The 144,179-nt window shown below is 43.4% G+C and overlaps 2 protein-coding genes across 5 annotated transcripts; one reads left to right on the forward strand and one right to left on the reverse strand.

Moving 5' to 3' along the window:
• Nucleotides 1-1,908: 1,908 nt before the first annotated feature.
• TSPAN32 (tetraspanin 32) lies at nt 1,909-62,992 on the reverse strand. Of its 4 annotated transcripts, XM_029582932.1 has the most exons (8): nt 62,865-62,992; nt 58,782-58,896; nt 44,548-44,645; nt 32,973-33,047; nt 28,093-28,194; nt 10,014-10,103; nt 4,333-4,416; nt 1,909-2,893 (listed from the first exon to the last, which is right to left on the reverse strand). In XM_029582932.1, exons 1-8 carry the CDS (start codon nt 62,964-62,966, stop codon nt 2,798-2,800), a joined length of 762 nt encoding a protein of 253 aa, XP_029438792.1. In that variant the 5' UTR covers nt 62,967-62,992; the 3' UTR covers nt 1,909-2,797. The 4 variants fall into 4 exon arrangements, with proteins under 4 accessions (XP_029438792.1, XP_029438793.1, XP_029438795.1 ...); XM_029582933.1 differs by lacking the exon at nt 32,973-33,047; XM_029582935.1 differs by lacking the exon at nt 28,093-28,194.
• Nucleotides 62,993-95,885: 32,893 nt separating this feature from the next.
• ASCL2 (achaete-scute family bHLH transcription factor 2) lies at nt 95,886-99,365 on the forward strand. The gene is made up of 2 exons (XM_029583177.1): nt 95,886-96,877; nt 98,258-99,365. Exon 1 carries the CDS (start codon nt 96,106-96,108, stop codon nt 96,841-96,843), a length of 738 nt encoding a protein of 245 aa, XP_029439037.1. The 5' UTR covers nt 95,886-96,105; the 3' UTR covers nt 96,844-96,877; nt 98,258-99,365.
• Nucleotides 99,366-144,179: the final 44,814 nt, after the last annotated feature.

The following is a 144,179-nucleotide window of genomic DNA, read 5'->3' on the forward strand; positions in this document are numbered from 1 at the left end:
CTGGCTATTTTTACCCAAGTATAAAGCAAAAATCTTTGAAAATTTACCCCAATACAATTTCCTAAGACCGAGTCTAAAGCAGCCATGTTGCACTCTTCGGACCGCAGACTTTTTTTTTTCTAGATTCCCTCTCCACATTTTTAGCCTTGATGTTACCATAAGAGAGGCTTATTTGATTGTACTGATGTTTTTGCGTGTCCCCTAATTACCTAGAAATGGTTAGGGCTGTGATTTCCAAACTTTGGGGCCGATGCAAAAAAAAAAAGTGATGAAAGCAGGCGCTGAGTGTTCAGTGCCTGCTTTCCTAATGCCCTCCCTGGCACCCATCCTCGGGGCGCCATGCAATATTTAAATTAGGGGTCGCGTTGTCAAAGAGGCGCTAGGGTCGATTGATTGCCCCTAGCGCCTCCTTGACAGTGGGAGCCTGCGAGCAGTCGGCTGTCTGCCGGTTTAGAAAATGGACGCTGAATTTATCAGCGTCTGTTTTCCTAATCGACGCACAGCCAGGGGTTCGGGAAACGGATGCATGTTAACCGAGTGTCTGTTTCCCAAACCTGACTGCCGGCACTTTTTTATCGCAACGATATTAAGTAGGAAGATGTACAGAAAAGAAGAATTTTCGGCTTTTCTGTACAATGTTTGAGTGTAAAAATGTGCGTTTTAGACACTTTTTTTTTGCATTTCAGGTGATTCTCTAATAGCCTCATCAACATGCATTTGCACGTGATGAGTGCTATTAGTTTCGCCATGCGTTGGACATGCGTTGTGGAGGCGCTAATCCCCTTATTGCATAAGGGGATTAGGTAGCGCTCACACAACCCGCGTCCAACTGCAGGTTAAACAGTGTGCTCGGCTGAGCGTACTGATTTGCATTGCCCCCTTTGAGAATTTATAGGCACTTACAAAGAGATCAGTGATTTATACATTTGGAGGGTGTAGTGACTAGCAGAGGGATATTTTTGGCTGAAAAATCTGTACATGGTACATTGAAGTCTGCATAATTGCAAGCCACCAGAGCAACTTCAGGATCCAGAGAAGTAGACGGAACTGAGGCAAATTAAAATATTGAACTTTTTACTTGTTTTCTTATTTCACCTTCAAAATAATTTCTCTTCTTGGCAAGTCTTGCCTGCTGCTGGGCTTTTTATTCCATTTCTGCACACTACAGTGGAAACTTCTAAAAAGCTGCAGTCAGCTGTGGAAAAATCTTGGTGAAATCTCCAAGTTGTTGTTGGCAAATTGCACATGCTCCATGAAAAATTGTGAGGTTTCTGCAGCTCTGTCCTGTTCCTGTAGAAGGGGGGAGGGGTTAGTTAGGGGCCCCTCTTCATGGGAAGGCAGTGAAGCCCCCAGATTTCATCTAGTAACATCAGGAGCCGCATGATGACACCGTGTCTCAGGCAGCAAGCAGAAGGGACCCAGAGTAGTGTACGCTTGCCTTCAGCCGGTTTACACTAGCTTGGAGATCCTGAGAAATATTGCCCATCATCCACTGGTTCAAATAAAATGCTTTCCTGAGGCGTCGAGCTTTCCGGCTCTTTTTGCCCATCTTTATTAGCTTTTAATATTCTACTGCTTTTCACTTTTACAGCGCTGTACAAAAACACATAAGAAAGAGAGTTCCTTCTCGGTAGAGCTTACAATCTAAGCAAGACAAACATACAGGGCATATTCTAAAATCATGCTCCATAGTTTTATAACCCCAATGCTCAAAAACAGCATTAGAATAAAACAGCACACAGCATGTTGTTCTAGAAAATTATTTTTATTTAAGGAACAAGTCTCAGCTGCTTTTGAAAATTTTAAAGATTGCGGTGTGCAATTCTATGTAGAAAGATTATAATATAAAAGTTTGAGCGTTTGCTCAAGATTTCAGGGACTATAAAGTAACTGCAAGAGCTCATCATGTCCTTGATTTGTTAAACATTTTATTTTCTTGTTTGTGAACACTTATGTCTTACTGTATACTGAAATAACAATAACAGCACATTCCAAGTCACTGAATGAAATTGCCTTATTTTTTTAATGCGTGTAATGTTTTCAATTTCACAAAGTGATTAAAAGTTTTGATTTTCCTTTCTTTATTCCTGTGTAATCCTGCTGTAATGGTGAATTTCTCAGTGCACATGCTAGAAATATGTTCTCTCTGTTATTCACTTCGGACCTCGCACAGAAACCACATCTTACCTGCCAGCTAACTCTAGGTGACAGTCATGTGATAATATCACATGTCCTTTACCTGCAGTTCTGCAGCCATCTCATACAGCAAATATAGACTGTCAGATTCACCCAACAGTGAAAACGTTACATAATTCTTTCTATTTGCTACACTGTTGATAACATTATCAATTTATATTTACCTATAACTGGATTGTTAAATACTGCCAGTGAAATCAGTAATGAAAGATATTAAAGCCAAGGAGATACAGAAACCATCAGAACTTTATTGCTTGAAGCCCAAAGTTTCTGAAAGTCATTACTCCCTCCTGAGGAAGACAATATTTTGCCATTATTTGGTGCATGTGGCAGTCTACTCTATACTCCTTGCTTTGTGATACTATTCAAAGAAAATACAGAAGGAAATTTGATGATGATGTCTTAACTACTGCCTGCCTCTTGACTTCTTTGGAGGGTAATAGTTCACTTTGTTGATCATATGAGCTTGTCTGAACCAATAAAAAGTATACATATTACCTAATCTTCTATCACCCAGCTAAGAAATGCCTTTAGAAAAATAGCTGCAAATATTAACACTAGCTGCCTAGACCTGGGGAGGCCATGTCCTTGCAGTGACCTACTACTGCGGTGTTAATGTGTATTTGCCTTTTCGGTTCCAGGTGATACCAAAGTGGATGGAGAAGAAGAGGAAGGATGTTAAAACCATTCCACACACCTAGATAGAAAGAAAAGATAGCAATGATGAAAATGGACAGGAACAAAACAAAAATAGTCCCCTGTACTTTAGTTTCAAATAAGATAAATAAAAGCTCTACCAGTCATATCCTTGCTCATGCTATATGTTCGCTAATGGAGAACAAGACACTCTGGACTGCCAGGATCCCAGATAATTTTAACCCGGCTCTTGGCCATATCTAAAGACAGCCAAACAATTTATTCAGCTAACTCAACCCTGGGATGCCCCCAAAATGCCTTCCTCTTATCCAGATAAATATTATCCAGATAAGTGCGATATTCAAAACTTGGCACTTATCGGATAACTCAAAGGTTTTCCAGTTCTTTGATTAGCAACCTCAAAATGTATTTTCTTTGCTCTGCTGTAGTTGGGGGACTTATTAATGTTGCTGTCTCTTGTTTCCCCGTATTTCTGTCATCACTCCCATGGTCTCTCACTTTCCTGTTTCTCCCTTCTTTTCTTACTTTCCAGTCTCCTTTTTTTCTCACGTCCTCTAACCTCTCTTCTCTCTGTGTCACTCCAATTACCCTCCAGTCTATACCTCCAATCATTTCCCTGTTTACTCCTAGAATCACTCATCCAGGCTCTGTCTTCAAATACCTCTCTATACTACTTCCTAGTTAGCTCCTTCATCTTTCTGTGATCAGCTCCTTACCTCCATTACAAGACTATGGTTATGAGCGCCTCTCTGTCATTTCTCCCTCCTGCACCCTACTTTCCTCTTTCTTCTTTTTTTTTTTTTTTTTTTACTATTTCCCCAGTGGTTGTTTTTCCCTCTGCAGCCAAAAGGCAATGAGGGGCTAGAAGTGGAGAGCCTGAAGCTGGGAAGTGAGGAAGAGCGACATCAAGGAAGCATTGTGGAGCTGGCATGAAAGAAGAGAATCAGAGAGTCACAAGGCAGGAGTCACTGAATAAGAAGTATCTTTAGAAGGCAGTAGGACCTCAGTTGAGCCAAATGAGACAGCTAAGAAAAGGTTTGATTTGCTGAGAAAAAAAAAAGCTAAGTGGTTGAAAGCATTCCATAAATGAATAATCAGATATCTGCAGCAGGTAAGCATGAGATTAATTATCATGCATGTAAGCCGCTAAATGTGTGTGGTTCAGAGGTATATAAATCTTAACAACAGTTCTGCATTCACAAGGCAGCTTTCATCTAAATAGCACACAAACCTGCTTTATGATCATAATATCTTGCAAACATATATGATGTAAAATCATGGGTGCAATTGATTTTAAGATTTACCCAGTGCAAGGCAGGTTCTAAGGCAGAGAGGGTGCAGAAAAATGTCATAATAATAATGAAGGATGAGATCCATGCCTGAGCGCCGGCTACTTACTGTATGCCAGTGGCCAAAATCTGCCTCATCCCACCCAAGTTATGAAAGTAGAGCAAAACTCTAGAGATAAAAGCAAGTTACCATAAAGGGCAGTGTGATAAGCAGCAGCCCTGAGACAAAGCTCATATGTTTCTTCAGAAATCCTTCCATGGCCTGCAGGCAGTCCTAAAATGGGACATGAAGTGCATGAGAGTACTGAAGTGATTGAAACTATGCTCTTGCTGCTAACTGTGGCTGCACATTTAGACTCTAGTGCACTTGCACATGGATTCTGATACACACAGAGCCTCAGAATGCACATCCTGGCAATAGTACACTGGTTGGGCACATCTTGCAGTACCAGACTGGGGGTGTTACTTTCTAGATCTCCATTTTATTGCAATAGAACAAAGATACAACTTTTTTAAAAAGTAAATTATTTCTAATACAGTTCACTACTATTGCAAACACAGAGGGAAGGCAAAACTCAAAGATTAGACACTGCTTTTAACAGCCTCTATCAGGCTCCCTAATTCCATTTTAGCAACATTAAAGAAGCATACTGAATCCAAGGAAAAACATCGTCACTTAGACACCCACACTCGTGGTGAACCACTTTGCTCTTATTTCTAGGCTCCACATAAGTGACACACACAGGGCCCCTTTGTAGCAGCTATAAATCATGGAAATGACTAAAGAGCATTCCTTGGGCTAGAGATCCCCACCACCCCTTAACACAGATGTGTAAATTTGAGCCTTCATCAGACACAAATAATGTAATTTCCTTTTCTTTCTTTCTTTGTTTTTTGTATACCGATATTCAACCATGGCCATCACATTGGTTCACATATCTTTAGTGAGGACAGGTTAATCCACAGCAATGGGTTATGCACCAGCAATGGGTTATGCATCAGCTTTGCACCGTCTCCAGCAGATGGAGACGGAGCAAAGCTGACGTCACGGTATATATACCCCTGCACCGGCATCAGCCTGCCAGTATTCTCTGCAAAAGCCAACTGGTGGACAACTAAAGAATACATGATCATTAGCATTAAAACTATCATTCCAACACTCAGTTAACACGAAAACATTGAGTGCAGACAAGGAGTGTAATATCACTAATCTAGGGACCTGGATTTGCCACTTACCAGTAATCCCCGGAGACGCAGCCACTCAGTAGGACAATAGCACTACCATCTAGCAGCCAAGGGCGGAAAAGTGGATTAACCTGTCCTCACTAAAGAAAAGGAAATTATCAAGTATGTAATAATTTCTCCTTTCTTAGCATTTGCATAGGTTAATTCACACCAATGGGATGTATTAAAGCTACTTCAGAACAAGGTGGGAGGCTGATCAACACTGCACATGTGAAGGCTGCATCCTCCCGGCTTGCACATCCAGGCGAAAAAGACAAGTCGTAGCTCAGCAAATCTCGACAGGAGACAACCCTCTAATCTCCGCCCATGACACTGCCTGAGCCTTAGTGGAATGAGCGCTATCCTGACTAGGGAACAGCTGCTGAGCATCCATCTATGACGTGATTGTAATAACCTGTTTAATTCAGCTGGCTGTCGTAGCCCGCGATGCCGGCTCACCCTGTTAACTCCCACCGTGGTCCATCTTCCTGAAAGGTTCAGAAACTACCAATACTTCAAGATATACCGCTTGACACCCAAGGCCCGTTAACAGGCGATATTCATCCACTTCTCTCTCCCTGCCCAGAGTTAGCAGGGATTAATTCTAGTGAAAATCCGAGACCACCTTTGGCCAAAAGGATGAAATAGTTTGTAATGGGACCACTCCAGAAGATACCTGGCAAGACAGAGCCCACAGTTTGGAAACTCTAAGCACAGAACATTGTCCTCTAGTAAGTAACCTCAGGAAGAGGTTATGTAGTGATCTAAAGATGGGACCCGCCAGAATTCCAGAACCAGATTAAGACACCATAAGGGCACTGGCAACCAGAAGGGGGCGTGAAGATGCTTCATCCCATTCAAGGCCGTGCCACAACAGGATGGGCTGATAAGGGTTCACCATTTATTTATTTATTTTATGTATTTATTTATAGACTTTTCTTTGCCGACATTCGTGAGGCACATCATACCGGCTTACATTGAACTGAAAGGAGGAAAATATAATGAACAGAATAACATGTCATAGTTAAACGCAAATGGTGTAAGATATAAATATCGTAAAAACATTCAGAGATTATATATAATAACTTAAAAGAACTAAATAGCTATGGAGGAAAAGGTAGAAAGAAAGAAAGAAAGAAAGAGAAACTTTGTACAAACTAAAATACTGGACCTTGGAATAAGCCTGAGCCGCCATCTGTACCTTTAAGGAATTAAGAGCCAAATCCTTACACAACCCATCCTGAAAAAAACTAAACTGAACAGGATTTTAACCGAATGAGGATGAACCCCTCATTCCTCACACCAACTTTAAAACATTCGCCAAACAAAAACATAAACTAAGGAAGTGAATAACTGTCAAGCTCAAAGCAAGTTGGAAAACACAGCAGTGGGCCACCCATGCTTCAGCAACCGAGCCTTCTCAAAGGCCACATTGTAAGACAAAAATCAAGTCGGATCTTCAAGAAGAATAGGCCTCTGCCATAGCAGATCACTGTGGACCAGTAATCGGAGAGGATATTCCACTAGAAGCCTCCGTAAATCTGATTATCACAGCTTCCTGGGCTAATCTGGCACCACCAGAAGTACCAACCCCGTATGAGCCTTGAATCCTCAAATCATTCTGTCCAACATGAGCCACAGGGAAAAGGCATACAGAAGCTTGCCTTCCAGCCCCTCCTGCATGAGGGCATCAATGCCCGAAAACATCAGATCTCTCCTGGAGCTGAAGAAGCGAGGAACCTTCGCATTGCGCGATGTTGCCAGCAAGCCTAGAAACGGAAGGTCCCGGCAACCCACTATGAGTTAGAACAATTTGTTGTACCATTCCCTTTTTCCTGTATTCAGACTCTCTCTTCTGAGAAAGTCTTTTCCTGCAATGTGTGAGGCTGAGATCTTCTGTAGATGTACTTTCGCCCATTCCATGAATTGGGCTATTTCCTGTGATACTTGCTGGCTCTTAGTTCCTGCCTGTCGATGATGTACACCACCACTGTTGTCGCATTGTCTGACATTATTCGGATCACTTGACCCTGCAAGCGACAGCCAAATCATTAGCATGTCTACTAAACTGCTTCCAGCCAATTGATGCTCCAGAGGTACTCTTCTGTACTGCAATGCCCCTGCGCTTTCAACTCTTGACAGTGAGCCTCCCAACCCTGGAGGCTTGTATCTGTCATGTTTAGTAGCCAGTCCAGTGTTTGTAGGGGAACACCCCTCATTAGATGAGCCACTTGCAACCACCACTTGCAGTCGGATGTTGATCTCCACCGATAACTGAAATTGTATCAAGGAGTTCTGAGATTGTGGATTCCAATGTATAAGCAGTGTGTGCCGAAGAGAATGCAAATGCAACCTTGCCCACAGAACCACCTCTTGGGTGGCTGCCATCAACCTGTCCACCTGAAGATAAGACCACACCACCAGGCGTATTGTTTCTGTTAATAGTTGCACCTGTACTATCAGTTCTGAATGCAGACCCCTGACAGGGTCACCTGTCTTGCTTCGCATTGAAAATGAACACCTAGATACTCCAGTGACTGGAATGGCTGCAGATTGCTCTTGGCCAAGTTCACCCCCAATCTAGTTCCTGCATGAAGGAGATCACCTTACAACAGGGCCTGAAAATTCTTTTTCATAGCGCTTGGCCCAAATTAGCCAATCAACGAGTATAGGTGGAACAGCATGCCATCCTTTTTCAACACTGCCGCTACCAGCTTCATGACCTTAGAGAAGGTTCTGGATACGGTGTCAAAACGGAAGTGTAGCACTCAAAAAGTGATACTGTCACCTCAAAACAGTGAAACGCAGAAAACCGTTAATGCTCCAATTGGATGGGAATATGCAGATACTCCTCTGACAACCCAGAGACTTAATAAACTCTTCCGACTGTACTGTTATTATCAGCGAGTGAAAGATTTTCATGCAGGAATTAATCACTTGCAAAAGCTGATTGACTCCTTTGAGATCCAGAATGGGGTGAAGGAATATCAGCCTGAATTAGCTTGAGACATGGGCCCTGGATCACAGCTAGCAGGCTCAGGAACCTTGACAATGTACACTCCACTGTCTGTCTCTTCTGAGGAGAGCTGCAGGGAGACACCATGAAAATGTCCCAAGGAATGCTGAGAAGCTCCAGAACATAGCCATCTCTTATCACCCAACTGGTCTTGCTCCATCTCCAATAAAAGGAGAGACCAGTGACCCCCTACCTCCTGTTCCTGGGAGTGGGTCGGCACGCCTTCATTGAGGGGTTCAGGTGTGGGGGGCACTACCACTTGAGCCCACGCCCCATATGGGCTGCCTGGAACTAACCTACTCAAAGATCGAGCCCTAAGAAAATTCACTCTTCCTTAGAATCAAAAACATTTGGAAATCCCCAGCATGACATATCGTGCCTGTTGTTAATCCTCCAGTAACCATGGCACCTGGGACTCACCATATTGGCCATTTTGTTTTTTTTTTCACTCCCAAATCAGAGTAATCCTTAAAAGGCCATTTCGACAGAGTAGGCTCTGAATTGTCTCGGCTCCAATTCGTCAGACATAGCTGGCTCTCAACCCAGCTTAGCTTCCGAGATCAGAAGAGATCAGGCTTATCCACGATGGAGAGGCTGTAGAGCACTGCTCCAAATTCAAACCAGACTCATCAACTTCCTGAGAGAGAGCAAGGCATAGCGATCCAACAGCGAGCCACAAGAGGCCATCTACAATTCAATGCCACTGACTTGAGGCCTGCTTAAGAATAGCCTCAATGGTGCTGGCGACACTGAGCAGAAGATAATTCCCTGGGATAGAGCAGGAGATAAATGTAAGAGACAGAATAAGAAGCACTGAGCAGGAGATGAATCATTGAGCTATATTAGCAGAAAGGTAGGTAAAGGACAGACAGCAAGTACTTTTAAGGGAAGATAAACCATTACTGTTATGTTATGCATGTTTGGTTGTAAACCGTTTTGATTAATTCTTTCGAATTGTAAAAGCGGTAAAAGCGGTAAAAGCGGTATATAAACATTTTTAAATAAATAAATTACCATTGTAACAGATATTAATGAAAAGAGCTTTATCAGATGAAAGATCTGAATGTAAGAAATAACTTACAACAATGATTTCTTAGCATTCGGACAGGTTAATCCACACCAGTGGGTTATGCACCAGCAGATGGAGACAGAGCAAAGTTGATGTCACAGTATATTTACCCCTGCACCGGCATCAACCTGCCAGTATTCTCCAGCAGATGATGGATGTGTACCTCCCTACTGGGGATTACTTAAAAAAAAAAAAAATATATATATATCTACCTATCTATCTATATCTGTCTATATAGATAGATAATGAAGGAGGCGTGAGGAAGAAAATGGATTCACCCCACTCTCCTGTGATTATACCTTATGGTCCTCCCTCAGTTGAGTTTTCCTGAGGTGATATCTGAATTTAATCCGCTTTGAGATGCTGAAAAAAAGTGCAAAAAGTGGAATTATAAAAATCTAAAATAAATAAATAAATAAATAAATAAATGAAAATATCACAATTGCTACCCAGGGAATTATCTTCCTTTTGGTGTCTCCAGTGCCCTTCCTTGCCTCTTTGTCACTATTGCTGTTTCCCAAGAAATTATCTTCCTCTCAGTGTCTCCAGTGCCCTTTCTTACCTCTCTTCCATCTGATGTATTTAAAGGACACATCTCCTGATCAGAGTTTTTTTCATGTTTGAACCATGATATCTTCCCACAGCACTGAAACTAAAATAGAGAAACTAAAATTATCAAGATGACATTTCTTGGATAGTATGCTTATGTAATTTATTTTTCTACTTACATTGTTTAGTTACATATTACATCCCTCCCGGTATTAACCATTAATGGAAGCAGGATCAAAAGAGGAAATGAAACATTCATTTCATTTATAAAAATGCTATATTCCACACATTACTTTGATAGTTCATGGCAGAATACGGTATTATACATCCATAATCATAAACAAAAAACAAACAATAAAAATGCAAGACAAGCAATAAAATGCAGGATAAGAAAACAAGTCATAAAAAATGCAAGACAAGAAAATTATTTACTGTAATAATCCATAATAGGTAAGCAAAAATAAGCAATCCTGTTTCACTGGGCCTTGAATGCTGAAGTGAACAAGTATGTTTTGAGTTTTCTTAAATGATTTTAAAATGGGCGTTAATCATATTTGCTCTGGTTATGAATTCTAAAAGTGCGGGCCTAGATGGATATTGTTCTGTTTCTGGTTATGTCTAGTCTATCTATTTTAATTGTTGTAATTTTAAGTAGATTTTTATTAGCTGAACGTAGTTGCCTGGAAGGCAAAGAGTGGAGCTTAACCAATCTATTGATTCTTTGTGGATGATATTGTAGATGTCTGTTAAACTTTTATACTGGACTCTCCACTTTACTGGTAACCAATGTAGTGCTGAGAGTACTGGTGTGATGTAGTTGCATGATTTAGTGTCAGTAAGTATTCTGGTGGACAAATTTTGTATAAGCTGACGTGGATGAATTACACTTGTAGGGAGGCCAAGGTTTAGAGAATTACAGTAATCAAAGGGACTTAATACAAGAGCTGGTAAAATGGATCTGAAGTACTGGGGTTTCAGAAAAGGTTTAATGTGCCTCAGCATTCATAGTTTATAAAGGGAAGATTTGACCACCTATGAAATGTGGTTTTTTATTGACAGATTGGTGTCAAGTATTACACCAAGATTTCTGGTTGTTTCCTTGATGTTCAGTTGTTGATTTAAAAAGATAATGTCGTTGGAGTTGTATTAAGTAAGTGGAGACCTAACTGCTGACAGCAGCAGTATTTCATTTTTTTAAATATTTAATTGGAGTCTATAATGTTCTAACCATCTTTTAACAGAATTTAGGAATAGACTTATTAAATTGAGAGTAAGAGTCCAAGCAGTACACAGTTTGAAAAATTGAATGTCATCTGCGTAAATATTATAGTTAGCTCCTAAGCAGGAAATATTTGGCTAAATATAGATTAAATAGCATGGCAGACAGAGCAGACCCTTGGGGAACACTAGAATTAATGTTAAACCAATCTGAAACTACTTCTCCAAACCTACTGGGTCATTTAACAAAATGCATAGAGCTTTATCGCGCGTGTTAACGCCATAACGCGCGAGATAAACACCGCAATGCAAAATGCATATGCAAATTAAAATTGAGTAATTGAGTGGGCAGAATTTGGGTGGAGTAAATGGAAATGAAGGACTCCTAGCACAGAATGTGATACAGTAACACACACTAACATGGGATTTAATGTTGGAAATAACTACCGTATTTTTCGCTCCATAAGACGCACTTTTTTTCCCCCAAAGGTGGGGGGAAAATGTATGTGCGTCTTATGGAGCGAATATAAAAAAAAAACCAAACAAAAATCTAACAATCACCCCCCCCCCCCGACTCCCCCAAGACCTGCCGAATTAATTTCCTGCAACCCCCCACCCTCCTGACCCCCCCAAGACCTGACAAACGTCCCTGGTGGTCCAGCGGGGGTCCAGGAGCGGTCCGGGAACGATCTCCTGGGCGTGAGCCGTCGGCTGCCAGTAAACAAAATGGCGCCGACGGCCCTATGCCCTCACTATGTCACTGAGACCGACCGCTGCTATTGGTCGGTCTCAGTGACATAGTGAGGGCATAGGGCCGTCGGCGCCATTTTGTTTACTGGCAGCCGACGGCTCACGCCCAGGAGATCGTTCCCGGACCGCTCCTGGACACCCGCTGGACCACCAGGGACGTTTGGCAGGTCTTGGGGGGGTCAGGAGGGTGGGGGGTTGCAGGAAATTAATTCGGCAGGTCTTGGGGGGGTCAGGAGGGTGGGGGGTTGCAGGAAATTAATTCGGCAGGTCTTGGGGGGGTCAGGGGGGTGGAGGTTGTTAATTTAAAGGGTTTGGGGGTTCCCACAGAAAGAAAAATTTTCTGATCTGGGGAGTGGACCGAAATGGCCCTCCCCAGACCCGAAAACAAAATGGGGAGAAAAAAAAAAACTATGCACTCCCCTAATTTGCTCCATAAGACGCCCAGACGCAGAGCCGGTTTAGCACAATTTTTTTTTTTTTAATTTTCCCCCTCTGAATCCTAGGTGCGTCTTATGGTCAGGTGCGTCTTATGGAGCGAAAAATACGGTACATCTTTTTTTTTTGTGCAGTATGGTAAAAAAATTATTTATCACGCTCCCGTGGCTGATATCGCAGATATTATCACAGCGATTATCACGTGCGATAAAAAGAGGTACTCTAATGGACACATTTACCAGACCTTCCTGGCCCAATAAAATCACCTGTTCTTACCTGGCCTAGCTTCCTAAAGCCATAATGTTTGTGGCAAGTTTAATTGTTGGGAGATACTGGATGCTTTGGGAGGCTCGCTGCAAACAACAACAACAACAACCTCAAGAAGAGACGAGGACAGTTCCAAGCCCTTCTAGGGAAGTCCCTGCATCAGAGGCAGAGCCCCCTGGCCCTGCACGGTTGAGGACCAGAACAGCATCTGGCACGCAGGTGGCCACTGCGGAGAAGATACAGGGAACACATCTTTCCTCCATGAGCATCCTTGCTGGGCATGCCAAAAGATTATGTAGGTATTGCCTCAGCTCTCGGGCTATCCTGGAATTATATGAAGAAATCCAAGAGGATCTGGCTCTCGTCATGGAAAGGTCCCACGCTGTGCCCAGCCTCACCAAACTGTTGGCCACCCTGCATTTCATGGCAAGCAGCTCCTTCTAAACGACAGTAGGGGTCATGGGGGGAATGTGACAAACCACTTTTTCCCACTGTCTGGACCAGGTCATAACAGCTGTCTCTGACTGTATTAATCACTACATAGCATTTCCTCGGGATAGGCAGGACTTGATGGACTTGAAGAGAGGCTTTTATGCCTTCGCAAACTTTTCCATTATTCTGGGAGCTATCAATTGCACTTATGTGGCCATCATTCCACCCCTTGACAGGGAGGAGATGTGGTGGGCAGGTACCCGGGAGCCGCACACAATTCTTTTATACTTAGGCAGATTTTGAAAGATGGCCTGTAGGGTGACGGTTGGCTCATAGGTAAGAGAGATGCTTCTTTTTCTATTCCATCTCTGGCTATGTGTTTGTGGCAAACGGCACAGACATGGGGGATGGCTGTGTGGGATGTAACAGCATTGCTGCCATGACAAGCCATTTATTTTATTTTATTTATTTATTTTGGGTTTTTATATACCGGCATTCGAGAACGCAGTCCCATCATGCTGGTTCACATAGAACAGGGGTGCATCGTAAACATAAACTAAAAACAGTGGTGCGGAAAATGCAGTTACATATAACAGGGAGATTGGAACTTGGCAGAGAAAGAAGAGAAAGGACAGGTTATTAATTCAAACATGTAAACAATAATGGAGATGGTTAAGCCATGATTAAACCATTCCTAAAAAATAAAACAGGCAGAACTGACAATTGGGACAATTATAGATCTATATCCAACTTGCCTTTTATCACTAAAGTCCTTGAAAAAGCAGTGTTACTCCAACTAGAAAACCACCTAGAAGACAATAATATTCTATATCCAAACTACTTTGGATTCAGAAAATATAGTTCAACAGAAACTTTACTCATTTCTTTAACAGACCCTGTACTACAGGGGTTTGACAATAATGAATCTTATATCCTGGTTCTAATTGATTTGATAGCAGCCTTCGACACATTGGACCATATCCTGCTATGTCATCAGTTCAGAACAATTGGAAGAGATGGAAATGTTATCAAATGGTTCTCTTCCTTCCTAGCAGATAGGACATTCGAAGTCAAACTGGGCAATCACATATCTGACACCTTCCCAATCGATACAGGTGTCCCCCAGGGTTCAGCACTCTTGGCAACACTATTCAACATTTATATGCTGCCTCTGTGTACATTATTAGCTTGTTATGGTTATTGGTGTTTGGGTGGATCCTTGGACACTGTGGCAGCTGACCACGCCCACTGGGGGGCAGTCCCGTGAGGGACCACAGTGTCAGGCTAAACTCCAGACAGACAAACACAGATTTAAGAACATAAGAACATAAGAATATGCCATACTGGGTCAGACCAAGGGTTCATCAAGCCCAGCATCCTGTTTCCAACAGTGGCCAATCCAGGCCATAAGAACCTGGCAAGTACCCAAAAACTAAGTCTATTCCATGTTACCATTGCTAATAATAGCGGTGGTTATTATATAAGTCAACTTAATTAATAGCAGGTAATGGACTTCTCGTCCAAGAACTTATCCAATCCTTTTTTAAACACAGCTACACTAACTGCACTAACCACATCCTCTGGCAACAAATTCCAGAGTTTAATTGTGCGTTGAGTGAAAAAGAACTTTCTCCGATTAGTTTTAAATGTGCCACATGCTAACTTCATGGAGTGCCCCCTAGTCTTTCTATTATCCGAAAGAGTAAAAAACCAATTCACATCTACCCGTTCTAGACCTCTCATGATTTTAAATACCTCTATCATATCCCCCCTCAGCCGTCTCTTCTCCAAGCTGAAAAGTCCTAACCTCTTTAGTCTTTCCTCATAGGGGAGCTGTTCCATTCCCCTTATCATTTTGGTAGCCTTCTCTGTACCTTCTCCATCGCAATTATATCTTTTTTGAGATGCGGCGACCAGAATTGTACACAATATTCAAGGTGAGGTCTCACCATGGAGCGATACAGAGGCATTATGACATTTTCCGTTTTATTCACCATTCCCTTTCTAATAATTCCCAACATTCTGTTTGCTTTTTTGACTGCCGCAGCACACTGAACCGACGATTTCAATGTGTTATCCACTATGACGCCTAGATCTCTTTCTTGGGTAGTAGCACCTAATATGGAACCTAACATTGTGTAACTATAGCAGGGTTATTTTTCCCTATATGCATCACCTTGCACTTGTCCACATTAAATTTCATCTGCCATTTAGATGCCCAATTTTCCAGCCTCACAAGGTCTTCCTGCAATTTATCACAATCTGCTTGTGATTTAACTACTCTGAACAATTTTGTGTCAACTGCAAATTTGATTACATCACTCGTCGTATTTCTTTCCAGATCATTTATAAATATATTGAAAAGGAAGAGTCCCAGTACAGATCCCTGAGGCACTCCACTGCCCACTCCCTTCCACTGAGAAAATTGTCCATTTAATCCTACTCTCTGTTTCCTGTTTTTTAGCCAGTTTGTAATCCACGAAAGGACATCGCCACCTATCCCATGACTTTTTACTTTTCCTAGAAGCCTCTCATGAGGAACTTTGTCAAATGCCTTCTGAAAATCCAAGTACACTACATCTACCGGTTCACCTTTATCCACATGTTTATTAACTCCTTCAAAAAAGTGAAGCAGATTTGTGAGGCAAGTCTTGCCTTGGGTAAAGCCATGCTGACTTTGTTCCATTAAACCATGTCTTTCTATATGTTCTGTGATTTTGATGTTTAGAACACTTTCCACTATTTTTCCTGGCACTGAAGTCAGGCTAACCGGTCTGTAATTTCCCGGATTTCCCCTGGAGCCCTTTTTAAATATGGGGGTTACATTAGCTATCCTCCAGTCTTTTATCAAACAGCATACGGAACCTCCAGAGGTGGCAGTAGTGAGTAGTGGTTGTAGACTCTCACAGAACGCTGGAAATGGATCCTCTGTAAGCAGTGCTGTAGTGGAAAGAGACTGAGTGTTATGAACACACAGTAGAATTAGCATTCAGAGTCCCAAGTAAAATAGGAGAGCTCTAAGACAGGGAGAGCAGGCCCTTGAGGAGCAAGTATCTGATCCCTTAGAGCAGAGAGACTTGGTAGCTTGTACTCACTAGCAGTAGCAGAGATTCTACTAGATGAGAGGTCTGGCACTGGAGCAGAGGGCAGGCCCTTGAGGAGCGAGTACCTGATTCCGGCGAAGCTGTACTGTAGAGAGAGAAGTTTCTTTTACTCACAGATGGTGACTGTAGTTAGTTCTTCCAAGTAGAAGGTAGAAGTTGCAGGCAGCGACACAGGGAACATGGGCCCTCGAGGAGCGAGTACTGGTTTCCTGATAGCACCTGAAAGAAGCAGAGAAGCCCCCGAGGAGCGGGTACCCCGTTAGTGACCCCAAAGAGTAGTAAGAGTTCCAGTAGAGCTGGAGTGGCACAGTAGCTTAGGAACGGAGAGCAAATCCCATCCATAAGAGTTCCGGCTGCTAACTCAATGAGCTAGCAAATGTAGTAGGTAGATATACCCTGGAGTCATGACGTCAGAACAGGAGGACACCCCTGAGGTTCGCACCAACCTGGAAATAAAGACGAGGGCGGCGTGTGCGCGCGCACGCCCTAGAGGTACCTTGAAGGAGCATGGCGGGAGGCAGCACCAAAGCTGGTCCGGGGACACTGGAGAGGTCGGCAAGCAGATGCCTTGGCGGCCATTAGTCCAAGGTGAGCGGGAGGAGCCGCAAGTAGAGAGAGGTAGGCGGGGCGAAGCCATCGAAGACTGACGGATGCAACATAGCTAAACTAGGAATCGACTTCTTCTTATACGCAGATAACATACAATTCTACATCCCATTCAACAAATCATTTGAAAAACTGCATCGACTCTGTCAACATACATGAAGGCAATACAACAAGAACTATCTCAGCTGAAACTAACACTAAACACAAAAAAAACCCCTGAAATCGTGTGGCTAAGGAAAAGCTCCTCTATTGTCAAATCGCCACCCCTTGACCTGGGTAATTTTAATGTTACACCCGCAAATCAAATACGGGACCTAAGAATATAGATTGATGAGAACTTTACAATGAAAAAGCTCATAAGCAAATGAATTAAAACAGGATACTCCAAGCTGAGAATTTTACATCGGCTGAAACCATTACTAACTTTACAAGACTTCTGTACTGTTTTACAAACATTAATATTCTCAAACATAGATTACTGCAACTCCCTTTTACTAGGCCTACCTTCAGGACTATTAAAACCACTACAGTTGTTACAAAATGCCTCAGCAAGACTTTTATTAGGGACAAGGAAATTTGACACATCACCCCCTTGCTGATAGCACTGCACTGGCTACCAGTACAATCCAGAATTCATTATAAAGTATTAACACTAATTTTTAATATCATCAACGACATAAACCCCTGCTTAATAGGAGTGACACTTCAACCATACACACTGCAAGCCTTAAGATTGCAAAACAAAGAACTATTAACTGTGTCTACAATGCGGAGCACACATATAACACAAATAAGAAACTGAATGTTTTCCATTGCGGGCCCCAAGTTGTGGAATTCTCTACCAGAGACATTAAGTCTGATAACAGAAAGAAAGAGATTCAAATGTGAACTGAAAACATGACTCTTCAGAAATGCTTATGAATTAACTATCATATTGCCGATAAGTTCACTTTCAATAATCATAGATAATGTTAGTAGAATAAGCAATAAGCTATGAACGATGTAAAGTGTATTATGACAACTTACTGACTAATACATGAAGGATATTGAAATGGCACTAATGGATTACAAATTACTGTCATAGCCCCCTAGTTAACATGTTTTTGATGTGTTGACCTGGAATATGTATTTGTTGTTGTGTTGACCCAGGATTTGAATGCTGACCTAGAATATGATTGTTGCTTTTGTAAACCATTGTGATCTTCCTTTGGAACAATGGTATATAAAATGCCTAAATAAATAAATAAAATAAATATCTGACAATATGTCTCCTGACATACAAGGGTCGCAACAAACAATACGCCTCTACATCTCGCTCTCTGTCAAAGGATGGCAGGGAGATAGCAAATGTTGCTTACCTGATGTAACAGGTGTTCTCACAGGACAGCAGGATGTTAGTCCTCACAAATGGGTGACATCGAGGATGGAGCCCACCACGGAAAACTTCTGTCAAAGTTTAAACAGAACTTTGACTGGCCCCTACTGGGCATGCCCAGCAAGGCACTGACCCTGCAGCCAGCAGGGGTCTCCCTTCAGTCTGATTTTCAAAGCTACAGGCAGTGCCTAGAAAGTAAAAATAAAACGAACCCAACACCGCGGGGAGGCGGGCGGGTTTCGTGAGGACTAACATCCTGCTGTCCTGTGAGAACACCTGTTACATCAGGTAAGCAACATTTGCTTTCTCACAGGACAAGCAGGATGGTTGTCCTCACAAATGGGTGAGTACCGAGCTGAGGATGTCCCGACCTGCACCAAATGTACCCAACGGTGTGCAGCAGGCACAACAACTGAGGAGAAATTTGGGAAAGGGCATCCGCACCCTACCGGGTAGGTGGAAGGGTGTTGGTACATCAGGTTGGAAAAAGGTTACGCAAGACAGACTGGCCGAAGATGGAGTCCTGTCTTCCAGCCTTGTCCAAATAATGGGCTGCAAAAGTATGGAGAGAACTCCAGGTTGCAGCTTTGCAGATATCAGGAAGCGGCACCGATCGAAGGTGTGCCACTGACGTCGCCATGGCCCTCACAGAGTGTGCTTTAACATGGTCTTGAAAAGGAATGCCAGCTTGCTCATAGCAAAAAGAAATGCAGTCCGCCAACCAGGAAGAAAGAGCCTGCTTACCCACAGGTTGTCCCAACTTATTAGGATGGAAAGAGACGAATAATTGAGTGCTCTTCCTGTGGGAAACTGTACGGTCTAGGTAAAAAGCTAGAGCCCGTTTACAGTCTAGGGTATGCAGGGTCTGCTCTCCAGAGTTTGAGTGGGGCCTGGGAAAAAAGATAGGTAGTACGATAGATTGATTGATATGAAACTCCGAAACTACCTTAGGTAAAAATTTAGGGTGAGTGCGGAGTACCGCCCGGTCCTGCAGGAGCTTAGTGTAAGACGGATAGGTAACTAGGGCCTGTAATTCCCTAATCCTGCGAGCTGAAGTAACAGCCAAAAGGAATAACACTTTCCAAGTGAGATATTTCAAGTCACAGGAGTGCAGAGGTTCGAAAGGAGGTTTCATTAGACGACCAAGAACCAGGTTAAGGTCCCAGGATGGGGCCGGAGGATGCAAGGGTGGCTTTAGATGGAGTAAGCCCTTAAGAAAGCGTGTTACTAGGGGTTGCACTGAAATAGGATTACCCCCAATACCCTTATGGAAGGCGGCTACCACACTGACATGCATTCTGATAGAAGAGGTTTTAAGACCTGATTCAGAGAGATGCCATAAATAGTCCAAGAATTTGGAGATTGGACAGGAAAGGGGATCAAGGGACTGAGAAGTGCACCATGATGTGTACCTTTTCCATTTGTATGAGTAAGACTTTCTTGTGGAAGGCTTTCGTGAAGCTATCAGGACTCGAGAAACGGAATCTGAAAGGTTAAATGGTTGAAGGACTAACCTTTCAACATCCATGCCGTCAGGGACAAGGCTTGGAGGCTGGGATGGAGGAGGCATCCGTCGTTTTGAGTGAGCAGATGCGGGTCCTTTCCCAGAGGAATGTGCCTGCGGATGGAGAGATCCTGGAGTATTGGAAACCATACTTGGCGTGGCCAGTAAGGTGCTATCAGGATCATGGTTCCTCCGTCCTGGCGTAGCTTCACGAGAGTCTTTGACACAAGAGGGAGTGGAGGGAATGCATAGAGCAGACCGGTTGTCCACTTGAGGGAGAATGCATCCCTCGGCCGAGAGTGCTGGCTCTGAATGAGAGAGCAGTAATCGTCCACTTTGTGGTTCTGAGGGGACGCAAAGAGGTCTATGCGGGGAGAACCCCACTTGTGAAACAGAGAGGTCGCTACCAGAGGATCGAGTGACCACTCGTGTGGGTGGAAGACACGGCTCAGCTGGTCTGCCAATACATTGTCTACTCCCGGCAGGTAAGTGGCCCTGAGGTACATGGAGTGGGAGAGGGCTTCTGCCCAGATCTGCGCAGCTTCCTGACACAGAAGGAAGGAGCCTGTGCCTCCCTGCTTGTTTATGTACCACATGGCCACTTGGTTGTCCGTCTGGATTAAGATTATCTGATGAAAGAGATGATCTTTGAAAGTGCGGAGCGCATAGCGGATTGCTCGAAGTTCCAGGAAATTGATCTGGTGTTCGGCTTCCTCTTTGGACCATAACCCTTGGGTTTGAAAGTCGTCCACATGGGCTCCCCAACCGATGTGAGAAGCGTCGGTGGTTAGGATTACTTGCGGATCCGGTGGAAGAAAAGGTAAGCCCTGAAGGAGGTTGACCTGAGTCGTCCACCAGGTTAAGGATAGGCGCAGCGCTTGTGTGACTGTGACTATGGAGGACAGAGGCTGAAAAGCTTGAATCCATTGGTGTCGTAGAGTCCATTGTGTTACTCTCATGGCTAGTCGGGTCATGGGAGTGACTTGAACCGAGGATGCCATGTGTCCTAGGAGAATGAGGAACTGGCGAGCCGTGGCAGTGTTCTGAGACTGGAGCTGGCGAGCCAGGGACATTAGGGTGTGGACCCTCTGAAGAGGAAGGTAAGCCTTTGCCTGTAAGGTGTCCAAGTCTGCTCCAATGAAGAATAAGGTTTGAGACGGGACTAAGCAAGATTTCTCGTAATTGACAAGAAACCCTAAGGAAAGGAGTGTTTGAATTGTCAATTTTAGGGAGGATTGAGCTATCTGTTGGGTGGAGGCCCTGATTAGCCAATCGTCCAGGTAGGGGTAGACGTGGACACCTTCCTTCCTTAAGAATGCTGCTACCACTACGAGACATTTGGTAAAGACTCGTGGGGCAGAAGCCAGACCGAAAGGTAGGACACGGTATTGATAATGGTCGTGGCCTACGAGAAACCGCAGATATTTGCGATGGGATTGTGTGATCGCAATGTGGGTATAAGCGTCCTTGAGGTCGAGAGAGCACAGCCAATCCCCTCTTTGTAGCAGAGGGAGCAGCGCGCCTAGGGTTACCATTTTGAACTTCTCTTTTTGAAGGTATTTGTTGAGGGCTCGAAGGTCCAAAATTGGACGTAGTCCCCCTGATTTCTTTGGTATTAGGAAGTATCTGGAATAGAATCCCTTGCCTCGTTGAGAGGGAGGAACGGGTTCTATAGCATTTGATTGCAGAAGAAGAGACACTTCCTGTTGTAATTGAGCCAAATGGGTGGATAGACTCCACGCTTGAAGAGGCGGGGAGTCTGCCGGAAGAGTTATGAAGTTGAGGTGGTAACCCTGTGCGATAATTGTTAGCACCCACTGATCTGAGGTGATCTGCAACCAAGGTTGTAGAAAATGGTACAGTCGACCTCCTACAGGAATGTCTGGAAGAGGGGTTTGGCATGTGTTCTCTACAGGGGAGTCAAAGGCCAACCGCAGGCCCAGGAGGAGGGGCTACAGTAGGCCTTTGTTTCCTAGGCTGACGCGGCTGAGGCCTAGTAGAGGATCGAGCTGGACGAGGCCTGGCCGATGGAGGGTAGTAACGGCGTGGCCAAAAGAACGACTTCTTAGAGTCCTTCTTAAGTGGTTGTTTGGAGGAAACCTCAGACGGAACAGAAGAAAGTTGTTTCAACGTCTCGTGGTGATCTTTCAATTCAGCTACTATTTGCTGAATTTGTTCTCCAAACAAATTGTCCCCTAAGCAGGGTAAATCCGCTAAACGATCCTGGACCTCTGGGCGAAGGTTGGATGACTTTAACCAAGCCCAACGTCTGGCCGAGATGGCAGTAGCTGAAACCTTTGTGGAGGCATCGAAGATGTCATAAGCCATTCTGATCTCGTGCTTCCCCGCTTCAAACCCCTTGTTAAGAAGGGTCTGAAGCTGTGGCTGGTATTGGTCAGGTAATGTGTCAGCAAAATCTTGCATCTGTTTAAGGATGGCTCTGTTATATTGCGTCATGTAGAGTTGATATGAGGCTATGCGAGAAATCAGCATAGCTCCATGGTACACTTTCCGTCCCACACTGTCTAGGAATTTATTGTCCTTGACCGGCGGAGTGGAGGAGTGTGGCTTGAGACGCTTGGCTTTTCTTTGTGCGGACTCCACCACAACAGAGCGATGATCCAGTTGAGGCTTTTGAAAGCCTGGTGCTGACTGGACGAGGTATGTAGAGTCAGCCTTCTTGTTAACTGGTGATACAGATGAAGGAGATTCCCAGTTTTTCTTTAAGAGATCGAGAAACACCTGGTGAATGGGGATGGAAGCGATGATTTTTGGAGCGTCCAAAAATTGAAGCAGTTCCATCATCTGGTGTCTGTCATCGGTCTCAGATTGCAGCTGAAAAGGTACAATTTCGGACATCTCCTTAACAAAATTAATAAAGGAGAGATCCTCTGGAGGAGATCTTTTTCTACTCTCTGTAGGAGAAGGCGGTGATGGTAAATCTGTGTCAGAAGATGTATCATCACCCCAGGTATCATAGGGATCACTTGGGGGTTGAAGCCCCGATGGACCTGGTTGAGGATCCGAAGGCATCGAAGGAAACCTTGGAGGAACCGGTGGTACAATCGGTACTGGGAACGGCATCGAGGGTTTCGGTGCTGCCGATGGAGTCGGTGCCGGTCTTGGAACCGATGGAGCCAAAGGATAAATCGGTGGAGATATACGAGAAGGCACCGATGGGACCACCCCGGAAGGGGGAATCAGGAACGGTGTTTCTCCCGCCGATGAAAATCCAGTCGGAGACGATGGCGCTGTCGGTGCTACTGGAATTATCGATGGGAGGGCATGTACAAGTGCCTCCATACGTTGTAGTAGCGGTGCCAGCGCTTCCACCAAAGGTTCGGTGGTCGGTTCCTTCCTCGGTGGCGGAGTCGGTGCCGGGGTCGATGCCGGTGGCGGTGCCGGAATCGGTGCCGGAGACGGTGCCAATGGAGGTTGGAATCTTTGCATCGCTTTCTCGATGGCCTCCTGGACCAGCCGGTCCAGTTCTGCCCGGAGACCAGGGGTAACAATACCCGGCTCGACGGGAGAGGGAGGCTGAGGCAGAGCCGGAGGGACCACCGTAACCGGTGGGATCACGGCTCCCACACCCCGAGAGGGTGAGGGTTTCCTCGATGCCTGCGAACAAGACGTGGACGGTGCCAAGTCTGATCGAGGCCTCTTAGTCGGTGGCTCGGCTTGTTCAGAGGTCGATGACTGTGGATCCTCGACAGGCCGAGACTTGTGCCGTCGATGGCGATGCTTGTCCTTCCGGTCTCCTCGCCCATCCGGGGAGGGGACAGGAGTCGACGGCCGAGAAGTCATCAATGGTGGACGGTCACCGGGGGGTTGACGATGGTGGTGCAACTTCGACGGTGCCGGTTCCGATGACGTCGATGCTATCGATGGCGTTGGGGTGGGTGCATGGAAGAGGAGCCCCATCTTCTCCATCCTGGCTTTGCGACCCTTAGGTGTCATTAGGGCACATTTGGTGCAAGTCAGGACATCATGCTCACTACCCAAACACAAAACACAAACCCTATGGGGGTCTGTGATTGACATAGTCCGGGTACAATCCGGGCATCGACGGAACCCCGTCGCCATGGCTTAAGGCCAAATTTAGTCGCGGGCTCGGTAATTGCCAACAGGCCTCGAGGGCCAAATTCGACGGTAGTCGAAGAAAAAAGGCAAAAAACTTACCGGTTTCCGCGGAGGTGACAAAAATTTGTCGAAGGGAGACCCCTGAGGGGCAAATTTTCTTCGGAAAGAAAAATACCGAATTCCTGTCAGGAACGTGGTAAGAGAGCTCCTTTCACCGAGTGGCAACTGCTGCGCGGAAAAAAGAAGACTGAAGGGAGACCCCTGCTGGCTGCAGGGTCAGTGCCTTGCTGGGCATGCCCAGTAGGGGCCAGTCAAAGTTCTGTTTAAACTTTCACAGAAGTTTTCCATGGTGGGCTCCATCCTCGATGTCACCCATTTGTGAGGACAACCATCCTGCTTGTCCTGTGAGAAGGACTGATTCAAGTGAAACTCAGTGACCACCGTTGATAAAAAGGAAGGAACAGTATGCAGCTCTACTGCCCCTGGAGTCACCTGGAGAAACAGTTCCCGGCAAGACAGGGCCTGCAGTTCAGAAACCTTATGCATAGAACAAATGCCCACCAGAAATACCGTCTTCAAGGTCAACAACCGCAAGGAGAGTATGCAGTGATCTAAATGTAGGGCCTGCCAAGAAGTCTGATACCAAATTAAGGGGGTCATTTTCAAAGGTTTATTGTGTGTGATAGCATTCTGGGGACGGAGTCGGGGCGGCGAGGAGGCGGACTCAGCGGTGTCTTCGCTGGCGGCGATAAGGTTAGTAATGTTATCGTCGCCTTTCACAGTGGCGCTACTGGGTGCGAAAGCTGGCAGCAAAAACACCGCGGTGGTGGGAAGGCTGCTGGCTTTTGCAGGTTCGCCCCCCCCCGTCTTCGTTGGATTCACCGTTCTGCGATAGAATGGTGAATCCAGGCCTAAGACTCAACAAGGGCACTGGAAACCACAAGAGAGGCCAAAGATGTTTCACGCCTCTCAGAAAACAGGCCACATCAGGATGAGCTGACAAGGATCCACCGTTTACCTGACCCCTAAAACAGGAGAGCGCCACTACCTGTACCTTTAAGGAATTGAGATCCAAGCCTTTATGCAAGACATCCTGCACAAATTCCAAGGAAGGAAGAGTACCTTGATCCTCACACCAGGCCTCAAACACTCTCCAAACCCGCACATAGACCAAGGAAGTGGAGAACTTTCTCACTCTTAGTAAGGTGGAAATCACTGCTGCGGAATGGTCACGTTCCAGCAAGCAAGCACTTTCAATGGCCAAACTGTAAGAGAAAATTGATTTGGATCTTCGTGAAGAACAGATCTCTGCCACAACAGGTCTCTGTGCGCTAGAAGTTGAAGAGGCGAGTTCACCAGGAGCTTCTGCATATTTGCATACCACGATCTCCTGGGCCAATCCAGAGCCTAAGGAGGCTGCTCACGTCCCTTGACCTCCCACGGAGCAGGATGAATGTTGGAATGACGTGCCAAGCAAAGAGACCAGGGGGTGCAACAAAAGCCTCCTTCTGTCTCTGTATATTACTTTTTTTTTTTTTTTTAAACTTACCAGAGCTCAGCCTTACCTGGCTGAGTAGAGAGATGATCTCCGGCTGTGGGGGGAGAGGGCATGTGCTGTCACTGCCACACATAGCTTCCTGCACCCACTGCCTTTCAGCTGCTTAAGCAGCTAAGTCCACGCCAGCTGAAAACCAGCTACCGGACCAAGGCCCTCATTTGAGGAACCACGGAAATCACCCCAGGAATTCTCAACTGGGGGAGGGACCATTTGATATCATCGTAGGAGAGCAGGGTGAATTTATTTCCTTAATTCTCCTTTCTCAAATAAAGCAATCCCCAGTAGGGTGATACAACTGGCCACACTCAAACCCATTCTAAAAAAACCGAACTTGGACCCGGATGACCTCAATAACTATCGCCCCATATCTAACCTCCCGTTTGTAGCTAAGATCATGGAGAAAATTGTAAATAAGCAACTTTCAAATTACCTTGAAGATCATAATATTCTTCACCCGGCACAATATGGTTTCCGTAAAGAACACAACACCGAAACCCTCCTCATCTCGCTCTTTGATCATATTTACACAGGTTTTGACAAAGGACAATCATTCCTCTTAGCCCTCCTCAACATCTCTGCAGCTTTCGATACTGTAAATCATAACACCCTACTAAACCGGCTATCAGATATAGGAATTACAGGATCAGCTTTTAGATGGTTTGACTCCTTCCTTAACAATAGAGGCTATAAGGTTAAAATCAAGAACAAGGAATCCTCTCACACCAATGCCCCATTTGGAGTCCCCCAGGGCTCTTCCTTATCACCTACCCTATTTAATATTTATATACTCCCTCTCTGCCATCTTCTCACAAATCTAAAACTCAAGTTCTATATTTATGCCGACGACGTTCAAATTTTAATCCCAATATCCAACTCACTAGACTCAACACTCAAGCTATGGAACTCTCATCTCCAAACGATCAAGCTTCACCTCTCAAGCCTCAATCTGGTGCTCAACACTTCCAAGACTGAACTTTTGCTAATCACTCCAGACGGTAGTCCCTTCCAACACCATCTGCAAAATAACATACAAATATCCCACGCCAGAGACCTGGGAGTCTTCATTGATAGCCACCTGAACCTAAAGCAATTTATAAAAATCACCACAAAGGAGTGCTTCTACAAGTTACAAGTACTCAAAAAACTAAAACCGCTCCTATTCCATTATGACTTCAGATCTGTCCTCCAAGCCATTCTGTTTTCCAAGATCGACTACTGCAATTCCATTTTGCATGGTCTCCCGGCGTCCACTATAAAACCCCTCCAGCTGCTCCAAAATGCAACTGCGAGAATTTTGACTAACACCAATCAGAGAGCGCATATCTCTCCTATTCTAAAAGATCTTCACTGGCTCCCAGTACACTTCAGGATTCTCCATAAATCACTCACAATTATACACAAATACATTCACCAGCAGACCCCTCTTGATCTGCTTCACCCTCTCAAACTGCATTCGACGGCCAGACCTTTAAGGGATGCCTACAAAGGTTCCTTACATGTACCTTCTATCAAAGTTGTGCACCACTCAAATATCAGAGACTGGACATTCTCTATCACAGGCCCCTCCATCTGGAACACCATGCCTCCGGACCTTAGGCAAGAAACTTGTCTACAAACTTTTAAAAAGAAACTAAAGACATGGCTGTTCTGCCGAGCCTTCCCCGCTTCTTGTCCAACAGCGTGACTTAAATTATGCCAGCAATTATGTAAATAATTAACGTTCCAGCAATTATGTAAGGAAATAAACACTTAATCATGTTACTAGTTACCACGAGGATGGCTCCTTGCCCCTCACATATTCTTTTGTATATTGCACTTTATCTTCGTTCCTCCTTTCTTGTTTCCTACTCCCAGTTAAGGCACCCTTGTTATAATGTAACTTTTTACTCCTTCAAACTGTCTCTTGTTGTTTGGTTGGTTATATTTATTGCCTAGTTCGATGTAAACCGAGTTGATTTGATTTGTATTAAGAAAGTCGGTATATAAAAGCCTTAAATAAATAAATAAAAAATAAAACATGTCCACCATCTGCTGGAGATGCCGGAGAATACTGGCAGGCTGATGTCACTGCAAGGGTGTATATATACTGTGACGTCAGTTTGCTCCATCTCAATCTGCTGGTAGAGGTGCATAACCCAACCCACTTGTTCTGGATTCATCTGACTGGACACTAGAAATCAAAATTCCTTCATGTTCTGAATTCTTTTTATTTATTTATTTATAACTTTTATATACCGAAATTCCTGTATGAGATACAAATCAATCCGGTTTACATAGAACGGATAATCGGCCGGGGTTTACAAACTGCCCACGGCTTTACAAGAAATAGTTAGGAATGAAACAGTTTGAAAGTGAGTCTACAAAAACTCTACATATAACAATTAAAACAGTTAGTATTAGTATAAAACTTTAACAATTGAACAGGAAATTGCTCGGGACCATATTAATAATTATTAATATATTATAATTATTAAATAATTATAATTATTATTAATAATAGTCATAACCATTTTGGATTCTCCCACCTCCAATATGTATATAAGATATCATTAACAGAATTTCCATTCAGTCTTTACCTATCTAACAGAAATTGTCTGTATAATCAAACAGACTGCCATTTAACTGTATTTGTTTACCTTAGGAACTCACATTTTTATCTAATTTAATCACTTATAAACTGTGAAGTGGCTACCAGATTACAAAACTAATTCAGTGTGAAAGTGGGAGAACGTAGCCTAACTTTCTGATTGCATACAGACTCACAGTGTGGTGAATGGCCATGAGCTCTTGTCTCCTGGTCTCAGAGAAGTTCCTCAGGTATTCGTCATATATAAAATCATAGACATCTATCATAGTATCTTCCACCTACACAAGGGAAACCACACACACAGTTAACTGGCTGCTATGTTCAGACGGTAGAAAGTGAACTAGAAATATGTCTGTATGTAACTGTAGTACAACCAAGGTGAATAGGTGCATATATACTGTATACAATGGCTATAGAAAGTCGATACCCACTTCCAAAATGTTCACTTTTTGTTGCTTTGTAGCCTAAAAATAAAATGCATAAACTGTACAATAAAGTCTTTATCAACAACTTCTAGAAATGCTGCAATTACTAAAAGAGGACATGCTGACTGATCTATTTAAATCTACTTTGATTCCGTTACTCCCAGATGCTTCTTTTGATAACACTGAAACTGCCACTACAGTTTGGAACCAAATTCTTATAACTGTAATAGACACTATTGCCCCTTTAAAAATTATCTGTAAATTCCAAAGGCTCAATGCACTTTGGTACACCCCCGAATTAAGGACTATGAAACATCTTTGAGACATCTCAAACGCTGATGGTGTAAGAATCCAACACCACCCCCAAAAGAAAAGCTTTATAGCATATATGGGTAAATACAGAAAACAAATTAACCTGACTAAAATACAATTTCATTACAAAAACAATTCAATCTGCAGGAGGTAATCCAGCAGAACTATTCAGTTTAGTTAAATCTCTAAGTCCTCAACAGAAACAACTCCTGAATACTGTAACAAATAGGCAGTTCATTTCACTAATAAATCAATAGCCATCTCCAATGAATTCTCCCACCTCCCTTTTACCAAAAGAAATTGACTGTAAAATTGATCACTCATGGGATTTCGTCTAGTCTGTTAATGCAAAAACCATCAATCAAATACTGTCAAAAATGAAATCTTCATTGCCTCTGAATCCCTGTCGAACAGCCATGCTGAAATTAGTAAAAGTTGATCTCTCTCAACACATTGCTAATAATGTCAATTTATCTCTCTCTTCTAGAAAATTACCAGGAACAGTCAAATGTGTATCTATTACTCCAATTGCTAAAAAACAAATGTAGATCCTACTCTAATTTCATACCAATATCATTACCATCACTTGCCAAAATTGCCAAATCAGTAGTTTTACATCAACTCACTGACCATATTGATGATAGTGCACTTTTTGATCAACAACATAGTTTCAGACAAGGTTTTAACACAGAAATGCTACTATTATCCTGATTTGACACATCCACAGCTTTGACTCCAAAACAGACCTCATGCTGGATCTGCTCGACATAATTGCTGCCTTCAACACTATTGATCACAATATTCTGCTTACATGTTTGCAATCTGTTGGCATCACTGGAATGGTTTTCAAATGGTTTCTCTCTTATTTTTCAAATAGAACCCAACAAGTAAGAATTGGTTCATCATGCTCAGATTGGTATCCACTGTCCTCTGGTGTTCCTCAAGATTCAGCAACATTGTTTAACATTGATCTTGCCCCCTCCTGTCAACTCCTCAAATGTCTTGGTGTAAATTACAAAATATATGCCAATGATATTCAATTTATTGTCTGCTACAATTCATTCTTACAGTATCCAATTTACTAGCCTTTGTCTCCTTATGCATTAACTCAGTCAACTGCAGGCTTTCTCATAATACAATAACATTCAACTTATCAAAGACAAAAACATTACTTTTATCTGAGAACTTATCAAAGACAAAAATCATATTTTTATCTGGCTGTGAAACCTTGCTCCATGACATTCTGACCTCATTAAACTTTCAGGGACAGAGTATCCTAATTACTCATAAAGCCCATAATGTAGGAGTAATACTTGATACAAATATTTCTATGCATAATCAAATTTTTACTGCTATTAAATCTTCTTTTTACAAACTACATTTACCAAAACGTTTAAAACCATTATTCGAAACACACAACTTTTGTACTGTCTTGCAAGCTCTAATGCTACATAATCTGGATAACTGCAATTCCCTATACCCGAGTTTACCCATATATTTCATTCATCCTTTGCAACTGATTCAAAATATTGTAGTACGCATTCTAACTGGTACACGTCAGAGAGCATACCACACCTGTTTTATATTCCTTGTATTGTGTATCAGTTTCATCACAAATCCAATATAAAATACTTCCACAAATTTTCAGTTTAATACATAATGAGTCAGCAATCTGGTTAAATAACATCCCTTCACATCTATAAACCCACCAGACATCTGCATTCTATGAACAAGAACTTACTGGATATTCCAATTCCAAAAGTAGATAGATTAGATATTACCAGAAGTTTGCTCTCAGTTACCAACCGAGCTATGGAGTGGGATCCCTGAGTTACTGAGAGAAATTACTAATGGAAGACTTATTTATTCAAACAGGTGTATATTGTTTGAATCCTCCCTGCTGTTCGCTCTGAGTGACTGAAGGCCCTCAAAGATCTTGAAGACTTTATTTAAATAGGCCTTTAATTAATTTCTGAATCCTCCTTGCTGCTCTGCTCTATATGTTTTTTGTTTTTTTTTGTTGTTGTTTTTTTTTTATTTATAAATTTTTTAAATGAAAATACATCCATTCAAAGTTACCTTCCAATGTTAACATCAACATTGAGTTTTACATGGGCATGGGGGTAAAAATAAACAAATATTAGTTTTTTATTACATAACTTAACCTTAAAAAAAAAAAGACAGATTCCCCTTTTCCAATACCAAACATGATAATTTGAGGAGCCAGTGAACAAAACTAATATATTACTAAATATATACTGTAAAGAAAATTCAGAAGAAATACAGATTAATTTCTATTCCAACAAATTAATTAATTGATGCTTCCGCTTCCTGCCTTTGGGATCTACGTTCCTCCAGGAACTTCTCTAGGTCTAGAGGATCATAATAAACAAACATATCTTATGCGATCCACTCTCATTATGCATTTACATGGGAATCTAACTGTTACTTGAATTCCAAAAGTTCTTGCTATATTTGCTAACAAAATAAACTTCTTCCTTCTGGTTTGAGTTTCTTTAGCCACATCTGGGTACACCCATGTTTTTTTATTGAAATTATCAAGTTATGAGTCTGTAAATTTGAAGACGTACTTAAACTGGCATTTAAGATCTGACCATTTGCTGCATTTTTATTTATTTGTATTTCTTTTAACAATTACATTCGTTATTGAATCTTGGCCTCTATATTTGCCTAAGAAACACAAAGGAAGCGTTATAGTTAGTGAGATTTGGGTGGACCCTTGGACACTGTGGCAGCTGACCACACCCACGGGGGGAAGTCCCGTGAGGGGCCACAGGTCAGGCTCAGCTCTTGGACACACAAACACAGATAGTTCTTTATTTAGACAGTTTGAGAAACCACCAGAGGTGGCAGTAGTGAGTAGAAGATGTAGCCCGGCTGGGCTAGTATTCCCCAGGGCGCTGGAACAGCGGTTTCTCCGGGAGCAGTGTTGTAGTGGAGAGAACTGAGAAAGTGAATACAATAGAACATTCACAAAGTCCCAATTATGGAGAAGCCCCGAGATAGGGAGAGCTGGCTCTCGAGGAGTGAGTACCAGATCCCTGGAGGTAGAGAGACTTGTTGGCAAAGTACTCATACAGCGGTTCCACGTAGGATATGGCACTGGGGCTGGAATGGGGGCAGGCCCTCGAGGAGCGAGTACCTGGTTCCAGGGAGACAGCTCTGAGGAGTAGATGATAGTAGTACTCACTGATGGTGTCTGTAGTGAATTATTCCATAGAAGAGGAGATAGATGCAGGCAACGAGTCAGGGAACATGGGCCCTCGAGGAGCGAGTACCAGTTACCTGATAGCAACCTGAAAGAAGCAGAGAGGCCCCCGAGGAGCGGGTACCCCGTTAGCAGAAAGAGTCCAATAGAAGTTGAAAGGCAGAGTAGCTGGGTACGGAGAGCGAATCCCATCCGCAAGATCACCCTTGCTAACTCAATGGCTAGCAATAAACAGTAGATTTAAATATCCGGGCAGCGTGATGTCATTACAGGGGGACGCCCCTGAGGAACACGCCAATGAGAAAATAAGAATGAGGGCCACGCGGCGCGTGCGCCCCAAGGTACCTGAAGAGCATGGCGGGATGCAGCGCCCAAGCCGGTCTGGGGACGCCGGAGAGGACGGCAGGCAGACTCCGCGGCAGCCAGGCATCCATCAACAGCAGGGGGAACCGCAAGAAAGGAAAGGTAGGTGGAGTGAAGCCGTCGGGCAGCAATGGTCGCAACAGGAAGACATCCTTGGTGGGAAATGGACGTGGGTCTGGAACGGTAGTGGAGAATTGCTGTAGTTTTGCAGAGTGCGCATGGATCTAATTTCACCTGAGGGGGCAGACCCATTAAATTCTCACCTTCAGAGGCATCGTCTGATCCATAGCCTTATCCCCATGAGTACTCTGAGGCCCACACCATTTTTGGTTGCCTTTCTCTGGATCACTTTGATCTTGTCTCTATCCTTTTTTAGTTGAACAGAACATAGTACTCCAGGTGAGGCCTCACCAAAGACCTGGATAGGGGCATTATCACCTCATATTTCTGATGGTGATTCCTCTCTCTATGCAGCCCAGCAGAGAAGTTCTTCTGTTAGAGAGTGTCCAGCATCTGTGCGGGTAAAATATGAGCACAGTGTAACAGTGTGCATACTTATATCCACTGCAAAAAGGAAACATGCATCACTCTGCAATTAACTGGTGAGGGGAAGGTCAGGGAGTGACTATGTCTGTACTTGCCTTTTTTCGACAGACTCTTACACTAGTCAATTTATATAGTTTGATGCACACTGATGGTACAACACTTACATACATTATCTACTCACCAAAGTGCTGTTTTCCTGTCTCCAGAACATGACTTGGATCAAAGAACAGAATACCAGAGCGAAACAGAGAAATCCCTGCACAGCAGGAAAGAGAATTGTCATGCACATATTTTATTCACTAGAATGCTCTGCACATATTCTCAGAGTTACATAAAGTTTCTGAAAGGGTAAGACAGAAAATGAGGGAGTAGACACTTTGGAGAGATTTAGCTATCTGGTAAGTATTTATAGAAAACAAAATCCCATTATGACATCACTCTGCAGACTGCATTAGAAGTACTTTATACTCATTCGTGATTTCTTATTAAGAAATATGGTGTTGGCTTTTCAAATATCACTGCTATGTCATGGCAGAGACATTAACCAACACACAGTTACAGGCCTATGCAAAAGGTGATTAATTTTCAAAGCCATTTTTGCAGGTAATAAACAGCATTTTACCCACTGAAATAGCCTGTTATAAAATATGGCATAAACTTTCGCACATATGTCCTGTATCTGTGTAAGTTTACCCAGGCTGAGCGGAGGCATTCCTGGGAGTCGGGCCAAAGAAGAATCTGCACTTATGCATATACGTTTGCATTTACAAAGCTATCTGTGCAAAATTTCCCAATGATTTTCTTTATACATACAGCAGGTGTAATTGTGTGCAGGTCATTTTGGTGGGATAATTTTCAAAGCGAACTGACACACATGCTTCCTTTGAAAGTTGGTGCAATTTATGTGTGTACTTACCATTTAATTTACATGGACTGTTACAAAAATGTTTAATTATAAAAGGCATTTCTGAGGGTAAAGTGGTGATTTATCCACAGAAATGTTCTTTTATAAAACCGCCCTCCGAATATGTGGGCAGAAGTGCACATAAAACCTGTATACACGCACTTTTACCTGCATTCAGAAGAGGCATTTCAGGGCGGCAAGGTTTTCACTTATGCACATACTTTTTGATTTTTAAAAGTCTGGTTCTAAATTTTCTTTGCAAAACCACCTGCATCATATAACAGGTGTATGTGTGCAGGTAATTTGGCTGAGTAACTTTCAAAGTGAACTTGCACGAGTCGACTCACTTTGAAAACTGATACAATTTATGCAGACTATTTTAAAATTACCCCCTAAGTTTTATCATGCACATTCATGGCTTTTTTATGCACAAAAAGATAGCATGGTACGCAATAGTTTAGTTTAATTTAATTTATCTTATTTCTAGTTTTGATTTAGCACCCTTACCATCAAAGCGATTTACAAATTTAAAACAAATTACAAATAAAGCATAACATGCTCATTAAAGGGGTCAGAAGAGACAGAAGCATCAATGCATTAGCATGTACATCCATGACTATGTAAATGATGGGGCATCATTTGCAAATGAAGTAAATAATGCTCTTATCTCATGCTATTTTGCAAACTCTTGTTAATGCTCAAGAGTTAACTTACTACTGTGCACAATGGTGAGAGGGCTCAGCTAACAGCAAGTACTAGGCTGAACAATGAAGTGCTTGTATAAAAGATAAACCTGTACAATTTTACCCATGAGCCCTTGAGGCAGAATGCATTCTAATACACTTCTCTTTGAAAACCGAAAAGAAAGCCAGCACACTCTTTTGGGGCAATTCATACACAAACCACCCGCATGCATTCACCACAACATGTCTGCACTAACGAAAGGGGAATGCATCATATGGGATATTCAAACACTGGTCAATGCCTCACGGTGTAGAAGGCACAGGGGTTTTACAGTCTTGACTATAGGAACTAATACCAAGGGGTTGTTGTTTTTTTATGATTGTCATGATCATTGCCTTCTTTCTTTTGGTTGGTCTGGTTAAAAGGCAGTGCAGGCATTCTGAGGCTTCAACATAAAAAGGAGTTTTTTGTGAGAGGCCCAGCCCCAACCCCCCTGGCTGGTCACAAAAGCAGGATTCCACCTGTGCAGGGGGCTCTTCCTTGAGTAAGTGACTTTAGCCAGTTGGGCTCCTCAGTATTTCCTCCCTCACAATATAAAAAGATAGCTTGTGCAGGGCATCACCTGGGTCCTACAGGCAGCTCTTGCTGTATCAGGACATGTACGAGAAGGAGAGAATAGCAGAATAAGAGGAGGAGGTGATATAGCAACACTAACTTCTGCATTTCAAAAATCATTCCTCTTTTATTTTCATAGGGTACATGTATTTCCAATCAATAGGTTAACAAGAGGCTAAAGGCCTTCACTGTCATTGCTATGTTCTTATGTGGCCAGATACCACAGTAGGCATTCTGAAGTTTCAGGATGAACAGCAGTCTGAGCCTCAAAAGCTTGTTTAAGTTCACCAAGGGAACTCGAGAATTGCCATGTTGGGTCAGACCAAGCTACACTGAGCCCAGCATCCTGTCTCCAACAGTGGCCAGTTTAGGTCACAAATACCCGGTAGATTCCAAAAGGTAGATCTCTTTCTTGTTGCTCACTCAAGACTACCTGGCTAATATGAACACTTCCTCCAAGGACTTGTCCAAACCTCTTAAAACCCACTATGCTAGTTGCCTTGATCATATTTACTTGAAGATATCCTCTGCCAAGTGTCCATCAACAGAGACTCTTGTCCCAAAGCCTGAACAGTATGAATCACACCTTCCAATGATGCCAACAGGTGCTTATAAGAAAAAGAAAATAAGAACAACATAAATTGTCATACTGGGTTAGACCAAGGGTCCACCCAGCCCAGCATCCTGTTTCCAACTGTGGCCAATCCAGGCTACAAGTACCTGACAAGTACTGAAAACATTAACTAGATCCCATGCTTCTAATGCCAGAAATAGCAGTGGCTATTCCCTAAGTCAACTTGATTAATAGCAGTTAATGGACTTCTCCTCCAAAAACTTATCCAAACCTTTTTTAAACCCAGCTACACTAACTGCACTAACCACATTCCCTGGCAACAAATTCCAGAGCTTAATTGTGCATTAAGTAAAAAAGAATTTTCTCCGATTGGTTTTAAATGTGCTTCTTGCTAACTTAATGGAGAGTCCCGTAGTCCTTCTATTATTGAAAGTGTAATTAACCGATTCACATTTATCCGTTTTAGAACTCTCATGATTTTAAACACCTCTATCATATCCCCCCTCAGCTGTCTCTTCTCCAAGCTGAACAGCCCTAAACTCTTTAGCCTTTCCTCATAGGGGAGCCATTCCATCCTCTTTATCATTTTGGTCAACCTTCTCTGTGCCTTCCTCAGTGCAACTATATATATTTTTGAGATGCGGTGACCAGAATTGTACACAGTACTCAAGGTGCGGTCTCAATATGGAGCGATAAAGAGGCATTAAGACATTTTTCGTTTTATTCACCAGTCCCTTCCTAATAATTACTAACATTTTGTTTGCTTTTTTGACTGCCGCAGCACACTCAGCCAATGATTTAAATGTATTATCCACTAAGACACCAGATCTTTTTCCTCGGTGGTAGCTGCTAATATGGAACCTAAAACTGTGTAACTACAGCATGGGTTATTTTTCCCTATATGCATCACCTTGCACTTGTCCACATTAAATTTCATCTGCCATTTGGATGGCCAATCTTCTAGTCTTGCAAAGTCCTCTTGCAATCTATCACAATCCACTTGTGATTTAACTCCTCTGAATAATTTTGTATCATCTGCAAATTTGATTACCTCACTCATCGCATTCCTTTCCAAATCAGACCCTGAGGCACTCTACTGTTTACCCTTTTCATGTGAGAAAATTGTATATTTAATCCTACTCTCTGTTTCCTGCTTTTAACCAGTTTGTAATCCATGAAAAGACATCACCATCCCATGACTTTTTAGTTTTCTTAGAAGCCTCTCATGAGGGACTTTGTCAAACATCTTCTGAAAATCCAAACACACTACATCTACCAGTTCACCTTTGTCTACATGTTTATTAACACCTTCAAAAATATGAAGTAGATTTGTGAGGCAAGACTTCCCTTGGGTAAATCCATGCTGACTGTTTTCCACTAAACCATGTCTTTCTATATGCTCTGTGATTTTGATCTTTAGAATAATTTTCACTATTTTTCCTGGCACTGAAGTCAGGCTCATCGGTCTATAATTTCCCAGATCACCCCTGGAGCCCTTTTAAAATATTGGGGTTACACTGGCACTATCCAGTCTTCAGGTACAATGGATGATTTTAATGATAGGTTACAAATTTTAACTAATAGATCTGAAATTTCATTTTTTAATTCCTTCAGAACTCTGGGGTGCATACCATCCAGTCCAGGTGATTTGCTACTCTTTAGTTTCTCAATCTGGTCTACTACATCTTCCAAGTTTACAGTGATTTGGTTCAGTTCATCTGACTCATGACCCTTGAAAACCATCTCCAAAACCAGTATCTTCCCAACATCCTCATTAGTAAAAACAGAAGCAAGTTTAAGAGTGGCTGAGAGAGGCCAAAGGTACTGTGTGCCAGGGGTGAACATGCACTTTATTACATGCACAGGGGGAGTGACAAGGATTTTGCTCCTTTGTGAGCTCTTTCATGCACGCCTGACTGCACTGTGTACGTTTTTCGATTCATCATTTTACTTTTTTGTCAGCCCCAGAATTTGGCACCCTAAGCAGTTGGCTATGCCTAAATCCAGGCCTGCGCTCTTCCCACTGTTGGGGAAGCAAGATTTAGCTATTCTAAACTAAACTAAATAGTTCTGGTCACCCCATATAAATAAGCATAGCGGAACTAGAATGTACATAGAAGAGCAACAAAAATGGCAAAGGTCTAGTCAAAATCACCATACATTTTTAGTCCCTATGCCTTTGCGCATTAACAGACCGAGAAATCATTCATCTTAATGAAGATCAGGTCAATACACAAGAAACTGCCTGCAATTTTTGATCTGCTAAAAGACTCGTCACCAGATCTACTATGCTTAAGTGAGATATGGTTGATAAACTCTGATATTGTCTTGGTCAATAAACTGTGTCCTCCAGACCATTGTGTTATAGGGATGTACATTTGTTCAAAATGAAAGTACAAAACACGACGAATAAGGCTAATTTGTTTTATTCAGGGGGCCCCGAACTGAACTGTGTCAGATCGTAGTGATGGGCCTGGATCTGGGTCGTGTTCTTGGCATTGGGCCTGGGTCTGGGCTCCTGCCTAGGCCTTCGCAAGTCTGAGGCTTTGGCCTAGTTCTAGCTGGCAGATCCCTACCGGACTGGGCAAGTGGAGGCCGGTGGAGGCCGCTGTTCTCTGTACCTTCTCCATCGCAGCTATATCTTTTTTGAGATGCGGCGACCAGAATTGTACACAGTAATGAAGGCGTGGTCTCACCATGGAGCGATACAGAGGCATTATGACATTTTCCGTTTTATTAACCATTCCCTTCCTAATAATTCCTAACATTCTGTTTGCTTTTTTGATTGCTGCAGCATACTGAGCTGACGATTTTAAAGTAATATCCACTATGATGCCTAGATCTTTTTCCTGGGTGGTAGCTCCTAACATCATGTAACTACAGCAAGGGTTATTTTTCCCTATATGCAACACCTTGCACTTGTCCACATTAAATTTCATCTGCCATTTGGATGCCCAATCTTCCAGTCTTGCAAGGTCCTCCTGTAATGTATCACAATCCACTTGTGATTTAACTACTCTGAATAATTTTGTATCATCCGCAAATTTGATAACCTCACTCGTCGTATTCCTTTCCAGATCATTTATATATTTATATATATATTGAAAAGCACCGGTCCAAGTACAGATCCCTGAGGCACTCCACTGTTTACTCTTTTCCACTGAGAAAATTGACCATTTAATCCTACTTTCTGTTTCCTTTTAAGCAGTTTGTAATCTACGAAAGGACATCGCCTCCTATCCCATGACTTTTTAGTTTTCTTAGAAGCTTCTCATGAGGGACTTTGTCAAACGCCTTCTGAAAATCCAAATACACTACATCTACCAGTTCACCTTTATCCACATGTTTATTAACCCCTTCAAGAAAATGAAGAAGTGCTAAAGTGATCCACACAAACAGTTAAGTTATGATTGTATAATAACATTTTACATGAAAAATATCAAGTACACTATTTTAAGTTAGAAATAATACTTGCATTATACTTGCATGCACTACTATGATGCCAACCAGAAGTCCCTGCAAAAAAAAAATAACACTTGGAACCCATATGGTATTAGCCCTATTGTAATGTGTGTTGTGTTTGGGCTTGACCCTCTGAAAGCCCTAAAACACTAATACACTTCCTATTAGGAGAATACCTCACCTCAGTCACACATGCAGAACATAAGCAGACCCTCACCAAATACAGAACAGAGCAACCATAAAGTAGAAACAAAACCATAAAGTACAGACAAAACCTAAACTGGAAACCACAAGAAGCCAGACTCTCTATGCAGTGTAACAATGAAAAAACAGAATCATCACATTCCTGAAACATCAAACAATAAAATCCATTCATATACTAAAGACAGAATCATACTAATATTTCAAAAACAGCTGTTGAATTAAAGAGCAAATACTTAAAAACTCATTTACAATTTTTTTAAATGTCCCAAACAATAAAATATTTTAAAACAGCAGACACAGCAAATAACACCCGAAAAATAAAACTGAAAAAGATATTAAAAATTCATACTCTCCATACCTGCAAATTTTTTATTTCCAGTCACTCTGAAACTGTCATGGATTAGTGGGAGTGCACAAAGTTTCTCATCTTTTTCTTTATATATATATATATATACACACACACACATTCGCACACACACACACAAGCTCACATACACATATACTCCCTCTTTCACATACACCCAAGCATCTCTGGCTCTTTGTTGGGATCTGCCAGCAGCCCTGAGCCCTCCTCTTCATTTTGGCTGCTGGTAGGTTGGGGTCCACCTGCAGCCCCATTTTCTCTCTCTCACACACATACACCTCAGGCAGGCTCCCATGCGCTACATCTCACACATGCACAATCCTGGCTGGCTCACATTCTCTCTCTCTCTATCTCTAATACACAAAAACACACATCCCAAGCACACACACACATACACCCACCCATCCCAGGCAGGTTATCATTCATTCATGCACACACACACACACACACACACACACACACACCCACCCATCCCAGGCAGGTTATCATTCATTCACGCACACACACACACACACATACACCCACCCATCCCAGGCAGGTTATCATTCATTCACGCACACACACACACACACACTCATACACACACATACACACACATGCATTCCTGGCTGCAAGTTCCACGATGCCTCTTATTCTTCTTCCTCTACTGCTGCCAGCCTGTACCTCCTTCGTTGGGGAGAGCAGCCATTCTGTGGCTCCTCCTGTGTGCCATCCCTGCAGTATTCAACACTCGCAGTGTTAACACATCTTCTTTGCTCAACTTGTGCATTGCGAGAAAAGCACAGAGGAAGTGCTAGCACCACAAATGTTGGTTACCATGGAGCTGGCACATGAGTAGGAGCTGCAGGACGGGCTTCCTCTTCTGCTCTGGAATCAGTCATGCGGAGTGCAGGCCTCCTGTTTCTTCTGCCACCAGTGGGATTGGGTTCACCGGAGGCCACCCGAGCCTCTCCCTGCTCCCGACGCTGGCCCCCCACCAGATGTGCTGCCCTGTGCAATTGCATGGTTTGCACGCCCGATGGCGCTGGGCCTGCCTATCCTACCCAAAAATATGTGCAGTCCTAAGTTTCAAAGCAGATTTTCACATGTAAGTCTGCTTTGAAAATTCAGGCTAATGTCCGTGTGTACTTTTAACACTGTTGGAAGAGACCTTAGTGGTCCCAAAAGCTTGCATCTTTAAGCACTGATTAGCTTTAGAAAGCTATGAGCTGAAATACCAGGTCTTTGCCCAAGCTGTTGTTTTTCTAATTGCAGTATTTATTTTCAAAAACTTAGTACAACATATTTAGATGAAAAATTAATTTATTTTTAAAGAACTTAGTAATCTCAGTCAATAGAAGCCCTAAGAAGAGCATCTATAATGTTCTTCATACTGCACTGAATAATTTTGGCAAGTTATAACTAACATATAGACATACACTTCATTTTATATATAAACATTAGCTCTGCCCAACTACCTTACTGATTTTAATTGTTTTTAAATTAAAATACTGCCATTAAAGGAGCAGCTCTCTGACTGATGTAGTTGAAGACCATCTATTTTATACGTTGTCCTGTCACATCTGCTTCTTATAACACAAAGATTTCTGGAAACCCTAGAAAGGGAGGGAAATCAGGACTGAAAAGTTGAGCTGAATGTGGAAAACAGAAAGTAAAAACAACAATCTGCTTCTCTGAGAAAATTCTCAGCTGACGAGGTGAGAGAATGAGAATGGGAGAGGAGAAGGGCATACAGGAATAGAGAAAAAGGGATCAGTGAATGAGCAGAGGGTTAGCCTTTAGCCCCATCTAGCTGCAGCTGGGAAAGTTACAACTTCCAAGTTCATAAACTCAAAGGAAGTCAATTTCAAAGGAGTTATTCGTGAAAATGTAACATACTATCGTAGCAATTTTCAAAAGCCATTTACTTGATTAAAATGCACTTACACTTACAATTCAATGGCGTATATTGTAGCAATTTTCCAAAGCCCACTTACACGGGTAAAGTGCACTTACATGCGTAAAACCCAGTTTTACTTGAGTAAATGCTTTTTAAAATCAGGCCCAAAGGGTTCAGGTCATCTCCTAAACATGGAAGTTTATTTTTAAAGTGAATAAAAAAATATCTTATTTTGACCTAATGAAAAAAAACTACAGAATAAACATGCTGCAAACTCAAATCATTCAAAGCAGATTCAATATAAGGAACAATAGTGCAAATATACTGCATGCTTTCCCATCACCAATATCTTGGGACCCCCTCCAGCCACAGGAATTGGTGTGGACACACTATTCACACATGTGTCCATACCTGGGAACTCTCCAGATTTTACTCGGAAACTCATGGAATTTGCATCAATTGCTGGGCCTCTGGGGAAACACTACAAAGCTCTGGGCCTTTATTTATAGCTCCAGCTACTTCTCTTCAGTAAACCTGCAGGAAACAGAAGGGGAGGATCCAGCATGGAGCACGCACACTGCTGACAGCATGTGGGGAGAAACTGGAGAAGGGCTGCAACAGACACAGCTCAGCCTGCAGCTGTAATTCCAGGTCTTGGGACTCAGCTGAAGGTAAAGTGAGGGAGCAGAAGCCAGGGTGCTGTAACATAGGGGGTGGGAGCAAGAGAGTGTTGGCGTAAGGGAGGGATGATGGGGAGAAAAGTGAGTGTGGTGGCAAAGAGAGGGTGTGTGGAGAAGTAGGAAAGGAGTGGAACAGAAAAAACTGATGTGCATTATTCCTTCTCTTCCCCCCAAATAATCAACAGCATTCTCAGGATGACCAAATCTCAAACGTTCCCAGATATTAATGTGCCTAAAAATAGCCCCAGGGCACCAAATAATGGCCATATGTGGGACGTTTTGAGTTCTGGTCACCCAGAGGGATTAGAAGGATAGAGTACACATTTCAAATTTCTCTCTTCTATCCCATGCCTCAACTTCTCTCTCTTGGAGAAGAGACGGGTGAGGGGGGATATGATATAGGTCTACAAAATCATGAAAGGACTTAAATAGGTATATGTAAATCGGTTATTTACTTTCTCAGACAATAAAAGGACTAGGGAGAACTCCATGAAATTAGCAAGTAGCTCATTTAAAACAAGAGATGAAGTTCCAGCTTCCAATCTTGCACATCCCTTAACGCGGCCTTACCTTCCCCCACCCTCCCGACCCCCCCAAAAAACTTTTTACAGGTACCTGGTGGTCCAGTGGGGGTCCCTGGAGTGATCTCCTGCTCCCGGGCTGTCTGCTGCCACTAATCAAAATGGCGCCGATGGCCCTTTGCCCTTACCATGTGACAGGGTATCCGTGCCATTGGCCGGCACCATCTTGTGCTCCTACCATGTGACAGGGGCTGACCAATGGCACCGGTAGCCCCTGTGACATAGTAAGGGCAAAAGCTATCGGCGCCATTTTGAATACTGGCAGCCAATGGTCAGAGTGTAGGAGGTCGCTCCTGGACCCCTGCTGGACTTTTGGCAAGTCTTGTGGGGGACAGGAGGGTCCCCCAAGACTTGCCAAAAGCCCCTGGTGGTCCAGCGGGGGTCCGGGAGCGATCTCCTGCACTTGGGCCATTGGCTGCCAGTAATCAAACTGGCGCCGATAGCCTTTGCCCTTACTATGTCACAGGGGCTACCGGTGCCATTGGTCAGCCCCTGTCACATGGTAGGAGCACAAGATGGCGCGGGCCATCCAGTGCTCCTACCATGTGATAGGGTCCGGCCAATGGCACGGATACCCTGTCACATGGTAAGGGCAAAGGGCCATTGGCGCCATTTTGATTAGTGGCAGCAGATGGCCCGGGAGCGGGATATCGCTCTAGAGACCCCCACTGGACCACCAGGTACCTGTAAAAAGTTTTTTGGGGGGGTTGGGAGGGTGGGGGAAAGTAAGGTATTAGTTTTAAAGGGTTGGGGTGGGTTTTTTGTTTATCGGCCCGATGAAAAAAAACCCACATGTGAATCAGAACCCGAACCGATTCTGGTTCTGATTCACATCTCTACTGCCCAGCACTGAAAAATCCAAGATATCTTTTAAAGATATCCGATTAAGTAGCACATTATCCAACCACACAAAGTCAAATAACTTTAGACCTGCTCAGAAGCAGGTCTAAGTTATCTGACTAACCTTGCTGGATATACCCGATATTCAGCAAGATTAGCAGATATCTCAACCCCGTTCTGGAATGCCTCTGAAATGCCCCTTTTTTATCCAGCTAAATTATAACTGGATAACTACTTATCCAACTATAATTTAAACAGTAAGTGGCTGAATATGTCACATTTGCCATTTTATCAAATAACTTTTGAGTTATCCATCTAAATGGCTTTTGAATATCTACACCTATCTTTAGTCTTCATGACCTGTGTATTATTTTGTGCCTTCAATTAGTTTTGCATGTTAATTACAAAAAACTGTACAAGGTTTTAGCAGTATTGCAGATTTTTTTAATGTATTCCTATTATCAAAAAGATTCAGATAGAATAGCAATTACCCTGGTTATTTTGGATTCACTGAAACATAGAATATGATGGCAGATAAGGACTGCCCAATTTCATTCCTTGGTGCAACGCCATATATCCCATTGATCTGTTTTTTACCTTCCTAATTTGTAACTATGGACCCTTTGTGTTTTTACCTTATTTTCTTGAATTCCATTATAAATTCATAGGCCATAGCCTTTTGCTGAAAAGTCATTATTCTTCCTATGCCTGATCCTTTCTGTACTCAGAATCTTGCTTTTCCTATTAAAAAGTGGACTGCAGATCTCAAAATTAATTGGAATCGGCACTAAAATACATTGCCTTTTTCCTCATGTCTTGAGCTTCGTTTTCTACCTATTATGTTATCATGTTTATGCCTAGCGGAAAAACAGTCAAATTTTATACCACTGACAATCCTTCTACCACCCCAGTAATATGGTAAGGAATTCTGACTGATTCTGTCTGTTCATGCCCTGAAGAGTCACCTACCATTGCCATCAGGCACTCAGATTCCCGCACCAGAGCAGCTGTGCTCAACAGAGCTGAAAGGACCAGGATCGTACTCAGACAAATCCCACTGAAGAACACTGCGGAGACACAACAAACAGGTGATTGTTTAATGTTTATCCTTTCAAATAATACCAAAACAAGGGAACAGTCCATGAAACTAACAACCAGAAGATTCAAAACAGATCATAGAAAGTACTTTTTCACTCCACACACTGTCAAGCAGAGAATCTGTTGTTAGAGGATATGATCAAGGCAACTAGCATAGCAGGGTTTTACAAAGATTTGGTCAAGATCCTGGAGGAAAAGTCCATAACACATTATTAGCCAGAAAGATTAAAGAAAACTATTGCTATCTCTGGGAGTAAGAGGAATTAGGCTACTTTATGGTATCTGCTAGGTACTTGAAACCTGGATTGGCCACTATCGGAGACTGGATGCTGACCTGATGGTCCTTGGCCTGACCCAACATGGCAATTCTTATGTTTTTAGGCACATACAAAAGGCTAGTCACTGGTATCCATTACTCCTGGGGGGGAATTCTGCGCAACTGCGGAGCACAGAATTTCCCTGCTGCGCAGAATTTGTATTTTTTGTAGAAAGGCCTATGGGCCGCGAGCGGAGATAATCCCTCTCGTGCCAAAAGAACAGGCAGGCCGCCGATCACCGAGTGGAGTCCATCCCACTCGCAACAGAAGAACAAGAAGGCCGCCAGGGCCATGAGCGGAGCCAATCCTGCTTGCAGCAGAAGAAGAGTGAGGGCCACTGGTCCGCAAGCAAGGCTCATCCCCCTCACGATCAAAGAAGACAGAAGCGAGAAAGGCAAGAAAGCCTGTGAGGGAGAGGTGTGGTACTGTGTGCTGAGGTTGAGTCTGTGTGTCTCAGAGAGAGGGAGCCTGTGTAAAGGAGTGTATATGTGAGTGAGAGAGGGATTGGGTGTGTATGTATGCATGTGTGAAGGTGGGTGCATGTTTGTGTGTGAGAAGGGGAGCCTACATGCACTGGTAGGTGCGTGTATGTGAGAGATAGGGAGCCTGTGTGTGTATTTATGTGCGCTGCATGAGAGGGACAGAGGGAGACTGTGTGAGGGAGTGTATGTGAAAGGGACAGAGGGAAGAGTGTGAGTGTGAGTGTGTGTGTGTGTGTGTGTGTGCGCAAGAGAGAGAGGAAGAATGTATGAGGGACTGTTTGAGAAAGTGGGTGAATCAGATGGTCGAATAAAGCCCTTTTCCAAGTTTTCTTTTATATACTCTGACATAGCCTGCATCTCAGGCTGTGACAAGGGATAGGTTCTACCTTTGGGAGGCATCATGGCTGGCAGCAATTCAATGGGACAGTTGAACTTACGTAACAGAGGCAAAGTGTCTGCTTTCTGTTTTGAGAATACATCACTGAATTTTGCGTACTGCAGAGGCAGACCAGGAAACGTAGTGGACTTCAAAACCAGAATCATGGGAGACACCAGCTGGACACAGGTAGCTTGGCATTTCGGACCCCACCATACCAGTTGCAGGGATTGCCAGTCGAACTGGGGTTCGTGAGTCTGGAGCCAAGGCAACCCCAGAATTACCGGATGAGTTGAGCATTTCAACACTTAGAAAGATGTTTCTTCTTTATGGAGTGTGCCCACTGACATGTGAACAGGCACAGTCAGATGGATGATGAGACCGGGAAGATGTTCTACTTGAATGGAAGCGATACGGAGACTCACCTCTAATGGTTGAAGAGGTATTCCCAAGATTTTGACGATATCGTCCACAATTAAACTGCCACTCGCACTGGTATCAATAAGGGCAGTCGTAGCGAATGTATGGGTCTTAATGCCCAGGGATACTGGAAACAGGAGTTGAGGGCCAGAAACAGTTGCACCCAAGCTCGGGACCCCCGCCGAGCTCAGGCATTGCAGTTTCCTGGACGAAGCGGGCAGCACTGCAGACGATGTCCAGAAGTGCCACAGTAAAGGCAAAGCCCTTCTTTTCAACGGCAGAGATGTTCAGTGGGAGACAGCCGTCCCCGATTCACTTCCATCGGTTCCACCGTATGGAAGGTTGTGATGTGACGTTCCTTGCAGGAGTGCATGGTACACTTGCAGGCCATACTGGAGAAGAGCATGGAGCCTTTACTTCTAGGCGTTGTTGCAGGAGGTGATGATCGATCCTTCCGGCAAGCAAGATCAGGTCCTGATGACATGTGGGAGTCTCATGGACAGAGAGCTCATCTTTTAGAGCAGATGAGAGTCCATCTAGGAAGATGGCTTGTAAGCAATTCTCTTGCCACTCAAGTTCTGTGGCTAAGGTTCGGAACTCCACCCTATATTCAGAGAGGGTCCTTGACCCTTGACGGAGATGGATTAGGTTGTGACCAGCAATAGCCATCCGAGCGGGATCTCCATAGGTCTGCTTGAAGAGAGTAATGAAGTCAGACATCTTGGAGAGGATGGGATCAGAACGCTCCCATAAGGGAGAGGCCCATGCCAGGGCCTTCCCTTCCAACTGGGACAGGATGAAGGTGACCTTCGTGATCTCCTTCAAAAACAAGGAAGGCTGGAGGCCGAATTGCATAAAGCACTGATTAAGAAAGCCACGACAGGAACGTGGATCTCCATTGTATCTAGGAGGTGCAGGAAGTGCCAGAGTTGCTCTAGGAAGCATAGTGGCCAGGAGGCCCACAGGGTTGTCCATAGCAGTCTCTTGTAGCTGAGAGCATAGCTCCTCCACTGAAGAAGCCAGCGTCTCCAAGGCTTGATGATGTTGCTTTACGGTAGTGGCCAGTCCTGGTAGGGCCCTAGAGGCAGGAGACTCCACAGAGTCCATGGCCTTGGCAACCTGTTGTGCTCGGGGGTGGACCCCTATCCTGTGGCAGTTCAGGGACTGGCCACAGGGGGCAGTGCACGGAAGGAGACATAGGCAGTGTAGGTCTTCACCGCTGGAAGTCCGAGGTCCCCCTGGGAGGAGCCCGAAGGGACCCAGGCCGCTGGGACTTAGGTGGGCCTCGCAGGGTCTCCTGGAAGAGTCAGAGTCCGGCATGCCCACAGACACTGGAAGAACGCTATCAGGTTCGAAGCTGGAGACAGGTTGGAAGAGAGCAAACCAGAATAGAGTTTGTGAGGACAAGGCTAGGGAAAGAGCCAGAATCAAGCAAGGTCAGGCGAGCAAGGTCAAAGTCCAAGAATCAGTCCGAGGAATGGTCAACGAAGCAAGGGTCAAGATCCAGAGGTCAGGCAAGGTCAAAGAGCAGGCTGAGGTCTTTGGCATGTGGCAGGCAGGTCAGGAAAAAGCTGAGGTCTTTGGCAGGCGGCAGGCAGGTCAGGAACAAGCTGAAGTCTTTGGCAGGCAGCAGGCAGGCAGGCAGGTCAGGAACAAGCAGAGGTCTTTGGCAGGCAGGTCAGGAACAAGCGGAGGTCTTTGGCAGGCGGCAGGCAGGCAGGCAGGTCAGGAACAAGCTGAGGTCTTTGGTAGGCAGCAGGCAGATCAGGAACAAGCTGAGGTCTTTACCAGAAAGTCAGTCCGAGGTAAGACCAGGGAGACAAACAATGAAGACAGGAAGAAGTAGGCAAGAAACAGGTATGAGCAGGAACAGAATTGGAACAGAAGGATCCTGGAACGAGACTAGGAACAAGCAAGCAGGAACACAAAGGAAATCTCAGGAACAAACTGACCTGATTGCCAAGGCAAGGAAGTGAGGCCAGGAACTTCCTTTTAACAAGAGTTCAATCAGGGTGCGCCGCGGAACTAGGCCCCGCCCTGGAACCTACATCAGGGCGGCTGGTCCACGCGCGCGCGCACGTGCGTAGGGGCGTGGTTAGCTGCTGAGATGCCGAGGCCTGGCGTGAGGCTTGGCGTGAGACTGAAGGCCCAGCGGCTGCTGCCGTGGGATGCCGGGGCCTAGCTAGACTTGCAAGGGCCACGAGGGAGACAGGACCGGGGCCCGTTGTGTGACCCCGAAGGTGAGTGGTCCCCTGCGCTGGACGACCGCGGGTGGGGTGAGTAAAAATATTGTGGCGATATTAAGTAGGAGGAACCAAAAAAGGAGACCCCTAAAAAAAAAAAATTAAAAGTGTGCCAGCACTCAGGTTAGGAAAAAGGATGCTCAATTAACAAGCGCCCATTTTCCTAACCCTTGGCTGTGCACAAGTTAGAAAAACAGAAGCTCGTAAAATTGAGCTTACATTTTTGCCACAGCAGCTGATTTAAATATTAAATCGGGCGCCCAGGAGAGGTAGATCGGCACGTGTTAAGAGAGCGGGCAAAACGCCCGTTTAATGCGCGCCAATATTGCATTGGCTTGTTAGTAAATAAAGTCCTAAACTGTATAGATTGAAGGAAGTTCCAAACCCATCTAGTTCAACTTTTTGAAGACCGCAGAGTATCCCATGCAATTTCCTACCAGACTCTTAAAGACAAAAATGTACACTCTGTAATAATGTATCAAATAGAGCCTGATTTATTAAGGCTTGTTCCCTTTCTGTGCGTATGGATTAAAAAGCTTGGTAAATCAGACCAAAATGTGATGCTCTTGGCAAGAAAGCAACCAGCCTCTTTTAAAATAATTCCACAAGGTCTGCTTCGTGATTTTCTTATAAAAGCAGCTCTAAAACTTACTATGCTTGTAAAAATGACATCTCAAAACAGCTTTTAATGTCCCATTAGCCTATTGCAGTAAAGTAAATAGATCTTCACCCATTTCTCTTTATGAGCCTCTATGTATTATTTTTTCAGGTTTAGTAATATGGAGTCCGTTAGTGAGATAAGTAGAGTTTCCGTGCTTCGTGATTGGCGGAAACCGAACTGAGCTGGAGACAAAATGTTGTTATCGTTTAGGTATTCAGTTAGTTGTTTGTTTACAACACGTTCCATGATTTTTGCATTGAAAGGTAGATTTGCAATTGGGCGAAAATTGGATGGGTTTTCTGGAGAAAGACTAGATTTTTTTAGTAGTGGTTTTACGATTGCCATTTTTAGTGGATCAGGTACTAGCCCTTGGGAGAAGGAGCAGTTGATGATTTGTGCAATGGGTTTGGAGATGGTTTTAGCGCAGGCGATGAGTAGATTGGTGGGTATGGAGTCCTGAGGGTGTGAAGAAGGTTTGAGCTTTTTTAAGATATTTTCGATCTCTAAGGATGAGGTCGGTTCGAATTCCCTAAGGCTAACCTTTTGTGATGGGACAGCAGCTCGAGGTGTAACTGGTGAAGTGTTGATATTATTCTTGGACTGAGTTAGGAGTTTTGGGATCTTATTTTTAAAGTAGGTAGCCAGTTCTTCTGCTTTGCTTGCTGCTTTATCATCTGGTATAGATGTCAAAGCGGGTTTAGTGAGTGATGATACCAAAGAAAAAAGCGCCCTGGGGTCGAAGATGAAGTGGTGAATTTTTTGCGAGTAAAAGTTTCTTTTTGCTTGGAGAATGGAAATTCTGTATAGGTGCATCGTGGACTTGAATGCTGTGATGTTGGTAGATGTAGGGTTTTTCCGCCAGTGTTGTTCTTTTTTTCTGAGCTCTTGTTTTAAGGATTTTAGATTTGGTGTGTACCAAGGTTTTCTATTGTCCTTGTTTGCTTGATGAGCTTTGGTGATAGTTGGGCATGTGGTATCGGCCACTTTTTTGGCCGATACCACATGCCCGCCAATCACGAAGCACGGAAACTCTACTTATCTCACTAACGGACTCCATATTACTAAACCTGGAAAACCGACACCCTTGTCTTCTCATCCTACTTGATCTCTCGGCGGCATTTGACACGGTCAATCATAACACATTAATAGATCGTCTGTCAGACATAGGCATCAGAGATGAGGCCCTCAAATGGTGCAAATCATTCTTACAGAACAGACAGTACAAGGTCAAGGTCAACAAGGAAGTTTCGCAACCAGTCACCTGCACCTTAGGAGTCCCTCAAGGCTCGTCACTTTCTCCAACCTTATTCAATATATACCTTCTACCACTCTGCCAGCTCCTCATTAATCTAAATCTCATACACTACTTATACGCAGACGATGTGCAGATAATGATTCCTATCACTGAATCTCTCCAAAAAACCCTGGACTTCTGGAACTCTTGCCAACTAGCCATCAACAACTTGCTCACGAGCCTCAATCTGATTCTAAATCAAAGGAAAACAGAATACCTACTCATCTCCCAAGACGGAACCCACACACATCCCAGTACCATCTTGTCTTCTCAATTAACAATGTCCACACAAGTCAGAAATCTAGGGGTTATCCTTGATAATCAAATGAATTACAGATCTCTCATAAATAATATCGTAAAGGATGGATTCTTCAAATTACAAGTTTTGAAAAGGTTGAGACCTCTCCTCCATTTCCAAGATTTCCGTTTAGTGCTGCAAGCTATCATTCTCACGAAAATAGATTATTGCAACTCGCTTCTACTAGGCCTCCCCGCTAACGCCATAAAACCCCTACAGATGCTGCAAAACGCAGCAGCAAGGATCTTAACCAAGTCCAATAAAAGAGACCACATATCACCTATTTTGAAAACCCTACACTGGCTACCCGTGAAATTCAGAATACTATTCAAAGTGCTCTCATTAACCCACAAGGCTCTACACAACTTGGCACCACTCGAGCTCAAAATCCCTCTCCGATTCCACACCTCCTCCAGACCAGTAAGACAAGCCTATAAAAACAACCTACATACACTACCGATGAAGTCAGCATTAAGCAAAAGAGCCTTCTCTACAGCGGGCCCCAAAATCTGGAACTCTCTCCCACCAGAACTCAGAGCAGTGCAATGCTCATCTACATTTAAAAAAAGACTCAAGACTTGGTTGTTCAACCAAGCTTTCCCATAACAGCTTCCTGTGGAACATCTCGGCCAATGATTACCCACCTGAGAGCTATTTAGATCATCTATAGAACTCACTTAATCTATGGCAGTCGAAGACATAACCTAGTCTTATAATTAGCAACTGTTTATTTAACTTAGGCCTCCCCTTATAATTAGCAACTGTTTATTTAACCTACATTAGGCACTGTATCTTTTACTTATACCTATATTAGGCAATGTATCTTTACTGGTTAACCCCATATTTACTTATCCAAGTTATATCGACCTGTTCTTTGTAAGACATTTACTTGTCAATGTTATTGTTCTGTTAAAATGAAAACCGAATTGATCAGTAATTCTGTTATTGGAAAGTCGGTATATAAAAATGCTAAATAAATAAATAAATATATGTCTATATATAAAAATCTTTGTTTTCTGTTTCTATTTTATTTTTTCCCCGGGATTTATCACTCTTTAAGACAACAAGAACAAAAATGGGATCAATTAGATGAAATGAACGACTCATTTTTATAGGTAAGTATAATCTTTTTCTTGTCATAAAGACTGATAAATATCAGGGAAAAATAAAACAGCAACTGAAAATGAAAGTCCCTACCCATCTGGCAATATTCTGTTAGTGAAAACCTAAAAGAGCAATCCACAGGCCACCTTAAAATTGTTCTAAGAACATAAGAAGCTGCCATACTGGGTCAGACCAAGGGTCCATCAAGCCCAGCATCCTGTTTCCAACAGTGGCCAATCCAGGCCAAAAGAACCTGGCAAGTACCCAAAAACTAAGCCTATTCCATGTTATTGTTGCTAGTAATAGCGGTGGTTATTATCTAAGTCAACTTAATTAATAGCAGGTAATGGACTTCTCCTTCAAGAACTTATCCAATCCTTTTTTAAACACAGCTACATTAACTGCACTAACCACATCCTCTGGCTTCTATTTTTCACTTTCAAGGTTCAGAAAATGGGCACACAGTATTAACTATGTGTAGGATAACTTCCCTGCGCTCCTTTTGCTTCTGCTGTGTGCATGTGTATAAATGCATGGTGCTGCTAATCTTGAGCAACACTCACCCTTTCATTTCCTGACTAACTCAAATCGCTAACTGAAATCTGCAGGGTGGCTTGCTAGGCTCCAAGTTACTTAGTTACAGTGTAGCTGTCAGGGCACAATTCTTTGGCTATGCCCTCTCCAGAGGAAAAAATAATAATAAACTGCACTAAATGATCAGAATATATTCTGTAATATTTCAAGAGATGTAACATATTCTTGGGCAGTCAAAAAAAGCCCCCAAAATTTACTGTAATATTTACCATAATTACAATGTAATATATATAGAGACCAAAAAGACAAAAAAAAATTGTAAAAACTTCACGCTGAAACTAAGAATGCTGTGATCTCTGGGATGAAGAGACCCGCCCCCACTGACGTCATCACGCTCAGCGGCGAGCCGGTAAACGGCCACATTCCACCAGGCAGTGGTGCGGAGGGGCAGCCCACCAGTACCGGGCACCTTTAGGGGCAATCGCTGAGAGAAAAAGAGACCAAAAAGACAAAAAAATTGTAAAAACTTCGCGCTGAAACTAAGAATGCTGTGATCTCAGGGATGAAGAGACACACCCCCACTGACATCATCACGCTCAGCGGCGAGCCGGTAAACGGCCACATTCCACCAGGCGTCACGTGCCGAAGGGGTGCGCCAAAGGGGCACTCCCCTTTGTGCACCCCTTCGTGCAACCTTTTGTGCTACGCTTATTTTAATTCCCTTAAGTTTTCCTTTGTTAATTAACCTTTTTCATAGTGTTTAGTAATCCCTTGTTTATTAAATATGTTCAATGTATTTGACTTAGGAAACCTATTTTCCTGCATACTCTGTTTTTAATGTAAACCGGTATGATTTGTATCTGATACAAGAATGTCGGTATATAAAAAATTCTAAATAAATAAATAAATATACATCCAAATGCAATATATATTGCAATACAACATGTACATATTAATCTGTTCTCTGCTCTGGAAAGTAGTACCTTGTGCACCATCCAGAATGGTATCCTGGGTGCTGTGTTGACAAATGTGATAGGCCCCTACTATCTGCCACTTATTTGGCAATAATCTCTTGGCTTAGTGGTGGTCCTAGGATCCAGTGACAAAAGCAGAGGGCAGAAAAGAACATTTACATCTCTTGCACAAAAGGCAGCTAGAGTTTGTCACCTTGATGGTCCTGATCTGGACCAGAGAAGGCAAAAATCTCTCCTGACAGCCTTTGACAGTGGCTGATGTAGAATTAAAGGTCAAACAAGTTTAACAGGGATATGATTCACTTTTGCAAGTTATCCTCTTTTCATCGGGTCAGTGAAGAAATACTGCAGTTACACTGGCTTTAAATAGTATAGTCGCCTAGGTCGCAGGCTGCCTGCATACGCCATTACAGCTCAGTAAAAGGAAGAGATGAGGGAATTGATAGAGGTGATGAGACAGTAAAAGTTTACAATTGTAAGGGCCTATATCTGATAATGGGGGAAAAGCCAATTATCCTTATAAAAATCCCTTTGTGTTCATTTCAGTGTTAGATCATCCTAATTTTAAATGGTTTCCGTTCCTATGTACTCCTAAAGCTCCCTTTAGATATCCTGATTATGAGGTCATTAAGGGAATAATCTTCCCTTCAGAAATGTTCATCTACTGAGTTGTTGTTCTGTTATTCACTGTAATATCTTCAGGATCCGCTGGTCCTTGGTGATCTTCTGCGACTCGAGTGAAGGACTACACCATTCCCTCTACCAGTCGGGGTGCGAGGTGGGCCTGAAAACTGTCAAAACTGGGCCTCGGCTTTTGCATCTGCTGCGGAGCCTTTGATTAGCGCCTTTCCCTCCGACATCCTCTAGCAGAAAGCTGCAGCTGCAGCAGAGTAGGTAGGCCCAGTGATGTTAAAAAAAGTAGAAGGGGTATCTCTGAAAGAATGGTTACTTATATAAGAAAATGTACTAGAGGTGGTTGATCTCCCACTTTGGTTGATGACAACTGTAGCATGGCCTGATGCTCCTTAATTACAGGCACCATCTCCTTGACTTTATCCCAAAACAGACTGTCTCTGGAACAGGGAACATCTATGAGACACTTATGCACATCTTCACACACACTCCTAGCTCTCAATCATAATATCAGAACATGCCATACTGGATCAGACCAAGGGTCCATCAAGCACCGTATCCTGTTTCCAGCAGTGGCCAAGCCAAGTCACAAGTTCCTGGCTAGTACCCAAACATTAAAAAGAGCCCAAGCTACTAATGCTGGTAACAAGCAATGGCTATTCCTTATTGATTAATAGCAGTTTATGGACTTCTCATCCAGGAACTTATCCAAACCTTTTTAAACCCAGCTATACTAATTGCCATAACCACCTCCTCTGGCAATGAATTCCAGAGCTTAATTGTGCATTGAGTGAAAAAGAATTTTCTCCAATTTGTTTTAAATGTGCCACATGCTAACTTCATGGAGTGCCCCCTAGTCTTTCTATTACCTGAAAGAGTAAATAACTGATTCACATTAACCCGTTCTAGACCTCCATTCTGTGCTGTTGGATGATGTCATCCACATGTCATGGCTAATTCAAACCTGCTTGTTGATAATCTTCTTCACATTTTTTGCATGAATTCTCACAGAGAAGCATGAATGTGCTTCTTTTTATTTTGAATATCTTTCCCATGTGGGTAGGTGTAGCATCCTGTGATCTGTTGTGGCACAACTTGCAACAGGGTGCCTTGCAAAGTTTTGTATCATTTTCATCTATTTGGACTTCTGTTTGGATCTTACACCTTATAAATTTAGTTTCAGGTTGCTGAAAGCTAAAACTGTGGGAGCAGGAAATATTTATTTTAATAATTCATCCTCCAGTAGCAGTGTTTGTTGTTTTTTTTATGATTTTCCTTAGGTTTTCTAGTTCTGGAGTGTACATTCCTGCAAGTAGTACCTGCTCCATGGTTTTCCTTTCATTGTACTATATTGGTTTACCTTGGGTATTGTCACAATTGAGGATTCAGCTAGAGCTAGAGGACCCCCAACAGGGACAGCAAGGACTTCAAGGCAGGGTAAGAACATAAGAACATAAGAAGTTGCCATACTGGGTCAGACCAAGGGTCCATCAAGCCCAGCATCCTGTTTCCAACAGAGGCCAAAGCAGGCCACAAGAACCTGGCAATTACCCAAACACTAAGAAGATCCCATGCTACTGATGTAATTAACAGCAGTGGCTATTCCCTAAGTAAACTTGATTAATAGCCATTAATGGACTTCTCCTCCAAGAACCCATCCAAACCTTTTTTGAACCCAGCTACACTAAGTGCACTAACCACATCCTCTGGCAACAAACTCCAGAGCTTTATTGTGCGTTGAGTGAAAAAGAATTTTCTCCGATTAGTCTTAAATGTGCTACTTGCTAACTTCATGGAATGCGCCCTACTCCTTTTATTATTCGAAAGTGAAAATAACCGAGTCACATCTACTTGTTCAAGACCTCTCATGATCTTAAAGACCTCTATCATATCCCCCCTCAGCCGTCTCTTCTCCAAGCTGAACAGCCCTAACCTCTTCAGCCTTTCCTCAAGGGGGAAGCTGTTCCATCCCCTTTATCATTATGGTTGCCCTTCTCTGTACCTTCTCCATCGCAACTATATCTTTTTTGAGATGCGGTGACCAGAATTGTAAACAGTATTCAAGGTGTGGTCTCACCACGGAGATAAATAAATTTATTTATTTATTTATTTGTTTATTTATTTAAAGCTTTTCTATACCGGCATTCATGATGCAATCATATCATGCCGGTTTACCTTCCCTGCAGGTTGAGCCCTTGGGTTCTGGTGGCCAGCAGGACTTAGTCTATGGCTAGAATCGAGGTGTAGGCTGGAATTTGGATAAGAGGCTGGAGACAAAGACTGGATATGCAGGCAAGGCAGGGCTGGAGAATGAAGCAAGGCAAGGCTGGAGACTGAGGCAGTGCAGGATTGGATACAAGGGCTGGGGGGAACACATGGAACTAGGCTAGACAGGCTAGGCAGACTGGGACAAGACAAGGCACTGGCAGTATAGGGAACTGATACCAGGGACAGGACTAGGCCAGACAGGGCAAGACTAGACAAGACAGACAAGGACAGGATGAGGACAAGATAAAAGAGAACAAGGAACACAGATACATGAATGCAGCAGTTTAGAAGGCCCATAGGTCACTAAACATAAGGCCCAAAGGCCAGACAAGTATATGCTAGGAGGCCACAGGTTAAGCAGAATGCCACAGGGCTAGGCAGAAGGCCTGAGAAGATCACAGGGCTAGGCAGAAGGCCTGAGAAGGCCGCAAGACTGAGTTAGAAGGTCCAGAAGCCATAGAGCAATACAAGGGTAGAACAGGGCCAAGCAAGGAGCCATGGAGACTCGATGACAAAGGATCAGGTATTGCAAGAGGTAGAGCTAAATAGGCAAACCCTGCTGAGTCATGAGCCTATGGAGACTATGGCTGGAGCGAGTGCAGGTGTAGCTCCAGGGGGACCTCTGATGGCAGGGAGGCTGCATAACAGGCTGGATCCTAACAGGTATTTTGTGTGAGGGTGTGATTTTCTTAGAGATTATTTTGGGGTGATAGCTCTTGATTGAAGGATTCCGTTAGAGGTCTAAGGTCCTTTAAGTCAGAACAAATATAGTAATTTCGTGTAGCCTGACTGTGCATAATGGACTTTATTGTGCGTGAAGGATGGAAACTGGAGCTGTTACTTGGTTTTCTGTATACAGATGTTTGTAGGTGTCCACTGTTGACTGAAACTGTAGTGTCTAAAAAGTTAACTCTTTCCATGGATTAGTCCATTTTGACAGGGCTGGTGCAAGCCTAGTTGGCGCCCTAGGCAAACCTTCGGTTATTCACCCCACCCCAAAACTTATCTATTGGTGGCAACTCCAACACAGCACGCCCTCCTAGCCACAGCAGTGGCTCCAGTACTGCACCCCCATCTTTGGCAGAATTGGCTCTGGTACAGCATTCCTCTAGACCTCAAACTGGTGTGATTTTGCCAACCCCAAAACTTTAGTGCTCTAGGTGACCACCTAGTTTGCCTAAAGAAAGCACTGGCCTTGCATTTTGAGACTGATTGTGGTGGGATGGAATGTATTGAAGCAATTGTAAAAAATGCTTGGGTGCTACTTATTTCTTATGCTGACTGTAATTAGTTTCTTGTGTTCTAAGAAGTGAAGCTTTCGGCTGAATATCCAGTTAAAGTTACCCAAAGTTGTCTAGGTATTTTTACTCAGGTATGGCCAGATAAATATTGATCTCTATGAAATTGTATGTGTATGCACAACCAAAAAATACTTTGCAGCTAGCCTGGATCCAAAAGCATATCCATTAGTTATCCCATCTCCAGGTGCTCAACAAGCTTATAGGGTCACAGGTGACAACAGGTATAATAATGTGCTCTACAGTATCTGCAGGCAGTCAAGATACAACAATTTACAAGACACCACCTTGCTTTCATGCCCTGGCCATCACTTCCAATGCAGCTTCTCCTTCTGTGGAGCTGTCATCTCTTCTCTTTGTTCTGCATGCATGCAGTTCAAACAGCTCATCATCAAACTGCACAGCTGCAAATAAAGTAAAGTGCTGACGCCAGTAAAGAGGAGCATCTGAATCCATCTCCTTAAAAGTGCAGGGATGTATAGGTTGGCGGCAATTTCAATGCTGCTAACATGGGAACTCATCCGCAGCCAGTACCACTGTTGCAAGGCCCAAAGGTTGACCAGCTCAACAGGCGATGCCAGTGGCATCCTGGGCAATTACCCAACTCACCCTACCCAAAGGCCAGCCTTGATGCCTATTTACACTAAATAAAAATAGGTTGATCACTAAGTCTATTCCATAGCCACTGCTATTACTAGCAACAGTAGTAATGGAATAGACTTAGTGTTTGGGAACTTGCTAGGTTCTTATGGCCTGGATTGGCCACTGTTGGAAACAGGATGCTGGGCTTGATGGACCCTTGGTCTGACTCAGTATGGCATTTTCTTATGTTCTTATAACCAGAGTTCTCTTACATATTACAACCCTAACACCACTTTAAATGATACTCAATCCTCAATTTAACCCCAGCTATAACCACCTACTTTAAACTTTCTGAACTTAGTCTTGTCTTCTTAACTTAAAAGTCTTTTATTTGTTTTTATTGAGTTGTCTAGTCTGTGTGTCTTGCTAGTATTTAGCTCCATTGAGAAGGCACTGTTATTATTAGTGGTTCTTTACAGTGCTGTGTACATCTGGTATATGGTATACAAATAATGATCTTAGTAATAATGTATAGATAATTCATTTTTTGATCTAACACTGCAAGCATTTAACTTCTGTAAACTAATGTTGAACATTAAGGAGAGATCAAGGGTTACTTACCTGTCCTATGAATGATTCGGTAAACATTGGCCTCGGAGGTCACGCTACTAATTACCGTAAAATGGTTGGCGCAATGAGTAACAATGGTCAGTATACTGACTGCTACCCCCAGGAGCTGAAAAAAAGGAGGGAGATCACAGGATGAGAACAGAGGAGGGACGACAGGCCATAAAATAACTATCTAGTAGAGTAACTGAGGGTCCTCATCTCTAGTGAGTGAAATGGGTTTGGATGATCTCAGTCTTCAGTGGAGAGGTATCTCAAAACTTCCTGCAGTTTGCAGTCTACTCTTAAAAAGAACTAGAGACCTGCAAAGACATGGGAGAGAAGGTCCCTATCATAGAGATCATATCTGATCTGTTTAGTCTGACAGTGTATTGTAGAAAAATACTCTTTCCCCATACGCATGTCTTAATATAGATTATAAAAATGTATCAAAGATTGATAAATGATCATGAACAAATTAATGATGAACAGAAACACTTACAACACTGAATGAAAAATCACTTGTGACATACATTTGCTAGGAAATTACTTGCAAGAGGTAAAAGATGAAAATAATTTTATAGGGACACTGTCAAGGTTGGGCAAATAGAAATTTGTCACTTGTACAAGATAACACGTTCTTATTTCAGTGTTGTGATCAGTTATCATGTATTTATTTATGATTTGAATTTCCTGTAGCCATTTGACTTTTGTTGTTTAAAATCTTAAAAATATAAATACGACTGTTTTAAAGCCATGATATATCACATTGGAAGGACTCTGTTTACACCTATGGTGTAATTCATCAGCATGTACTGTTTCAGCAGGATGAACCAATCCTGTTCCCTTCAAGTGCATCTTTGTTTATGCACCACAGTGGAAATAGATCTCAGCAGCTTTCATATTCCCATTTTACCAATCCTGCAGTGCTTCTTTACTCATCTAGCACTGAAATTTCAGAATAATTGCCAATCTTACAGAAAAATAAGCTCAAGGTACAGACCACAAAAATATACTGCATTTTTAATTTTGTGATCTGATGTCACCAAAGGGTTTCAGAGTAGCCAGGTTTTGAAATCGAGCCATCTGATTATATAACAGTCCTAGCAAAAGACACATCAGGAAACTCGGCCCTGTAAAGGTTGACCAGAACACAAGCACAGAATATATCTCAAAATAGTGATATGATGCCATATTCTTATCCTGGAAGTTAAAGGAGCACTCCCACCAACTCACACTATATTCCTGTGCATTAAGCAAAGAAACAGAAAATATTTTTAGTTGCATCTGACATGTTGCGTTTTCATGATTTTTGGAGCCCTTAAATATAGAGTTAATAATGAGAATGCCATTTTTTATTTTTTACTAATGATGTCACTGAAGATATAGTACGTTCACTTTAGAATAAGTTCACTGAAAAACAACATTTAATTTATGTTATGTGTGCTATATACTTACAGATTAAAGGATCACCAAAGCAAGAAAAGTAAATTGTTTTTTCCATAGGCTTATAATGAAAGGAAATTTAATATATGTCATCAGTAACATCACTAGGAAACAAATTAGTTCTCCCCAAGTTAGCTGCTTTTTATTTTAAAGGATTCCATAAATCTAGAAAACAAACACATTTTACTTCAACTGTATAGATAGGGTTGAATTTTCAAAGAATTATGGGGTAGATTTTAAAAGGAGCGCATGCGCACATGTACGCCTGATTTTATAACTTGCACGTGCAGGCGCGCGCAAGTTATAAAATCGGGAGGTGCACAATTATGCACCTTGCGCGCGCCAAGCCCGCGTCGAGCCGCGCTGCCTTTCCCCGTTCCCTACCCCCCCCACCCCACCTTCCCCTCTACCTTTTTCTTTTTTTTCTTTTATTCCAAAACTTACTTCAGCCCTGGGGCTGAAGTTGTGCGCCCCGGCCGACTCCCGGTGTGCAATCCCTGGCACAGCGGCAAATGGCTGCTATGCCAGGAGCCTCTGACCCCACCCCCGCCCTGCCTCGCCCCGGACCACCCTGCCCACGCCCCGCCCCCGGACTGCCTCTTTAGTAAAGCTCCGGGACTTACATGCGTCCCGGGGTTTTACACACATCCCCAGGCCCTTTTGAAATTAGGCCCAGTGCGCATACCTTTTGAAAATCCAGCCCTATGTGTATAAAAATCAGCACATATGAGCGTAAAAAGCCTGTACTTGCATAATGGTATTTTATAAAAGCGTGAAGTATGTGAAGGCTTTATGTTTTGCACGCATATATATGCAACACAAAAAAGGTGTGGTCTAGGGACATTCTAAGCTGGGGCCAAACAATTTCATGCTATTTTAAAAGAACACTTGTTGGACATTTGCCAACTAGACTGGATCTCTAAGGTCGCAGATAGGGCCCCACAGTGTCTATGTAAAAAAAAAAACAATGTATGTATATATATATATATATATATATATATATATATACAACACACACTAGAGATAATGAATAATGTATTAAAGTCCTTATAAGAGTCCTGTAAAAAATAGAACCTGCTTCAGGTTATTGAGAAGATAGTTGCTTGATGAAAATATCTGTGCAATAGTTTAGTTGGCAGCTCCTATGGAGTCTGTACAGCCTGAAATGTTCACAAACCGAGCACAGGCTGCTCCAACAGAAGTCTGTGACAGTAGAGTTGTTTGTTAAGACTTCCCGCTATGACATTTGCCTGAAGTCTTGAATGCCGCAACTTTGCAAAGCATGTTTAAGTTTTGCTGAAAAATTTCTCTGATAAGCCTGACAATGCCGCGTTAGCACAGATTAGTTTTTCTATTGAAGCAATACAGTATTTATTTATTTATTGGTTTTTGTATACCGTCACTCGGGTTCCATCGTAACGGTTCACAACAATAAATAATAATGCACAATAAAATCTTTAGACATTATTCTCCTCCGCCTGAGGAAACCAGTATTGGCGAAACAATCTTAAGGCCTTTTGTTGGGGTGTGCGCTTAGCTGTGAACAACTCTACCGACACAGACTTCCGATTGGAGCAGCCTGTGTTCGGTTGTGAACATTTCAATCTATACAGGCTCTCGTAGGAGCTGCTAACTAAAAGAACTACTGCACAGATCTTTTCAGCAAGCAACTATCTTCTCAATAACCTGAAGCAAATTCCTATGTTTTATAGGACTCTTATAAGGGCTTTAAATTATTCATTAGAATAGATGTAGCATTTTCTGTTTTTCATTGCGTGTGATAGCTAGGTATCTTTTTTATTGTGATTCTATTAATAAATATAAATAATTTCAGTCTTCTGTGATTTTGCAAAGTGACCTGTTTTTGAATTTATAGTATGTATATTTATTAGGAACACTATTAATTTGATTCACTGCTTTAGATATATTTCTTTCTCTCTCTCTATATATATATACACAAACATACATGCACAATTACTAACAAATGCTTTTATAGTTGAGCACAAGAAATGGAGAAGCAGAAATCCCTATCAGTGAGAGAGAGCTTTGCTTCTGTTGTTAGTCGAGTGCTGACATATCAGCTTCAGACAGACATTTCACTAGCTGTATCACCTTCGCCTCCATACCAAACATTCAGAGCTGAAAGAAAATAGTAAGAAAAAAAAAAAGGAAAACTCTTTTTTAAAACTTATTAAACTGGCTTCCTCTCAGCTTTTGGTACCCTTTCCATATTGAGTGATCCTAACTTTGACAAATAAAGCTAAATCCTTCCACAAAAATACACCAAAAGAGGGAACTTGCTTTCATTTAAATTTAGGCAGTTATACAAGCGGTGACATTTAGCAGGTAAATAAAGCCATACGTGATCCAACTCAGAGTAGGCACTGACAAAACACCTATTTGTCTAAAATAACCTACACAGAGAAACAATGACACTGGTTTATTAGTAATGCAATTCAATTTATATTTGCAAATAAAACAGTGCAACTAATAACTCCATAAAATGTGAAGTTTTGGTTATAAGGATAGATCAGTTAGAAGCGCTCATGCTAGTTCTTTGCTTGCTCTCTGGCCAACACAACTACTACACAACTGCAGGAGCCTATCTCCCTGAGTATAAGGAGTAATGCCTTTTTCTTTACCTCCTCTTACCATAACAAAGAGCCCAGTGATCAGTAGCTGGAACTTGGCAACTCGAATCCATTGCTTCTGTTTCATATTTGTCACTTCTCTTCCTTTTCTCTCCGCTGACATAAAAGACACTCTATCCCCTACAGATCCTTCGCTGTCAACCATGTGACAAGAACCAGAGGTGGGGCTCAGTTAGCAGTAGGGGTGTCTCATGTGCATCTTGGGAAAGTATTCCTTAGACTGGAAGCTGAGAATGTCTAAAGGATTCTTTTGCTGTTATGTCTGTCCCTTTAGGTACTGCAGGTCTGGCAAAAGGCTAATGATGCATGTTACAATATATATGAAGGTGACATTGAAAAATTATCACCACTTTCACAGCAGCTGTTACTTCAAGAGACACATAAAAAACTTTTTCAATCTCTGTCCTCATCCCCAACGTTTCTGTATTTCTCGTATTTGACTTTTTTCTCATTTTTTAAAATGATTTTCTTGTCTTGATCAGTCTGGAGTTGCCAGGCTAATGTTTTGGGTCCATATTCAACAGCATTTAAACTGGATAACTTGTGATTTACAAGCTAAATGCCAACTTTTGAATATTCCTGCCACTATTATTTTCAGCGTGATAACTCATTATCCCGCTAAAATTTAGCTTGTAACATAGGAGTGTTCTGGAGTAGAGTTAAATTACACCAGTTTAAGTTATCCTGCTAACTCTGGTTTGTGCCACAGAGTAGTCCTAAAGTTAGCCAGATACAATATAAAGGCTATCTATAATACAATTGGGTATATTCAGCAGCACTGCCGCACCACTGAATATCCCAACAGAGTTAGCCGGATAAGTTTATCCAGATAACTTTGCAAATCAACCAGTGACCAAATTTTGCCCTCTTTGATTCTGCTCAGTGCATCTGCAGTATCTCTAGTCTTTTCTTCTCAACTTTGCTGTATAGCCAATAGATATTCACCTCCATAGTGAAAAGAGGAGGAATGTTATTGTACTAAAAAAATGAGATGTGTATTGGCACAGGTGTGAAAAAAATCAACTGGTTTACCTAACCAGAATATTGTATGTATTTTCCCAAATTTCACCAAAATTGAATTAAAAGTCAGTCTTGCTTTAAATAATCTTGTGTCATTTTGCTGTACCTTTCAGAATTTTGAGATCCTTAGACTTTTCAGTTAAATCAGGCAGCTGATTCTATTACCCATGGCCTTGCCATCTTTTATAGCTCAGTAAAGATTTAGCCCTTCAGTGCTTTGCAGAGCTTTCTCAGCAGCAAAATGGCTGCGTGAGGAAGAAGCTACACACATTTGTGAGCTGCTGCGACTTTTATATGGGGATCCTATCAAGCTGGCAAGAGCACAGGATGGCATTTCCAATGGTGGTTAAGCCCCCGAAGCAGTGACCTCGAAACATGGTGCCATGACAGGTGAATTCTGAAGCATAAGGGGCTGATGCAATATGGTGCGCTGAGCCGAGCGCACTCTTAACGTGCAGTTGGATGCGGGTAGAATAGGTGCTAATCAATCTCCTAATGCAATAAGGGGATTAGCGCCTATGCAACGTGTGTCTAACGTGGAGTGAATGTAATAGCGCTCTTCACATGCAAATGCATGTGAATGAGGCTATTAGGCATTCACTCCTGATGCAAAAAGAAAAATGTGCATCTCCGACGCACATTTAACTGTCAGGAGCAGGCATTAATAGATGTGCACATCAAAAAATGAATAAAAAGAAAAGAAAAAAAAGAAAAAAAAATTGATGATCGGGCCCATCACAAAAACCAATGCCAAGTTTAACGGCGTCGGTTTTTGTTACCGGCAGACAGCCACGAAAACCGACGCCGATAAACCCTGAATGACAGTACAGAAAATTTGACAAATAAATAAATGAATAGGAGAAAATACTTTTTTACTCAACACATAATTAAACTCTGGAATTCAACTGCTGGAGGATGTAGTAAAAGCCGTTAATGTAGCTGGGTTTAAAAAAAGTTTGGACAAGTTCCTGGAAGAAAGGTCCATAAACCATTATTAAGGTGGACTTCAGGAAATCTGCTTCTTGTCCCTGGGATAAGCCATATGTACTCTATTGAACTTAGGAATCCTGCCAGGTATGACTTAGACTGTCCATTTTTGGTAACAGGATACTAGGCTTGATGGACTTTTGGTCCTGACCAGTAAGGCAAACCTAGCAAACAGAAAATTTTCTGTAAAAATCGGCAATGCAGAATCCCCCCACCACCCCCTGTCCCAAGGAGTCCCGCAAGGCTCATCACTTTCATCTACACTATTTAATATTTACCTCCTTCCCCTCTGCCACCTCCTAACCAACCTAGGACTCAAATTTTTCATCTACGCCGATGACGTGCAAATCGTCATCCCCATAAAAAAACTCCCTCACTGACACCCTCAACTTCTGGGACAAATGCCTCAGCTCGATAAACAACCTCCTTTCATCCCTTCAACTAGCCCTGAACTCCTCAAAAACAGAGCTACTACTCATAACAAACTATCAAACAACGAAGCCTGCACTCATAAATGACCCTGTGTTCAACTCCATTACCAGTCAACTATGCGTACGAGACCTAGGAGTCCAAATCGACCAATCCCTAAATCTTAAAACACACATCAACAAAATACTGAAGGAGGGGTTTTTCAAGCTCAACGTCATGAAGAAGCTCAAACCCCTGCTCCACCCCCATGATCTCCGCACTGTCATCCAATCAATCCTCATATCTAGACTTGACTACTGTAATTCCCTTCTCCTTGGCCGCCCATACTCTACCATTAGACCTCTACAAATGTTGCAGAACGCCACAGCCAGAATCATCGCCCATGCCCGCAAATCAGACCACATCACTCCCATCCTTAAAGACCTTCATTGGCTCCCCATTCCCTCCCATATCCTCCACAAAACACTGACCATCATTCACAAATCCATCTACTTGCATAATTCTGACTGGCTAGACGAACCATTCCTTCACACACAACCTAGCCGCCCCACTCGAGCCAACCGTATGGGTATGCTCCAAATACCCTCCCTCAAAAAAGCACACCTCTCCTCAACAAGAGATAGAGCCATATCTATTGCGGGTCCCACCTGTTGGAACAAACTACCTCCATACCTCCACCCTCGAACCCTGCCCCAAAAACTTCAAAAAAAAAGTTAAAGACCTGGCTATTCACCCAGGCCTTCCCAGAATAGGACCCCTCCTGCCTTACATCTCCCCCAACCTGCCTTACACATCCGCCAAGCTGCCTCGAATCCTACCTTATCCCCCCGCCCCCCCCTGTCCCCTTCCACCCCTCCTCAACGCTCTCTCAGATACCTATTTTTAACTATTTATGCAATGTTGAATTTTTATCGCCTTTTGTTGTTGCTATCCCAGTTTTCCGTTAACCTCTTTCTGTCTGCTCTCCTCCAGTTTTCCCTCCCTACCCCAGTTTCCCCCTCCTGTTTGATGTAATTTCTATCTTTTGTTTGATGTAAACCGATATGATGTTTCACACGAATACCGGTATAGAAAAACTGTTAAATAAATAAATAAATAAATAAATAAATAAATAAGTAAGTAAGTAAATAAGTAAATAAATGTTCTTATGGTTCTTATCTGGTATAGTGTCTGAGAAGATTCTAGCCTTTTTAGTCTGTTTTAGTGTGGACCCCTACCTCTACTGACTTTTGTAGAAGCTAGACTACTACAAACCCCAGGGCTTACTGCATTCTGTATTTCAACTCCAATTTTTTGGCTACTGGAGTTCAGGAGGCCAGACTCTCCTACATTCTCATTTGTAAATCCCACAGGATTGAATTAACTGGAATCACTGCAGGCTTGGAAGGTGTTTTCAATATCCAAAGAAACCCGAAGACCTGAGTGCAGGGATACTTGTCCTTATGGAGGTTGAATCCTATTGCCTTGCCCAGCTTGTCCAAGAATTTAGAGTATGACAGGTCTTCTAGTGGTGATAAATACTCCGGCAGATTGGGTACGGATTTTGAGAGAATCCTTAACCCTTCCTCAGAACAGAAAGGTGCAGGGACACTAACCCACAACTCTAATGATGACACCAGTATGGAGTGAGTTTTGGGTTAACTGCACTAGTGGTTGAATATCAAAACAAAGCTCTCAGTAGAGGAGGTAGGATGGAGATAAAGATGTCAGCATGGAGGGAGGTAATTGTAGTGAATCCCCTTCAGGGCCTCTTAAGGACTGTTTCTGCCTTGAGTGCACTGTGCACTGATGGGGCCAAGGACCGATATGCCGGACTATGGAGCATCAGTGGTACTCAGGCTCAGTTGATCAACAAGGCAAATAGCTGCATTTTCTGAATCAAAGCCTGATACACCAATGGAAATGCAAGAACCAGGCCTGGTGCATTGATGGCACCAAGAGGTTGTGTATCGATAGTACCGAGGGTCAGTGTGGCAACAATGCTGGTGCAGCAATTGCACTGAGGTCTGGTGAATCAATGGTGTTGGGTGTGTCAAAGGGACTGATCCCAATTTAAGCTTCAGTGGCTCTGGCTCTGCTGTCAGCTCTGATGCATGGCACTTTTTCTTTTTTGTGTCGATGAGTCCCATGGTGCATGCATGGAAGGGCTCACCAATCCATGTTCCTGAAGCTTTCACATCTTGCTTGACTTGGTACTGCGGTGGATCCGGGAACTGGCACTACAGATAAGGGATCTTTGCTCAAGGAGCTCCTGTTCCACTCAGCTGAGAGGGAACCCAAGGAGGCCTTTGAAAAGTTGGTTGTTCCTCCTGTTGACTTTTCATTGACCTAAGAAGATCTTCCATCTTCTAGGCCCTGTTCCTCTGGGACCTCCATGTCATCCCGCCACAGTCAAAGCAATTGGCTGTATCATGGTCTCATACCAGGCATTTGTAACAAATATCATGGCCATTGGTAATGGACATCTTTCAGCCATACACACAATCCTTGAAGCCACTGGAGGTGGACTTCTTGGTGTTGGACATTATTGTTTTTGGTACACAGAAAAATACTGTTGAGGGGCTGCCGAGGCAGTGAGGCAACTCAAAACAAGTTTGATAGGAAAAAGGTAAGAAATTACAAAGTACCAAAAATAGAAGAGCAAGAGAGTACACATCTGTATGGAAGCTTGGACAAAAAACCAGACTGAGTGGATCACAAGTCAGCGTGCACAAGGGAACTCCCTGTCACAGGTTGCTGTCTGGGCCTTGCACAACCTGCTGACAGTTTTCTGAATCGCACACTCAGAGACAGCTATTTGCAGTAAAAAGCCACTTTATTCCATGTGCCAATAATCACTTTAACACTTGCAACTTTTACTTCCTGTCTTGAGACACCAGGATTACTCTAGCAAAGTATTTGTTAGCAGGCCAGTCCAAGTCCCTCTTCCACTGTAATCCTATGGTAAAATTCAAGTACACATCTTCTCCTGTAGTTGATAGTATGCACTCACAGCCACAGTCCTCCTCCTCTTCTCACAAAGGATTGGGCTTTCAGTTCTTCCAGGTCTCTCCCAATGGCAGGATCTGGCTCTCTACAGCAGCTCTCCTCTTGGATCCTGGACACACAGATACTTCCTCTTCTCAGCAGCAGCAGTGCTTCTCTAGGGCTTACCTCATGGTGGACTTCTTGCCCTGCTCCTCATGGTTCTCCCCGTGGTGCTCCTGCTCTTGGTGGTTCTCAACATGGTGCTCCTTCTCTTCAGTCTGCGATGACTAGGCTCTGTGCAGCTATGCTCCCCTGCTCAATCAACAGGTCAGTCAGTAGGTCAGTCTGCAGGTGCAGAACAACTGCACTTGCAGCGGCAATGGACCTCCTGTCATGATCTCGGGCTGTGGACCACAGGTTGGGAACCACTGTTCTAGGTCTTTCTGAGCTATGAGAGAGCATGTTCCATATGGTGTCATCCTAGGAAGTCATCCATTTGTGTGGCAGAATTTAGTCTGGCTTCTCCACAGACCCTAAGCATTTGGCTGGGCAAAATGGATTAGCCATTTGGTCTTTATCCCCTGTCATTCACTACTATGTTAGGCCATATGTTTTCTAGATTTTACATTAAAAGTGGGAGGAATTATGGCATGCACACTACATTATGGCCAAGATTTCCTCCCTGAAATCACTAATTAGTTGTAGTTTATTTATTGTTTTTATATTTAGCTACAGTGGACTGATGCAAGCACAAAATTTCAAATCAAAATAGAACATGCAAGGTGGCAGAGTCTTCAAAAAGGTCAAATACTCATTTTGTAATAAAATTAAATGGAAACGGAAAAAAAAAAAGTTATGTAGTGCTGTTTCTTATTTTATTTAATTATCTTATTCAGCTGACTGTGTGCTTATTTACACTGATACAGGCGCCTGTCAAATATCACTCCACTGCATCCTGTACATTCTGTCCTGGTATTGCTAGTCCCACTCAGACTGCAAGCTCATCAGGACTGGGAACATCATATGATTCTGCTTACTTCACCTCTATGGCCTTGTACAAACTATGAACTGTTTCTACATATGTGATTCCTTTATATGGTAAACAGTATGCATCAACACTATAGAAAATTAAACATATAAAAATAATCATCTGGTTTGTACTACACTGTCTCTTATAAAATAATGGATAAAATAACCCAGCTGCAAATTCATCTTTTTTCCACAAGATGTCACCAAAAGTCATCAGATTTCTATCCATCTCTTGGCATATTGCTTTAAAATACCTTTGAGGTGATGGCCTCCCCCTTGACAGTGATAGACTTGCCAACTAACTGCATGCTATCAGATACATATTTTTAGGAGGCAAAGGTGATTAATATAAAATGCAGGACTACATCTCCCACAATGTTTAGTGTCACTGTGGTTTAGAAAGTCACCAAAAAATAAGATCTTCATGTAGCCTCTGTGTGTTGTACCCTATGTGACTTCTGCTTATACTCACTCAGACTTCTAGATTAAAGTCCTTTTTATATATCCTCTTTTACCTTGCACAGTGAAAACAAAACAGAAAGCTATCAGGCAATGATCTGACATCAGAGCCGGTGCTTTCGTTAAGCAAACTAGGTGGTTGCCTAGAGCGCCAAATTTTTTGGAACAGCAAAATCCTGCTAGCACAAGGCCCAAAGGGGTACTGTGCCAGAGTCAATACCACCAAAGAAAAGTGCTATGCTGGAGTCAATGCCAGCGGTAGGAGGAGTGCTGTGCTGGAGCTGCTGCCAATAGATAAGTTGAGAAGGGGGTGCATGACTGAAGTCTAGGGTACTAAATATTCTTGCAACAACCCTATCTGACATCCTTGGACAATGACAATCCTATCTAACAATATCAGCTGGAGAAGGAAGTCACTTTTGTCAAAAATAGATGTTATCCAGAAATGTGGGTGAATATGAGCTGGAAGCCCCAAAGCAGACATGAACAAGCAAGTTGCTTATCTTATTTTCAGTGAGAAAACATGAGAGGGTGATTTTAAAGGCAGAATAAAATGCCTACAGAACTCTGTCATAGTATTCTGATGGCTTGCAGATTGTTAAAGATTCAGTACAGGTATGGTGGCAGAAATGCATAGTTTAGTTAGAAAAAGACCAGTCCATGAAGTTCAACCCACTCCAAACTACCTTCCTTCTGCAATTACAAACCCTGTTTCTGTTGTAGTTCTACTACTCTCTCTCTCCTGCTTATAAAGACTACAGATCTCCTACCCAAGGAGCTGCCAAGAAGATACTGATTACCTTTAGTCCCCCACTGCTGGAAGCCCAGATAAAACATGTTTGCTTACTGTGTTTTCCGTAGACAGCTGTCACTTCTCAGGAACGTAAGCCCAGGTACTGCTGTCCTATTGATGCAACCTAGTTCGTGCAGGCAAGGATTAAGCCCCAACAGGTGGCCGCTGTGTGATAGGCTACAGTTAGGGCAGCCAGAGTCCAGGCAGAAATGAAAGGCTGACTAAGGGGCAGGCAGAGTTCAGGCAGAGAGAAGACAAGCTGAGGTCAGGGCAGGTGGCAATTAAAGCAACATTAAAGGGCTAGGCCGGGTCAGCAGCAAGAAGTTAATCCAAAGGTGAAGGAAAGGCAGGGCTAGGAGGAACCAGGACAGGTGAGGGCAGGAGCAGAGCAAGGTGGATAAACAGCAAGGACGGGAGCGGAGGCAGGAGCAGGCAAGTAGGCAAGAAGACCAGCAGGACAGGAGACAAGATCAGGAGTGTCAACAACACCCTGGCAGAGGAATCCCCAAAGACATGCTGCTGAGGTGCTAGCTAGGTGCACTGAGCTTCCTTGTATCTCAAGGTAGTGATGATTTCATCAGCCAGCACCACAGGGCTTAAAAAAGGCTCTGAGATTGCGGTCTGCTTCCTAGTCAGAGCTACTGGATGCAGCACGGTAGCCAGAGGTCAGTGCTGGAAAAATAAGGGGCTGTTACAATATCCTCCCCTCTTAAGCCCTCCCCCAGGTCCGCCTATCCTAGCTTGTGAGGGAAGAGATGGTGGAATCTCTTGACCAACTTAGAGATTGATTACTGTTCCCATGATCTCTCCTCCAATCCATAGCCCTTTCAATCAATGAGGTAATATATTCTACCTTTCACCATCTTGGGAGTCCACAATTTCCTTAATTTCAAATCCAGTGTCTGGGTCAAGAGCAACAAGGGAGGTGTCAAAATCTTCCTTGTTTTAATAGGGATACATGGAACGAGTTGTGGATATGGAGAGGATGCAGCTTGAGTCGATTATGTCCAAGTTGCTTCACGACATGATAAGGCCCAATGAATTTGGGTGCAGATTTGATGGTACCTTAAGTCTAATGTGCTTGGTACTAAGCTGGATCTTGTTGCTGAGGAAGAACTGTGGAGCTAGTCAGAGTCTCTTGTCAGCGTTCTTTTTGCAGTATTGCAAGTTTTCCTAAGGAGCGCTTCAGTTATTTTCCAAGTCTCTTGCAGATTAAGGGCTATTTGTTCTGCTGCTGGGGTATCTGTAGATAGTTGAAGAGGCAACTGTAACTTGGGATGCCTGCCAAATATGATGTAAAATGGAGAGAACCCAGATGATTCACCGAAGTGATTGTTGTAGCAGAACTCTGCCCAGAGGAACAGCTGTGCCCAATCATTCTGCTGGGTCGCAATATAGGCGAAGATTTGATTTACTTACTCTGTCTGGACTTTGGTCTGGTGATGGTATGCTGAGGAGAAATCCAAGGTTATATCTAGTTTATTGCAGAACACCCACCAGAATATTGAAATAAATTGTACCCCCTGGTCACTTGCTGTTATGGTTATTGGTGTTTGGGTGGATCCTTGGACACTGTGGCAGCTGACCATGCCCACGGGGGGCAGTCCCGTGAGGGACCACAATGTCAGGCTAAACTCCGGACAGACAAACACAGAACTGAATCTTTATTTAAACAGTGTATGGAACCACCAGAGGTGGCAGTAGTGAGTAGTGGTTGTAGAGCACGGCTGGGCATGTCTCTCACAGGACCCTGGAACAGCGGATCCTCTGTAGGCAGTGCTGTAGTGGAAAAGAGACTGAGAATTATGAGCACACAATAGAATAGCATTCAGAGTCCCAAGTAGAATAGGAGAGCTCCAAGACAGGGAGAGCAGGCCCTCAAGGAGCGAGTACCTGATCCCTCAGAGCAGAGAGACTCAGTAGCATTGTACTCACTAGCAGTAGCAGAGATTCCACTAGACGAGAGGTCTGGCACCGGTACAGAGGGCAGGCCCTCAAGGAACGAGTACCTGATTCTGGCGAAGCAGTACTGTAGAGAGAGATGTTTCTTGTACTCACAGATGGTGACTGTAGTTAGCTCTTCCAAGAAGAAGGTTGAGGTTGCAGGCAGCAACACAGGGAACATGGGCCCTCGAGGAGTGAATACCGGTTTCCTGATAGCTCCCAAAAGAAGCAGAGAGGCCCCCGAGGAGTGGGTACCCCATTAGTGACCCCAAAGGGTGTAAGAGTTCCAGAAGCTGGAGTGGCAGATGTTAGGATCTGCTCCTCCAGGAGGGAAGAGTTAGCAATCTGATAGGATCTACTCCTCCAGAGGGGAGGAGTTAGCAATCTGTACGGATCTGCTGTGCTGATGAGCGGAGCAAGCAGATGAGTGTAACAGTCTGTTGTGCTCAGCTCCTGAAGTGGGAGGAGTGAGCACTCTAATGTAAATAGGTGAATCATTGGGCCGATGGCAGATGACAGCGCCCCAGGAGGATATCCTGAGAGGAACCACCGGCTAGGCTTGGGTATGGAGACAGACACAGATAGTTCTTTTATTAGACAGGTTAGTAGAACTACCAAAGGTAGTAGTAGTGAGCTGATGTGCCCGGCAGGGCTGAAGTCCCTCAGATACTGGAACTGCGATCCCAGGGTTGCTGAGCTGTAGAGAGACTATAGATAGTGAGTAGACAGGGTATGCTGTATACATAGCCAGTAGATGACACACTCACATAGATTCTTAAGAAGGCTCAGTAGCTGGAAAGAGTTAGGCCCTTGAGGAGCGAGTACCTGGTTCCAGGGAAAGCTCTGAGAGAGCGATGGCAACTCACAATTGTCTGTATCTGTAATGGCTTCCAGGCAGTAGAGAATCTTCAGTGTATTCAGGAAAATGAGCCCTCAAGGTGAGTACTAGTTCCTATATGCAATCTGAAATAGTAACTCACAAATGTCTGTATCTGCGATAGCTTCTAGACAGTAGAGAATCTTCAGAGTGTTTAGGAACATAGGCCCTCGAGGAGCGAGTACCGGTTCCTATCTGTAATCTGAATTAGTAACTCACAATGTCTGTACTTGCGATAGCTTCTAGACAGTAGAGAGTCTTCAGAGTGTTTAGGAACATGGGCCCTCGAGGAGCGAGTACCGGTTCCTATCTGTAATCTGAAATAATAACTCACAATGTCCGTATCTGCGATCGCTTCCAGGCAATAATCTTCAGAGGGTTTAGGAACACGGGCCCTCAAGGAGCGAGTACCTGTTCCTATCTGTAATCTAAAATAGAGAAAAGGGAGCGAGGCCCCCGAGAAGGCAGAGTAGCGTAGAAACGGGTCCAGATGAATCCCTGCAATCAATCCTCCTTGCTAACTTGAATTGTAAGCGTAAGTGAAGACCTTTTATGTTGGAAGCGGATGATGTCAATACAGGGGGACGCCCCTGAGGTTCGCCCCCTTGCTGGTACATACTTCGGAGCGCGCACACGCCCTACGTCATCAGGAACATGGCAGATCCGCAGCGTCGAGCCAGTCCGGGGATGCCGGGGAGAAGCAGCATGGAGATGCTGCGGCAGCAAGCCATCCATCAGACCTGGAGGGAGTCGCCACAGAGGTAGAGAGGGTGGAGCGAGGGCGTAGAGCAAGCACGAACGCAAGAACAGAGTAGCTTAGGAACAGAGAGCGAATCCCATCTGTAAGAATTCCGGTTGCTAACTCAATGAGCTAGCAAATGTAGTAGGTAGATATACCCTGGAGTCATGACGTCAGAACAGGGGGACGCCCCTGAAGTTTGCGCCAACGTGGAAATAAAAGATGAGGGCGGCGTGCGCGCGCACACCCTAGAGGTACCTTAAAGGAGAATGGCGGGAGGCAGCACCATAGCTGGTCCGGGGACACTGGAGAGGTCGTCAAGCAGATGCCGCGGCGGCCATCAGTCCAAGGTGAGCGGGAGGAGCCACAAGTAGAGAGGTATAGGTGGGGCGAAGCCGTCGAAGACCGACGAACGCAACAGTACCCCCCTTCAAAAGATGGCCTCCAGCCCTTTTACCAGGGTTAGGTTTGTGAGGATGCATCTGATGAAATTGAAGAAGCATCACTTTGTCCAGGATATTTGCCATCAGCTCCCAAGAATTTTCTTCGGGGGACATAACCTTCCCAAGATAGAAGGTATTCCCAAGTTTTGCCACGTCTTCTTACATCCAGAATAGCTTCAACCTTATATTCAAGGTCTTCTTCTGTGGTAATAGAAGTTGGTTCTGGAGACTTGGATGAGAACTTACTGAGAATGAGAGGTTTCAAAAGTGAAACGTGGAATGCGTTGTGGATTTTCAATCCAGGCGGTAGCTTCAGACTGTACGTAATGTTACCAAGATGTCGGAGAATTGGAAATGGTCCAAAGTAGCATGGAGAAAATCAAGTAGAAGGTAACTTTAGTCTCAAGTGCTTAGTTGACAGCCAGACTTCTTTGCTCGTTCATCCGCTCTGGTTAGCATGTCTTTAGTCTGAATCCATAATTGATGGATATCATCAGCAGTGGATTGAGCTGCTGGGGACGACACTGAGAGAGTCAGTGAAGTGGTGGTCCATAAACCACTTCGAATGGTGTTGATCCAGTGGATGACGCTGGATGTGAATTAATGGCAAATTCTGCCCATGGCAACAGTTCGGCCCAGTTATTCTGACGGCAACTCACATAGGCATGAATGAACTGTTTTAGGGTCCTATTCATCCTCTCAGTTTGGCCATTTGATTGGGGATGATAGGTAGATGTATAATCCAGAGAGATGTCAAATAGCTTGCACAAAGCCTTCCAGAATTTTGCCGTGAATTGTGATCCTCTATCCGAGACAATGTGCTTCGGTAGGCCATGTAGGCGAAAGATGAAGAGCTTAGCAAGCTCCAAGGCTGAGGGTAAGCCAGGCAGCGCCACAAAATGAGCCATCTTACTGAAACGGTCAACCGTCACCCAGATAGTATTCATTCCTCCAGAAGGGGGCAGATCAACTACAAAGTCTGTAGCGATGTGAGTCCATGGCTCCTCCGGAACTGGCAGAGGTTGCAGCAATCCCCAAGGCTGACCAGAAGTAGGTTTATGTTTGGCACAGTTGGAGCATGGCGCTACATAGGAGTATGTGTCTTCCTTGATAATAGGCCACCAATAGTACTTCTGTAATTTCAACAGGGTACGGCATTGACCATGATGGCCAGCCAGCTTGGAATCATGAGCCCAGTGTAATAGTTTCCTACTGAGATTCTTCGGTACAATCGTTTTACAGCATGCACAGAGTGGGTAGCCGCCAAGATGACTTTCTTCGGGTCGATGATATGCTGTGGTTCTTCAGGAACATCCTCCGAGAGGAAAGAGCGAGACAGGGCATCTGCTCTGGTATTCTTGTCTCCGGGACGGTATTTGAGCACAAAGTCAAAGCGATTAAAAAACAAGGACCATCTGGCTTGTCTGTGGTTAAGACGTTGTGCATGGTGGAGATACTCTAGATTCTTATGGTTCGAGAATACGGCAATTTGATGTTGAGCACCTTCGAGCCAAGGCCGCCATTCCTCGAATGCCATCTTAACTGCCAGGAGCTCTTTATCTCCGATCCCATAGTTCTTCTCTGCAGGAGAAAAGCGCCACGAGAAAAAGGAGCAGGGATGTAAGGCTTTAGAATCTCCAGTATGGCTCAACACGGCTCCTACTCCAACATCTGAAGCATCAACCTCCACAATGAAGGGTCTGTTGGGGTCTGGGTGATGCAGACATGGCTCTGTGGAAAAGGCAGTCTTTAATTTCTCGAATGTGGAAATGGCCTCCGCAGACCACTTTGAAGCGTTGGCCCCTTTCCGTGTCATCGCAGTTAAGGGCACTGTTAAAGAAGAATAGTTCTTTATAAAGCTTCTATAATAATTTGTAAACCTCAAAAATCATCTCAGGGCCTTCAGACTGGTAGGTTGAGACCAATTCTTGATACTCTCTAATTTTTGGGGATCCATCTGGAAGCCTTGTTTCAATACGATGTAGCCAAGAAAAGGCACAGATTCCTTGTGAAACTCACATTTTGACAAATTGGCATAGAGATGGTGTTCTCGAAGTCTCAGTAATACTTGTTTGACATCTGCTAGTTGAGTAGGCATATCTTGCGAAAAGATCAAGATGTCATCTAGGTAGACAATGACACATTTGTACAGAAGGTCCCGCAGAATGTCATTCATCATGTTCTGAAACACGGTGGGGGCGTTGCACGGGCCGAAAGGCATCACTATATATTCGAAATGGCCATCTCAAGTGTTGAAAGCTGTTTTCCACTCGTTGCCTTCGCGAATGCGAACCAAGTTATAGGCTCCCTTCAGGTCAAGTTTTGAGAATATCTTAGCCCCTTGCAGTCGATCAAACAGCTCCGAGATCAGAGGTAAGGGGTATCGGTCCTTAATCGTGATCTCGTTCAGACCTCGATAGTCGATACAAGGATGCAGTGTACCATCCTTCTTCCCCATAAAGACGAAGCAGCCTGCGCCCGCAGGAGATTTATATGGTCTAATGAAACCTTTTTGCAAAATCTCCTCAATATACTCCGACATGGCTTTATTCTCCACCACCGACAGGGGGTAGACACGTCCTTTAGGAGGTTCAGCATTAGGTTTCAGTCTTATGGCACAGTCATAAGTTCTATGTGGTGGAAGGATGTCAGCAGCTTCTTTGGAGAACACATCATGAAATGATGCATACTGAGGTGGCAGTCCTGGCATCACTGGAGTAGTAGGCATACAGAGAATAGGAGTAACCTCCTTTAGGCATTTGCCATGGCATTCTGGGCCCCAACAAGAGAGTTCTAACATGGCCCAATTAAATTGCAGCATATGCAACTGCAACCAGGATAACCCCAGAACGATAGGGTGCATGGCCTTCTCTAGCACAAAGAAAGAAATCAGTTCAGTATGGAGAGTGCCAGTGCAGAGGGATACCGGTTCGGTACAACAGGTACAGCACCCAGTAAAGGCTCCCCATGTATAGATGATAAGAGTAGTGGAGTCTTCATAGTGGTGAGGGGAATACTCAAGTGTTCCACTAAACATTGAAGAATAAAATGACCTCCTGCCCCTGAGTCCACCAGGGCAAGAGTCTGAAACTCCAACGGTCTGCAGATCAGAGAGACAGAGAGAGAGAGCGAAGGAGAGGGTGTAAGAAGAGTCCTCCCGCAGGACTTAGACCCGTTCGTTTCCCGGACATATCGGGCATGTTTGGACTGCATGACCAGCTTGTCCACAGTACGTGCACAATCCATTCCTCTTCCAAAGTCTTCTCTCTTTGGATGTCAGGTGACTGCGACCAAGTTGCATCGGTTCTTCCTTATTGGCAATGGGAGTCAATGGAACCATCCTGAGTGCAGGCTTAGCACGAACTTCCTTCTGAACAGGTCCTTTACAAGGCTTGAGCTCTAGCACCTTATCACGAAGCCGATGATCAATTCTAGTAGCCAAGGCCACTAGCTCATCCAACGAGTCAGGTGTTTCACGAGCAGCCAGCTCATCCTTCAAGCGGGAATCCAAACCTTTGAAGAAGAGAGTTTTCAGGCATCTAGGGTCCCAATGTAATTCAGTCACAAGAGTCTTGAACTCTATAGCGAAATCAGCCAGAGGTTGGTTGCCCTGCTTCAGGTCCACCAATGTAGAACCAGCAACAATAGACCGGGCAGGATCATCAAAAACAGATTTAAATAAGTCCATAAATCCGTCAATATCCCGAAGTATAGGCTCTTTGCGTTCCCACAGCACGGAAGCCCAAGTCAGAGCCCTTCCATCCAGGTAGGATAGAATATAAGTAGTCTTGGCGTAGGCTGTGGGGAAGTGAGTAGGTTGCAATGCAAAATGCATACAACACTGGTTTAAGAAGCCTCTTCTTCTGTGAATCTCTCCAGAAAAACGTACTGGAGCAGCAAGAGGCACGATAGTCTTTATAGTTACTTCAGGTAAATGACCTTCGTTGCTGGATATAGAACCTTGATTCTTCTGTGCGTGCAGCTGATGAAATGTAGTGGTTAATTTCTCCAATGCGTCTTGTTGTTCAGCAATGCACCGGGCCAGGCCTGGAATTGCCTGCTAGGTGTTGAGCTGAGCTGGATCCATGGAGTTAGCAATCTGTTATGGTTATTGGTGTTTGGGTGGATCCTTGGACACTGTGGCAGCTGACCACGCCCACGGGGGGCAGTCCTGTGAGGGACCACAGTGTCAAGCTAAACTCCAGACAGACAAACACAGAACTGAATCTTTATTTAAATAGTATATGGAACCACCAGAGGTGGCAGTAGTGAGTAGTGGTTGTACAGCTTGGCTGGGCACGTCTCTCACAGGACGCTGGAACAGCGGATCCTCTGTAGGCAGTGCTGTAGTGGAAAAGAGACTGAGAATTATGAGCACACAATAGATGTTGCGACAGTTGCTGCTCGACGTCCTCACTCCGCTCTCTTTACCTCTGTGGCGACTCCCTCCGGATGTGATGGACGGCTGGCTGCGTCTCTATGCCGTCTCCCTCTGGCGTCCCCGGACCGGCTCGATGTTGCAGATCTGCCATGTTGCCTGAAGACTTAGGGCGCGCGCGCTCTGATTGAAGTACCAGCAAGGGCACGAACCTCAGGGCATCCCCCTGAGATGAAGTCATCCGCTTCCAATATTTAAAGGTCTCTGTTATCGCTAACTAACTGAGTTAGCAAGGATTCGCTAAGGACTTGCTTTGGCTATCCAAGCTACTCTGCCTCCTCGGACTTACCAGAGGTACCCGCTCCTCGGGGCCTCGCTCTTTTCTTTACTTTCAGATTACAGATAGGAACTGGTACTCGCTCCTCGAGGGCCCATGTTCCTGGACACTCTGAAGATTCTCTACTGCTTGGAAGCTATCACTGCTACAAACAATTGTGAGTTACCATCGCTCTCTCAGAGCTTTCCCTGGAACCAGGTACTTGCTCCTTGAGGGTCTAAACCTTTCCATCTCCTGAGCTTCCTTGAGACTTTATGTGAGTTTTGTCATCTAGTTCTGTTCATGAACTTTGCCTACTCTGCCTACTCACTTTCTACAGTTTCTCAACAGCTCAGCCATCCTGGATCTCTGTTCCAGTACCTAAGGGACTACAGCCCTGCCAGGCATATCAGCTCACTACTGCCAGCTCTGGTGGTTTCAAAAACCTGTTTAATAAAAGAACTAATGTGTGTCTATCTCCATACTCAAGCCTAGCCGGTGGTCCCTCTCGGGATATCCTCCCGGGGCCGTGGTCACCTGCCACCGGCCCAGGGATCCACCCACTACTCTATCAGAATTACAGATTGCTACTCTCAGCTCTACACAGAGCTTTCCTAGCAAGATTGCTAACTCCTCCCTCTTCAGGAGCCCGCAACACAGGTCCTTAACAGACTGCTATCTCTGCAGTCTAACTAACATCAGATTCCTAACAGATTGCTACTCCTATCTGATTGCTCTGCCCATAAGGCATCAGATCTACAACAGATTGTCAACTCCAGCAACTCGTAGCTTCAGATCAATAACAATAGAATAGCATTCAGAGTCCCAAGTAGAATAGGAGAGCTTCGAGACAGGGAGAGCAGGCCCTCGAGGAGCGAGTACCTGATCCCTTAGAGCAGAGAGACTCAGTAGCGTTGTACTCACTAGCAGTAGCAGAGATTCCACTAGACGAGAGGTCTGGCACCGGAGCAGAGGGCAGGCCCTCGAGGAGCGAGTACCTGATTCCAGCGAAGCAGTACTGTAGAGAGAGATGTTAATGTACTCACAGATGGTGACTGTAGTTAGTTCTTCCAAGTAGAAGGTTGAGGTTGCAGGCAGTGACACAGGGGACATGGGCCCTCGAGGAGCAGAGCGGACCCTGAGGACCCTGAGGACCCTGAGGAGCGGACCCTGAGGAGCGGGTACCCCGTTAGTGACCCCGAAGGGTGTAAGAGTTCCAGAAGCTGGAGTGCAGAGTAGCTTAAGAACAGAGAGCGAATCCCATCCGTAAGAGTTCCAGTTGTTCTCAGCGAGCTAGCAAATGTAGTAGGCAGATATACCCTGGAGTCATGACATCAGAACAGGGGGACGTCCCTGAGGTTCACGCCAACGTGGAAATAAAGATGAGGACGACATGCACGCACCCTAGAGGTACCTTGAAGGAGAATGGCGGGAGGCAGAACCATAGCCGGTCCGAGGACACTGGAGAGGTCAGCAAGCAGATGCCGTGGCGGCCATCAGTCCAAGGTGAGTGGGAGGAGCCGCAAGTAGAGAGGTATAGGCGGGGCGAAGCCATCGAAGACTGACGGATGCAACACTTGCTATGTGTTTGGGGAGTTCATGCAGCCTGAAAATGTTGTGGAAGTGAAGAGCAAGGGCAGGGCAGTGGACAGCACCTTAAGAGGCACAAAGTGAGATATTTTAGAGAACTGGTCCACAACCATGCAGACAATGGTATATCCTGCAGAGGAAGGTAAGTCAGTTAAAATCCAGGTCAATGTGCGTTCAGGGTTTTTCTGGAATTGGCAGTGGCTGGAGAAGACCCTAAAAACGTCGATGGGAGGTCTTGTTTCAGACACAGTTGTCACAGGAAGCTATGTGCTGATGTATGTCGCTGAGCAAAGTTTGGCCACCAATAATGACATGAAATAAAGCAAAGTTTGCTTACCATAAAGGTGTTTTCCATAGATAGCAGGATGAATTCTTTGCTTACATGTTTACTAATGAGGATGTTAGGGAGATACCAGTTCCGGAGAGTTTTCAAGGGTGATGATTCAGATGAACTGAACCAAATCACAGTGAACATGGAAGATGTAGTAGGCCAGATTGACAAACTAAACAGTAGTGAATCACCTGAACCAGATGTAAATTTCAGATCTATTGACAAAAATTTGTAACTTATCATCTGCTATATTTTTTCGAAGGGATTAATAAACATGTGGAAAAAGGAGAACCAGTAGATGTAATAAATTTAAATTTTCAGAAGGCATTTGACAAAGTTCCTCATGAGAGTCTTCTAAGAAAATTGGAAAGTCATGGGATAGGAGGCGATGTCCTGTTGTGGACAGAGAGTAGGATTAAATGGTCAGTTTTCTCAAGTGAAAAAGGTAAACAGTGAAGTGCCTCAGGAATCTGTACTTGGACCAATGCTTTTCAATATATTTATAAATGATCTGGGAAGGGATATGACAAGTGAGGTGAACAAATTTGCAGATGACACAAAATCATTCAGAGTAGCTAAATCATTTTCGGATTGGGATACATTTCAGGAGGACTTGCAAGACTGGATGACTGGGTGTCCAAATGGCAGATGAAATTTAATTTGGACAAGTGCAAAGTTATGCATATAGAGAAAAAATAACCGATGCTGTAGTTGCACAATGATAGGTTCCATATTAGGAGCTACCACCCAGGAAAAAGATCTAGGCATCATAATGGATAATACATTGAAATTGTCGGCTCAGTGTGCTGTGGCAGTCAAAAAAGAAAACAGAATGTTAGGAATTATTAGGAAGGGAATAGTCAATAAAACGGAAATGCCTCTGTATCGCTCCAAGGTGAGACTGCACCTAAAGTACTGTGTAAATTCTGGTTGCTGCATCTCAAAAAAGATATAGTTGCACTGGGGAAGAGAGAAAAGCAACCAAAATGATAAACAGGATGGAACAGCTCCCCTATGAGGAAAGGCTAAAGAAGTTAGGGCTGTTCAGCTTGGAGAAGAGGCAGCTGAGGAGTGATATGATATTTTTATTTAATTTATTTATTTATTTAGATTTATATTCCACTTTTCACACTTTTTTTTCAGCACTTCAAAGCGGATTACATTCAGGTACTGTAGGTATGTTCCCTATCCCCAGAGAATCAGTTATTTACTCTTTCAAATAACAGAAGTACTAGGGGGCACTCTATGAAGTTAGAAAGTAGCACATTTAAAACAAAATCGGAGAAAATTATGTTTCACTCAATGCACAATTAAACTCTGGAATTTATTGCTGGAGGATGTGGTTAAGGTAGTTAATGTAGCTGGGTTTAAAAAAGGTTAGGCAAGTTCCTGGAGAAGTCTATAAACTGCTATTAATGAAGTTGACTGCTATTACTGGCATTAGTAGCATGGGATGTATTTAATATTTGGGTACTTACCAGGTACTTGTAACTTGGATGGCCACTGTTGGAAACAGGATGCTGGACTTGATGGACCCTTGGTCTGACCCAGTATGGCATTTTCTTATGTTTTTATAATCTGTGGGTGACATCATCCAGCGGCATCTAATGGACGTCTCTCCAAGCTAATAGAGCTTTGAGCTCTACTGAGCATGTGCGGGAGTTCCCACATGGGCACTGCCTTGAGAGCCTCCTCAGTCCATATCACAGCTAGATAGTCGACTCTCCAGAGAGGTGGGCGGGCTTCTTATGACTGATTCATCCCGCTATCTATGGAAAACCCCATTTATGGGAAGCAAACTTTGCTTTTTCTATCAAAAGCAGGCTGCATTAGCCATGATCTGTGGGGAATCCAAATTGAGGATTGCAGCACAGCATTTACTGAGTAAGAAACCCGGACTCCTTCATGGAGAGCAGTCTACTGCGAGAACAGGTCACACCAAACTGCTTGTCCAAAGTTACCGTCAGTATCTGAGAATTATTCAGACAGCAATGGGACATAAAGGTGTGAACTAATTACCAAGTTGTAGCTTTGCAAACATACTTGAAGGGTAATACCCTAAGATGAACCATAGTAGAAGTCACAGCTCTGATCTGATAAGGTTTGACCAAGTCTGTTATCTGCAATCCTACTAAGTAAGAATTAGCAGAGCTGAACACATTCCGCTAACCTGGTGGACAAAATACAGTAGACGACTTTTCAACGCAGATTGGGTTCAAACCTCCACCTCACTCTCTGCTGAGTGCTCCAATGCACTAGGTGTCGGGCGCATTGATGCACTATTTTGCGTTGATGCATTGAGGACTTTTTCTTTCCCTGCAGCACTGATGATGTTAGCACTAATGGTTCCAATGCATTCCTGTGCTTGTGCTTCTACAACACATGGGGAGGCTCTATCGAATGTCTCCATTTGGAGGTCAATGCTCTACTAGTTTGGAGATACTAGTTTGGTGCCGCCAGATGATGTCAGCCACAGATCATGGCTACTTTAGCCTTATTGACTAAAAAAGGTACATACATAAGTGCCTTTTAAAATATCAACTTTCAAGCATAACTTTTGGCTTCACCCCAGAATGTCCCTAAAATGTCCCTTTTTTACATACATATATGCGCATGCAAAAGTGAAAATATGCATGAATGTTTGACGTTTATAAAATATGGAGCACGCAAGTAGAGACTACTTATGTGTGTATATGCTAATTTTTGCACTAGTAACATTTTGAAAATTCACATTTTATTGCATGCAGCATGTCTTACAATTGTTCAAATCTGGAAAACCACAACTGGGAATGGACTTATGAGAGAGTAAAACTGCTGAAATTGCAATATTGGATAGATTGACATATGCATTTAAGCAGAATATGAATACCTATGACCTTATTTGAGCTTAATAGTGGACATGGCAGAGGGCAACCTCAATATAAATCAAGTGAGAGTTGGTAGACCTACGTTTGGTAACTGAAGCTTTAATATTAAGATTGTTACTCTAAAATGTTGTTGCAAAGATATTGATATGTTCTATCCATATATGACATAAATACTTGTTGTTATTCCTTTAAACAAGTTAAAAAAAATAAAAATACACTGCCGAGCCCCCCCCCCCACCCAAGTTTTTCAAAAACTGAACTCCAGTCTCCCAGTCAATTTCTACCACCACCAACTGCCAAAATCCCCAAAATGCTCCTTTGCCAAGCTGAGAGAACACTGACTTTTTTGCCTCCCAGTCCGGCATCTAGTGCGCATACATTTAGCCAAATACACAGACGCAATTTTCAAATGGAGTTTTTAAAATGGTAAATGCATGTATACCCATGTACAAACTTTTGAAAATTGCCCTCCCAATAGGCGAAAACCTTTGGTGCATATACCTCGTCATGTCAAGCTTCTTCCACAATTAAATGTGAAGCTGGAATCAAATCTATTACCTTGAATGAAAACTTTGGATGTGTTTGAAGGACAGATGTAAGTCATCATTAATTAAACATTTTTGTTGCAGACATTTAATTGGATATAATTCTGGATAAAACAAGCCTTATGTCTTATATATTTGGTCTGGCTAATATTAATTATGTTCAAAGGATATTATAAACCTGAGCTATAAATAGAGTGTTCCCTGCCTCTTTTTTTTTGCAGTGATATAAAGGATATGAGTAAAGCATTAAGGGACTCTGGGAAGAGTTGTAGATACAGACTCCTTACAGTAATATAAAGGGCGAAGTCTGGGCATTAATGGACTGTCTGAGATCAGAGCTGCATGCAAAAACAGAACTGCCCATTGTTCCTCCAGGAACCAACCCTGAAGTGCCACAGAATTCCAAGTGGAAAGGAGGGGGTATCAGACCTGCCCAAAAGTAGGGCCCTGTTTGCATACACCAATGATCTACTTTCTTTCCCCGATATCCTAAAATCTAGTTGCATTTATTTTTCGCCTGGTTTGTAAAACTGGACTGTAAATCAGCCAAGCACAAACGTGCTATCTAAACTTAATGAATCAAAGAGAAATTCTCCAACAACACTGCAATTACCTGGGAACAAAAAAAAAACAAACCCCACCCCCAGCCCCAACTCGACATTCTTCAGCCTGTAACAGGGATGCATTGTACAGCCTGATTAATATGCATGCACCATACATACATAGTCAGAGCTAAAATAAACTTTTAAACCCAGGGCCTGTGTTCTCTCAAGTAAAGAAGAGATGCAGGGAGAAAGTAGGGGGGGTCCAGGAGGGGGAAGCCCATCTTAAAATTCACACTGCAGCTCAAAAGATGAATGGAGGCAAAGTTTGCCAACAGCGGTCTAAAAAGAAACAAAAAACACACAGAACTCAAAACCTCCCAAAAGCTCTTTCTTTTCTGTCATCAAGATTTGCCTTAGAAACACCAAAGTGAGTCGAAGGCATTTTCAAATAAATTTAAATGAGCAAGGGAGAAAGACAAAGTAAAAAAAAAAAAAAGAAAGATGTTAGGGTAACTAAAATACTATGAACTTTAGAAAACTAGGATTGGAAGCTACTGATTACCCGTGATGGGATTCACCAGATTTGGTGCATTGCATATTATTAAATGAAGACACAAGAAGACAAAAAGAATGTAAACAAGAAATTCTTTGGAATCAAATTTTGCCATTAAAGCAGAACTGCATAGCTGCCTATATGGAACTAAGTAATCTTGTTAGTTCATTTTATTTATTCAACAGGATTGTCCACTTTGTCGTCCCCAAAATGGATTACAATAAAATACATAATTAAAAAATAATTCAGTATAGACATCATACATAAATTACATCCCAAACGTACTCCATTTAACACAGTATTTTAAAATTAAAACAATCTGAAACTACACCTTCATTTCTTTGCATGCAGTAACATTTCGTCAAACTGGCAGCTACTGAGGCAGAATGAACAATGTGTGTAACCTACACCATTCACACAAATAAAGTAGTTTGTCCACAAAAGTTTTTCAGTACACTGATAACAGGAACAAGAAATATCGCCATGTTCAGCAACGATCCTCAGATTATGAAGGTATGTGATAACTATGACATGTGAGAAAATAAACCTTTTAATGGCATTTTGTTCTCATGGTGTCAATATTTATGTATAAAAAAATAAATAAAAAGATGGCCATGTCATTGAGAAATTACTACTTACCCGATCATTTCCTTTTCTCTAATGAAAAATAGAAACATAGAAATGATGGCAGAAGAAAAGGACCAAATGATCCACCCAGTCTGCCCAACAAGCTTATGCCTGTATCTGCTGCACTGTGCAGGTTACCCTCATGCTTATCAGTTTCCCAGACCCTAAACGTCAGGGCCCTGGATGCTGTTTGAATCCAATTTCACTGTGCGTTGGGTGCTTCAATTCACTGCGCATTGGGCACCCCGATGTGCTGTGCATTGAGTGCCCTGATGCAATCCAATGTGCTGAGCGGACACTCCAACACGGTGCGTCTCAAGTGCTCCGATGCACCTTGCGCTGGATGCTCTGTGCGGTTGTTTCTTTGTGCTGTGTTGGGCACTCTGATGTGCCATTAGTCAGTGGCTTCAATGCATCATATATTGGTTGCTCCAATGTATTGTGCTTCGGATCCTTCATTGCAGCTTGTGTTGGCTGCTCTGACAGGCCATCGGTCAGATGTTTCAACACACCTTACTTTGGCTGTTTTGATGCACCATATTTCAGCAGTTTTTTAGTTTGGCCTGCAAGCACAATGCAATCAATGCATTCCGGTGCTTCTTGAAGGCCAGAGGCTGGTCCATTGGCTTCTTTCTCTTCGCCTTCAATGCACTCTTGTCTTCACGCCCCAAAGCAGTACACTGAACCAAGGGGTTTTTTTTTTTTAGACGAACGGTTGCTCAAGATGTGCACTGGCCAAAAAGAGAATGCCTCACTCCTGGAGGAGGACTTACTGTCTCCATGGGCTGATGCAGGCCCTCTGTTTTTACGACTCTCAAACGCTGAAAGCATAGGGACATTCAGCTACAGTCCACACAATTTGATTGGTCATGGAACGGTCCCAACCAGCGATAACAGAAGAGGTGGCTGTCTATAATGGACATTATTTGTCCACAGCTGCAGGACTTGATCCCATTCACTATTTATTTTTCAACATTGATTCCAGAAGATTTTGAAGAAGTTGGTGTTCCTGTTTCCTTCAATTTTATTTTTTTTAGATAGCATTTAAAAGTGCTGTTGGGGGTGCTGCAGAGGCAGTGAGACAACGAAAGAAATTGATTTTATTTTTTTCAAAAATGAAGAGAGAGAGAGAGAAACCCATCCATGCTCAAGCTCAGACAAAAAAAGACCGAGGAGGCACTGAGGCAAAGCCCACATGGGAACTCCCGCACCTGCTCAATAGGGCTCAAAGCTCTACTAGCTTGGAGAGAAGAGTCCTTTTGATGCCTCCAGATGATGTCACTCCACATATCATAGCTAATTCATCCTGCTTATTGACAGAAAAACAGCAGGTCCTGACCCCTATTCAGGATAGAAGCATCTAAAGCTAGTTTACCTTGAATCCCTCATCTGGAGCAGAAGAACAAGATCTTTCTGTTCTGAAGGAACACAAACAGGTCCACCATGGTTGTGCCCCACTCACAGAATACTTGGCTTGCTACCTAATCTCCTGGTCCAGGGACCATTCATGACAGACTAAGAGCCAACTTGTGGACAGACTAAGAGCCAACTTAGTCTGTCCACAAGCACATTCTTCTTGCCTACTAGATACGTGACCCTGAGAACCATTCTTTGTGAAACGGCTAAGTCCTATATCTGCACAGCTTCCAGACACAGGAGGTACAATCTCTGGAGGAAAGGCAGGTTTTGCTCAACATCCAAGCCATCAAGTGTAGCGATGTCAGCTCGAGATGAAGCTGGCCTTCCTCTTGCATAAACAAGGTAGGTCCAATTTCCAGTAGAACTGGGAAATGCAATTAGATTTGTCCAAAAAAGTGTACCATATTTGTCTTGGCCACGCTGGTTCAATGAGGATCATCCGCACTTGATTGTGAATGAGCTTTTGTACTGTTCTCACAATAAGTGGTAGCAGTGGAAAAGCATACATGAGATCTAACACCCAATTGAGTTGAACTGCTTCTTGAGTGACTCTTGAGGATCTCAATAGGACTGAACAAAATAGGTCAAGTTTTCGATTGGCTTCTGAGGTGAAGAGGTGTATTTTAGGACATCCCCACAACCTGAAGTTGGTTGGCAGTAGATTGACTGAGATCATTTTTGTGAATTGAATATTCTGCTGAGATAGTCCACTACCATGTTTACCAGACCAGGCAGGTAAGTTGCTTCCAGGATTGCCTGATCATTGATTGCCCATTTCCAAATGTAAAATGTTTCCTGACATAGGCTCCAGGACCCTGTGCCCCCATTTGTTGATATAAAACATGGCAACCTGATTGTTCATTTGTATCATGAACTCTTCCCTTTGAGGAAGTGTGTAAACTTCTTCAGGGTGTTTTTGATTGCTCTGTTTGAGTAAATTGATCTGAAGCCCATTTTTTTGAATTGACCAGATGCCTTGAGTTTGATGAGAATGAACATGGGCCCCCCAACATTTCTTGGAGGTGTCTGTCGCTAATGTTATCTGATAAGGTAGTGGATGAAGAGGTGAACCTGCCGATAGTACTTGTGGCTGTAACCACCAGTGCAGTTCCTCTTTCATATCTCAGATAATGTTTACCAGTGAAAATAGTAGTTGACATAGTTGATCCCATTGCGTTTTTAGTCCCAACTGTAGATGGCGCATATGTAGCCACATGATGGGAACTACATGTATTGCAGCCACCATATGGTCCAATGCTACTAAAGCTTGATGGGCTAAGGGTAATATCTGGTAGATGTGACGTTGAAGTTTGAGCTGCTTGTTGTGTGGCAGGAAAGCTCTATTCTGAAAGATGTCAATAGCGCACCAATGAAATGCAGTCAGGATAAGGTGAGACTTTTCGATGTTGATGAAGAAACCTAAATTCTGGAGAAGCTCGATTATCTGTTGTTGAGACTGCAGTGCTTTCTTGTAGGAGGCAGCTGTTATCAACCAGTTTTTCACATATGGGACAATTTGAATCTCTTGATGGCACAGGTATGCAGCTACCACCGCAAGGCATTTTGTGATTAACCTGGGGGTAGTTGAAAGCCCAAAAGGGAGCACCTTGTATTGGTAGTGAATCTTGTCTACTTGAAAACGCAGATAGCACAAGGACATATGAATGGGAATGTGGGCATATGCATCCAGAACATTCAGGGAACACATCCATTCCCCTTGTTGAATATAGGGAAGTATAGTGCCAAGGAAGTTCATTTTGAATTTTTCCCGTTCAAGATATATATTCAGCTTCCTGAGATAGAGAATGGACGTAATCCCCCTGCTTTTCTTGGAATGAGGAAGTATCTGTTAGGAAAGTGGACCGTTAAGCTGAGGCGAGGTTGTTGCTATCCCCAGGGGGTGGCCCCTGGAGGTCCTCGTCGTCAGCAAGGTGGTAGTAAGGAGGAAGGCTCAACCAGAACTTCAATAGCAGGCCATGCCCTTTTGGCAGGAATCTGGGGAGAGGGAACTGTCAAGCAATCGACCAACGCCTAGGCAGCAACCTATTTAGAGAATGCACAGAAAGCCTGGCGAAGGAAGTGAAGAGCCCCAGCTATGATTGCTCCACCCCCTACTCCTCCTCCTCACGGTCGCAGCAACACTGGTCGTCTTCCCTTCAGATGGACAGTACTCCGCTCATTATTGCTGTTCCTGTAATATGGGTGTACCACACAGCCGCTCCCATCAAATCCTCTCTCAGTTTTTTATAATGGCAGAGAGAGGGGAGAGGGAGGGGGGTTCAGCAAGGGTAGTAAAGAAAGAAATCACTAAAGAAACAGGAGTAGGAAAAACTCCTTTCAGCAGGAGAACGACAGAAAGCAAAACCTCTCTGTTCTTTTTTTATTTTATGCTCCCCAGCCAAGCTCAACTAGATACCCCCCTCAGGGGTTGGAAGCATAGCAAGGGCTTGTACTTCTGACTATAACCAGTGGCCTGCTGCACCATTCAAGTCCTATCATCTGCTGGAGGCAGAAAATACGGGATTCCTGCTGCTAGTACCACCTCTTAAGTAGTGACTGTGATGACACAGAGGAAAACAGTGTTGTCTGCCTCCATCTGCTGGGAAGGGGGGGGGGGGAATAACCCACTTACCAGGGCTGGACTGGTGCAGCAGGACGACATGGAAGGCTCTATTTTGGAACAACACATGATGAAAGGCTTTCGCTGCTAGAAGCTGTAGCATAGATGAGATTAAACCTAATGGCTCACCTACTGCCCATGACTCAGGGAACTGACAAGGATGAAGTTAATCTCTAGGCAGAGACAGGGTGGCAGGGCAATAATGGGGCCTGTGATGGAAGCAGAAAACAGATAGACCATATTGACATCTACCTGATGGGCATTTAATGAACATACCTCCAGCCTCCTTCTGCCAGGTACACAGCTGGTCCAGCCATTGCTCCCAGGCTTTCTCCTTGAGGTCCTCAATCTATACAAAGAAATAAGAATACAAAGCTTCTAGTTAAATTTTGCAGGTTCTGTGACCTTCAGAATGGTATGTTTTCTCTTTTTCAACTGAAGCCTTGACTCTGTTTTATGGCTCTTTACTCTCCTTTAGCTGCTATTTGTGGTCCTGCCACCTGGCCAGAAAGTAAACCAGAGTGAGGACAATCCTAGGTACCCAGTTCCAAGAGGGAGACAGCAGGCCAGCCCATGCTTTTGAACAACCCCATTTTGATGCATTGCAGGTCCAGCAGCACTGATTTCAAAGGGAAAAATCAGGAACTACAGATACCACACAGCTTTGGAGTACGTTTACAAGTAAAACTGGTCCATTTTTCTTCCTCCTGAAACTGGAATTCAGCTCTGCAATAGGGGCCAACAACAAAACCAGAAGCATATCCTTGAGGATGTTCTTTCCGTTACCCAGACTTTTACTTTTCTTATGATCATTATCTGAATTATTCCCTTTTTCTTAACCTTTTATTTAACTTTTAGTATAATACTTTAGCAACATAGGATCATGCTAATTATATATTATGAATCATTTTCAACATCGAGATATGCCTATTGCCTCTTGCCTTTCGACAAGCCCACAATGGCCCCTTCTTGCCCTCCCATCCCATGACCCCAAACCCACCCCACTAACCAAAAGCTACACCTAACCCCCCTATCCACACCCCTTCCTAGCCCCCACAATGTACTTATCTCACAAAGTTAGGAAGCTCCTCAATTAAATTTGGCCAGCAGGCCTCTCCAGGCCTGCATCAGCTGCCTATTGTTCCTCCTGACCCCCACAGATGCGGAACAGGAAGATCTTGCTCCTCTCCACCAAGGACACTAGACATATCCCTGGTGGTGAAATCTGGCTATTTGCTGGGGAGCCACCTTGGAATGAACCCACCCTTGCAAAACAAGAAGTGAGCATGCATGCATGTAAATACATACACGCATACAAGTTACCAGATGCACGCAAACATTTACAAGTGTGTGCATATTTGTTTGCGTATACGAAAAGTATGTGCATACTTTTGGGGCCATAAATACATGTATTTTAGAATCTGTGCTGACGCATTAGTGCAGATTCTAAAATACAATAGCAAATCTGCACAGATCCATATACATGCATATATGAGACTGCATGGAGTTGTTTGAAAATTATCCTCCCAGACTGTAAGCCTTCTGGGGATAGGGAAATATCTACCATGCCTGAATGTAACTTCCCTTGAGCTACCAATGAAAAGGTGTGCAGTAAATCTAAAAAAATTAAATAAAAATAGATCATATAATTTCCCTTAAGACAGGGGTCTTCAACTTTCAAAGAGCCATTTTTTGATTTTGGCTAAAAAGCTTTGAGAGCTACTTCATACATTTGAAACTAATTCATCCCCAACACACATACCTGATACAGGCATACATACAGAAGGTAATTTTCAAAGCCATTTGTGAGCATTAGATACTGTTTTATCCATATAAATGACTTTAGAAAATCTGCCGGTCTTTGAGTGCTAAAAGTACACACACATAACTCAATTTCATATGAACTTTTCTGCATGCAAAAAAGGCACTATGGCGGCAGAGTCTGGATTTACGTGCATATTTTAAATTCTAAAAAGTATGCACGTAAATCTACATGCACAAATTATGCCATGCCAGGAGCAGGTGGAACTTTTTGAGGGGGAATTTCTGTACATATTTTCTGAGAATTTTCAAAGCCTAAATATGTACATACTTTTGCTCTGAAAATATGCATTAGTAGTAGTTTGCATACCAAAAATGTTTGCACAACTGTAAAACTGCACTCTGCTGAGTGCAACTTATTATGTAAGTAAGATTTGCAGTTCTCCCAACCCCCCTCCATCACCTCCAGATAAGATTTGCTGTCCCCCCCAAATCTGACTCTAACTGACAAAGATGTTCTTACTGCTGTCAACTGTTCTCCAAGATGGCACCTCCAATCACTGCCCTTTGTAATGCACTTTTTGCTGAGTTAACAAGAGCTGCAAATGGATACCCCGTGGTTCCCCATTAAACTGTAAGTAATCTTATAGCACAAAAACTGCAGCCTAAAACTGCAGGCAGCATATGTTTTACAGGAGAGCAGTATCAGATGTGCAACTGCTAGTATAATGGTTTCCTTTTCTGCTAAAGCTTGAAAAGGAAGGGATAACAAAGAGCCGCATGAATGTATTCAAAGAGCCAAATGCGGCTCAGGAACTTCAGGTTGTAGACTCATGATATGGAGGCATTATGATATTCTCTATTTTATATTCCATTTCTTTCTGAATAGTTTGTTACATTTTATTTGCTTTTATGAATGCCGCCACACAATGAGGTGAAGAATTCAATACATCATCCATAACAATTCCAAGATCCTTTTCCTGAATGGTGACCCCTAATGCTAAGCCCCTGTAGTTAGGATTGTTGTTCCCTATGGCATCACTCTGCACTTGTCCATATTAAATGTCATCTGCCGTGTAGATGCCCACATCCTCAGACTGCAAAGTCCTTCTACAAAGTCCGTTGGTGTTTTACCAATCTTCTCCTACTCTCCTGCAGCTTCCCTCTCATCTCAGAAGACATCTCCATAATGATAATATTTCCCAGCTCAATTTGTTTTATGATGGTTACATTCATTTTCCTACATAACCCTTTAGATTACTTTTTAATTCATAATTTTTGTGCTGCTTTATTTACTATTGTATAATAAAGCCCATGCAGTGAAATAATAGAATAAATATGGGAGAGGAAGAATGGGGAAGAAGAATAGCCTAGTGGTTACAGCAGTGGACTATGAACCAGGAGACCAGGGTTCAAGTCCTGTGACCATGGGCAAGTCACTTTATCCTCCATTGCCTCATGTACAAACTTAAATTGCAAGCCCTCTGGGGATAGAAAAATACCTACAGTTCCTGAATGTAAACCAGTGTGATATCTTGATTGAGATCAAAGGTTGGTTATATAAAAAAAAAAAAATGGCTCAGAGAAAATATGAAAAAATACTTCTTATTGAGAATGTAAAGGATGCCCTCATAACCTACCGGTAAGCATGATGGAATCTGTGACAGAATTTAAGCATGCTTGGAAGAGTAAACAGTATAAGCAGAAACAACAGAGCAGACATTTTCCAAGCGGATCACACGCGGTAAGGGACGTTTCGCATTGCGTGCGATACCAAAATGGGGGTGGAGTCGGGGTGACGTCAGCCCCGGAAGAGGAGTCGGGGCGGCACCAGGGCTGACGCAGCAAAGGCTTCGCCAACAGCGAAAGGTACGCTTGTCAGTTTCACGCCGAATAACTACACCTTTTATGGTGTAGTTATTTGGCGCGACGCCGGCAGCGATCGCACCGCGGAGGTGCGATCGCTGCCGGCTATCGCAGGAGCGCCCCTCCCCGTTTCGCCCCCCCCCATTACCGCGGGATTCACTATGCCTTGCGGCGTTAGTAAATCCAGCCCTAAGAGGCCAATGCAATAAAGTGCGCCCAGCCTAGCGCACAGGTTTGCGCGTGGTTGGACACGCGTTTTGGACGCGCTAGACTAGCACCCGATACAATAAGATTAGCGTGTCCAAAACGTGCGCCCAAACAACTGCGTAGCCGATAGCATTCATTAGATGCAAATTCCATGTAGATGAGGCTATTAGCTATTACCACCCCCCCCCATGCAGAAAATCTCCAGGCACCCAATGTACACTTTTTAATGCGGCAAGTTTAACTCCAGCCCCGGAGCTGGCGCACAATCTGCAAGTCAAGGGCTCATGATAAATTAAAAATTACTGTCCTCTGTGGTTCCTCTGAATTAGTACAGTTGCGACACCATTCGTGGTGTTTAAAAATATTGGTATAATATAATGGCTTGATGTAAAAAAAAAAAATTTTCTGGACGCCCACTTTACACCCACACTGTACACCCACAGCATACACGCACAACAGCAAGCAGCGAAATAAACCTGAAGCGGGATAAAACGGATGTGCGCCGGTTGCAGTTTTGGGCGACTGATGCATTTGAGCATTAGGATCGCACAATTTTTCCCTAGCCTGTCCTTTTTAACGCAGCACTTCATTTTAATATTGATTTGGCACCCAGAGGATGCGACTTGTATTGAGGAACACTCAATACAAGCACCCGTTTTGACGCATGTCTTATTGCATTGGCCCCTAGGTGGGCACTTGGTCTTTTTCTGCCATCTGCTCAATAATGAATGCAATAAAAAGCAAAAGGGCAAGCAAACCGATATAGCCACTACAGGGTTAAAAAAAAAAAAAGCTCTATCGCTGTTCTTAAACTGTATGGATCAGCTTCAGACTTGATATGTCACTTATAGTCTGTCCAAAAAACCCCCCCAACCTATTGAAAATGTCCTGAACCTAATGAAATTGAGGGCATTTTCAAGTCACTGGAAAAGCATTCCTACTCCATGCATGGCTTCTCCTTGTTTTACTCGTCACTTTAGGAACACGTGCAAAAACTACAAACTACTCATGTACTGTACTATTTCTTAATGTAAGAGAGGCGTGCCACAATTTATGAAATAATTATTCTATCAAGATACATCGAAATATAATTAAAAAAAAACCCTAAACTCCAGATTAGATTGGTAATAAACAGAACATTCTTATCAAGTACACCTAGCAACAGTGACAGCGGCCTTGGCTGCGCTTCTTTTGTAATTCATGTGTATATGGGGAAGTGCCTTTTTCAACTTCCATAGAGCTATCATTTCCAGAAAAATAAGCAACCATAAAAGATTGATTTGAGGAAGCCGGTGGTGGAGCAAGAAATAATTAGCTAATATAAAAAGTCGTGCTTTGTTTGTTCAAGGCCCTCGGGGCAGAGTTGCACCTTTGCCAACAAGGCAGGCAAGCACTGAGCTCTGAGCCGTGGTATATTGGTATGCAAATGAGATGGAGCGCGTGCTCCCTCCTAACGGCTCCCAACAGAGGAGTGAAGTAAAAGTGAAGAAAAAAGAGGCGGGAATGTTTATCGAACCTCTGCCACGCGCCACGCGCCAAGCGCGCGAGCGCAATCAAAGAGAGAAGCGCAGCTATTGGATGAGCCTTGGGGGATGCAGAATGGAAAAGGGCGTGGGCGGGCGGAGCGTCGCGTGCAGCTCGCCGTGGCTCGCGAGTGCCGGCGCGTGTTGATAAGGAGGCGCATCGCGAGTAACTTGCGTCAGATGCGAATTGGCAGCGCACAAGGGAACGAGTTTTGCCAAGGAGGCGGCGGCGGTGGGTAGGAAAGCAGGGGGCTATTTAAAAAGCCAGAACAAGGAACTTGGCTAATTGTAAGCAAAAGTGCTGCAGCGCACGCGTTGGCCACGAGAATACCACGCTTCCAATATTTTGTTTTGTGGTTAGCCTTGTCATTTTTCTGTCGTGCAAAAAAAAAAAAAAAGAAAGGTGAATGCCAAGGATGAACAGTTGTGCACTGCAAGTGATGCCAAGTCCTTGCAAAAACTACACTTTGGAGAGTTGCAATCCCGGAGCACTGGAGTTGGTAAAAATGCAGATGGTGCACGGTACCTGCACCAGCGCCGGCTCGCTGCAGCTTGGGCAGTGCGTGCCAGGTGTTGGAGGAGGATGCGTGGTGTCCGCCGCCTCAGGACTGAAAAGCAAAGCTCCCAGGCGGCGCTCCGCCTCCCCGGAGCTGCTGCGCTGTAAAAGGCGCCTGGCCTTCCAGGGGCTCGGCCCCTTGCAACCCGGCACGGCGGCGGTGGCGCGCCGCAACGAGCGCGAGAGGAACCGCGTGAAGCTGGTGAACATGGGCTTCCAGACCCTGCGACAGCACGTCCCCAACGGCGCCGCCAGCAAGAAGATGAGCAAAGTGGAGACGCTGCGCTCGGCGGTGGAGTACATCCGAGCGCTGCAGCAGCTGCTGGACGAGCACGACGCGGTGAGCGCCGCCTTCCAGGACGGGTTGCTGCCTTCCCCGGACGGCGGCGGGGGCAGCAGCAGCGGCTGCTGCTACTCCACGTCGTCGCCGCCGCCCTCCTTCACGTCCTCCTCGCCGGGCAGGGAGGGCAGCTCGGCCCCGGGCTCCCCGCACTCCGCCTATTCGTCGGACGAGAGCGGCTACGAGGGGGCGCTGAGCTCCGAGGAGCGCGAGCTGCTGCACTTCACCAGCTGGTTCGAGCGCTACTGACCCTCGTCCCCCCCCTCCCGCCCCCCTGGCCCCGGTAAGGCTGCCCGCGTCCCCGGCGCCCTGCGAGTTGCGCGCGGAAATGCTGTTATCGCTGTCTGGCGTTTATCTGCGCCGAAATTCCAAAACTTGCGCATCGAAGAAATCTAACGTAGCCATAGGAGGCGACTCGTTTATTTTAAGTACTTAGGTTCGTTCGACTTTAGTTATATGCATCTCTCATTCCTAACGTGTCAAAATATACGTATTTCAGAATCACTATTTTGACATATACCCACCTCTCTGCCCGACGAGTTTTATGCCAAATTGCACTCGGGCTTATCACAAATAAAGTACTTTCTCTGACCCGCCCTTAAATGTAGACAAGTTTGGAATAGTTTCTAAGGTTCTTAAAATAAATACAACGGAGTGAAGTATGTGAGCCTAATTACATATTATGGATGCTGTGATTTGATCTTTATGTTTTAAAGTCCTCTCTAAATGTAAAATAAATTTTTCAATGGCTTGTGTCTTTTGATAAGAGAGGGCGTGGGGAGGGAGTTATCCTCGGAGTTGTGTACTATGGCAGTAGGGAATGGCATAAGTGATGGGGAGTTTTGCATTGCAAATCGGGGCTCTCAAGTAGGACAAAGACTACACAATCAATTACCTGAGGAATGGGGTGGTTGTGAGCTTTTGTGAAAATGTTTTGTTTGCAATATGAAATAAAGAAGAAACAAGGGAAAAGATTAAATGGTATTTTATGCAAAGTGTTTCTCTTTCTGTTTGCACAGGTGACTTTTCATTTTATATTGACATTCTCCATAAATCCATGCCTGGTGTGTATATATATATATATATAAGAGAGAGAGACTGACAGGCAATGTGACATGGGTTTGGAGTTTTTGCTACTTAAGCAGTTTTAATAATTGGGCAAATGAACAGAAGCAAAGGGAAGAATGTTTCCTCTTTTTCTAGGTGGCTGCTCCTGTAGAAGTTTATTTTATCTTTAAAATAAAGAGGGGGCTAGCCCAGTGGCTTAGTGGTAATGCTGTGCACCACCTTGCAGAAAGTTCCAAGATCGAACTGGGGATGCAGCATGCCAGTCAGCTGGGAAGTCTTTAAGGGCAACACCTAGTGCGGCTGGATTTGGAGCCTATGATACAGGGTTAGCCTATGATACAGGGTTAGTCATGGTTCTAACACAATACTTCTGTCAGTAGGGGCTAGTGGCAGAGTTTTAACCCCCTGATTTTGTACAGATTCTTAATTTCAGCCAAAGGGCCAAGAAGGGATGGTCCTTTATTTTAGACCTGGAATTTGATCTCAACCAGTTAATTTATTCTTCTCCTTTTTTGGCTTATTGTAGGTTCTGTAAGTTGATGGTTTCATGTTGCTAAAGTGATTTTTTTCCCCCTCTTGTCTGCTTTCTTTGCAGCCTCGCTGAAAGTTGAGATGCACAAGAGCTCAATACCTCATGGTACGTGTTGCCAACGCAGTGTGTTGGAGTTGGAGCAGGGAAGCTTAACCAGCCGCCTTAATCCTTCCTTCGTCCTCCACTTCCGACCACCCTCAGGATCTCCTGTGATCTCCAGCAGCCTCACAGGGGTGTTACCTGAAGTGCATGACAAAAAAAATCTGTGGACTCTGATTTATCTTTCCTTAAAAGTGCAATTATGTAAACAGGTAGCTGGGACCAGTATTTCACCTGCTGTTGTACAGTAGTTTTGGTAAATGGTATTCTGAGTTTTTAATGACATTACCAATAATCAGGCCTGATAAAGATTTTATATTTAAAAAGGGTACAGAAGACATGTACAGCAATTATTTTTTTAATGTCTGCTTTTTTTATATACTCTTAATGGGGAAGAAGGGGAACAGGATGTTCCATTGTTTTTACTGAAGGAGAGCACTGTTTCCTCTCCCAGAGAAATTGATTCTGTTTTAAACTATCTCAGGATAAGGTCCCTGACAGGGTGGCCCTCATTCATTGGGTATAAAATGTTGACTGACACAGCCCGTTCCTCCTTTTGTCTGCATTAGGTAGTTTCATTCAATACAAATTATTAAAAGGGGGAAAAATTATTTAAATGTTTTAAAAGCAAGCTGCATCTGGCTTCTTCTGCTGATGGCTTGCATATATAAGAGATGGCTATAGGGAGGTCAGTATGTGAAGTCCAGCTGCCTATATGTACAAGGAAGGATGCCTTCCATCCAGCTATCTTTTGAAATGCAAGATTTTTTTTTACCTATAGAGAGATGACTACACTGCCAGTTTAGAATGTCTAGGAAAAAAAAAAATCCTGATTCAGTGTTCTGACACTTCCATTAAAAAAAGATTATATTTTGTAATGTTATATCCTTTATGATTGGTGTGAAGGGTTTTTTGGTTTTTTTTTAAGTTTAAAAAAAAATATATTGAAGGCGCTTTTCTGGATGCACTTGCTGTAGTTTAAGTGTACATATGCAGGGTTTTTGTATTTTACAAAGAGTATCCTATTTTATGTTAAATAGACTTTATAAATAAAGAACATTTTTTTCTATTTATAAAATGATTGTGTGTGGTTCATCTGAGGTAATCACTGGTAGCAAATGCAGTGCTGGATCTCTGCTCCTAGCAAGATTGTCACCCAATTCCAGAATCCCATAAATTCTCATACCTGCAAGAATTCACCTTCTGGCCTGCTCAGTGCTGAATGAGCCCTGACTCTCTCTTATCGCGGGGACCTTAGTCACTTCCTGTTGCACTTTTTTTTTCTGTAATTTGTCTATTTACTATTTGCCTTATTGTTCTGTCCCTCTTATTTGCCTCCCTTTTAACCCAGTAGTCGATGTAATACGGTAGGATACTGGAATTTCTGCTTTGCCTCATTTTTCTATTCATTAATTTTTTTAGAACCTCTAGAGATGCAGGTAGCCCCAAAAAGTATGCAGAGTGATTTTTATTTTCCCATTCTGCAGAATTAAAGCTAAACTTACTGTATTCTAAAAGTCTGCTACTGATAGAAGGGGTGGGGGCAAAAAAAAAACTGGACTAAATTAATGTTAATCTGGCCTAGTAGTTGTACGATTGACTGCTGCATAAAAACTTAATTTTTAAGTGCATATTTAAGCCCTAGCATCCATAGCTCCTAGAGAGTGTGGGTTGACAGCTAAACACTTCACAGCTGACAACGCATGGCATCTTGGAGGGACACTGCTGGCTTCTCTTAAGAAACTTGTCAGTCACTCAAGCAAACAAGAAGGCAGCAAATTCAGATCTGGATGAAGGGGGGAGGAGAGAAGAAAAATTAACTTTTATTTTTGTGTTTGGCGTTTTCCCCTCATTGAAATAGTTTTCAAACAGCACACATGAAAGGGATTTCCTTCAGTATTCTGGCTGTTTTATGTTAATGTGATTTAAAGAAACTAATGACCCTTACCTGTTGTAAGAAAGAAATATGTAAACATTTCATGGAGTGTAGTTTCATTTTTTGGTACAGAAATTTGTATATGGTTATGAATGTTGGGGCAGCTTTCAAAAGGTGTGACATCAGTGCACTCAGATCTCCCTGGGATTTCAAATAAACCGTGCTGAATAGACCTATTTTTCCTATAGAAAAGCAAATGGGATTAGTTGGGGCCTATGCATTAAAATTTAGTATACACAAATAGCAGGCAAGTTGAATTGGTCCTCCTGCCCAATTATTAGTTACTTCCAAAAGGCTACCAGGTGACCTCTCATGCTAGTTGCCAATGTACGGGGCAAAGTCTAACTTTATGACAGTGCGATGGGCCAACCAGATAAGTTATCCTGTTAACACTGAACACCCTAATTAGCCAGATAATGTATCTGGTTAAGTTGCCACCTCCCCAAAACACCCTTGCCCTGCCTGCCACTTAGCCAGCTAACGATTTAGGTGGATAGCTAGTTATCTAAGTGGTGGCTGTTGATATTCAGTTACCACCACTTAGCCGGATAAGGTCTAACTATCTGGCTAAGGGCCTCATTTCCTAAAGTATCGCAGGCCTGCGATACTTTAGGAAATGAGGGGTGGGGAGCCGAAACGGGGGGCGGGCCTGCGCTAGCCAGCAGCGATTGCACCATCGCGGTGCGATCGCTGCCGGTTTTGTGCCCAATAGCGCCACCAAAGGAGGTGTAGCTATTGGGAGCAGACGCGAAAAGGGCCTTACCTTTTCGTCGTCCGTGGCGGCTTTGCGGAGTTGTCCCCGGTGACGCCCCGACTCCTCCTCTTCCGGGGCCGACTCCGCCCCCAGTTTGGTATCGTACGCGAAATGTCCCTTTTCGCGTGCGATACATTTGAAAATAAGGCCCTAAGTGGTGTTATATATTGCCCTTACTATATCCTCTGATTCACAATTATTCACATGTTTATGAACCCCTTCAAAAAAATGTTGCAGCATGGTGATGCAAGATTTACTTTGTGTAAATCCATGCTGACTGTTCCCCATAAAGCCATATTTTTCTATATGTTCTGTGATTTTGTTCTTTAGAATAGTTTCTATAATGTTTCCCTGCACTGAAGACTGATTTACAGGTCTATAGTTGCCCGGATCACCCCAAAGCCCTTTTTAAAGATTGGCATTATATTGGCCACCAACCAGTCCTGAGGTACAATAGACAATTTTAATGACAGATTACAAATCTAGTAATAGATCCCTAATTTCATTTTTTAGTTCTTTTCAGAATGCTAGGGTCTAGGCAATTTGCTACTCTTAGGCCTGGATTCTCTAAGGTCGCATGCGGGCGGGGGACGGGCCTGTGAAAGGCGGCAGCCATCGCACCACTGCGGTGCGCTGGCTGCCAGCTTTCGCACCGAATAACTACACCATAAAAGGTGTAGTTATTCAGCGCGAAACTGGCGGCGATAAGGGTCCTTGCCTTTCGCCGCCAGCGATGTCTCCGCAGGGTCTGCCCCGGTGCGGCCCCGACTCCTCCCCCATTTAGTGATCGCACGCGAAAAGTCCCTTTCGCGTGCGATCGCTTTTGAAAATGACCCCCTTAGTTTGTCAATTTGCCCTATTACATCTTCCAGGTTCACCGTGATTTGTTTCATTTCTTTTGAATCATCATCATTAAATACCATTTCTGCCAAGGAAATCTCCCCAGCATCATCTTCAGTAAACACTGAAGCAAAGAATTAATTTAGTCTTCCCTAAGTGTCCTTTTAACTCCTTGATCATAGAACAGTACAACCGACTCCCTCATATGCTTCCTGCTTCATGTTGTGCCTGAGGTGGACCCTTGGGCCGAGGTGGGGTTGACACTACCCGTAGGAGGGATCCTGTGGGTCCCCACTCTTGGCAGACAGAGTGGGCTGAAGGACGGAGGCCGGCTGGCGCTTCACCAATACCAGCCCTCTTTCCCCGCGGGTTGAGCCTTTGGGTACCGGGGCTGGCTGGATAATGCCAGTAGTTGGTTGGCCTTCCTTCCACCTTTATTAATGCATGGACTACATCTGGTCTGGACTTCCAAGATATTTTGAAACAATGTCCACACCTAATGTAAACTCTTAAACTTTGTAGCTGCACCTATCAGCTTTTTTCTATTTTCCTCATTCTATCAGTCTCCCTTTTCAAAGTTAAATGCTAGAGCAGTAGATTTATTTAATGTCCTCCTTGTGTTGGTTCCTAAAAAACTGCACCATGAAGCAATCATTTAATTCTTCTAGAAAATTTAACTTCCAAGCATGTCCTGATTTCAATATTGGGCAATTGAAATCTCTCATTATTACTGTGCTGCCAAATTTGTTAACCTCCCTAATTTCTGTTAGCATTTTATCATCCGTCTATTCATTTTTGGCTAGGTGAACTGTAGTGTATCCCCACTGCTATCCTCTTCCCCATCACAGATTAAATTTCCATCCATGATTTAGTCTCCTGCAGGATCTTTATCCTGTTGGACTCTGTGCCATCCCTAACATAAAGAGCCACAGCCACATCAATTTGATCCAACCTATCATTGCAATATGATGTGTGTCCCGATGTAGCACATTCCCATTGGTTATCCTCCTTGCACAAGGTCTCTGAGATGCCATTTATGTCTATGTCTTCATTCAGTGCTGTACATTCTAACTCTCCCATCTTCTTAGACTTCTGGCATTAACATACAGACATGTCAAGGTACATTTTTTATTTGCATATACAACTTTCCTAGAGGTCAACAGATAATTTGGAATCTTTTCCTGCAATCTGCTCTTTACTTACTGTATAGGCACATGGGCTACTTTTGCTTTTATTGGAACCTTTCTATCAGAATGCTCTCTCACCATGTGTTACTGAGTGATTGTCGGCTTTCCCCCTTGTTCTAGTTTAAAAGCTGCTCTATCTCCTTTTTAAAGGTTAGCTCCAGCAGACTGGTTCCTTCCTGGGTAAGGTAGAACCCTTCCTTTCAAATAGGCTCCCCCTTCCCCAAAATGTTGCCCAGTTCCTAACAAAACTAAAGTCATCTTCCTGTACTATCATTGCATCCATGCATTGAGACTCTGGAGCTCTGCCTGCTTCTGGGGTCCTGTGTGTGGAATAGGGAATAGGCTTCCAGACCTCCCACACTTTCCTATCACTGGTGCCCGCGTACTACAACAGCCAGCACTTCCCCAGCATTGTCTAAAGTCCTATCTAGGTGATGCATGAGGTCCACAATCTTTGCACCAGGCAAGTTAGTTGCCAAGTGATCCTCACATCCAGCAGCCGCCCAGCTATCCTCATTCCTAATAATCAAATCACCAACTATGATGTCTGACCTAACCTTCCCTCATGGGTACAAGCTCTTGCTGTCCTCCGTGCAAGAGGATAATGCATCACCTGGAGAGCACATCCTAGCTACAGGATCACTTCTTGCACACCAAGGTATTGCGCTCCATCAGGTGACCTTGCTCCTCCACGGCTGCACAGGGACTGGCAGACTGGAGTTGGACTTAGCTACTATGTCCCTGAAGGACTCTATATACCTCTCTGCCTCAACTTCTGCCACTCTAGCCTTCAGAGATCGGGCTCATTCTCTGAGATCCAGGAGCTCTTTGTATCGAGTGCAGACATACATTTCCTCATCAAATGGTATAAAGTCACTCAGTGAAAAAGGCTGGAAAGCTCCCATCTTGCTGCTGGACTGCTTCTTAATTTTGTTGAGTTCTTAGTTAAAGAAGTAGGGGTGGTAAATTAAAGTCCGTTAAATGTATTGGATTAATTCGCCCATGAACTGCAAGGGGACCCTAATTTATCTATTGATAAGGGCTGTTTCATTTCTTGTTTTAAATAAAGCTGTGATTGATCTTAGATGTGAAAATGCCCTCTATAGGACCAAGAATGTGCTTAGGGGTGAGTGGGAAGGAAAGAAAGACACAGTAAAAACATTGCCTACCTTTCCTTTTTCTAGGCAGGCATACATTACACACTTCCTTTTTCATTAAGCACACACACTAAAGATTAATTTATGCTAAAATTCCTCCTCTCCCCCGAACTTTTAAGTCCCATAATTACCCAGTAAAGGAATACGCACCGATCCTCTTTAGCCACCAGTAAAATCTTAAACTCTCAATACTCCCTCAGGAAAGATCAGCCAGCTACATTTTGAAAGCTGGTTGGAGGTGGGCAGGAGGGAGACATACAGCACCCTCTCCCCCCCCCCCCCCCCTGATCTTCTATAGACTGTCATTGGGATGAGAAGGAAGAGACTGGGGCATGGAAGCTCCTTGAATTTGGATCAGGGTGATGGGGTGTCTTTTAGGGCCATTTACCCTGGAGGTCAGGGAGATGATTGAGCTGCTCAGCCCATAGCTGTTTTGCTGTGTGACAGAGTGCTGATTAGGCTGCTACAGCCCTTGATTTTGTGGGCAATGATGGGGAGAAGAGGAAGAAATTCCCTGTGCTAATTGGATTGTTCAGTTCAGTTATCTTGGGGGATTATGCAATCCAGTGTATGTATGCTACACATTTTAAGTTAGCATGCATGCTAATAGTATTTGTGTGTGTGTGTTTGTGCGCGTGCGTGTATATGAGGGCGTGCTATGGGACAAAATGTATATACAGGTGCTAAAATCTAGCACATCACCTAGAAAACAGATGTTTGTAAGGGTGGAATATAAAAATTAAAAAGAAAATACATTAAAAATTTTAGTACATGCCAAAAATTGTTTAGTGTGAGTTTTAGTGCATGGGCCCCTAAGTGTCAGGAACTTTAAGAGCTCATGAAGGATGTGAGTTGGGAATCATGTTAGAAATTTGAGTGAAATTGGATGAACAGTTCAAAGGTTATTAGGTGAAGGGGTCAGAAAGACACACAGCTATCATGATCTGATAAGTCAAATTCACCTATGTTTCGATATGTCTGTATTTTATAGTTGCTTTCGTGCAGTAGAGTAGCTTAGCAGGCTGGAAAACCAGGGAGTTCAGGGTTCAAATCTTGCTGAATACTGTGTACAATTCTGGTCGCCGCATCTCAAAAAAGTTATAATTGCGATGGAGAAGGTACAGAGAAGGGCGACCAAAATGATAAGGGGAATGGAACTGCTCCCCTATGAGGAAAGACTAAAGAGGTTAGGACTTTTCAGCTTAGAGAAGAGACGGCTGAGGGGGGATATGATAGAGGTGTTTAAAATCATGAGAGGTCTAGAATGGGTAGATGTGAATCAGTTATTTACTCTTTCAGATAATAGAAAGACTAGGGGGCGCTCCATGAAGTTAGCATGTGGCACATTTAAAACTAATCGGAGAAAGTTCTTTTTCACTCAACGCACAATTAAACTCTGGAATTTGTTGCCAGAGGATGTGGTTAGTGCAGTTAGTGTAGCTGTGTTTAAAAAAGGATTGGATTAGGTTGACTTAGAAAATAGCCACTGCTATTACTAGCAATGGTAACATGGAATAGACTTAGTTTTTGGGTACTTGCCAGGTTCTTATAGCCTGGATTGGCCACTGTTGGAAACAGGATGCTGTGCTTGATGGACCCTTGGTCTGACCCAGTATGGCATGTTCTTATGTTCTTATTTATTTATTTAAAAGTTTTTATATACCAAGGTATAGCTAGCAGCCTTCACTCCGGTTTGCAAGTACAACAACCAACTTATGACACTCCTTGTGACTGTGAGCAAATCACTTTGCCCTCTGTTGTTTCAGGTACAAACTTAAAGGTGAATTTTTAAAAGATGCACACATACAGGTAAATTTTTAAAGGAGTCACACATGTAAATGTAACATACTATCATAGCAATCTTCAAAAGCCATGTACATGCATTAAGTACACTTAATGCAGGTAAAACCCATTGAAATTCATTGGCATATATTGTAGCAATTTCAAAAGTCCACTTACATGAGCAAAGTGCATTTACATATGTAAAACCAGTTTTAAGCATGTAAATACTCTTGAAAATCAGGCCCTTAAAAAATAGAACTTATGCATCTAAAATAGCATGTATGCGAGTAGATGCTATTTTAAAAACCTCAACATACATGCATATATCAGGGTCCATGAGTAAATTTACAATTTGAAAAGGGGATGGGATGGGGCATTCCAGGGAGGGGGCCAACCTAACGCGAGTAGTTGCTATTTTATAAACAATTTATACATGTAAATGTGACACCTTACTTGCGTATTATTTTATTTTATTTTTCTGCAATTTACATATAACACAAGAATCACTTGTTACAGAAAAAGAGGTTAAATACATTGCCGATAATAAAAAAAAAAAAAAGAAGAAATCGTTACATCTATACATTCCCCTTAATATAAAGGAAAAGGGTGGAGCCAAAAAAGAAAAAAGAGCGGAATCAAAACCATGAAAAAGAAAAAAGTATGCGAGGAAGTAATCGCCACAACATATCAATAAGCCGATACATGCATGAGTAACCTCTAGGTATGGGAATCCAAGAAAACTCGAAGCTCTGAAGATTCAAAGAAAACATAATTAGCATTAAGATGCTTAATAAAAAACAAGGGTATCATAAGATAAACTGAGCACCCTTTGATAAAACCTCTGAACTCATAGATAAAAATCTTTTCCTGTGATCTTGAGTCAACCTAGTTATATCAGGATAAAGCCACAATTTCTGACCATGAAAAGTATGTAATCTATTGCAAAGGTAATATCTAAACACGGTACTTCTAACAAAAAAGCAAAAGACACCACCTCTATTAATAATCTCAAGCTCTTGCGATGATTCCAAAGTGTTAGTCAAATCAAGAGCTGAATCCTGAGACTGATTTCCACCGGCAACTTCTTGAACTTGTCGCAAAAAAATATGCCTTTGTAATAACAGAATTGCAGCTGCAGGTATCTTAAGATCAGAAGATAGATAATTCTTGAATGCTTCTGTAGATGAAATAATTTTTAGTAAAAGGAAAATTTAGAGCTCTCAAGTTCAAACTTCTCAAGGAATTTTCAATATTTTCAAACTTTTTAGTATAAATTAAATCAGACTGAACCAAGCCACTTTGAGTTTTTTCAACTGAGGCAATACGAGATTCCAGCATTTCCATTTTTCCACCCTGAGAGTGGACCCGTTTTTCCATAGCAAGAATCCGGTGATTGGTATCCAAAGAAATCTTAGTTAGTGAAGAAATAGAAGTTTCAAGGGAAACCAGAGCATTGCAAAGTACATCCAGTGTTATAACATACAGGACCTCTGACCTCCTCCTGAACTGTCCCCTCTAATCCAGGCATCGCCGGACTCACTCCCGGAGAAGCTGGTAAAGGCACCAGATGATCCGTCGGCCCCCAATGAGGATGAGAAGGTGTAATCGGTGCTCCAGGGCTCGAAGAGATCTCCTTGGCCAGCGGGTTCAGCGTCCACTCTACAACTCCACCCGCAGCGGCATTTGCACCTGGAAGAAAAGTCGGCATTGGTATGAGGAATCCCTTGATCCGTGGCTGATGTACGTCCGGTAAGGGAGAATTAGAAGAAATCTCCCTTAACTTAGCCTTTCGCTTTGGGGTAGATTTTTTTAAAAAGTACGCTGGATTTTATAAGATACGCGCATAGCCGCGCGTATCTTATAAAATCCGGGATCGGCGTGCGCAAGGCTGCCGATTTTGGGCAGCCTGCATGTGCCGAGCCACGCAGCCTGTCTCCGTTCCCTCCGAGGCCGCTCCGAAATCGGAGCGGCCTCGGAGGGAACTTTCTTTCGCCCTCCCCTCACCTTCCCCTCCCTTCCCCTACCTAACCCACCCCCCCGGCCCTATCTAACCCCCCCCTTACCTTTATCCACGGATAAAGGTAAGGGGGGGGGGGGTTAGATATGCTCTCATATATGACCATACGCATGCAGCTTTGATAGTTATCCTCATAGAACATAAAACCTCTGGGGACAGGGAATTGCCTACAGTATCTGAATATAATCTGCTTTGAAGTGGCTGGCCAGTTTCAAAAAGCAGAATATAAAAAATTCATGTATGAATGTTTTCATATTTTATTTTGTAATATGTGCTGTTATTTTGTTCTGAAGTTAGTTTTTGATATGAAGTTTGACTTGTTTATTGTTGATTATCTTTCTAATGTATACCTTTCTGTGTTTTATAACTATTGGAAACCATTCTGAGCACAAGCATGGAAAAGCAGTCAAAAAAAATCAAAATAAATGCAAAGAAAGAATAAGAAGCAGGGTCAGACTGACTTGCTCAAGTGAATCTAATTGACCGTTGTCACTCATGACTCCTTGCACTTGGCTGAACCTATTGGATACCGCTGAGCAGGATGCAAACTGGGATCCCTTTCCCAACAAGTTTCCATCCAGGGACGTTGGGGAGCCAATTAAAGAAATTTACAATCTACAACTGATACCAGGCGAGGTTTTCTTACTGCCTATCGGTGCTTATGAGACAATTCGCAGAGAATGACATTATCTTTCAGATGCAACTTCTGATTCAGAGTTCATCTGGCACAAGAGTCGTGATGGGCAGTGGGCGATATGCAGCCCGCAAGGGTGTGACTGAATGTAGCCCTTATCATATCTATATAAATTCTAACAGCATATTGAAAGTTATGCTGATTACAACAAAAATAAGTAATGAAATGCAATTAAGAAGCTTTCTTATTTCTATTTGATCATTCACTGATCCATATTGGAAGTAAGCTGTCTCCTTCTCTTTCAGTTTGGTTTTTTTGCAGATTGCCCCCCTAATAAATATCACAGTTTTCTAACTTTCTGCATTGGGACAAAATCCGTAGGTACCGGTAATTGCACCAGTTTTCAAAGAGAAAGTTCTCCACTGAGAACATTTTACGTGTTGATGGAATACAAATGACTTAAATAAATACATGCAGACATCTGCATCTGCATTTTGTGTGGCCAGATTTTCTTTGGAAAATAACACACAGATTTGAAAAACGCGTTATTTTCCGATCCCACCCAATACATACGGGGAATGCCTCCCCCCTAAAAGCAGCTAAAAAAGTTTATGTGCTGTGAAGCACTATGTGCGCTTTTAGACCTTTGCAGAAGGACCACTTTCACAATTAGATGTGGAAATTATACTCCAAATCAAGGTAAGAATTACCCAGAGATGATGTGGCACATGAGCTTTCAAGGGCATGTAGGCCCCCCAGCTGAAGGAGAGGTGAATATAGTTCCTAAAGCTCATGTGCCCACATCACAGTGGAATAATCCTCATTTTGGTCTAAAGGCAGTGCAGACAGCCTTGTCAAACTCTGCGCTACCTAACTGCCAGTTCACTATCACCCTTGTAGCTAGTTCTTCCCTGCACCCCACAAACATTCCCATTTGCACCCATGTTTCCTATAAAAGGCATTGACACTATCTGGACTAAGCAGGGCCGCAGCTTTGTTAGGTTGTAGGGTTCCATATGGGGATCTGTAAGCACAGCTACCCAAAGTGGACAAATCGCTACTAGGCAGTCTGGATGGGCCAGTTTGGCTTTTATCTGCCGTCATTCCCGCTGCTACTTTTCGGATATATCTGGTGACTATGCACAGCCAATATGCAGCTGCAGGCAATATGAATCACCCTAGTAAGAAGGGCTATCTCCAATAACTAATCCAGGGTCCAGCAAGACCTTGCAGCCTAGTTGTGAACAGGAAAAAGGAAGACAATCCTTTCCAACTCCTTGCCTGGGTTTTAGGACAAATATTAAAGTCTCACTCTTTAATTGAGTTTAGGGCTTCTTTGGGTGGAACTGATGCCCTTCAGAAAGATGTTAAAATAGCTCAGGCGGCCCAATGGAACACAATGCGTGAAACTCCTATAGCCGTATTTATGGGCATACAGACAGTCGGCTTTACTGGATAATCAACATTGAAGCTAACTCCATATAACCCACCCAGCTTATTCCTGCCAGTCATGGCCTCCTATGTGTTTAATTCTTGAACCGGAGTTCTTCCCATCAAACTGGGGTCTAGACTGGCAATGCCTTCTATACCTAGTCACACTTACTAAAGGCTAATAACAATATTCATAATCAGAGTTCTTCTTTAAATATACATCATATTTCATGGTACCCAATTAGGATTCTCAGCTTAATCCTACCTATAACCACCTATTTTAATTTTTCTCAGTTATGGCCTTCCTGTTTAGATCAAAGGCTCTTATTTGTTTTTTCTTGTTGTTGTTGTGTGTCTTTGTCTGTCTTGACTAGCTTGTAAGCTCCAATAAGTAGGGACTGCCCTTACTCTGTCTCTGTGCAGCTCTGCGTGCATCTGGCCTGCCCGAACCATACCAAGCGTGATGATGATATTGACAAATAGCTCTCTGTGCAAACAGGCAGCAGAAATCTGTGCAACAAGCAGTTCCTCCAGAGCCAGGAGGATGCTCCTGATCTCAGCAAAAAGAAAAAAGAAGAAAAGAAGCCGAGACGAGGCCCATGTGCTTCCTTTTATCTTCCACTTCACCAGCGCTCTTAAATTCAGCACCAAAATGCCTTTAACTTTTTTTTTTTTTTTTTAAATCCCATTCCATGCAATATATCACTCCGCTCCGCCTTCCCTCTCGCTTTCTTTCTTTTCACGTATAAAGAGGGGGCAGAGAGGCGAGCCAGTGAAAAGCAGGAGCGGGCGAGGGGAGCAGGCTGGGCCCTGGTGGGGAGGGCTTTGGGAGAGTTCAGTGAGGTGCCAGCCCAGCCCGGCCCTTTGTCAGCCTGGCACCATCCATCTCAATAAAACGCGCAGCGCTCCGCCAGCCGCTCCAGCTGCGGACACCGGTTTCTCTTTGGGTCGTCCCCCCCCCCCCCCCCTGTCGATCCCTCCCCCCCTTGCACCCAAACCTTCCCCTTCTTTTCAAAGCTCTTTAAACCATATCCCAGCCTCCCCCAGCCCTCTTCCAGCTGACATAATGCAGGCTTTTGTGAGGGGGTCACTGGAAAGGGAAAAAAAAAAAAAAGCTTCTTTTTTTTTTTTTGGAGTTCTTGTTGCGCCTCATTATCCATATTGTGGGCTCCCCATTATTCCACTCTGCCTCTTGTAAATAAACACCGTGGCTAAACCCCGGGTGAATGGGAGACGGCGAGAGGGAGAAAGAAAGAGAGGAGGGGAAAAAAAATAGGTGTATTTTTCACCTGTCACTCTTTGAGAAGGCAAACCAGCAGTACAGGGCCAAGACACAAGCACACACTGGGAGAGAGAGAAGGAAGGGGGAGGGTGTTACAAGAGGGACCAGTCGAAGACATGTAGCAGTGAGTGTTTGGAAACATGTGCCAGGGCCTGTGCAGCCCCCCTCCCCACCTGACCAGCACTGGAGGAGGAGGGGTGCAAGGTTATCTAGGGCAGTGCATGCCATGCGCTGGACAGTAACTGCCTAAGCCCACACATACACACACACACACACACACAGAGCAGTAGAGATGCAGGTGCCAGAAATGAGAGGCCAGCTTGCCCAGCGCTGATTTTAGCTGGTATTTATACTCAGCAATATTTGCGCATTATAGATCTTAGACAAAGAGTTCTCCCTTCTAATCAGTTTAAAATCAGCCACCTTGGGATGTTCTTTAATTTTATTTATTTATTTTTTTTCAGATGGCTCTGATAACGTAGGCAGCACAGATGGCGTGAATTGTTTGGCTTTTACGATGCATCGCCAGGGCCCTTCAGACACTGTTTTTTTGTTTTTTTGTCAGAGGTGAAGGAATGGGAGGAAAAATCTCGGCAAGTAACAAGTGGGGGTGCCAGGTCCGTTGCTCTCACCGATTTCCCATGCAAGGGTCTGTATGTTGGGATGGGGAGCAGGACCGCCAAGAAACGCTGTGGTGGGTTATAGAACTCAATAGCAATAATACTAATTAACCCTACGGTAGCGGCATCATGTTTTCATAAACACGTCTCAAATTTTCATTTTCGGCTTTCTCTGCTTAGAACCCACCATACATATCCCAAGATTAAAATAAATAACCACTGCTGAAAGTTGCAGAACATTCATCTTTCTTACTTTTAGATTAGACCGAGAAATAAAGCTCAGACATATTTTGCTCTTTCCTGCTCTCTTCTTCCTGAAAGTTAATCTTGCTACTTTGGACAGGTTCAGGAAAATAAGACGCTGGCAAACAGGAGGATAATTTAGCATCTTGTAGCCTGATTTATAAAGGATTTTATCCCTATCTGTGCCGAGGAAAAACAGCTTTTAGAAGTAAGACCCTCTACCTCTAAAACAGATATTACGGGAAAATTTCTAACTGCCCGCACTGGAGCCAAATCCATGGGTACTTACTTTTTACCTGCGGACTTTGCTGCAGTTATCAAAGTGAAAATATCCACGCACTTCCACTGAAAAATAATCCAGAAAACTACCCCCACACATACTGTATTTGCACATGCTATTTTGTGCGGGCATTTTTAAGAAAAAGTATGTACAGAAGTGCTAACCCATCCCGAAGTCCTGCCCCGGGAATGCTTCTTCTCACCGTGGGTACTGCTACACACTTACGTTTTCCTATGTATGCGGAGGGCACATTAAAAAAAACCAAAACTATTTCCATAAGCAAAACATTATTTTACCGGTGGAAAATTACCCTTCCTATAAGTGCAGAGTGTAATAAGAACTGTGGTAATTCTGTATCATTGCCTAGCATCACTTTCAGGTCAACTGCCTTGAGAGAGAAACGTCTGCTAACTTTCCGCCAAAACAATAAAATGTATCCATTTTTCTTCCTACAGTACATTTTCTTATTTTAATGTATTTTAGTAGAGAACTAAGGCATTTCCTCCTTTCTGCTACATAATCTATTGCAATGATAGGGAAGATCAACTTGGTGGGGGTGTGGCACTTTATGTCCGGGAGGGTATAGAGTCTAACAGGATAAAGATCATACAAGAGACTAAATGCTCAGTAGAATCTATATGGGTAGAAATCCCATGTGTGTTGAGTAAGAGTATAGTGATAGGAGTATACTACCGTCCACCTGGACAAAATGATCAGACAGATGATGAAATTCTAAGAGAAATCAGGGAGGCTAACCAATTTGGCAGTGCAATAATAATGGGAGATTTCAATTACCCCAATATTGACTGGGTAAATGTAACATCAGGACGTGCTAGAGACATATAGCTCCTGGATGTAATAAATGACGGCTTCATGGAGCAATTGGTTCAGGAACCAACGACAGAGGGAGTTATTTTAGATTTAATTCTTAGTGGATCATAGGATTTGGTGAGAGAGGTAATGGTGATGGGGGCCTCTTGGCAATAGTGATCATAACATGATCAAATTTAAACTAATAAATGGAAGGGGGACAATAAGTAAATCTGCAGCTCTAACACTAAATTTTCAAAAGAGAAACTTTGATAAAATAAGGATAAAATGGATAGAGAGAGGGAGAGGGAGAGAGAATGCTGGGCACTGAAAAAAGGGGGCCAAGCAGTTGGGAAGATGTCGATGTGCTGATAAGAGAGTGAAGGGAAGAGAGGAGGATGTGTGGGGAGAATATGCTGGACTCTGTGGACAGGGGGCAAAAGGTGAGGATGCAGGACTTGGCAGAGGGTGAGAGGAGAATGAGAGTTGGATACTGAGCAGGACAAGAGAAGGGATGCTGTGCCAGAGCTGCCGCCAATAGGCAAGTATGTAAGGGGGAGGGCACAATATTGAAGGTTTGCTTAATGTGCCTAATACCCTTGCACCAGCCCTGTCAGCAAAAACATATGTGTTCACATTTCTACTACAAAGAATAATACAGGACGTTCTCGACGTAAAGCATTTCGAGTTACAACAATTCCATGTTATAAAGTTTCTAAATTAACACTCATTATCCAACTTACATTTCTTGCAACTTTAAGATGCCCCAGTGTCTCCCAGCAAGCATACACTGGAGATCTGATGACCATGAGTCCTGGTGAGGTGACGTCAATAGGAAGAGTACCAAGGACTTTCTCTCCTCAAAACAGTATAGGTACAATGTTCTGTAGGCATGCTTTGGCACGTTCCTCTTCAGACAAAACAAGACAATGCTTTAAAATGTGTCTGTGCTTTTTACAGTACTATATATTACTAAATTCCTGGTTATTTTGATGAAAATAGCGTATTGGGCCCTTGTGCTAACAAATCCCTCATTTGAAATTGTTCTTATGGGATAATTGGTTTCAACTTACCATGTTTAGATTTAAGACACAGTTGTCAGGAACCAATTGTGTCCTATGTCTAAGGACTTTCTGATGGCAAGAACAAAGAAAATAGCAATAATATACTAGATGTCTGTCAGATGGAGTATCTGACTTTTGCTCAGCCCTGTAGCTCCCCTACTAAAAGGAGTTTACCTACCATTGAGTTTACCTTGACACACTTCAGCAAAACTGGCTGCCCATGCAAATTCTCCTCTTGGAGGATAGACAGACTAAGTAAACTATTTAACACAGCTGGGTGTTTGCGGATCAATACCTGGGGAGCCTCACTTAAACAAATACAGTGACCTGCCAGAGAGAATCACTCTGCTGGAACTGGAAATGAGACACATCTCTCTTCCAGGAAAGGCGGAGATCAGCCCTCCCTCTCTAAAGAATGATGTCTAGGCAGAGACTCCTAGAGTGCAGGGGATGTGTTCTTTCAAATAGCTCCAATCTTTCTTTCTACCTCTCTCTTTTTTTTTTTAAATACTTTTTAGTTAACCATCTGCATACATGCACATCATTGTAAGCAAACAACTGAGGCTCACAATTTAGGCATTTAAAGAAACAGCACAAAAAAAGAGTACATACTTCAAACATTGTCATAAGCAACATAAGAATGAGAAATCCATTGAACCTCGTTATTTAAGGGGCACACGTCACAGCATAAAGCCAGAATCAGCCTTATATAGAGTCATATTTGCATCTCTGTCCCAACAGACTAAATCTCAATCTTTCAATATCAGCAGTGCCCTGCATCTATGTCCTCCAATATAATCGAAACTGGGATTTACTTTTTCAAGTGGTAGTAATCGTGAACCTCGCTGCTAATAACAGCTATGACAGCAAAGTCCTGTAACAGGGACCCCCGAACTGACCCACCTACCCAAAAAATCCATTGCTTTTGAAAGATAGAAGGGTCAATCAATAATATAAAAAATGTCTTGCATCACCACTTTCCAAAATTGGTTGACCCTGGACAATCCCACCACATATGTAAATAAGAATCCATATCCCCCACACTCTCTCCAACAACTGAGATAGGCACCTGAATAAATATTGGCAAATAAGAGGGCATGCAATAAGTCCTATGTAATAACTTAACCATTAGTTCAGTTCTCCCAGCACAAATAGATACTTTATGTACCACAACCTAGTCCCTGTCAGTGAGAGTGAGATCCAAGTCTTCATTCTGTTTATCAATTAAATGTGGGTCTGTATCAATACCAAATTTAAGCCAGTAATAGTCCACCCTAAATAACAAAAATACAGAGAGCAGTGGAGTCTGAATCAACAAAAAATTACTTCATACTATTGAGAATCCACAAAAGACAAGAGTTCCAAGCCCCTGTGGAGCTGGAAATATAATGCCATCAAATTCTTCTTTAAGGGTGTCAAAAACTCTGTATCATCCCATAATTGAGCAATCCATGTTAAATCCCTTTTTGTCTATCCATGAAGTCCCAGGAGTTTTGAAAAATTGGGGATAATGGTGGTATTCTCTCATCCGATAGATTCAGAAACCTAGTAACAGTTTGCTAGACCCCAATAGTATGTACAAGTATGAGACTATGATTAAAAGCCATTCTAACCTGAAGAGAGGATGAGGGGAAGAAATAGAATGCAATGAAGACCAAGGTCTCTGGCGAGTTCTTGCTCTAAGGAGATCTAAGGGGAGTTAATCCCTGAATGAACCAGGATTTAAGACAAAATAATATAGAAGCCCTATAACAGACACAAAGATTTGGAAGAGCCATTCCTCCTTGATTCTTAGGCTTCCATAGAGTACTCAGTTTGATTCTATTTTGCTTATTCTTCCAGATGAATTTGGCCATAACTCTGTGTAAATCAATGAGGACTGAAGCAGGAACATTACAAGGCAGATGTTGAAAAAGATGCAATAATTGGGATAGGATATTCGTTTTAAGCAAGCTTATCCTACCAGACCAAAAAATATACAAGTCTTCCCAACTAGCAAAATCAGATTTAATCTTATGAATTATGGGACCATAGTTGACTTTAAAACGGTCCTTATACAAAGGAACAATTTTAATTCCAAGATAGGTTCCCTCATTAGGTACACAAAGATGAGATTTGTACAATGTACTCTCGACCTAGCTTGATGCACTCTCTACCTGTTACGATTCCTCCCACAGCTGGAGCCACGGGAGGCGTTTCACCTTTCTCTGGAGGCCGCTCCGAAGCCGGGGCCTCGCCTGAACTGGCTTTCCAGATTTTGCTCCACGGCCTGGGAGACCTTCAGTGTCATCGGGGCCTGCCTGAGGCTTGCTCCGGTCTCATCTTGGACTTTCTAGTTTGGGCCCCGCCCTTTTCTCTAAGGGGTTGGCCCGCAGCTTCCCTCTATACTTATAGGGCCAGCCAGGGGTGGCCCAACGGAACTCCTCCCAGGGAGTTGCCTGCTTTCTGGCCTATAAAAGGCCTTCACTTTCAGTTCTGTCTTGCCTTGCAATGGAGTTTTCTGCTCCTGGAAGTCTTGCCTTCCAGCACTCCGTCAGGTCCTTGTTCTTCGTTGGAGCTCCATGTCCTGTGTTACCTGTTCCCGATGTTCATGTTCCAGTTCCAGTTCCATTCCTGATGTCCTTGATCCTGTCCTGATGCCTGCTATCCTTGGTTTCCCGTTGCCATCCTTCTTCATGTCCTCAGCTCAAGCCTCCGGAGGGACCCTCCTTATTTATTTATTTATTAATGAATGAACTTTTAATATACCGATAACCGTGGGACACATCATACCGGTTCACAATAAACTCATGGAGAAAAGGAAATAGAAATTACAAATAACCGGGAGAGGGGAAGGGGAGCAGATGAGGAAAAGGGAGAGAGGGGGGGGGGGGGGGGTAGGGAGAAAGCCAGAGCCTGAGGGGCGTGAAAAACAAGAGTAGGAGAGAAAGGAGAAAAGTGGATAGGAACTGAGATAACAGTCTTAACAATCTTAGCCTGAAGCCAAGTCCCATCTTGGTCCTGTATCCTTGCCTGAAGTCAAGTTCCATCTTGGTCCTGTGTCTTTAACTCTGTCTCGCCCTCAGATACTTGAGCTTGCTCCGTCCATGTCTAAGACTCTGACTGAACCTGTGCCATTCCCGTGTGGTCCGCGAGCAGCCTAGAATGGGCTGTGTAGGGCGCAGTATCTTCACCATGTTCCAGCTTCAGCTATTCCACACCTCGTCTGGAGCCTGCTTCGCACTCTAGCGTGGTCCGTGACCAGCCCATTGGGTCTACCGGTTTACGGTGGGCAGTGTAGGGCACGCTGCATGGTAGGGTTCAACCCAGTACTTCGCTTGCTTCTGAATCCTTACCTGAATTCCTTGAATACCTTGAACCTTGCCTCGTTTGAGTCCTTGTCTTCAGTGCCTTGTTCCTGTGTCTTTGTTTCCAGTGCCTTGTCCTGAGCCTTCATCTGCCCTCGTCTGGAGTCCGGCCTGCTGCTTCTTGCCATTCCAGCGGCAGGTCCGAAAGGGCCGGGAACAGTCGGAGGACTGTTCATTACCAACATCATGATTGTTGGTTCCAGAAACATGCAGGTCCGGCAGAGGGTTGGACCGTCAGCTTCCACCCATGCTGGGACGTGTCTTGCCTACCCTCGGTGCTTCTTGGATTCGTCTGGGACTGTGCCGAGGCTCAAGGGCACACAATCCCCTCGAGTGGGACCGCTCCTTCAGCGCTCCTATAACAGTATGCAAGGCCTTCTCAAACAGGAAAGTCTTCCATAACACTACCTGGCTGCTATCAAGCTAGGTTGAGAGTACAATGTACAAATCTCATCTTTGTGTATTTTTCATCACTCCAAATCACATAAAATCTTCACCGATGTCTACTGTGCTGTTCATACCTCTGACATACAAAACTAACCTTACCCTGAGTTACTAGTTGCCCCTCTTACAGTGGTATAAATAGTTTACTTACATGAGAGCCTTACAAAGAGTCTCTCTCTCTCTCTCCCCCACCCCCCTTTTGTCACGGGTGCTATTCTCATGAAAATTATAGCAAAATGATGATTCTAGGTCTTAGTCTCTTGATCAACCAGTTTCTGTGATCTCACCAAAGATAAAATCAATTGCCATTGCTTCTAATCCAGATTCATAATCTTGTAACTTCTTAATTGTTTCTTGAGAAAATTGAGTCCACTGGGCAGTGGTTTGAGTAAAAGTTCTATCAACCCTAGACATTATTTTCCACACATCCATCAATGAAATATTCCTAGGTTCCATACTGTTACTAAAAGGACCAGCCAAAAAGTATATAGGAGACAGTATGGGAACAGATTCCAAAACTGGGACAGCATTAGGTTTGGATAAACTACTCTCAGTCTCCACAACTCTAATTGAAGGATTTATCGAATTAGACTAAACTGGTAATTCTATAGCAAAAACACTCTCCAGTCCTACTCCCAAGTTCCTCAAATTTCCATCTTGATGAAAAGAATTCTCACTGAATGCAGATACAGTACAACTCGAATCAGCACCATTATCAGGGACCCGAGGTGGTCTATCAAATATTTCAATTCAGGGTTGCCGAGGTGGTAGGCTTTGGCCAGGGTGCTCTTTTTTTAAATTTTCACTCGTGGTATCAAAGATTATGTTCAACTTAACTCATACTTAAATTCCTGACACTGTTCAGTGTTAGGCAACGTTTCTGCTTCACAGAAGGCTTAGTGGGGTAACTATGGTAGTCCCAGGCCCTGGTCCTCCTTCACTACGCAGGACATGGAACCAGAGTGGTTACCCAGACTAAGCCTTCCCTAATAGCAGAAATGTCAAAATACTGGACACAGCTGGGAATTTAAGAATAAGAGAAGTTGAACATAATCTTTGATGTTTTTTTTAGTTCAATCTTTTTATGAATGATATCAATATATTTCTTTTCTTGTTTCTTTATTAAAAATTTTTAAATGTATCAATACAGGCATGGCCATCCAGACACTGGCTCAACAATCCAAATCCTACTCATCATCACAGGACCGTAACAGAATAAGAACAACAATAACAGTAACCCCAACAGTAAATGTAACCCCCAGGCCCCGCCCCCTCGTAGCAAGAATAGAGAGTCAATCCTTCAGCGATTGTTTATTGTTGCATAGATACAGCTTCAGCTGATTCCTGATATTTGTAAGTTGTAGCCCTTAGGATTAGGTCCCTTTTTTCCAAAGAGAGTGACCACCAAAAGTAATGCCATATGGAGAGGCATGCCATCTGCCCCTCCTTCTTTTGAGTCTGCATCGTCAATAACTCATTCTGCAATAAGGTTACCAGTCGGGCATGCCACTGCCCTCCCGTGGGCCTATCATTTGTAATCCACATGGACATAAGTGTTTGCACTGCAATGAGTAGGGCTTTCGGCAGAAACAAACGACTGTGTTCCGACACGTCATCCAGAGATGCTGGGATGAGACGTAGGAGTCATATCTTAGGGTCTCTTGGTATCTGTGTATGGAGCATTCTCCCCAGATTCTCTATGACTTCCCCCCAATACAATACCAGGTCTTCACATTCCCATAGACTATGCATTAACGTCCCTTTTTCCTTCTGGCATTTAATACAAAGACCCGAAGCACACAGTTTTGCAGCACACAGCCTGGTTTGAGAAATATACATGGAATGAACTATCTTAAACCCCCACCTCTCGGAGGACAACATTTTCTGATATCTGCTTACATTTCCGCCAGTGACAGATATATATCAGCCGACAGGTCCCTCATACCTTTCAGAGCCTTGGAAAAGGTAGCACAGGTTTGGCCACTCCGGCTCCCAGGGGTAAAGAAAGCCCATAAGCTATCCCACGTGTTTCCTTGTAATTTAGCCCCAAATAGTGTCCTGGCATAATGCCTCGCTTGCAAAAATGCGAAGAATTCATTGTTGTGTAGGTTATACAAATCTTGAACATCTTTAAAACTCCACATCTCCCCCGACCCGGGATGATATAATTGATAGATGTTTTTCAACCCCTTTTTGGCCCAGCCTTGAAACACTGAGCCAGCCACACCAGACGGGAATTGGGGGTTCCCACCCATAGTAGCGTATGGTGTTATATACCTTCCAAGGCGTAATTTTTGAAGACATAGAAATCTCCAAGCTTTCCTCCCTGAGGTGATGAGCATATTCTGCCTACAAGTGGCCGGCACCTGCGCACTTGGAAGTTGCATTAAAGTTTCAGGGTTATAGGGACGCAACCACTCTAGTAAAAATTCCAGTGGTGTATATTTCCCCGTGCCGTCTAGCCAATCTTGAATATGCCGTAATAAACAAGCTAAGTTATAATTTCTCCTGCTGGGGCAAGCTAACAGCCCCTGATTTTTCTCCAACTATAATGTGCTAAGAGGGATTCTGGCCTTACATTCCCCCCATAAATATCGACGTAATAATTGATTTATTCCCTCAACGTCGGTCCTATTTAGCCAGATTGGAATTTGCTGTAATACATAGAGCCAGCGTGGGATCTCTAGCATTTTCACTAAACAGATTTTACCGGTGAGAGACAATGGTAGTGCCTCCCACACTTTCAATTTGTGAGCCATGGTACTAAGCAACGGTTTAATATTCATGTCATATATCTTTGTAGTATCCCTGGTCAAGTTTATTCCCAAGTAGTTCATATTCCACTCTGCCCACCTTAAAGGGAAGACTCCCTCCCATTCCACCCTAACGGAATTTCCCAGGTCTAGAGCCTACGATTTATTGACATTTATTTTCAGTCCTGCAACGGACCCAAAGAGATGCTGATGTCTTAAGACCCGCTCTAATGAACTCTGGGGGGAGGTAAGAAAGACCAGGACATCGTCTGCGAATGCAGACTTTGATTTCTTTTGTTCCCCAAGTAAATCCCTTGACCAAAGGATCTGTCTCAATTTTTCGAAGAAGGGGATCAATGGATAAAATATAGAGGAGGGGCGATAGCGGGCACCCCTGCCGCGTACCCCTATACAGTCTAAAGTCCACGGAAACATGTCCGTTCACCCTAATTGCCGAGTGGGGATTATGGTAAATCATTTTTATATTGTTTAATATATCTCCTGAAAAACCATATCTCTTTAACACTGAGAATAGATACTCCCATGACATCCTGTCAAAGGCTTTCTCAGAATCAAAGCCTACTAACATCGCCGCTGTTCCCTACTTTTGACACTCTTCCATGGCTATGATTAATTTAGTCATATTTGTACTGATGGGATGCCCCTTAACAAATCCCACCTGATTTTGGGTAATGATATCTGGGAACACCCCACTGAGCCGATCAGCCATAATTTTGGCAAATACTTTAACCTCATAATTTAATAGAAATATTGGCCGGTATGCTGCCGGGGAGGATAAATCCTTGCCAGGCTTTTCCAAAACCGTGATATCGGCTCGCGTCATGTCCACAGGGAAATGTCCTCTTCTCTGCGCCTCCCAGTAAAAATAGAGGAGATCCTCTGCAGCATAATTAGCTAAGCATTTGTAATATTCGGCGCTAAGAACGTCTGGGCCGGGTGCCTTATTGGCTCTACTTGCTTTTATGGCCCCCTATAATTCTACCAGTCTGATAGGTTGGTTCAGAGTAGCCAACTGTTGTTCACTAATACGTGGAATCTGTAATCCTTGGAAGAATTCCTCCTCCTGTAAGGAGCCACCTTTCCTATCCTCAGTATATAATTGTTCATAAAATTTATGAAACTGCACAAATCTCTTCCCCCGTCACCAAAGGCCTACCATCCCCACCTTTTAGCTTATCTATTACCGACTTCCCTCTGGCCATGTTAGCTAATACCTGGCCCGATTTATTCCCGTATCTAAAGAATTTATGTGCTCCATTCTGAAACATCCTCTGCGCTCATTTGTGAAGCAGGGTGTTCAAAGTGTGGAGAATATCATTGTATACATTTTGGGCCTGTGGAGTCTTACTCTGTGCCAACTGGAGTTTCACCTGATGTAGCTGTCATTTCAGAGCGAGTATCTTCTGAGCTTTTGCCTTAGATTTTGCGATCAGATAAGATGTAATCTCACCCTGCATTACCACTTTACTAGCGGCCCAGTACAGCCAAGGGTCTGACTTATGGATGTGGTTATTTTGTTCATAATCCTTCCATTTTTTCTGTAAAAACTCCCTAAGCATCCCTATTCATAGAGCTAGGGAATCTCCATATGCGCTGTACGTGTTCCCCCCTGCCATCTCCGATGTCTACCCATATCAGCGCATGATCCGATATCTCTATGGGACCTATTCTCACTTGTTGTGTCCTAGATAGCAATGCAGAAGAGATCAAAATATAATCTATCCTAGACATTGTAGCATGTGCCTTTGACACATGAGTGTAGTCTCGTTCCGTCGGGTTTAATGTATGCCAAATATCAAGCATATGAAGTTTGTCACATACATAAGAGATTCCTTTAGCAGACATATCTGGCAACACTGACGCAGGGTGAGATCTATCCAGACCCAAGTCATTCACACAGTTGAAGTCCTCCAGCAAAACCAATGAACCCTTCATAAATGACACTATTTTACTGACCAACCCATGACACATGGTCAGAATGGTATAATGTCAGTTCCCCTAAAGATGGAGATGAGAATGGAGAATTTGAAACATTTAAGAATATAAGCGATAAAGTATAGGAATTTGGAGTATAAGTATTACATATAGTTACTACACTGCCTTGTAGCTGACCAATCAAAATATGGTACCTGCCCATTTCATCCTGCATTTGCTGTTGTAGATCAAACTGTAAATTTTTGTGAATTAATGTTGCTACTCCTGCTTTACATCCCACTGCTGGGGTAAAGTAGCATTGACCTACCCATTGTCGTTTTAATTTTGTGCTCTCTACCTCTGACAAGTGGGTTTCCTGGAGGGTGGCTATCCCTACCCGCTGTCTCTGAAGGGCACTCAATACCTTTTGCCTTTTAATAGGTCATCCGACGCCTCCCACATTCCAGGATATATACCTTACTTTTCCTATCCTGTAACAAGGCAAGTAGCATAATACACAACCTGCGTCCGCCTCAATCTGGTAAGTGATCCCCCAGCCTGGATCACCCCCCCCCCCCCCCTCCCGCTTACAACCCTCCCCTCTGCACCATACCTCTCCATGCCCACTGCCCCCAAAACCTCCCGCCCTCCCATATATCTCCCTCCCTCCCCTCTTTCCCCCATACAAAACAGTGTATACATATGCGCCCAAAATAACATGGGCAGGAGATCCATATTAAATGCGCTCGGGTGCTGACCCACCTCCTATATTGCACTGCATGATACAGTAATTTGACTTAGAACACATCAGTTATATACCTGGCCCATTATAAATCAGCCTTGTAGCCAACTTTACCAGCCCCTAATAAGGGGGGCTGCTGGCAAGGAGATACAAACCAAAACTGTCCAGAGTAAGCTTTATCATTATAAAAAAAAAAAAGAAAAGAAAATCAGGGAGTCCCAGATAAGCTCTTCATCCAGGCTGTGGCCTTCTCTGGATCTTCAAAGGTAGATACTTGGCCATCTTTCCATATTTTTAGCGTCGCTGGGTACTGCAGGGCAAACCGAGTGATGCTATTATACAGCTCTTTGCAGACATTGGAAAAAAGACGCCTCCTTGCCGCTACTGCTGCAGAAAAATCTTGGAAAATCACCACTCTGTGCTCCTTATAGCGCAGGTCCTTATGTTTGCGGAATGCAGTCAGCACTGCAGCCCTTTGAGCCCAATTCAGAAATCGCGCAATGACAAGCCTAGGACGCCGATCCGAATCCCTCCGGGGGCCCAGGCGGTGCACCCTCTCAATGTCCAGCTTTCCTTCCAGTGCAGATAAATTTAAAGCACCAGGTAACCAGTCCGCTAGGAAAGCCTGCAAGTCTCTGTCTAGCACCTCTTCAGGAATGCCCAAAAACTTTAAATTATTTCGGCGAGCCCTATTCTCAAGGTTTTCCAACTTACTATCCGCCATCTTAACTGAGGATTCCAGGGCTGCTTCGCGAGTAATCAGGGCCTGCTGGTCTTCCTCTACTGCCGCTATCCTTCCTTCTATATGTTCAAAAAACTGCTTCACCCTTGTGTAACACCTAATCCAGACACTCACGTAACACTGGTACTATACTGGAAGGATCCAGCAAATAAGGTGTTAGAATTTGGACCGCTCCGATTGGTTGGGATGCGATCCGTGAGTCGGCTTAAAAAGCCGCCAGGTTAACTTTTCAAAATGGAGGAATAGCTGATCTGCAGCCTGTGGAAGTCGGGAGACACAAGTTTAGACAATTGATGTATGGATAAAGAGCAAGTATATTTTATAATTGTTTTTCAAACTACATTGTTTAATACAGCGTTTGTGTTTATAGACAACTTACTAAGAGCCCCTGAAGAAGCACAAAAAGAAACGCGAGCCGCGTCGGGCGTAGTTGTTTCTTTCACTCCGGCGTTCCGGTCTAAAGTTTCAAGACATTCAGCTGTAAACATCATTTAAGATAAGTACTTTCTGCAAAATAGCGTCTTTTAAGACAAGTACTTTCCACAGTATGTTATAAAAAACAAAAAGGAAAAAAAATATGAAAAATATGTAATGTTACTGAACCTAACAACCAACGACCACTGATTAGAACCACTCTGCACATAAGCTTTTCAAAATATGTGGTATTAACCCTGTGCATTTAAGCACGGGTTAAAGTGTATGAGGTCTGGTTGAATGGTTTTATTTCACCTTATTTGCTGGATCCTTCCAGTATAGTACCAGTGTTACGTGAGTGTCCGCTATCCTTCCTTCGGCAATGTCAATCCGTCTACCGATATCCCCGAGCGATTCCTTCACCGCAGCGAAGTTATCACTGATGCCTTCGAGCTTGTGTTCAAGCGCTGCGACCACCGCCGTGGTCAGCCGCGCCACTGCTGCATCGCCCAGGTTCGCGCCATCCAAGGTTCGCCGGCTGTCGGCCATCTTGGGCTCTACTCCACTCACTTTCGGCTTTTCTTTTCTTGGCGGCTTTGCGGACATGTCCTGCCGGTATCACCTGGCTGATCTTAAGGTAGGGACTGTCTGCTCAGTTTTCTTCCTCCTACTTCGCGCTGTGGCAGCCTGTATGCTAGGGAAATTGCCGGTTTCGGAGGGTGAGCACCCGGAGCTCCGGTGATTGCGTCTCGCCAGGCTCACCGCATCACGTGGTCCATGATATCAATATTTAACAAATCAGTACAGACAAAAAATAAAACACAATAACAAAAGAAATAAAAAAAATACAGGAGACTACAAATAATTGTCTTCATGTTCATACACACCAATTTCAATGTAAATAAACTGTTACATGTGGGCCAGCCCACAGGCCTCTTTGCTTTCGTCTTTGGTTGTCACCCCACCCTGCTGTTCCTCCCCCAACACTTCCTGTCTCAAACAGGAACAGACTTGATTCGTTAATGCAATCATAATGCAAGGGAAGGCCAAGGAGCACCAAATTAGAGAGGAAGAGAGGTCTGTGCCTGCCATAGCACTTAGAGATGTGCAGAAGACAACAATTTGTTTTGGTTCATTCTTTCAGTTTGTTGGGACCCAAATTAGTTTCATTAGTTTCAATACAAAAATTATATATATTTGTCTATTTGTTTTATTAGTTTATTAATTTGCAATTAAAAGTTATGGAGGAAGCATTGTAGTGTATTATTCTGGGCTCCAGAATAGTGGTTTTCTTAACAATTCTAATGAAACTTGTGAGAAAAAGATCACAAGAAGGGGGAAAGGGCTGCAAGGTAGTTAGACTGTGATAAAGTGGCATAAATACTAGCCTAAGGCTCTGCAAAGGGGCAAAAGGGTACTGGGTATAAAGGGCAAGACAGGCAGAAAGTGTCAGTGCATGTTGGCCCAAGTGTCGTTTTTGGACACATGACAGGAGGAATCAAGATGTGTGTGGCCCAACTGATAGCGTTGTGGACACAGCAAGACTTAGCATTGAGTGTGGTCTGGATCTCAGGCTGGCATCTCAGGCCTGGAAGGCAGAAGCAGTGTGCTAGTGGAGTTTGGCCCAACCAAAGGTTGTTGGGGACACAACAGGACTCAGCATTCAGTGTGGTCGGGCCCTTGGACTGGCATCTCGGGCCTGGAAGGCAGAAGCAGTGTGCTAGTGGAGTTTGGCCCAACCAAAGGTTGTTGGGGACACAACAGGACTCAGCATTCAGTGTGGTCGGGCCCTTGGACTGGCATCTCGGGCCTGGAAGGCAGCAGCAGCAGTGTGGCCCAAATGATGGTGTTAGGGACACAGCAGGACTCAGAATTTGGTGTCATCTGGCCCTCGGACTGGCATCTCATGCCTGGTAGGCAACGGCCGTGTGTTTGCAGAAGTGTGGTCCAACTGATGGTATTGAGGAAACAATAGGTCTCAGCATTGGGTGTGTTGTGGCCCTCTGAATGGCATCTCGGGCCTGGGAGGCAGCAGCAGTGTGTTAGTGGGAGTGTGGTCCAACTGTCGGTGTTGGGGGACACAGCAGATCGATAGCGCAACAACAAGGCCTTAAAATTTCTTTCATTCATCTTGCCTCTCACATGGCATATCTGGAAACAAAGGCAGATTCATTTTGAGGAGCACCAGCTTTTCAATCAAGTGTGGTGAGAGCCTGGAACAACGAGGGCTTACAATGTCTCCTGTCATCGAAAAGACTCTTTCGCTAGACACACTATTTAGGGACAGAGAAATAGCGCTAAGCCACTCTAGTTAGGTCTGACCAGATGTGGGACCAATATGCCAGCACATCTGTGTCCATGTCCCCATGTCCTCAATAGTCTTTGCAAGAACTGGTGTGACAGAGATTTGAGCTGCTGTTTCCATTTCTTGTGTCGGATGTGTGTCTTTCTTCCCATCTGCTTTTGTAATTGCCTGGGACAGAAGTGAGAATTCTTTCCATTTTACAATGGAGGAGGGAATGTTGATAGGGAATGATAGGGTGCTGCTCTGACTTGTACTACTATCTGACCTCTCCAATAAAAGTGTTTCCTCCTGTGCTACATCCCTCTTCTGCCTCATCCTCTGGCGCTCTAGTTGACAGACCTCCTCTGTCTGCATGCTCTTTATATGTGTCAGATTGTTGGCCTGCAGGGCGAGTCTCCCTTTCACACATGGATCACATAATATAGTGAGCATGTATGTGAAATTTCTGGTCAGAGATCCTAGTCTCTTGGTCACCTGCTTTTCTATGGACTCCAGACAGTGCAGTACTTCAGCTCTCATTTCCTCTTCTTGTTGAAAGCCCTCCAACTTTTCTAACAGGATGTTTACTATAGGATGACATCTCCCAAGATGGGCGCTTCTGGCACTCAGCTCCTCTGTGGCATCCTTAATGGTCTGCAGGAGTTTTACGAGCTGTCTCATAACTGACCAATCAAGATGCCCTAGGGGAGATGGCACACCTATCTCCACTTCTATAGACAGATCATGCAGGGTGTCTGCTGCTCCACTTAGCCTCTGCAGCATCATGTAGGAGGAATTCCAGCAGGTGCCCACATCTTGATTACGCTTGTGAGGTAGCTTGAAATCCTCCTGCTTTCCATGGAGAAGCTGCCCTGCCTTCACATGTCGTCAGTAGAAGTGCCCATCTATTTTCCTATACTTCTTTATTAAATCATGCAGGTATGCATTCTCTGGGCCCTGGACCCCAGCCCCAGGGCCTCCCTCACTGCTAGGTGCATTGTACACCCTGATATCTCCCATCAGATACTGCTTTTTACCACGGTAGAGCCATTGTCAGCGACAAAGAGCCCGGCATTTAGTGAAGACCTATGAGCCGTCTGATCCAGCTGCCAACCCTCCAGCATTTCTCTAATGGCTCCTAAAATGTTATCCGAGGAATGAGCCCCGTCCAGCAGGTGAGTATGCAGCAAAGCCCACCTATGCCCTGATACTCTGTCCCTGTGAAACTGCTGCCTGCCCCTACCTCAGCCAAGACTCACCACTGTGCTGTCTAAGGAGTATGAGGCATTTGCGAATGTCCAGATGTCACTAATGAAATGCACACTGCTCCCCTGTGCCTTCACTAGCAGTGCCTGGATGTAACTACTGCAATGATTGTACAAACTGGGCATGACCTTTCCGCTGAAAGTGGTTTTGAGGGCACTTTATAGTTTGGCATTTACCCTTACAGCAAATGCCTGAAATCCATGTTCTCTAGTACTATCTGCAGGGGCTGATCATCTAAAGTGATCATTTTGCCAGTGCTCCTGGTCACCGTGTTGGATGCTAATTGCCTCTTTCTCCATGACAATACAATAGAACAGTGGTCCCCAACCCAGTCCTGGGGGCCCATCACCCAGTTGGGTTTTCCACAATGAATATGCATGAGAGAAAATTTGTATTTTTATGGAGGAAGTGCATGCAAATTTTCTCTCATGCATATTCATTGTGGATATCCTGAAAACCCGACTGGCTGGTGGGCGCCCAGGACAGGGTTGGGGACCACTGCAATAGAACACCACCTCATTTCCTACATCATGGGCTGTCGCTTATGACATATAGCAGGGGACTGCAGCTGTTGGCCTGACACCTGACTGGTGGAAGGAGCCAAGGGTCTGGAAGCAGCTTGAGGAACACTCGTCCCCTAATGCAAGTGTCCTTTGGATTGAAGAAGGGGGTCCCCTGACTTCTGCTACTATCATCCCCACCTGAATATTGAAGAGGATGCTGCTTTTTCAAGTGATCCTCCATCCCAGAATTAAATGGTCCACTTGCTTGCCTTGGCTGATGTCCTTGGCTCAATAATTATACCAAGCAAAGTGAAGGTCCTCCCGTACTTGGAAGTGCCTCCAGATCACATATTTCTTTTATGATCCCTTGTCTGCATCCTTGGGAGTGGATGATGCTGGCCATATAGTAGAGGTGGAGGCAGGTGGACCCTGAGAAAGAGTGACAGGGGCATCATTCATCTGTTCCTGCACTGTCACCTGCTCTCTCTCACCAACATCAGCTCCAGCTTCTGTCTCCTCCATCACTGAAGTGGAGGCTAAGACACTGCTAACCAATCCTCCATAACTAGGGTGTTCAACTAACAGCTGTTCCATCTCCACTTCTGGAAATCCTTTAAATGGAGATTCCGATTCAGAGTCAGAAGCAGCTTCTGACAAGACTGCTTTTACTTCCTCTTCAACAATAAAGGATTGTGTTTCTGGTGCTTTCAGGACTTGCACTTCTATCTCCTCTGCTGCCAGTGCTACTGCCTGTCCTTTCCCTCCTATCAGTCACAATAGGGACAGGAAGAGACACAGGTGGTGATGGCATGTCCTCTCCAAATTTCAGTTTCTTATGGCTGGAGGTGCTTGCCTCTCCTGACATTTTTTGTTTGAAAATAACCTCTTTTATTTTTGCAGGTGAACTCACTGTTGTTTTATAGAATCCTCTGCCAATTGTGGGTTTACCATGGCCTCTACCTTTACCAGACATGATGGGATTTTATTTGTCAGGTACAGTGCCTGCCTGCTGAGATTTTAAAGTGATGTTTTATTCTTTATTGGTTGGAATGAAATGTGAATGTCTGTAGTACTGACAGTGAACAATACCACTGACTCTGACAGTCACTGATCACTCTGTGTATAAGGGTAAGCTACACACAGAGATAATGCAGTATTAAGTATTTTCCTTGGCACAAAACTGACACTAGTAGTGCACACACACACACACACACACACACACACACACACACACACACACACACACACTGTACAGAATCAGATGATAGATATGCTCTGCTCTATGTGCACTACTGACTCAGTCTGACACAGCAAAAGGGATCCACAGAAAAATCTTCCTGCCGACCTGCCTACTTCAGAAAAAGTGACACTAAAAGCAAAAAAATCTGATGCACCACACACCCAAGAAGAGAAAAATAGGACTCTATTTTGGGCAGTGTGACACAATCAGCTGGTTCACTGTAACTAGTCCCCTACCCCTAACACTCCCCTAACACTGTAACTAGTCCCCTACCCCTAACACTCCCAACTGACTCCCCTGAAGGAGAGGACGACTGTGCGAACACAAGCCTTCCTTTTTCATTGGTAGTGACAGTAAGATAGTACTAAATACCAGTGCAGAAGAACACAGCAGACAAAGGATTTTTTCTGTGTTTAAACAAGAAGATTGCTGTTGACAATCTCTATCAAAAACAGAGAACTCAGCAAAGAAGCACACAACTCTCCAGTGAAGCACCAAAAAGCAAAATGCAAGCAAGTTAGCCCTTGCTCAGAACTTAGGATCAGCATCAGTAGTTCCACAGAACAGTGATTGGCTATATTGGAAAAATGCTTCACTCTGATATGTTGGCATTCTGGTTTCCTTGCTGACACATGCTGACAAGGCTGTGAGGTCACACTTGAGTCACAGGCAAGGGCTAGTTATTATGGAGACTCCCAGATGACCAGCCAAAGAGGGCTGTATAGTAAAACAAAGGTTCCATTCAAATACAATGGAGCTATTATATCCTACGCAATTGAAAACGAATGAAACGAATGCCATACTTTTCATTCTTGGGAAGTTCCCATTCTTATTCAGGGGTCCACAAATGAAACGAAAGGGGCTTATTTGTTAAGGAGTTGGCATTCATTTTAAATGAATGCACATCCCTAATAGCACTCACACATTGCTGCTAATTGCATGAGCCCCTCATTTTATATACTTGTTACTGTGTATTCTTCTGTTTCCAATAGCTCCCGGCCATCCATCTCCCTACAGAAGGGTTAGAACATGATTTTGTATTTAATAGTTTTTCTTGGTCTGTAATAACAGAACATGAAATAAAATCACATGAATAAACTTGACAATATCTGTTATCTAATTTCATTTAGGTGTTATGGCCCCGGGCCATGCCTCGGGTCCTCCACTTACCTCGAGGCTGGCCCGGGCTGCTGAGATGCCGACAAGGCCTGTCCTGGCCTTGGCCATGGTGCTCCCTCCTCGAGGGAGATGCCGGCGATCCGTTGCGTCTGGCCCCGTCCCCTAGGCGCGCGCGCAGGGGCTCTGAACTTTAAGGGGCCAGTGTTGGAAACTACAGGACTGCCTCCCCTACATAAACCCTGCAGCTAAGCTCTTTCCCTGCCTTGCAATGAGGCTCACTCATTTTTGAGTTGCTAGTTGCTGCATCAGGACTCCTGTCTGTCTGTGGCTCCAACTTCTGACCCTGCTTCGTCCATTGACTCCGGCTTCAGCTTCCATCCCTGGTTTTGGCTTCTGACTTCTGACTTCTGGCTTCTGACTCTGCTTCGTCCATTGACTTCAGCTTCAATCCCTGGTTTTGGCTTCCGACTTCTGACTTCTGGCTTCTGACCCTGCTTCATTCGTTGACTTCGGCTTCAGTCCTCTCCTCTTCTACAGGTATCTGGTTCTTTGCTTGCCCGGAGGATTCACCTAAGTCCCAGCAGCTCGGGCCCTCACGGGCTCCTCCCGGGAGGGCCGCGGGCTTCCAAGGCCTCCTGGGCTCAGCCGCTCCCATCGACTACCTCTTTGGCTGCTTCTCTGGTCCTTGGTCACATAGGATCACACCTAAGTCCAAGAGGCCCTGGTCCCTATGGGCTCCTCCTGGGGGGACCTTGGGTTTCCAGTGGTGAAGCCTTCTTCAGAACACCTCTTCAGCGCCGCCTCCCGGCTGCGACGCCCACTGTGGGTCCCCACAGTGCAACACCATCAGTCTCAGCTGGCGCAAGGGTCCACTCCCGCAACATTAGGATAACACAATAAGGCATTAGATAATATTTCATGTGGAATTTCATACAACTTCAGTGAAAGAAAGGACAAAGAAACCACCACTATGCCATTGAGAAGAGAAGATGACCAGGGCTAACTCAGCCTTTTACCTATGGAGCTGGAAACCCAAATCCTTTTCATTTCCCTTCCACTCACAATCTGAACCATGCTGGACTGGGCCACAGCAGGAACTCAAAGAACCTTAGTCCCAGCAGCCTTTGCAAATAAAAAAAACATTTTGCAAATACAAAAGAAAACAAAGCCTATAAAATAGTATAAAGGAAATTAATTTAGAAATAAAATAATTAAAAATGGGGGGAGGGCTAAATAATTCTTCTGGGTGTTCATGCATAAATTTAACTTTCACTTTAATATCCTGGGCTCTGCTTCAAAAGGAGCTTCTTCATGGTTCATTTTTACTATGAACAGAAGGTACAATAAAATAAGATCACTTTATAAATCTCTGAATTTAAATTTGCCAAGTTAGGAAAATATTGGAGCAGGATAAACATCATAGAATTTGCTGTTTGTGGTTTTTTTTTGTTTTTTTTTAACTTTTCAGCCTAATATGCGCAGGATCCACACGACCCCATGTTATGATGTCAGAGCGGTCTTTTACAATGTTTGTTTTCTGAAAAGCCATCTCTAGCTGCAGAACAGAAGACACAAAGGGTGGTCTTTGCATCCCATGCACAGCCCTGGGACTAAGCAGGGATATCCAAATGGGAGCAAACCTCCCTCCCCCCCCCCCAAAAAAAAAAAAATCTTTAACATGAAATGTGGTGGACATTGGGGTGAAAAGCGAGCTCCCTGTAGAGAGCAGGTGTGCAAGGGTGGGCACGAGGCACGCGGCCGCCAGGATAGGCCGCAACCTGATTGGCCAGCGGCTCATGCCCATGGGGGGGAGGGGGGGGCTGTGAGCTTGTACTCTTTGCCTCTGGCCCTGTCCTGCGCTGGCACGTTGCTCACAGCCTCAGATCCCGCTGCCGACTGATGGGGATAATCCATCAGTCATTCCTGTCCTAAAAGCCTAAGACAGCTGGTGATTAACCTTGGACCCCTACCCCACTATCAGCTCCCATGCTGAGATTATAATAATACAATAAAAAGGGGCATTCAAGGCCCAGGCTGCCTTTTCCTATTGAAATGGCCTCCTTTTTCCTTCCCTGTCCATTGCAATATATTTCATCTCATATGAAGGTGGAGTCCTTTCTGGAAAGAAAACATTTTCACTCCTAAAAAGCCCCTCTGAGAGATTGATTCGGGGCAGTTCTAGTATTCTTTTGACTGAGAATATACTATAAAACAATTTTCTTGCAAACTATTTTTGTTACCACATTTTGAGCCGATTCTCTGCCGGCTAAGAATGATGGTACTGGGGAAGAAAGAACCTCAGAAATTGGGAGGTTATTTCCCTGATTCGATCAGAGATATTGGGTGAGAGATGGCAGGCAGTGTCCCGGAGCTTTCTCTGATGCTTTCCGTCCATGATTAGGATACCAGTGGAGAGGTGGCGGTGTAGAAATCTCTAAAGAGTTTTAGTATCATTTTCCTGGTTGGGGCAGGAGACAATGGGAGAGAAGCAGGGGACAAGCCAGAAGAATAAGAGATGTCTAACAATTGCCGGAAGAAAGGAGAGCTGACGTTGGATAGCCCACTTGTTTTAATGTATTTAAGCTAGTTCATGTTGCTTTATGACATCCAGAAATGCACCCAGCACCTTCACTGCCTCCGTGTAACTCAGAAAATGTTGTGCAGTGCCACTGTCCTAAGAGTTAAAATATCTAAGGTAGCTAACTACATGGAAATCCCTGTGCTGCCAGCAATTGCTAATGTGAACACAGCATGTGTAGATTTCTGTAACGCAACAGAGCCTCACAAGAGGTAATAACGGCATCAGACTGATTTTTCGTTTCATCAAGATGTGTATTGGAGATGACCATCCATTACCATTATAACCGACCATCATCAACTGTGTTGAGGGCATGGCCGGGGAAAGGGGGTGATCAGATGAAACCAGACTGCCATAGCTGGCCATAGCACTGCAAAAATGTTACCTGTGAAATCCGTAAGTAGTGGTCCAAGCACCCATCCAAGTGCATTCTACCAGACCACAAGGGCCAAACCACACTGCTATGAGAGTCAGAAAACCAGGACTGAAGCAGCATGTCATGATGACCTGAAGTTAGATTGGCAACTCTTGAAAAATCCCTTGAAGTTTATGCCGATTATTACCTGGACTTAAAAAAAAAACAGCATTGCAGAAGCATCAGCACTCTGCTTACAAGTATTTAACTGTAATTTTCACCTTTGCTGTGTATTTATTCGCTTTATGGATTTGTACCTTCATTTCAGCCTCTTTAATGGAGCAAAATAAAATAAAAATCCTGCATTTTATTTTAACTATTAACATATTTGTTTTGTTTTTTTTTAGCTGAAAAATGTTGACAATATTACTTTATACCAATTTTTATCTGAACTTGTTGATTTAAAGTACACATAGGATAAATTCCTGGGAAATTTCTTGAAACACAAACAGTAACTTAAAATCAAAACCATGACAATGCCACAGGAAGCTCAGCAGAAAGAACCCCTATCAGCAGCTGATCCTCACAAAACTGGCCACACCATTTTAGCTTACAAGGGTAAAGCAGAAGAAAATATCCTGTGGCAGGGGAGATTTTCTAGGTACTGGAAGTTTATGTGCAGATCCAGTTTATGGCTTTAGAAGGCTTTTGTTCTCTTCCTCTGCAGGGATTAGTTATAAATTAATTTGCTTGAAGCCTTTGTAAAATGTTTCTTTCATACAAAACATAGGGCTTCAAGTTTAAAATCTTGCATTCTAATCTAGATGCCCGAGCCCTGCCCTTATCCTCATTGATAAATATGCAAATTATCAAACCGAACTGCAATTAATATTCAAATCAGTTGCGACGCACCCTCATGCTTTCCCAACCAGTCACATTTCTGTATCTTGTCGTTAACAAGCTCAAATATTTGTCTGCCATTGAAAACCATGTTTCTTTCCTGTTGACCCCTTGGAAGAGTTTACTACTCTGGACTCCAGTGTTGTATTTTATCAATAGCCTTAAAGGAACACACGTCACAGTTTTAAATTCAGTTTACACAGACTTTCAATTCTTTCTCTCCCACCTGGATTGGACTCTGGGTTCAGTCTTAGCAGGTGGGTTACATCCTTCCTTAAGAGGATTTCCTTCTCCCACTGAAATGAGTTTTGACAGCCATCTCTTAAAAAGGAAAAATAACTTGAACAGAAGTGTAAACCTTTGGTGCAGATGTAGCATTTTTGTTAGTTGTATTATGTTGTGAATCTTTTCACTATGGTTCTGTAGAGATTTCTCACAACAGCAAATAAAACAATTAATTAGTTTCCGTGAAAAAAAAAAAATTACTGTTGCCAACATAACTCTAGGACAGCAGGAGATAAGTCAAAGCAACCAGCAGTCTCCATTTTTTTCAGGATACGTTGATCCAGTCCTGGTTTAACTCCATTGCATGCAGGAACTTGAAGTTCCGATTGTGCTATTGATTTCCCTAAGATAGTGGTTCCCAATCTTGTCCTGGGGGACCCCGAGCCAGTCTGGTTCTCAGGATATCCGCAGGGAATATGCATGAGGTTGATCTGTATGCACTACCTCCATTGCATGCAGATTTATCTCATGCATAATCATTGTGGGTATCCTGAAAACCCAACTGGGGTTCTCCAAGACAGGTTCGGGAACCGCTGACCTAAGAGAAACAGGACTGTGAATCCTTGCATGCAGTGGTGTAAAACTAGGACCGGCCCAGCCTGTCCTGAAGAAATGGAGTTGATGGCAAGGCAACCTTTAAGTAGTCCAGGCCTGGTGTTCAGTTCTAGGCATGCTGCAGGACAGTAAGAACCAGACTGCATGGAGGAGCTGGGAATTAGAAAAGAAGAGCTGGTTAGGGGCTAGGGTGGCAACGCTGCCAACAAGACACTCCCCCTTGAGGAAAGAGTTTCTTGGAGAGATAGGACAGCCCAGGCAACATAGATTTCATGCAGACTTTGGGGAAACACGCTAAAAAAAAATGGATATAGAAGAATCAAGAGGTGAATTTAAAAAAAATGAATTTTGTATGTCTGGTGAATCTTAAGCAGAAACCATCACAGACACTTTGAGTCAGAACTGGGTTTTGTTTTTTTTTTGTATTAGTTATTCGCATTCTGGATTTTGAAATGCTGCAAACGTTATTTGACATAATGCAAGCCTGCTTAGCTATAAGGATTAAAGACACAGGATTGTCTGGCCAGCACTTACCTTCCAAATCAATGCTGGAAGACTTGTGATTTTAAGAAGTGATTCCTCTAACCTAACAAGTGAATAACATATACTGGCAGAGTGATCAGTTTTTTTTATGACTTGTCTTCTTGAGGACATTTGTTTTTGAAAGTTTTTTTGAAATTTGGGAAACAGATTGCCAAGTAACTATTTGGACTTTAGAAAGAAACTGTAGACCCCTGGGAATGTGTAGTTAGCATTGTGATGTTCTTTTAATCTAAGGATGTTTAGGCAGGGAAAATATGCTGTCCTACAGGGTACTCAGGTTTATGACCCTAAATATGCAAGTTGGTGATCTTTGTTTTAAATTTTTTATTTTTTTATTTTCTAGGAAAGTGGGTTTGGGACTTTTATTATAAATGTTTTTTTAAAATTTATTGTTGTATATGTTGTTTTTGTACTATTTTATTGTTCTATATACTGATTTTGCATTTTTTAAAATTATTTTAAATCACTTTGAGGCGATTATATCTGGAAATGTATTAAACAGTTACTCCAAAACGCAACGGCGAGAATTTTGACAAATACCAATCGAAGAGCGCATATCCCTCCCATTCTAAAAGATCTCCATTGGCTCCCAGTACAATTCAGGATTCTTCATAAATCTCTTACATTAATCCACAAATATATTCACCATCAGACCCCTCTTGACCTGCGATACCCCCTTAAACTGCACTCAACATCTAGACCTTTAAGGGATGCCTACAAGGGATCCCTACATGTACCTTCTATCAAAGCTATACAACACTCAAATATCAGAGACCGGACATTCTCCATCACAGGTCTGGAACACCATGCCTCCGGACCTCAGGCAGGAATCATGCCTTCTAACTTTTAAAAAGAAATTAAAGACATGGCTGTTCTGCCGAGCCTTCACCGACACCAGCACAACAGCCTGACTTATAACTGTTCTAGCAACTATGCATATAAACAAGCGTTAAAACATGTATATAAATTATTAAGAGAACATTTACAAATTATCATGAGGACTGCTCCTTGCCTCCCTCGCATACTCTAATGTATATTATAATCTTTCGTCCCCCTTCTTATTTCCTACTCCAAGTTTACACATCCTTGTTATAATGTAACTTTATACTCCTTCAAATCGTCTCTACTGTTTGGTTGGTTATAGTTTCTACTTGTTCGATGTAAACCGAGCTGATTTGATTTGTATCAAGAAATTCGGTATATAAAAGCCTTTAATAAATAAATAAAATAAATAAATCAAATTCAGTTAGATTAAGTGAAGACTTATGATACCATAGCTCAATAAAAACCAGTTTTAACTGAGCTGGCTGTCCAAATGAACAGGAAGAAACTGCTGGATAAAAACAAATTATATGGTATATACTTTGATTTTTTTGAGCTTCTAGCAATTTATTCATCACCTACCTTTACCCAAGAAAGTGTTACTGAGCTACTGTTGTTCTTAAAGTACGCCCTCAACTATGTAAACTACTGCTTTCATTTTAATGATCCCAGTGATGTTGACACCTACAGAGTGATCCCACTCCATGCTGAAAGGTCTAAAAACCCAAGGCCAGCACACACAAGGTCAAGCATGACTTTCTGGTTTCTCACTAATGTCAATCAAAAAGAGTGCACCCAGTTAGGTGGAGTAAAGGTTGGTTCAATAAAAGTTTCATTGATGCATTATGCTTGAAGTTAGTGAATGGAGTTACAGCACAAAGAAGCAATAAGAAACTTAGTTGAGGTGGAGGAGTAGCCTAGTGATTAGAGCAGACAGCTGAGAAATAGGGAATCCAGGGTTCAAATCCTGCTAATGCACCTTGTTATCTTGGGCAAGTTATTTCATCTCCCCGTTGCCTTAGCTCTGTTTACTAAACTGCATTAGGGCTTTACCATGTGGTAAACAACCTTAAAGTGGAGATAATGGATGGTATTTAAAATACTGTTATGTGTCCCCCGAAAAAAAACAGGACTTGTAATGAGCTGATTAGCATGCAAATCAGCTTACTATTAGGCAACCTAATGCAAATCAAATAATGCAGTGTGCTGTAAATATGATTTACATCGGATGTAAGAATGTCGGTATATAAAAATAATAAATAAATAAATGTGCAAGCTGCATTATTTTCAGGAAAGTTAGCTATAGCACAAAAGATGTAGCTAACCTTCCCCAGGAGTACTGAGACAGTGCACATCCCGGCCTTTGGTTTTATGATCTTGTACTTCAAACATTTAATGGTTCTCAGCAGTGGTTTCAGAATTAACAAACAGATACACGTTTGTTTTCATTCGTTGGAAATCCACAGATGATTATGCTACATTTAGCAAGCTGTTAATTAACAATAGTTGAAGTCTTAAGACACTGAATTGGCAAATTGACATATAAAGGTTAGAGAAATGTTTGCTTAAAAAGATATGTTTGAAAATTCTTTTATACAACAATAACCAGATACAGGCATTGATACCAATATTGTGTACAAATTTAATTTCTCTAGTAGAATCAACAATAAGAGTTTGAGTTCTTTTCACTAAATACAGTCCATGGTATCAATGCAAGAATACTTATGAACAATATTTTCCCCTGAGGAAGCCTGGATGACGAAACAGGCCTTTGTAGAGACAGAGAGGATACAGGATATAGCAGAACAGACTGCAGAAACATCATTGGAACAACAGTCCTGTGAAACAATTTCAAAGTATCCTTTCTTGTGGATTGTGATTCAACTGTATCCCCTTTTTAATGAAGGTATCTTCCATGTGACTCAATTGCAATTCACAAAGTATCTTTCTTGATGTCCAGCTCTATTGCAAGTGTGTCATTGTTTCACTACAAGCACTTTGTATATATTTTGACAATGTTTTATGTCGATATCTATATATGTTTTAAATGCATGACACTACAGAGAGTTTAGAAGCAGTGTGAATGAGGAGTGATTGACTAGGGCAATTGATAAATATATGTGTGTGTTATTGTGCCAATTTTATTTTTTGAATTATTTTTGAATAGTTTTGATATTCTTTGCCATTGTGTAATAAAGCTTGCCATTGTGCAATAAAGCTTGTACGTGATGGGGGTGAAGGGCTGTTGTGCATGGAGCAAGAGAGGGACCTTGAGTGATAGGGTCTAGCTAGCTGAAGACGGCGAAGCAATGTGACAAGGTGATAGCTAAAGCCAGAAGAATGCTGGGCTGCATAGAGAGAGGAATAACCAGTAAAAGGAGGTGATAATACCTTTGTACAGGTCCTTGGTGAGGCCTTACCTGGAGTACTGTATTCAGTTCTGGAGACCGTGTCTGAAAGGGGACAGAGTCGTGATGGAGGTGGTCCAGAGAAGGGCGACCAAAATGGTGGGAGGTCTCCATCAAATGACTTATGAGGAGAGGTTGAAGAACCTAAATATGTATACCCTCAAGGAAAGGAGGTGCAGGGGGGATATGATACAGACCTTCAGATACCAGAAAGGTTTTACTGATGCACAATTGACAAACTCCAGGGAGGATGAATCAGAACCAACATCAGGAAATATTTCTTCATGGAGAGGGTGGTGGATGTCTGGAATGCTCTTCCGGAGGAGGTGGTGAAGACAAAAACAGTGAAGGATTTCAAAGGGGCAAGGGATAAACATTGTAGATCCCTAAAGGCTAGAGGATGGAAATGAGGAAAAAAAGTGCATGGGGGTGACCTGCACGGAGTGGCGGTTACTACCCTTAACCAGTAAGTCTTCATATTGTTGATGTAACTCCATTATTGCTCTCTGCTTTAATATCAGGGGGAAAAGAGGAAAAGGGGAATTAGTTTCATACAGCAACCAACAAAGACATGAATTTTACAGTCTGGGAAAACAAGTAGGCATGGAGATGATGTAACTCCATCATTGCTTTCTGCTTCAATGACAAGAGGTAACAGGGAATTGGACTCAAGCAATCAACAAGGGTGCTGACTGATGGTTTGGGAAACTAAATATGGGGGTGACTTATGTGGTGCAGCAGATACTACCATTATGGGGGAGACCTGTATGGCACGTCTAATACTACCATAAGCTTGCTGGGCAGACTGGATGGGCCATGTGGTCCTTTTTTGCCATCATTTCTATGTTTCTATGTGTCTATGTAACATTATTAAGCATCTTTCAAATCATTTAAAACATTAGCAATGTTACTTCCCTATTTTAGGGTTCTCTGATGGATAAACCATTTTAGGTACCCACATATTTTTATTTTATTTAAAGTCTAGATCCAATATACTATCTATCTATTTATCTATCTATCTAATCTATCTATATTTTTTTTAAAGAAGAGCATTATCACAAAACTTCTCCTAACAACGATTAAATAGAAAGGTTTTTGAAGCTCTTCTAAAAGATACAACTCCGATAACAAACACACTGATTGTGGCAATTTATTCTACCACTGAAGGATTTAAAAAAAAATAAAAAAAAAAAAATGCATGATCCCAAGCAGTAACCAAACTCATCTTAAGTAACAAAACTTCCAATAGAGATTCCCTTTGGGAACACAAAGCAATTATGGTTGCATAGCATACCAAGTGATCCACCAAATACTCTTGTCTTCAACACATGCAGAATCTTGAAGGCCTTAGTTGAGGTAGCAATTGGTAGCCATTGAAGTGAGTTTACAGTGAGCGTAACACAATTTATGTATTGCATTGTTGCCATTGTTTTTATTATTTTATTGTATGTTTTGTTCACTTTGTGTTTGTTTTAATTTTAATGTTTGCATTGTAACCTGTCCTGATCAATTTCATATGAATGGGATAGATAGATAAATAATTAATTTATGTTCCTGGCTCTCCTCAATAGGCAAAAGACAGGTGAAGAAGGAAGAGATTCAATGCCTCTTGACGTCTGCCTTGTAATAGCAATTAATGTAAGTGGCATGGTATGGCTCTGCATAGCTGGACAAGGATGAAGGGATTCCGGCAGGTGTAGCTTGGTGGGATGGGCAGTCTGCCAGCTAAAGGCAACTTTGCTTTGAGGTGTGCAATCAATCCATCCACCACAGAACCTTTTTTGCACAAGGAGTTCATTAATCATAAAAAGGACTTTTGTGCCCTCCTATCATTCAGACATTCTCGTGCAGTCACCTAGTCCTTAAAGGAACAGTTCATTTATTTCCTCAGTTCCTTTTTTTGCTGTTATGTTTTTGTTTTGTTTTTTTTTATGCCTTGTCCTTCTTGACTGATGCTGTCAATGGCCCTTGAGCCCCTGTATAACCTCTACAGCAGGGACATCAAACTAGTTCTTGAGGACTACAAACAGACCTGATTTTCAAACTAAGCATGTTAGTTTGATAACCCTAAACTAGAGCAGTGGATTTCAGCTTGATCCTCGGGATCCAACCATTTTGTTTGGTTTTCAGGAAAATACATGAGATATTTTTGCATTCCCTGCCTCCACTGCCTTCATATATTTATCATGCTCATTCATTTTGGATATCCTGAAATCCCAACTGGTGGTCACATCCCGAGAAGCAGGCTCAGAACAACTGCATTAGAAATTACAATAGTTAATTTGCGCTATGCAAGTATCACAACAGATGTGCCCAGCAAAGTTCAGAGTGCATCCCATGAGAGGAAGGCTGCTATTTCTAAAGTGTCTTTATTTCACAGCATTTGAAAGCTGAGAATGTTCCTCACTCACCACGGCCAGTCATGTCTTGGAAGGTTGCCAGCAACTAGTATTTCAAAGCCAAATTTCGGCATAGTCAGCTGAATGCTGGCTGTTTTGAACTGCACAAGTTAATGCCGTATAACATAATCTTATTTAATAGATCACAATTCTCTCTTCAAATAAAAAAACAAAAGCAAAAACTTACAGAAATACTTCCAAACTTTTGCGCCATTTGTTCTTCTTAACGTCTCTATGTCTGGCTTGGTTTTGACCTTTGACATCTGACCTCTGCCAGCCCCTATCCTAGGAAGCGCACAGGACACAGGTATTTTGATGGTCATGAAGTTGTGTGAGACCCACCAGTGAAGGGAGAAAGCATTCCTCACGTGTGTAAGCACAATGCATGTGACTGGAAAAAGTAATGTTTTGCTTCTGAAGGCTGTAAGCACTAAATACCTGCTCTGCATGCCAGCATTTCCCACAGCTGACATTTTGGGCTGGATATTTTCAAATGATATGGAAACAAAAACAGGTTCAAATAAGGCGGTCAGCCAGCTCCTCGCCATAAAGGACAGGTTCATACAGTTTTGGTTTTGCCCCAAAGTCTGCACTGAAATGTAGTTCTGGCTTTTTTTTTTTAAAGAAAAGCAGGCCCACAAGTATCTGTGGTCATAGCTGCCATTGGATCAAACCAGGAGTAGCTCAGCATGGCCCTTCTGACATGAAGCTGCTTGGCCTCCTCAGGTCAAAATTGCCAGTGTGAACGGGTACTTCACACTGTCAGTGCCGTCGTCTTGCAGGGCTCAACTGTGTTGCAGGCCCTTGCTGATGGAGCTCTGAGTGGCAGCCTGTGATTTTTATTGCCCTTTGCTTTGATTACACTCTGCCGACCAGTAAGCTTGGCAGTGGTCCAAGACCTTGGGCTAACCTGGTGTGCAGGCTGCAGGTTGAAGGCCATTAACTGTTAATGAGGTTGCATTAAAAAAAAAAAAATGACAACAGTTGGTTTGTGTTGCAGTGCCCGCCCCGTTTCTCCTATCTTGCAGCCCTTGTAAAGAATATGGCTGGAGTTATGAAATATGGTGCCTGTCTCCATTACTTCCCCATCTTTATTTGAGATGTGTAAATATCGCTGTTACTACTGTGTCTATGAAAATAAAAAAAAAACAAACTGTGCTAGAAAGTTGTATGAATGTAATCTGAATAATGACACCAACCAGTGTAATAAATCACTCTTCACAGCGGAATCCCTAGTTTTTCTTAGTAACATAGTAGATGACCGCAGATTAGCCCATTCTGTCTGCCCAAGTATTCTACACTGTAAAGGATATAGCTGACATCAATTTGGCCCAATCTTTTTTTCAGGGTTAGATTCATGTATGCGATGTGGGGTTCCCTACACCTCCTGGAGAAACCCTTACTGTGAAGAAGAAATAGCTCAGCACTCTTCAGCAGTAGCATGCAAGAATAGTTAACTTGGGAAGCTGGGATAGAAAAATAATAAACATTGTAAATTCATTCTGTGATCACTACAATAAGCAGGTCAGAAGATGGAAACTCAGACTAACTAGTACAGGTTAGGTTACATCTTATCTAGGCAGCCCTTACAGGTCAACCCCTTCCCCTGGGCAAGGAGATAATCTTTTTGCTATCAGCTCCCCCAGCACTTCTTCTTGATAGCTAAATGGTCAGCCCCTGAGGTTCATCCTTTCCATGAGGTCATGGTGATAGTCTGAACATGTCAGTGCATCTGTGCAGAGCAAGGGTATTGGGCACCCTAAGCGAACCTTCTGCCTTGCACCCCCCCCCCCCCCCACTGGTCCAGACGCTGGCTCCAACCTCATTCAATCAGACAGGCCCCCTTCTCTTACACACATTTAGATTCCTTGTCTCATTCACACATGCACCCTTACACAGGCTCCCTCCCTCTCTCTCTCTCTCTCTCTCTAACACCATTGCTCTCTCATACACACACAATCCCTGTCTCACACACACACACAGAAACAGAGGCATGCTCATGATTCACTGAGACTCTGCTTCTCTTGGCTACGAGCAAGATGGGCACCTCTTGCGGCCCGCTGAGTCTCTACTCCTCGCGGCCATGAGTGGGATGGGCTTCACTCGTGGCCCTACATGGCTGCTCTTTGCCACTCCCTAATGACTGGCGCCCCAGGTGACTGCCTAGTTCACCAGCCCTGCATCTGTGACCTTTCCTTCTGACAGGAAGCATTCA

The sequence above is a fragment of the Rhinatrema bivittatum genome, chromosome 17 (assembly GCF_901001135.1).
Source record: "Rhinatrema bivittatum chromosome 17, aRhiBiv1.1, whole genome shotgun sequence".
Taxonomy (NCBI): Eukaryota; Metazoa; Chordata; class Amphibia; order Gymnophiona; family Rhinatrematidae; genus Rhinatrema; species Rhinatrema bivittatum.

Coding starts and splice junctions, on each gene's coding strand:
- TSPAN32 (XM_029582932.1), bottom strand. CDS start 62,966: ATGTCAGCGGAGAGAAAAGGAAGAGAAGTGACAAATATGAAACAGAAG. Junction 44,646..58,781: donor CCGAATCATTCATAGGACAG/GTAAGTAACCCT, acceptor GTGTCTCCGCAG/TGTTCTTCAGTGGGATTTGT. Junction 10,104..28,092: donor TCATGGCCATTCACCACACT/GTGAGTCTGTAT, acceptor TCTCTATTTTAG/TTTCAGTGCTGTGGGAAGAT.
- ASCL2 (XM_029583177.1), top strand. CDS start 96,106: ATGCCAAGGATGAACAGTTGTGCACTGCAAGTGATGCCAAGTCCTTGC.